The 120018-nt window shown below is 41.5% G+C and overlaps 1 protein-coding gene across 1 annotated transcript; it reads right to left on the reverse strand.

The window, feature by feature from the left end:
* Positions 1-18284: 18284 nt before the first annotated feature.
* LOC140729186 (ADAMTS-like protein 1) lies at positions 18285-116756 on the reverse strand. The gene is made up of 17 exons (XM_073048665.1): positions 116720-116756; positions 114779-115080; positions 107986-108115; positions 90616-90826; positions 88954-89133; positions 86298-86451; positions 84963-86100; positions 72432-72559; positions 71997-72125; positions 59302-59484; positions 58226-58360; positions 45612-45821; positions 43152-43335; positions 40482-40689; positions 28738-28847; positions 25378-25598; positions 18285-22000 (listed from the first exon to the last, which is right to left on the reverse strand). The coding sequence occupies exons 2-17, from the start codon at positions 114861-114863 to the stop codon at positions 21894-21896; spliced, it is 3513 nt and encodes a 1170-aa protein (XP_072904766.1). The 5' UTR covers positions 114864-115080; positions 116720-116756; the 3' UTR covers positions 18285-21893.
* Positions 116757-120018: the final 3262 nt, after the last annotated feature.

A 120018-nucleotide genomic window follows, 5' to 3' on the forward strand; every position in this document is an offset into this window, starting at 1 on the left:
CCCACTATCCCTGTGGTCACTTGCTTTAAGACTTTTGGGTGCAGATCACTGGATTGCAGTGATTTGTCCAAATTTAGCTCCATCAGATTCTCTAGCAATTTACCCCCTTATGACGAGAGTTTTTACAAGTTTCCTCTTGTTATTTGAAATTAACCAATCAATAATCTCAGGGACACTTCAGTAAAGATATGCAAAGATCTGATTTACCATATAAGATAAATATATGCTGTTTTAAAGCACCAAGCTCATTCTCTAGAGGTGTGTTACGTACCTTAGACAATCTTCCTATTTACATATCTATTTAAAAATCTCAAATTTTCTATCAAAATCAGTTTCCTTCCTCTTATGAGCTTTTTAGTCTTTCACTGCTGGATTCAAGATACAGTGAATTCCAGTTACTTTGGCCTTTGGTTAATCAGGGCAAACATTTACTCAGGCAACTCTTAAAGAACAAAAATTAATTGAGAAAATAAATGGGATTTCCTTTGTTTATTTGCAACAGTTTCCAGGATTTTCCCTTGTTCCCTTCTTAAAGAGTGTTACAACAGTAGCCACTTGCCATTTCTCCAAGACTTCCCCTGTGCCTGGAAAGAACATGAACATGAAGAATCTGGTCATGGCCCCAGCAATCTTGTCTCTTGCCTCCCTCAATAACCTGGTGTAAATCCCATCAAGCCTTGGGGACTTTTCCACTTCAATACTCACTTAATACTTCCTCCTCCTTGACTTCAAAACACCCTAAAGTATTTATGCACTCAGCATTGATATCCTGGCCATCTATGTCTTTTTCCTTGGTAAATACTCAAGTCACATACTTAACATAAGTACCTCACTCACATACTCCTTGTCCAAGCAAATATTCCCCTCTTTATCCTTGAGTGATCCTACCATCTCTCTAGTTATCCTCTTGCTCTTGATGTATGTATAGAATACCTTGGGATTCACTTTAATCCAACTTGCTAAGAGCTTTTAATGGCCCCTCTTGGCTCTCCTAATTCCCTTCTTGAGTTTTTTTCTGGCTCCTTTATAATCCTCATGTGTTCCATTTGGTCCTAACTTCAGAAGCTTTACATAAATTTCCTTTCTCTCCTTGACTAAATTCATTACCCCTCTGGACATCCAAGGTTCTCTTATCTTTCCACCCCTGTCCGTCCTTCTAAATGGCACATACCTATCTATGCAATTGATCTTTAAATACCCTCCACGTGTCTGATGTGGACTTGCGAGGAAAACGGTGTTCCCAGTTAACTCTCCTTATTTCTTGCCTAGTGCCCTCATAACTTACCCCACTCCAATTTAAGACTCTTCTGCAACAACCATACCTATCCTTATCTATAGCTATCCTGAAAATTAAGGAGTTGTGGTCACTGTTCCCTAAATGTTCACCCACTGAAGGCCAGTCACATTACCCAACTCCAGGTCCAGTATCACCCCTCTTCTCTTTGGACCATCTACATGTAGATATAATGAACCCTTCTGGATATACTTAACAAATAACTGTCCCATCTAAACCTCTTGCACTAAGAAGTTCCTAGTTTATATTAAGGAAGTTGAAATTCCTCATGCAACGACCATATTATTGCACATTTCTGTAATCTGTATACATCTGCCCCTTAATACCTTGGTGTATATTGTGGGGGGGAGTTGTACTGTAATCCCATGAGTGTGACTGCACCCTTCCTATTCTCGAGTCATACACAAATGGACTCAGTGTCTGAACCCTCAGTTTCTAACTAGCATCAATTACATGCTCTTGAGTGGCCATTAGACCCTGCACTGTGCTTAGAACAAAGAGTTTTCAAATAGCATAGGTTGCATGCATCTGTGTTCATAATCCACCGATTTCTGTCACTGATAGTTGGCAAGAAACAAGCAGTAAGGTGATTTGCAACTGTTTAGTTCACTGCAATTTCAAGTATTCAGGACTGGAGATGCCAGAAACAGCCAGGCTAGAAAATGAGTTAGGAACTATGAAGAATTTGAAAGTATCTGCAATCATTTTGAATTTTACAATGAAAATCAAGATTTCAAGGATTCGATCATCAAAAGAATTGTATGAAGACAGAACATTAACTCCAGTAGTTGTTTGTGTTGATTTGTTCATTTACAGTCAATCAAAAGAAATTGTGCGTACACTGGATAAATTCATCCATTGATTACTGTTAACAACTACAGTTGTATAGTACTGTAGTAGAATTGTTAGTGCTCCAATTTGCTCTGTATTTAATTTAAGTACATAATTTGTTACTCAGTTAAACAGTAATATGTCTTTTATTTATAAGCTTTTAACTTATTTCCATGAAACTTCAGCTAATTGGGCAGTTGCTTAATTAGGCCAAAATGTACTGGTTCCAAAGTGTCCCAATTAACCAGAATCCAGTGTCTTTTCTTGTCCCAACATTTTTAGCCTATCCCTAACCCTTCCACTGTGTGCCCTAATTTTCAATTTAACATTTTCCTTATTAACCACTGAATTTGCCTCTTTCTCACAGAAATGGAAGAAATTCCTGCTGAATTTGATGGACAAGCTGTTTGAATATGAGCCGGTATTCATCAACTGACCTGTCTCTTTGGTTATTTTTCCAGTTGGTCTTAAATAAAGTGAAGAAAGTGGCTTGGTCCTACAGTATTTATCCTCAAATTTCATCATGTGGGATCTTTTATCACAAAGTCCCTTATTAATCCTTTTTCATTATTGATGAACAAGTCATAATATAAAATAAATGTAAATAGATAGATAGATATCTATTTGGGTAGGTTCTGTACTGTTCTAAGAAACAATCCCTGACAAATTCTTCCTCTATGTTGGATTATTCCAATCAATATGTCGATTAAGATTGCAGTATTTTCTCATTCCTGCTCCACCTTATAGGGAGTTCACACTTTTGAGGCTTATAGAAACCAAACCAAATCTATTCTGCTGTCCACTGCCTCTATATTGTGACTCAGTACTGCTCCAATACTTTCCTCGATTAACCATGCGACCCCACCTCTTTTCCTTAAAGGCTAAATCTTTTGGAACATTGTATAACCTGTGATGCTGAGCACCAAGTCCTGTGATTATATTTCCTTAACAGCCATTAGATAAAACTCAAATGTTGCTGAATGTGCTTCCAACTCATCGATCTCATCATAAATGCTATGTGCTTTCGAACACAATGTGTGCTGCCTCCACCACCACGTCTGGTATCTCATTCCAAAAACCAATCTGCAGGAAAAAATTATCCTTCAGATATCCTTGTTAGCTCCTCTCTCTCACATTAAACCTATTTCCTTTTGTTTTATACACCCAACTACAGGAAACAGACACTGACTATCTATGCCTCTGTAATGTTATACATTTCTATTATGTCAGCTGTTTTCTTTGCTCCAAAGTGCAAATAGATATCTACAAAGTAATCTAAATTAATTACAAATATAAAACACAAAATAATTGTTTGCATAAGTATTCAACCATTTTAATATGACACCAAATCATCACTGGTGCAGCCAGTTGGTTTTAGAAGTCACATAATTTGTTAAATGGAGATCACCTGTGTGCAGTCAAGGTGTTTCAGAATCAGAATCAGGTTTATTATCACCGGCATGTGATGCGAAATTTGTTAACTTAGCAGCAGCAGTTCAATGCAATACATAACCTAGCAGAGAAAAAGAAGTAAAATTAAAAAAAAAATAAACAAGTAAATCAATTACATATATTGAATAGATCAAAAAAAGTGCAAAAACAGAAATACTGTATATGGGGAAAAAAAGTGAGGTAGTGTCCAAAGATTCAATGTCTATTTAGGAATCATATGGCAGAGGGGAAGAACTGTTCCTAAATCGCTGAGTGTGTGCCTTCAGGCTTCTGTACCTCCTACCTGATGGTAACAGTGAGAAAAGGGTAAGCCCTGGGTGCTGGAGGTCCTTAATAATGGATGCTGCCTTTCTGAGACACCGCTCCCTAAAGATGTCCTGGGTACTTTGTAGGCAACTACTCAAGATGGAGCTTCTTTCTGTCCTGTGCAGTAGCTCCTCCATACCAGACAGTGATGCAGCCCATCAGAATGCTCTCCATGATACAACTGTAGAAGATTTTCAATGTATTTGTTGACATGCCAAATCTCTTCAAACTCCTAATAAAGTATAGCCACTGTCTTGCCTTCTTTATAAGTACATTGATACGTTGGGACCAGGTTAGATCCTCAGAGATCTTGACACCCAGAAACTTGAAGCTGCTCACTCTCTCCACTTCTGATCCCTCTGTGAGGATTGGTACGCTGGTGAGCCAGTATCCTAGCATAAACCACACCATGAAGGCAAAAGAAACTCCAAGCATCTCTGTGAAAAGATTATTGAAAAGCACAAATTAGGAGATGGGTACAAGAAAATTTCCAAGTCACTGAATATCCCATGGAGGACAGTAAAGTCAATCATCAAGAAATGGAAAGAATATGGCCCAGCTGTAAATCTGCCTAGAGCTGGCTGTCCTCAAAAACTGAGTGACCGTGCAAGAAGGGGACTAGTGAGGGAGGCTACTAAAGACCTATGGCAACTCTGCAGGAGTTACAAGCTTCAGTGGCTGAGATAGGAGAGACTGTGCATACCACAACTGTAGCCTGGGTGTTTCACTAGTCACAATTTTATATTGAAAAAAACACACATGAAATCTCAGCTAGAGTTAATCGGAAGGCATATGGGAGATTCTGAAGTCAGCTGGACGCAGGCTCTAATTTATGATGAAACCAAAATTGTGCTTTTCGGCCATCCGACTGAATACTATGTTTGACATAAGCCAAACACTGCACATCATCAAAAGTGTACCATCCCTACCGTGAAGCATGGTGGTAGTTGCAACATGCTGTGGGGATGCATCACTGCAACGAGCCGTAAAGGCTTATGAAGGTAGAGGATAAAATTAATGCAGCAAAATACAGGGAAATCCTGGAGGAAAACCTGTTGCAGTCTGCAGGAGAACTGTGACTTGGGAGAAGATTTGTTTTCCAGCAAGACAATGACCCCAGGCATAAAGCCAATCTACACAGCAATGGCTTAAAAACAACAAAGGTAATGTCCTGGAGTGGCCAAGTCAGAGTCCAGACCTCAATCCAATTGAGAATTTGTGGCTAGACTTGAAAAGGGCTGTTCACTCACAATACCCATGCAATCTCACAGAGCTTGGGCAGTTTTGTAAAGAGCAATGGAGGGAAATTGCTGTGTCCGGATGAGCAAACCTATCCACAAAGACCAAAACTGTAATTACTGCCGAAATTGCATCTACTAAATACTGACTTAAATGTGGTGAATACTTAAGCAATCAATTATTTTGTGTTTTATATTTGTAATTAATTTAGATCACTTTGTAGAGATCTGTTTTCACTTTGACACAAAAGAGTTTTTTTCTGTTGGTCAGTGTCAAAAAAGCCAAGTTAATTCCACTGTGATTCCATGTTGTAAAATTAAAAAACGTGAATACTTTCAAGGGAGCAGTGAATACTTTTATTGGCACTGTAGGTGTTTGGATGGACAGGGACTGATTATGGATAGATGACGTGGCTTCGTTCGTGGTAGGTTATGTCCACCAATGTGATAGTTTTTTGAGTCAGTGGATGTTGTATACATTGCCTTCAGCAAGACATTTAACAAAGTCCTAATGCTGGGTTGGCCAAGAAGAAGGTTAAGTCACTTGACATTCAGGATGAGGTAGTGAATTGGCTCCGTGGATGAAGCCAGAGAGTGGTAGTTAATGGTTGCTTCTCTGACTGGAGACCTGTGACTAGTGGTGTGCTGCAGGGATTGCTGCTGGTCTGTTGTTGTCTGTCATCTGTATCAATGACCTGAATGATAACGTGGTAAATTGGATCAGTGAATTGGACATGAAAGATTGGGGGCGTAATGGACAATGAGGAAAGATATCAAAGCTTGCAGCAGGATCTGAAACAACTGGAAAAATGGCAGATAGAATTTAATGCAGGGAAGTGTTGTTTCCTTTGGGAGGACAAACCAGGATCGATGTGTAGTCACAGGAGAACAAGGTAGAAGAGCTAAGGGCAAGATTGCTGTATTGGAGGGATGAATTCACTGTAGCGCACGGATGTGGTGGTTCTGTCTCAGTGCTGCTTACCCAAGCTGGAGTATCTAGAAGTTGTGTCATGCATTTTATCTGCTGAGGTGGTTTTTCCTAGTCATCCTAGTAACAGTGTACGTTCCACCTCTGGCCAACCTTAGGCAAGCACCGGAGGAAGTGAGTACCATGATTAGCAGCCACAAAGCTGCACACCCTGATGCCTGCCCTATCCTTGCAGGGGATCTTGACACGGCCTGCTTGAGGAAGTCTCTGACCAACTACCACCCACTTGTCACCTGTGGAACCAACACACTTGACCATTTTTGCAGCACTATCAAGAGCACTTACTGTACCATACCACACCCACACTTTGGTAAGTCCTTTCACCTGGCTGTAGTTCTAATTCCAGTGTACAGGCAGAGTATGGGGACTACAGCATCAGTGATGAGGACCATAAAGGTATAACTTTCCGAGTTGAACACCATTTGCCACTTCCCATCCTGCTCCGCATTCTTTCAATGTCATATTGTAACCTATGACCTTCTACATGATCCACAACTCCACCAGCATTTGTGTCATTTGCAAACTTTCTAACCAAACCTCATCCAAGTCATTTATAAAAATCACAAAGAGTAGGGGTCCCGGAACAGATTCCTGTGGAACACCACTGGTTACTGACCTCCAGGCATAATATGCTCTGTCTACAACCATCCTCTATTTTGTTTGTACAACTCATTTCTGTATCCACACAGCCAGGTTTCCCTGGTCTTATGATTCCTGTCTTTCTCAATGACCCCCCCTTGGGAAACCTGATGAAATGCTTTAATAAATCCAATGGCACCACATCCACTGCTCTACATTTATCAATGTGCTTTGTCACATCCTTGAAAAATTCAGTTAGGTTCATGAGGCATGGCATGCTTCTCAACCATGTTGACTATTCCCTAATCAGATTATGCTTCTCCAAATGCTTATAAATCCTGTCTCTAAGAACCTTCTCCAATCATTTGCCCACCACTGAAGTAAGGCTCTCTAGTCTATAATTCACAGGGTTACTCCTCCTCCTTTCCTTGAAGAAAGCAATAATATTTACTACCCTCCAATTATCTATCCAGTGTGGATGCAAAGATCTTTTCCAAAGACACAGCAATATCTTCCCTCACATCCTATAGTAATCTTTGGTACATCTTGTTCTTACTTAATCAAAAGATTAAAATCTTCAAAGTCCTTAGATAAGGGACTTATCTCTCCTAAAGTTTTTCAGAAGTTCCAGTACCTCCTCTTTCTTAACATCGACATGTTATAACATATTAGTCTGCTTTATGCTGTCTTCACAAATATCTAGGTTTTTCTCACTGATGCATACTGAAGAAAGTATTCAGTAAGGATCTCCCTGCCTCCCCCAACTCCAGGTACACCCAGGTACATGTTTCCTCATTAACACTGACTTGTTGAACCCTCACGTCATCCTCCTGCTAGATGTTGACTGCCTTGGAGCTTCCCTTAATCCTACTCACCAAGGCTTTTTCATATCCCCTTCTGGCTCTCTAATCTATTTTTTTCCAGCTTCTTCCTGGCTACCCTGTACTCTATCGAGGCCTGTGATGCACCATCAATAACTCACTCTGAGACGTAAAGGCGAGATATCGGCTTTTATTGACTGGAAGAAGGAACAAACAGTGGTTGACCACCATACTACATCCTGGAGACAGAGAGGCCGGGCTCAGACCTCAATCGCCTTTATACAGGGGTCTGTGGGAGGAGCCACAGGAGCAGTCAGCAGGGGGCGTGTCCAGACAGTTATATGTAGTTCACCACAGCCTGGTTGTTCCTTGCTTCCTGAAACTTAAGTAAGCTGCTTTCTTCCTCTTGACTACATCTCTTGTTAACCATGGTTCCTTCATTCTACCATCCTTTCCCTGCTTCAACTGGATAAACCTGTCCAGAATCCATACAAGTGTCCCTAAACAACCTCCACATTTCTGTTGTGTATTTCCCTGAATACATCTGTTCCCAGTTTATGCTTTGATGTTCCTGCCTAATAATTCCCCTTCACCCAATTAAATACCTTCCCATACTACCTGCTCCTATCCCTGTCCAAGGCTGTGGTGAAAGTCAGGGAGTTGTGAACACTGTCCGACCTGACCTGGTTCATTGCCTAGCACTAGATTCAGTATGGCCTCTCCTCAGGTCAACTGTCTACATATTGGGTCAGGAATCCTTCCTGGAAATACATAACAAGTTCCACTTCACCTAAGTCTTTTGCAATAAGGAGATGCCAATCGATATTAGGGAAATTGAAGTGACCTAGGACAACAACCTTGCTGGTTTTGCACCTTTTCAAAATCTGAATCCTGATCTGTTTCCCAGTGGCTAAGTGCTTGTGCTAACTCTCCTGATCCTTTCTGTCAACTTGCACTTTACTCTGGCAATAATCCAAAGATTAACATCTTCAAAGTCCTGTTAGTTAATTTTCTAATTGTGGAATCAAAGGTGGTGATTAATCATATATCGGAGGGTGATGAAAATCTGGCTGAGTGGTGCCATTATAACAACCTCTTACCCAATGTCAGCAAGACCAAGGAACTGATTATTGACTTCCAGAGAAGGAAACCAGAGGTCCATGAGACAGTCCTCATCGGAGGATCAAGGACAAAGAGGGTCAACAACTTTAAAATCCTTGGTGTTATTATTTTGGAAGACCTGTCCTGGGCCCAGCATGCAAGTGTAATTATGAAGAAAGAATGGCAGCATCTAAACATAGAAAACTCACAACACAATACAGGCCCTTCGGCCCACAATGCTATGCCAAACATGTCCTTACCTTAGAAATTATCTAGGGTTACCCAGAGCCCTCTGACTCCATGTACCTATACAGGAGTCTCTTAAAAGACCCTATCGTTTCCGCCTCCAGCACCATTGCTGGCAGCCCATTCCACGTTCTCACCACTCTCTGCATAAAAAAACTTACCCCTGACATCTTCTCTATACTTACTTCCAAGCACCTTAAACCTGTGACCTCTCGTGTTAGCCATTTCAGCCCTGGGAAAAAGCCTCTGACTATCCACACGATCAAAGCCTCTTATCATCTTGTACACCTCTATCAGGACACCTCTCATCTTCTGTCGCTCCAAGGAGAAAAGGCCGAGTTCACTCAACTTATTCTCATAAGGCATGCTCCCCAAACCAGGCAACATCCTTGGAAATCTCCTCTGCACCATTTCTATGGTTTCCACGTCCTTCCTGTAGTGAGACCAGAACTGAGCATGGTTCTCCGTGGGGTCTGACCAGGGCCCTATATAGCTGTGACATTACCTCTCGGCTCTTAAACTCAATCCCACGATTGATGAAGATCAATGCACCGTATGTCTGCCTAACCACAGAGTCAACCTGCCCAGCAGCTTTGAGTGTCCTATGGACTTGGACCCCAAGATCCCTCTGATATCCACACTTCCAAGACTCTTAACATTAATTCTATATTCTGCCATCATATTTGACCTACCAAAATGAACCACCTCACACTTATCTGGGTTGAACTCCATCTGCCATCTCTCAGCCCAGTTTTGCATCCTATCAATGTCCTGCTGTAACCTCTGACAGCCCTCCACACTATCCACAACACCCCCAACATTTGTGTCATCAGCAAATTTACTAACCCATCCCTCTACTTCTTCATCCAGGTCATTTATAAAAATCACGAAGAGTAGGGGTCCCTGAACAGATCCCCGAGGCACACCACTGGTCACCAAACTCCATGCAGGATATGACCTGTCTACAACCACTCTTTGCCTTCTGTGGACAAGCCAGTTCTGCATCCACAAAGCAATGTCCCCTTGGATCCTATGCCTCCTTACTTTCTCAATAAGCCTTGCATGAGGTACCTTATCAAATGCCTTGCTACATCTACTGCTCTACCTTCATCAAAGTGTTTAGTCACATCCTCAAAAAATTTCATCAGGCTCATAAGGCATGACCTACCTTTGACAAAGCCGTGCTGACTATTCCTAATCATATTATGTCTCTCCAAATGTTCATAAACCTTGCCTCTCAGGATCCTCTGCATCAATTTACCAACCACTGAAGTAAGACTCACACTGGTCTATAATTTTCTGGGCTATCCCTACTCCCTTTCTTGAATAATGGAACAACATCCTCAACCCACCAATCCTCCGAAACCTCTCCAGTCCCCATTGATGATACAAAGATCATCACCAGAGGCTCAGTAGTCTCCTCCTTTGCTTCCCACAGTAGCCTGGGGTACATCTTGTCCTGTCCCAGTGACTTATTCAACTTGATGCTTTCCAAAAGCTCCAGCACATCCTCTTCCTTAATATCTACATGCTCAAGCTTTTCAGTCCGCAGTAAGTTATCCCTACAATCGCCAAGATCCTTTTCCATAGTGAATACTGAAGCAAAGTACTCATTAAGCACCTCTGCTATCTCTTCTGGTTCCATACACACTTTTCCACTGTCATACTTGATTGGTCCTATTCTCTCATGTCTTATCCTCTTACTCTTCACATACTTGTAGAACGACTTGGGTTTTCCTTAATCCTGTCCACCAAGGCCTTCTCATGGTCCCTTCTGGCTCTCCTAATTTCATTCTTATGCTCCTTCCTGCTAGCCTTAATCTTCTAGATCTCTATCATTGCCAAGTTTTTTGAACCTTTCATAAGCTCTTCTTTTCTTCTCGACAAGATTTACAACTGCCTTTGTACACCACGGTTCCTGTACCCTACCATCCTTTCCCTGTCTTATTGGAACATACGTACCTATGCAGAACCCCACGCAAATATCCCCTGAATATTTGTCACATTTCTAACATAGGTTTCCCTGAGAATATCTGTTTCTAATTTATGTTTCCAAGTTCCTGCCTGATATCCTCATATTTCCCCTTACTCCAATTAAACACTTCCCTAACTTGTCTGTTCCTATCCCTCTCCAATGCTATTGTAAAGGAAATAGAATTATGATCACTATCTCCAAAACGCTCTCCCACTGAGAGATCTGACACCTGACCAAGTTCATTTCCCAATACCAGATCAAGTACAGTCTCTCCTCTTGTAGGCTTATCTGCATACTGTGTCAAGAAACCTTCCTGAACACACCTAACAAACTTCACTCCATCTAAACCCCTCGTTCTAGGGAGATGCCAATCGATATTTGGGAAATTAAAATCTCCCACCACAACAACCCTGTTATTATTACACCTTTCCAGAATCTGTCTCCCTATCTGCCCCTGGATATCCCTGTTACTACTGGGTGGTCTGAAAAAAACATCCAGAAAAGTTATTGACCCCTTCCTGTTCCTAACTTCCACTCACAGAGACTCTGTAGACTATCTCTCCATGACTTTCTCCTTTTCTGCAGCCTTGACACTATCTCTGATTAACAATTCCACACCCCCCACCTCTTTTGCCTCATGCTGTCGTTTCTGAAACATCTAAAGCCTGGCATTCAAAGTAACCATTCCTGCCCCTGAGCCATCCAAGTCTCTGTAATGGCCACACCATCATATCTCCAAGTACTGATCCACGCTCTAAACTCATCCACTTTGTTCATAATACTCCTTGCATTAAAATAGACACAACTCAAACCATCGATCTGAGTGCGTCCCTTCTCTATCACCTACCTATCCTCTCTCTTGCACTGTCTCCAAGCTTTCTCTACTTATGAGCCAACCGCTCCTTCCTTCATCACTTCAGTTCAGTTTCCACGCCCCCCCCCCTCAGCAATTCTAGTTTAAACTCTTCCCAATAGCCTTTCCAATCCTGCCCGCCAGGATGTTGGTCCCCGTGGGATTCAAGTGCAACCCATCCTTTTTGTACAGATCACACCTGCCCCAAAAGAGGTCCCAATGATCCAGAAATCTGAATCTCTGCCCCCTGCTCCAATCCCTCAGCCACGCATTTATCCTACACCTCATTCTATTCCTATACTCACTGTCATGTGGCAAGGTCAGTAATCCTGACACTATGTCATTGGTACCAATATGTACCATGACCTCTGGCTGTTCTCCTTCCCACTTCAGGATATTGTAGACACGATCAGAAACATCCCGGACCCTGGCACATGGGAGCCAAACTACCATCCGTGTTTCTTTCCTGTGTCCACAGAATCGCTTGTCTGACACGTAACTATAGAGTCCTTGCTAACCTATAGTATCATTGCTGCTATCCTCTTCCTTTCCCTACCCTTCTGAGCCACAGGGCCAGACTCTGTGTCAGAGACATGGCCACTGTTGCTTCCCCCAGGTAGGCCATCTCCACCCCCCAACAGTACTCAAGAAGGAGTAGTTATTGTTAAGGGGGACATCCACTGGGGTACTCTCTATTATCTGCCTCTTGCCCTTCCCTTTCCTGACTGTTACTCACTTATCTGTCTTGCAAGGCCCCAGTGTGACTACCTGCCTATAGCTCCTATCTATCACCTCCTCACTCTCCTGACCAGATGAAGGTTATTGAGCTGCATCTCCAGTTCCCTAACCCGGTCCCTAAGGAGCTGCAGCTCGATGCACCTGGTGCAGGTGTGGCCGTCTAGGAGGCTGGGTGTCTCCCGGACTTTCCACATCTGATACCGAGCACAGAACACTGCCCTCACACATATGCTTCCTGTCTGTATTCTACACAGTTAACCTTCCTCGCCTCAACTCGTTATCGGCTAAGCCCCGTTGAGCCAAAGCCCTCCTACTCTGTCTCTCTCTATTCTGCTGCCTGCTCTCTAAGGTGTCTTCTTTTTAAACTCTTCTTGTTATTCTCACTGGCTGATGTCCATGCGCTTGCGTAGTTGTGGCCCCAATTTCTACCTCCTTAGGAGTTTGCAAAGAGTCGGTACATCTAAAACTTTGACAAACTTTTACAGATGTGTAGTGGAGAGCATATTGAGTCACTGCGTCATAGCCTTGTAAGGAAATACCAATGCCCATGAATGGAAAATCCTACAAAAAGTAGTGGATATGGCCCAGTCCATTATGGATAAAGTCCTCTCCACCAATGAACATCTGAAATGGTGTTGCAGGAAAACAACGCCTATCATCAGGGATCCTCACCACTCAGGGCATGTTCTTTTCTTGCTGCTGCCATCAGGAAGAAGGTACAGGAGCCTGAGGAATCACACCACCAGGTTCAAGAGAAGTTACCACACCTCAACCATGAGGCTCTTGAACCAAAGGGGATAACTTCATTTGCCCCATCACTTTCAAGGATCCTTCATCTCACATCCTCGATATTTATTTATAATTAGTTCTTTCATTTTGTACTTGCACAGTTTGTTGTCCTTTGCACACTGGTTGAACACCCAATTTGGTGTGGTCTTTCACTGATTCTGTTATCATTATTATTCTATAGATTTATTGAGTATGCCTGCAAGAAAATGAGTCTCAGGGTTGTATATGAAACATATATGGGTTTTGATAATAAATTTACCTGACTTTGAATCCACTTTCAACAGGACCTCCTCAACAAGCTAAATTCTGCTTTCCAAATTACTCTGCAGTTTCCTTGAGATATTCCACAAACTGGGATCAGCATGTGGAAAGCACATTCCGCAGACTCCCATTCATGGTTGTGGAACATCCTACTTGTCCGAACTTTACAGCTGCCTGGCCCTGCTACAGCATTTTCTGCTCTTACCCCACACTAAACATTTCACTGTTTCTCAGTGCAGGTGGAGCTTTGCAGTGTGGTCTGGGGAGGAAGCATTTTTGCTCACGGGTAGTGCTGAAAAGTTACTTACCAAGTCACTGAATCAATCTTTGCCTCCCTTTCGCTGCTGTTCTCCTGATGCCAGTTAGGATATGAAGGGAGCTGGGGTGAGCAGCTTGAAAACTCTATGTAATTTTCCAACTTGCCTCCTGGCCAGCAATCTAGTTCCATAGAACCATAGAACACTATAGCTCAGTACTGGCCCTTCAGCTCTCCATGTTGTGCCGACCCATATAATCCTTAAAAAACAAGTACTAACTACCCCATAACCTTCCATTTTTCTTTTATCCATGTGCCTGTCCAAGAGGCTCTTAAATACCCCTAATGTTTTAGCCTCCACCTCCATCCCTGGCAAGGCATTGCAGGCACTCACAGCCCTCTGTGTAAAAAAACTTACCCCTGATGTCTCCCCTAAACTTCCCTCCCTTAATTTCTCCCCTAAACTTCCCTCCCTTAATTTTGTACATATACCCTCTGGTGTTTGCTATTGATGCCCTGGGAAACAGGTAATTACTATCCGCCCTATCTATGCCTCTCATAATCTTGTAGATCTCTATCTAAAGTCCCCTCTCATTCTTCTACATGCCAAAGAGAAAAGTCCCAGCTCTGCTAACCTTGCTTCATATGACTTGTTCTCCAAACCAGGCAACATCCTGGTAAATCTCTTCTGCACCCTCTCCATAGCTTCCACATCCTTCCTATAATGAGGTGACCAGAATTGAACACAATACTCTAAGTGCGGTCTCACTAGAGATTTGTAGAGTTGTAACATGACCTCTCTATTCTTGAACCCAATCCCCCTGTTAATGAAGCCTTCTATCCCATAGGCCTTCTTAACTACCCTATCAACCTGCGCAGCGACCTTGAGCGATGTATGGATTTGAACCCCAAGGTCCCTTTGTTCATCCACACTCTTAAGTAATTGACAATTAATCCTGTACTCAGTCTTTTGGTTTTTCCTTCCAAATTGCATCACCTCACACTTGTCTGGATTGAACTCCATCTGCCATTTTTCTGCCCAACTCTGCAGTCTGTCTATATCCTCTTGTAACCTTCAACCACCTACAGCTCCATCCACAAGTCCTCCAATCTTTGTGTCATCTGCAAACTTACTCACCCATCCTTCCGCCTCTACATCCAGGTCATTTATAAAAATCACAAATAGCAGGGGTCCCAGGACAGATCCCTGTGGCACTTCACTAGTCACTGACCTCCAGGCAGAATACTTTCCTTCCACAACTACCCTCTACTTTCTTTCTTTAAGCCAATTTTTTATCCAAACAGCCAAGGTTCCACTTATCCCATGCCTCATGACTTTCTGGATGAGTCTCTCATGAGGGACCTTGTCAAATGCCTTGCTAAATTCCATGTAGACCACATCCACTGCCCTACCCACATCAATTTCTTTTGTTACCTCTTCAAAAAACTCAATCAGGCTCGTGAAGCACAATCTTCCCTTCACAAAGCCATGTTGACTATCCATGAGTAGACTGTACTTCTCGGAATGCTCCTAGATCCTATCCTTAAGAATCCTTTCCAGTAGTTTGCATAACACTGATGTAAGATTCACCGGTCTATAGTTCCCAGGTTTCTACCTATTACCTTTTTTAAACAAGGGAACTATATTTGCCATTCTCCAGTCCTCCAGCACTTCCCCTGCAGCCAAAGAGGATTCAAAGATCATGGCTAATGCTTCTGCAATCTCTTCTCTCAATTCCCACAACAACCTGGGGTGTATCATATCCGGCCCTGGGGATTTATCAATCTTAGTATTTTTAAGAAGATCCAGCACTTCTTCTTCCTTAATCTCCACACTCTCCAGCACACAGGCCTGCTCTACTTCGACCTCATCCAGATCAAGATCCTTTTCACTTGTGAATACTGAAGCAAAGTATTCATTTAGGACCTCCCCAACCTCCTCCGCCTCCAGGCACGTTTCCCTCTCTATCCTTTAGCGGTCCCACCTTCGTTCTCGTCATCATCCTATTCTTCACATATGCATAGAACGCCTTGGGGTTCTCCTTAATCCTACATGCCAAGGCCTTCTCATGCCCCCTTTGAGCTCTCCTAAGTCCTTTCTTTAGCTCCTTCCTGGCTACCCTATATTTCTCATATGTCCCTTCTACTTCCTGCTTCTTATATCTAACATATGCTTCCTTTTTCCTCTTGACGAGTTGCCTCACATGTTTTGTCAGCCATTGTCCCCTTTTCCTACCATTTTTTCCTTGCCTCAGTAGGACAAACCTATCCTGAACCCAGCTCAAGTGGTCCATAAACTTCTTTCACATTACTTCTGTGCTTTCCCCTTTGAACATCTGTTTCCAATTTACTCTCGCTAGTTCTTGCCTCATCCCTTCAGAGTTAACCTTTCCCCAGTTAAGCACTTTACCATTTCATCTGATTTTATCCCTTTCCATAGCTATGCTGAAGCTAAGGGAGTTGTGGTCACTCTCACCAAAATGCTTCTCCACCAAGAGGTCTGTCACCTAGCCAGGTTCTTTACCCAGAACTAGATCCAATATAGCCTCTCCTCTCGTCGGCCTGTCCACATACTGTGTCAGGAATCCTTCTTGAACACACTTGACAAATTCAGCCCCATCTATCCCCCTTGCACTCAGGAAGTGCCAGTCAATATGAGGAAAGTTGAAATCACCCTTAACTACTACCCTGTATTTCCTGCTCCATTTTAAAATCTGCCTGCTTATCTGCTCCTCGGTGTCCTGAGGGCTATTTGGGGGCCTATAGACTACTCCCAGCACAGTGATTGATCTCTTCCTATTTCTGACTTCCACCCAGACTGACTCCGTGGACACTTCTTCTGCAGTATCCTCCCTTTCTATAGCCGTGATACTATCCCTGACCAGCAATGCCACTCCCCCCCCCCCTTTCTACCTCCCATCCTATTCCTTTTAAAACACCTGAACCCCGGGACCTGCATCATCCAATCCTGCCCTTCCTCCAACCAAGTTTCAGTAACGGCCACAACATCGTAGTTCCACGTACTAATCCATGCTCTAAGTTCATCCTCCTTGTTCCTAATACTCCTAGCATTGAAATAGACATATTTCAACCCCTTTAACCGGCTACAATCATGTTCTGTCCCCTGCCTGTCCTTCCTCATCAACTCAGAACTCTTAGCATCATGCCCTTGTCCTTCTACCTTAATCCCTGCACTCACATTCTGATTCCCACCCCCCTGCCAAACTAGTTTAAACCCTCCCCAACAGCTCTATCAAACCTGCCCGCCAGGATATTGGTCCCCCTGGGATTCAAGTGCAACCCGTCCTTTTTGTACAGGTCACACCCGCCCCAAAAGAGGTCCCAATGATCCAGAAATCTGAATCCCTGCCCCCTGTTTCAATCCCTCAGCCACACATTTATCCTCCACCTCATTCTATTCCTATTCTCACTGTTGCGTGGCACAGGCAGTAATCCCGAGATTACTACCTCTGAGGTCCTGCTTTTCAACTTCCTTCCTTCTTTCAGGACCTCTTTCCTTTTCCTACCTATGTCATTGGTACCAATATGTACTACGACCTCTGGCTGTTCTCCCTCCCACCGCAGGATATCTTGGACATGATCAGAAACATCCCGGACCCTGGCACCTGGGAGGCAAACTACCATCTGAGTTTCTTTCCTGCGTCCACAGAATCGCCTGTCTGAACCCCTGACTATAGAGTCCCCTATCACTACTGCCTTCCTCTTCCTTTTCCTACTCTTCTGAGCCACAGGGCCAGACTCTGTGGCAGAGGCACGGCCACTGTCACTTGCCCCAGGTAGGCTGTCCCTCCCAACAGTACTCAAACAGGAGTACTTATTGTGAAGGGGTACAGCCACTGGGGTACTCTCTAGTACCTGACTCTTACCCTTCCCTCTCCTGACTGTGACCCATTTCTCTGTCCCCCGTGGCCCCGGAGTGACCACCTGTCTGTAACTCCTCTCTATCACCTCCTCACTCTCCCTGACCAGACAAAGGTCATCGAGCTGCAGCTCCAATTCCCTAACACGGTCCCTTAGGAGTTGCATCTCGATGCACCGGGTGCAGATGTGGCCGTCCGGTATGCCGGGAGACTCCAGGACCTCCCACATCTGACACAGACCCCAGAAAACCAGCCTCACACACATACTACCTCCTTTTGCAATCAACAACGGCCTCACCTCGTCCCGTTACCGCCGAAGCCTGTTGAGCCAAAGCCCTTTCACTCTGCGGCCTTTCACTCCGCTGCCCGCTGGATATGGCTGCCTTCTTTTTAAACTGTTCACGCTCAACCGGCTGACGTCACGCGTCTGCGCAGTCTGGCCTCTCTCTTCCCCCCAAGAACTCAAAATGTCTTCCCGCTGGAAATCCTTAGGTGCTCTCCCGCTGCCTTCTTGTTCCCAGCCTCTTTTCCCACTCCCTTATGCAGGTTAAGGTCCAGGAATGAAATACTAAACATTTTTACTTCAGACTCAGCCCAAGCTCAGCGGTTCTTTGTTTTTTTGTGTGGCTATAGAGTGCATTTTTTTATTTTGAACAAATAAGTTAAAGATGTGCGTTTAAACATGTGCGTTTTTAGTATTAGGAAAAGCACAGAATGAAACATTGTACATTTAATAATTTTGATCTCAAGTAGGCTTAGTACAAAAAAAAACATAAATAGGCTTCTTGAATGCAATCTCAGACTTTATCCAGCAACACTGACATTAGAGAAGTGTCACTGGGTCCTTGTCACAGGATAAGACTAAAGTACATTCACAAGGAATTCAGTCAACTGATCTGGAAGCTGTAACGGCACCTGTGACCCAGATTTGAACTCAGGAACATAAATCATTATCAGTGAGATACCTAATCCATGTTTCCTCTAAAGTTGGTCATGGAGTAAGACCTGCTCCAATGAAATCCAATATCATTTAATCAAATGAACAAATTCTTCCATAATACCAAGTAATGTTCCCTCGGTATACTGTTTCTGATGAGTAAATATTTGCCCTAGAGGAAACATGGGATTATGCACATAACAAGTCTGGCGAACCAGTTATCAATAGAAAGAAGATAGAAAAATAACAGCCCAATACATTGAGAATATATTACATATGAAATTTCAGCAGTGAAACATTAAACAAAGACTGCAAAGGTACTCATTGGAAGTGCTATTAAAATGAAAAATACAAATTTTCCAGCAAGTAACAGAAAAGGCTTTGGTAATAAGACAACAAAAGTTCCACAAAAGTAGTATTTTCTGGACAAAGTAACATAGAATTAAAGCATATTGCACATTGTCAACAAGACTTTCTAATAAATAGGTACAAAGCTTATTTTACAAAGGTCTGATTTTAAATTATACATACATTTAAACAGCTAGCTAGCTTAGACAACAGACACACATAGCTGAAATAAGAGCTACTCTTCCAGGTGTGGAAACGGATGATGATAATTGCTCTACAGACTACAGTAACTGGCCTGGCACATGATTGTAAGAAGCAGTATTTTTACCAGGTCATACAACTGATATCCTAATCTTGGACACATGAAAATAATGCTGAAATGAGCAGTCTCACAATAACTGTAAATCTGCTTGTGAATTACACTGATTAGATAAAGGGCACAGTGTTTTTAAAACATTTCAAAGTGCCTATATTTTTCAAGAAGGAAGAGAGCATAACGTGGAGTCAGAAACCATTCATCCAGCTTGCGGTATTAGTTGAGACATTTGATCATCTATAAAGACTGTAAATCTATCTCAATGAGGACAGATGTGATAATAATGTGATGCATTTTACTGCTCAATGAAGTGATGCTTTCACAATATTGAGTTCCTATTCTGCCACCAAGTGATGAGTGAAAATAGAAGACTTCCTTGTAGAGAATTAAGGACAACCTTCCTGGGTCACTCTTATACCACTGCAGATATTAGCACTGACTTTTAGTTGAAACAGTTTGTGGCTTGGGGAGATCTCTGTGTTGACAAGAATATGCAAATATATTTTCATCATAAAGTGTATTAAAAATCCAGCTACTTAGAAGCTGGTGTATAATTCAGAATTTTCCACCATTTTCCCCAGAGTACGTTTGTTTGGGGGGGGGGCACAGGAAGGGTTTCATTTATTTTCAGTTTTGAACATTGGTGCTCTGAATTGTTGTGGACTACTGGAAGTGAAGTTGTGGCTCAGCCATGGGTTGTGGTGAGCTGTCTCTGAGCCTCTAATGCCATTTGCCTGCAGTCTTGGTTGGCTGGAAACTGATCAGGCAATGAAAAGCAGAAACTGGAGGTAAAATGATAAAGGACGAGAGATCGGCTCAGATAAATAAGTGCCAACATTTTAATATAACTGACCAGAGCAAAACAAAATCAGGTGCTACAACAGTCCTCCTCAATTTCTGATGTAGAGTATTGAAATCAAAACAGAAAAGATGGGAACGAAGAGGGAAATTAATTCAATGAGATCATTTGAACTTAACCAGCGATAGCAGGGCTATTTTGTTAAAACTCTGGGTGGAACGCAATTTATTGTCAAAATGTTTTTCAACTTTCCCATTGACTGCTGAGGCATGCCACGTGTTCTTGAGATGGAGGGACAGATGTTGGTGCTTTCTGCACTCGCTGTTCCTCCCACTTGCCTTTTAGTCATTGAATGTTTAGTTTTCACAGCTTTTTGCCATTATTCCTTTGAGTTTGTATATGCTATTCTGAAATTTTGGATTTTTCCACAAGTTTGACCTGCTTTCACTGTTGCATAGTTCAGTGTAGTTGAATCCAAGCTCCTTAAGAGTGGATACACAAGTCGATAGGGTGGTTAAAAAGGCTTATGAAATGCTTGCTTTTATTAATCGGGGAATTAAGCTCGAAAGTCAAGAAGTTATGTTACAACTTATAAAACTCGCACTCAAAATGCTGGAGGAAGAGTTTACCCTTTTCCATAGATGCTGCCTGGCCTGCTGAGTTCTTCCAGCATTTTGTGTGTGTTGCTTGGATTTCCAGCATCTGCAGACTTTCTCATGTCTGGAGTATTGCATACAGTTCTGGTCGCCCCACTATAGGAAGGATGGAGACGGTGTCAAAGAGGCTTACCAGGATGCTGCCTGGTTTAGAGGGCATGTGCTGTCACAAGGTGCTGGATAAACTTGTTTTTTTCTCTCTGGAGCACCGGAGATCTGATAGAGGTTTCCAAAATCATGAAAGGCATAGATAGAGTGGACAGGAAGTATCTGTTTCCCAGGGTGGAAATGTCTAACTCCAGAGGGCGTGCATTGAGGGTGAGAGGGAGTAGGTTCAAGGGGGATGTGAGGGGTAAGTATTTTTACTCAGAGACTGGTGGATGCCTAGAATTGCTGCCTGGTATGGTGGTACATTAGAGGCTTTTAAGAGATGTCTGGATAGGCACATGGAGGGATATGGACATGGTGTAGGCAGGAGGGATTAGTGTTTGAATGTTTTTGATTTGCTTTCTAGCTGCTTCAGCACAACATTGCGGGCCTAAGGGCCTGTTCCTATGCGGTGCTGTTTGATGTTAAAATATATATCACTTCTAACCTTAGGAGGATCGGGATCCATGATCAAAAATTGCCATAAAGAAATACTTAATTATTTGGTAAGATCTGTGACAGGTGTAAAAAGGAAGTAATAAGCCATTGCCTTCTCTCTTTCTCTCCAAAATGCTGGATTTCTTTCCCAGTGCAGCTCAATACCATGAGTTACCTTTTGGTCCTTTTACTCCTATTGTACCTAGCCAGTGTCTTTCTATAATATAGTTGGGTTTCTTTGCACAATTCCACAAAAGGCCTGAGCAGAAATTCCTACCAAACAGCCCAAGCAGAATGTTAATACATTTCCCTTGGGCATTGAGAGGAAAATTAAAGAAGGTGGTGAATATCTTTCTCAAAGTCATACAGGTGCTGTTGTCCAGCGTCATTGTCAGTGCAACAAAAGCACTCACTCAAAAGGCAATAAAGGAATGTACAGTGAGTCTAAATAAACTGTAACGGCTGTATTGGCAGCAGACAGATTCTTGTCTATTCAAATGCCGACACACTCTTCAATCATCATCTGTCCTTCAGAAATAAAAGCACAAGCAGCACTTCTGAAATTTCAAAACAATGAGACAAGTTCGAGTCTGTTCTGCCCGTCGCTTCATTGCTTCAGAGGAGTTGTAAGGTGGCGCCATCGTCAGATCCCACTGCAGGATTCACAACAGCGTAGTTTGTACTGAGGCAAGAGACAGAGTCTTAGTCGCTTTACCATTTCACAATATCGGGTTGTGTCTCTGCATTCCGCTGTGAGGGAATGAAACCATAAATTATACACAGTTCCAACCACTCTGTCTCACCACAAATGCCAATAAATCACTGTGTTTGCAGAATAGTGGTACATCATTTGTAGTGAGTTTCCAAAACTGCCAAGGAATTTATTAACAAAATTCTGAAGGACCAGAGATTAGCAGGCCGACTATTCAACCCCTCTCTAAACACTGACTGATCTGCTGTGTTCCTCCAGCATTTTCTGTGTGTTGCTGATGAGGATAGTTCTTATTGCTTGAACTGTGAAGATTGCAACAGGGGTCAGTTTGGGAATTCATCAGTTCTGCTCACATTCCAGGATTTGTTTTCTGTATGTAGGTGAGTGTTAAACATAGAATTGGGTTATGTTGTCAATTCTCCAAATTGAATTGCTTCAAACATTTGTACAAAATCTACAATTTATTTTATAGTCTGGAATTCTGGGTCTGTCACTTGTAGACCACAGGACCATAAGACGTAGGAAAGAATTAGCCATTCAGCCCATCAAATCTGTTCCACCATTCCAACACGGCCGAATTATTATCCCTCTTGGCCCCATTCTCCTGCCTTTTCCCCATAACTTTGGATGCCCTGTCTAATCAAGAACCTATCAACATATGCTTTAAATAAACCCAAAAACTTAGCCTCCATAGCTAATTGTGGCAATGATTTCCACAGATTCATGATCCTCTGGTTAAAGAAATTTCACCTCATCTCTGTTCCAAATGTACATCCTTCTACTCTGAGACTGTGCACTCTGGTCCTAGACTCGCCCACAATAGGAAACATCCTCTCTACATCCACTCTATCTTTGCCTTTCTATATTCGATAGGTTTCAATAAGGATCACCCTTATTCTTTTAAGCTCCATCAATTACAGACCCAGAGTCATCAAATGCTCCTCATACATTAACCCTTTCATTCCTGGAATGATTCTCGTGAACCTACTCTGAACTCTCTCCAATGCCAGAATGTCTTTTCTTAGATAAGGAGCTGAAAACTGCTCACAGTACTGTAAGTATGGTCTGCTTTGTCCAATGCCTTAAAAGCTTCAGCATTGCATCTTTGCTTTTATATTCTAGTTCTCTTGAAATGAATACTAACATTGCATTTGCCTTCTTTACCACTGACTCAACCTGGAAGTTAACCTTTCGGGAATCCTGCACAAGAATTCCCAAATCCCTTTACAGCATAGATTTTTGAATTTTCTCCCTTATTTCTCCCTTATTTCACCCTTATTTCTTCTACCAAAGTGCATGATCAGACACTTCCCTACACTATATAATGAACTGCAACATCTTTACAACTACTGAACTCAGGTTAGCTGGACTATAATTTCCTTTCTTCTGCCTTCATTCCATCTTAGAGTGGAGTGATATTTGCAATTTTCCATTCCTCTGGAACCATTCCAGAATCTAGTTATTCTTCAAAGATCATGACTAATGCATCTGCAATCTCTTCAGCCACCGTTTTCAGAACCCTGGGTGTAGTCCATCTGGTCCAGGTGACTTATCTACCTTCAGAACTTTCATCTTCCCAAGTGTCTTCTCCTTAATAATAGCAACTATACTCAATCCTGCCCCACCTCCCCGATACTCTGGCATACTGTACGTGTCTTTCATGGCAAAGACTTAAGCAATATACTGAGTTTGTCTGCGATTTACTTGTCCCCCATTACTACCTCTCCAGTGTCTTTTTCCACTGATCTGATATCCACTGTCACCTTTCTTTTACTCTTTATTAACCTGAAGGAACTTTTTGTATCATCTTTTATATCATTTGCTAGCTTATTTTCATATTTCACCTTTTCTCTCCTTATAGCATTTTTAGGTGCCTTCTGTTGGTTTTCAAAAGTTTCCCAATCCTCTAGCCCCACTGTTTTGCTCTATTATATGCCCACTCTTTTCCTTTTATGCTATCTCTGACTGGCCTTGTCAGCCAGAGTTATGCCATCTTGCCATCAAGAATACTTCATTATCTTTGGGATGAATCTATCCTGCGCCTTTCGAATTGCTCCCAGAAACTCCAGCTATTACTGTTCTGATGTCATCCCAGATAGAGTCCATTTGGCTAGCTCATCTCTCATGCATCTGTAATTCTCTTTACTCCACTGTTAAATACTGTAATCCACTGTTTGTAGAAGATATTGCTGAGCTAGAGAATACTGATGGAGGCATTTAATTCTGGGGCTCAGGATTCTCAGTATTCAAGGAAGAAAAAGAATGCTTTTCATTGGAGAAAACTAAACTGAATGAGACCTGATCTAGTTATTCCATATATCTGGAGTAGACAAGCTATTCAACTGTTAATTTTGAAATTTCCAATATCTGCTTAGTGGTTTTACATGGAGATGGAGTACGAGATGCATGTGCCTGCTGGTGGTGTAGTGGCATCAGCACTAGACTTTGAGGTAGAAGGTCCTAAGTTCAAATCCAGCCAGGTCCCAGTCTGGCCTGGCAATCTACTCCTGTATCTTCCCATGCTATGATTTGATGAGTTCCATGACATCTTATGTCAGATCTTTCATCTGCTGCCAGTTTGTGTAAACTATGTGTGTAAAAGTTTAACATCACTAAGTACAGAGTCTGGCTAAACTCATTGTCTTTTCATTTAATCAATTGTCAAAGTTAGGATCCCTGCAGGGAGCAGGATTCCTGTTGTACTGTTAGGATGAGGTGAGTACACAGATAACCCCAAGATACTAAAATGTCTTCCCTCGTGAGCCCCTACTGTATCTCTGTGACTTGGTAAAGTACTATATGCAGAGTTATTTAAGTATTCTCTTTTAATCAATTTAATACTGTGCTCATCATACTTTACTCCAATACTGTAGTTCTTGTTCTACACAGGAAAACTAATGTGACCAGACAAAATGAAAGATAAATCTTCACATTAAACGCAACACACAAAGTGCTGGAAGAACTCAATAAGTCAGGTAGCATCTGTGGAGAAGGGGGCAAGTCTCGACTTGAAATGTCAGCTGCCCATTTCCCTCATAGGCGCTGCTTGATCTCCAGCACATCATGCATTGTATGCATAAATGCATTTGGTCAATTTTTGCCATACAGTTTCCAATTTTTCTTTTACCCGTAACATTGCGAGAGGTGGAGGCAGCCTAGTGAAGTTCACATATAACTGGCATGTGAATTCTGTTCCTCTCTCTCTCTCCAACACTCTCTCTGTAGGAAGACAATTCTAAACTCAGTTAGAAGCCTGAACTTCCTGAAAAGGCAGGTCTGTAGTACCAAACTCACCCATTAAGTAATCAATTGTCTGAACTTGCTCCTTGAAGCAATTTTGACCAACACTTTCTCATTTGCCCACAGTGTAAACAATATAACGAACAGGGTTCCTTATTCCTGATTCTAGACTCACATTTTTCACATGGGATGATGTTGCACCTCTGCCAGTTCACTGGCCTCTGCTTCCACAAGCAGAGCTGCTCTCTTGCTTGCCTGTTTGTGCGTAAATGCACACACTCGACCCGCCTGGACTGGAATCCGTAATTCCCACAGGAAGACGTACAAGGCGTCCAGGAACTACTCCGCCACTGGACTGTGCAGACATCTGAGGTACAGTTTCGTTTGCTCGCTGGTCTAAGTTCAACAAAATCCATTAGTGGGAACGTTAACAGGTTAATCGACACTAGCATTTACTGCTCTTTGCATCAGAGGACAAGCAACCTCTGCCTCTGATAACAACAACCAATTGTGCACAGTGCCCTGGGGTGCTGGAACCGTGACTGAATCACCTGCACAGCAAGCAGCAAGGATATCAATCCTGGGAGAATGCACTCCCAGAATCGGACCCAAAAATCAAACGACTCCTTCCCAATGCTACTAAAATTAGGAAGCTCTGATGAGACCTCATCAGAAATCGTACCAACATTTCAATTGGTAATTGGCTTATCAGGCATATGTGAAATTTGCTGCTTTAATTTCAGATTAAATTCTTAAGCAGCTTTAAATATAATGATGCACTGTGGATGCCCAGCATCGATTTAAGGCGATGCAACCCTTGAAACCAACATATTAGATGCTGAACATATTTTAAAAAGAATATGTCAATTCTGTGTACTCCAGCATTAGAGGACCCAAGGGCACTTTATAAAAGTGCTTTCATTTAGATATCCTTTTATCATGATGAAATACTACAAGAATGTAACTCAAGGAACTACTTTGAAAATTCATTCATGGGTAATCACAGGGAAATAAATTAGGAAAGCTAATAAAAAGGAAGCCTCTTTCATCATCTCAAGGCACGTCAAATGCACTACAGCCAATTTTATTTTTGCTGTGTAGTCACCATAATATGTTCATAGTGAAATAGAAGTAAGACAAGAACTTGTTTTCGGTGCTGTTAGATGAGGATGAGAGCAAGGTGGGAGAGGGATTGAAACAGCTGGCCTGTATAGAGTCATAGAAAAGTACAGCACAGAAACAGGCCCCCTTGCCCATCTAGTCCATACTGACCCATCTAAACTGCCTACTCCCATCAACCTGCTCCGGGACCATAGCCCGCCGTACCCCTACAATCTGTGTACCATCCAAACTTCTCTTAAATGTTGAAATCAAGCTGACATGCGCCACACATGATGGTGGCTCATTTCTCACTCTCATGACTCTCTGAGCGAAGAGGATTCCTTAAAATATTCACCTTTCTTCCTTAACCCCTGGCTTCTGGTTGTAGGCCCGCCCAAGCTCAGTGGAAAAAGCCTGCTTGCATTTACTCTATCTATACCCCTCATAATATTGTATACATCCACCGAATTGCTCAGTTTTCTACTTTCTGAAGAATACAGTCCTAAACTATTCAATTTTTCCTTGTATCCCGGGTCCTCCATACCCGGCAACATCCTTGTAAATTTTCTCTGTACTCTTTCCACTTTGTTTTCATCTTTCCTGTAGGTAGGTGACCAAAGCTGCACACAGTGACTTATACAACTTCAACATAACAGCTCATCTCCAGTACTCTACTTTGATTTATGAAAGCCAATGTGCTGAAAGCTTTCTTTATGACCCTATCTACCTGTGATGCCACTTTCAACAAATTCTGTACGTTTTGTTCTATTGCACTCCTTAATGCCCTACTGCTTGCTGTGTAAGACCTTCCCTGGTTGGTCCTATCAAAGTGCAAAACCTCGTACTCGTCTGCATTGTTCCATCTGCCATTCTTCATCCCATTTTTCCAGCTGATGCAGATCCCTCTGCAAGCCATGATAGCCTTCCTCACTGACCACTACACCCTTAATCTTGGTGTCATCTGCATATTTGCTGATTCAGTTAACCAAATTCTCATCCAGATCACTGATATAGATGAAAAACAACAGCACCGATCCCAGCCGCACACCACTAGTCACAGGCCTCCAGTCAGAGAGGCAACCCTCTGATACCTACCTGTCACTAAAGATGATTTAAATATCTCTGCTAGGGCCCCAACAATTTCTGTACTTGTCTCCCATAGGGTGTGAGGGAACACCTGTCAGGCCCTGGGTATTTATCCACCCTGATTTGCCTCAGGGTAGCAAACACTTCCTCTTCTATAATCTGTACAGTGTCCATGAAGGTGATGATGCTTTGCCTCGCTTCTATAGACTCTGTGTCCGTCCCTGAGAAAATACAGATGCAAAGAATGCATTTAAGGTCTCCCCCATCTATTTTGTCTCCGCACATAGATTACTATTCTGGTCTCCCAAGTGACCAATTTTTCCCCTTACAATCCTTTTGCTCTTAACATATACGGTATATACTCCTTCACCTTGTCTGCTAGAACAACTTCATGCCTTCTTTTATCCTTCCTAATTTCTTTCTTGAGTGTTCTCTTGCATTTCTTATACTCTATAAGCACCTAATTTGTTCCCGCTTGCCTATACCTGTTATGCACCTCCCTTTTTCTCTTAACCAGGGCCTCACTATCTCTTGAAAACTGAAGTTCCCTACACTTGTTATCTTTACCTTTTATTCTGACAGGCACATACAAGCTTTGTACTCTCAACACTTTGTTTTTGAAGGCCTCTCTCTTACCAAGTATACCTTTGCCAGTAAACAGCCTGTCCCCATCCACACTTGGCAGATCATTTCTGAAACCATCAATATTGGCTTTTCTCCCATTTAGAATCTCAATCTGCGGACCAGTCCTATCTTTCTGCATATTTACTTTGAAACTAATGCCACTGTAGTCATTGTATGCAAAGTGTTCCCTGAACAAATTTCTGTCACCTACTCTGTCTCATTCTGAACACATTTGACAACCTTTACCCATCTAGTCCCTTTACAGTAAAGGATTCCCAGTCAATATACGAAAAGTTAAAATCACCTACTATAACAACATTATGTTTCTTGAAACAGTCTGTGATCTCTTTACAAATTTGTCCCTCTAAATCCGTAGGACTGTTGCATAGTCTGTAATATAGCTTCATTAATGTGGCTGTACCTTTCATGCATATCTCAAAGAAAATGCAACACTTCTGACAGTATAGCACTCCTGCAGCGCTAACCTTCTGACAAAGCACTGCTCTCTATACTGCCTTAGTGAAATGCTCTTTTATTATCACCTTTTTGCCAGTACAGTATAGGCTTTACCAGGCGGAGGAATGGTTCGGCACAGCCAAGATGGGCCAAAAGGCCTGTTTCTATGCTGTAATGTTCTATGGTTCTATGTTTTAAAGTATTGCTTTGAATGAAAGATATATACAACTCTTATATTCTGTCACAAGTCTCAGTATAAGTATGTTACCTTATGCTCCCGCTGCAATGCTGAGAAGGTAACCTGGTCCCATTCTGTGCCTGGCAGACAACATGGCGATACTGGGTGCCTAGCCTCAGCCCCACACACTGGCTATTGCACTAAAGAAAAGAACACCTTTTGTCATCATTTATTTCAGGCTCATTCCAATTACTCATACCTTTACTGGATTTTCAGTAAAAACGAGGTTCTTCTCCGAGTCCATCCTTCCCATAAGAAGAATCAAAAGTTAAATGCAGGTTGATTAATATCTTACAATGTGAGTAGAGGAACTGTTAATGGAGGAAGAGTGGGAGATTTTAGTCAGATTTTTAGTTTAATGCTGTGGTTCCATGCATATGGGAAATTATGAACAAATGTGATTTTCATCTGGTAGTGTTAAAGAAAGAATGATTCAGATCATGGTTGATGTAACTCTGTTCCTATTTTGATGTGTCCATATAAGTCAATCTTAATTGTAAGTTTCAAAGTTAACATTGGAGTACTGTATGAAGGTGCACAGATCAGTCACTGTTATTCTGGTGAGGATAAATTTGTAAAATAGGTGACACTCGAGTACACTACTGCTAGGGACAGGCTTGTCATATATTACACAGGTAGTATCAGTGAGGATACGTTGTTGCTGTATAACACCGGAACACAAATCCGTTGTAAAACACTGGCATGCTGTACCAATGAAGACTGATCTGGGACTGTGTCATTCTGAGGTACAGTATTGGTGGGGACTGTATAATATTGGGATACAGTATTGGTGATAGAGGTCTGCCCCTGTATAGCAAAATGGTACAAGTTACTGCTGGGGCAGGTGTGTGTTATATAATACTGGAACAGAGTAAAGGGGGAAGAAGTTTGATTCGTATAGTGACCGGTTTGTCTCTGTACAACACTAGGGTAATTGCTGCCGTAAACGCCAGCAGCATAGCAAACAGTAACTAACACTAGGGTAAAGGAACATCTCTACATAACACATTGCAACAGGTCCCCGTTGGCACCAAACTGCCATTTCAACAACCATTTTAAAAGATTGTTACATACACACTGGGCAGTGTAGTGGTTAGCACAACGCTTTACAGTGTCAGCAACACAGGTTCATTTCCCGCCACCATCTGTAAGGAGTTTGTACGTTCTTCCCGCGACTGTGTGGATTTCCTCTGGTTGCTTCGGTTTCCCCCCACAGTCCGAGATGTACTGGTTGGCAGGCTAATTGGTCACTGTGAACTGTCCCATAATTAGGCTAGGGTTAAATCAGGGATTACTGGGTGGTGTGGCTCAAAGGGCCAGAAAGGCCTATTCAATGCTAAATCCCAATAAAAAATAAATAAATCATCTGATTTATTATCTCTGCCCAACTTCCCTCCCAAAATTTTTTCTTGGAGAAGACAGGGTATTAAGACTGCAAGACCATAATATATAGGAGCAGAAGTAGGCAATTCGGCTCATTGAGTCTGCTCTGCCATTCAATCATGGGCTAATCCAATTCTTCCAGTCATCCCCACTCCCCTGCCTTCTCCCCATACCCTTTGATGTCCTGGCTAATCAAGAACCTATCTATCTCTGCCTTAAATGCACCCAATGAGTTGGCTTCCACAGTCACTCATGGCAACAAATTTCACAGATTTACCACAGATTCCACAGATAAAGTAATTTCTCTGCATCTCTGTTCTAAACGGACATCTTTCAATTCTGAAGTCGTGCCCTCTTGTCCTAGACTCCCCTACCATGGAAAATAACTTTGCCATATCTAATCTGTTCAGGCCTTTTAACATTCGGAATGTTTCTATGAGATCCTCCCTCATTCTCCTGAACTCCAGGGAATACAACCCAAGCTGCCAGACGTTCCTCATACGATAACCTTTTCATTTCTGGAATCATTCTCGTGAATCTTCTCTGAACTATCTCCAATGTCAGTATATCCTTTCTAAAATAAGGAGCCCAAAACTGCACACAATACTCCAAGTGTGGTTTCATGAGTGCCTTATAGAGCCTCAACATCACATCCCTGCTCTTGTATTCTATACTCCTAGAAATGAAAGTCAACATTGCATTCACCTTCTTCATCACCGACTCAACCTTGAGGTAAACCTTTAGGATATCTTGCACAAGGACTCCCAAGTCCCTTTGCATCTCTCCATTTTGAATTCTCTCCTCATCTAAATAATAGTCTGCCCATTTATTTCTTCCATCAAAGTGCATGAGCATACACTTTCCAACATTGTATTTCATTTGCCATTTCTTTGCCCATTCCCCTAAACTACCTAAGTCTCTCTGCAGGTTCTCTGTTTCCTCAAAACTGCCCGTTCCTCCACCTATCTTTGTATCATCAGCAAATTTAGCCACAAATCCATTAATCCCATAGTCCAAATCATTGACATACATCATAAAAAGCAACTGTCCTAACACCGACCCCTGTGGAACTCCACTGGTAACTGGCAGCCAGCCAGAATAGGATCCCTTTATTCCGACTCTCTGTTTTCTGCCGACCAGCCAATGCTCCACCCATGCTAGTAACTCTCCTGTAATTCCATGGGCTCTTATCTTGCCAAGCAGCCTCATGTGCGGCACCTTGTTAAAGGCCTTCTGAAAATCCAAGTACACCACATCTACTGTATCTCCTTTGTCTACCCTGCTTGTAATTTCCTCAAAAAATTGCAGGTTAGTCAGGCAGGATTTTCCTTTCAGGAAACCATGCTGGCTTTGGCCTATCTTGTCTTGTGCCTCCAGGTACTCCGTAATCTCATTCTTAACAATTGATTCCAACAACTTCCCAACCACTGATGCCAGGCTAACAGGTCTATAGTTTTCTTTCTGCTGCCTCCCACCCTTCTTAAATAGCGGAGTAACATTTGCAATTTTCCAGTCATCTGGTACAATGACAGAATCTATGAATTCTTGAAAGATCATTGTTAATGCCTCTGCAGTCTCTCTAGCTACTTCTTTCAGAACCTCAGGGTGCATTCCATCAGGTACAAGAGGTTTATCCACCCTCAGACCATTAAACTTTCTGAGCACCTTCTCAGTCATAATTTTCACTGCACACTCTTAAATGTCCAGTATACTGCAGACGTCTTCCACTGTGAAGACTGATGCAAAATACACATTCAGTTCCTCTGCCATCTCCGTGTCTCTCATTACCATATCTCCAGCGTCATTTTCTATTGGTCCTATATCTACCCTTAACTCTCTTTTACCCTTTATGTACTTTTAAAAAAGCTTTTAGTATCTTCTTTGATATTGCATGGGAGCCTGTAGGATTCCCAGATAAAATGATAACTACAAAGAATAGGTTCCTGAGGATGGGTAAGGGGAAAGATCCAAATGCTTGAGTTATGAGAATGGGAAATATTTACCATCTGAGAGGACAAAGTGACTGGCTAGTTTTTAAAAATCTTGGCCTTTACTTTGATTTTCTGAATGGCTGGCAAGTCTGGCTTTGGAGTTCACTTCATTTTCATTCACAATAGCCCCATTACTGATTCCTCCTAACCAGCCTCTTCTTCCCAATATTGTTGAGTTGCTTTTGGTACCTCTTGAAAGTTTATTTTCATACTCTTCTTATAAGTTTTACCATTTATTCTGTCACTTTAAACTGTTACTTTGTACCAATTTCTGTACCGGATTTTGCCTTTTTGCATTCAATTTGTGTTGTCCTTTTCCTTGTTATTTACAGGCGCTCCTCTGCCAACATGTCACACTTATGGCTCACTCTACACATGGCGTCACATGTAGATAGGGTCATAAAGAGAGCTTTTGGCATGTTGGTCTTCATAAGTCAATGTATTGAGTATTGGAGTTGGGATGTTATGTTAAAGTTGTATAAGATGTTGGTGAGGCCTAATTTGGGGTATTGTATGCAGGAAAGATATCACTAAGCTTGACAGAGCGCAGAGAAAATTTGTAAGGATGTTGCTGGGACTTGAGGACCTGAGTTATAGGGAAAGGCTGAATAGGTTAGGACTTCATTCGATGGCGTATAGGAGAATGGGGGGGTGAGATTTGATAGTATACAAAATTATGAGTGGTATAGATATGGTAAATGCAAGCAGGCTGGGTGAGACCAGAACTGGAGGTCATGGGTTAAGGGTGAAGAGTGAAATCTTGAAGAACATGAGGAAGAACTTCTTCACTCAGAGGGCGGTGAGAGTGCAGAACGTACTGCCAGCAGAAATTGTGGATGCAGTTCGATTTCAATATTTAAGAAAAATTTGGGGTGAGTGCATGAATGGGAGGGGTATGGAGGGCTGGGTGCGGGCTGATGGGAGTAAGCGGCATATCAGTTGAGCATGGATTAGATGGGCAAAAGGTCTGTTTCTGTGCTATAGTGCTCTGTGACTCTATGTCAGAAGTATAACCTGATTTAGTATTACATTCATTTTTTTAAACAACATCTGCTGATCTCCTGGGGCTAGTTTACCATAAACACTCTCTACTTCATTGTTAACCTTGTTAGTCAGCCTTAATCTTGAGACACAGCTATTTTGCACGTTACCTTTTCTAGATCTAACGTCATACTATGACTTTTATTAGGTAAATGTTCAAGCACAGTAAGGGTGTTAACTAAATTTGACTTGTATCTCAGGACAAACTCTATTTAATTTTACCCCTTGCTGGTTGTGGACCATTCTTGCAAACAGCCATTGTGCATACATTCTATTACTCACCACCCTTCTGACATGACCAACTTTGTTCCCTTCACTGTATATGTCCATTGATAAATCAGAAGTGGAAAGTCTCTATATCAGTGCCTCTGTGGATAACACTGGAGCAACTCCTAAGTGACAGTTTGACACCCTGTTCTCTGAGTATGAGGCTGGTAAGTGAGAACTTAGGATATTGCTGATCTGATGAGGAGGGCCTGAATGGTATGCTGTCTGGAAATACAGAGCTTTAAGCCCCCACTCTTCGTAACAACCCAGTTGAAAGTGAAAGGAATGTAAATTATTACTGGCAGTTACTGGTTGGGATGCTTATCAGAGCCCTTATAGATTGCAGTTCATGAACAAATCTGTTCAAGGTTGGACAAGGGGTTTAGAAGAGAATTTAATGCAATTGATGAAGCTGTGTTGGTAGTGAAATATTTTGTTGTGTATTATGTGTCTAAGAAATATAACTTTAACCCCAGGGACAAGAATTAGCGATTTAAAAAACTGATCTTAATGCAAATGGTTGCATTCCATTCCACTCCAATTACTGTAAAGCATGATTATACATATGATTACAATTAGAACATTGCAGGTGAGGAAGCATAAAGAGGCATGAATTCAGATTTACCTTAGGGTAAATTACATTTACCCTTACTTACCCTTAGAAACCACACAAAAATGTCCAAAACAATGTCTGTAATTTCAAAGTTCAAAGTAAATTTAATATCAAAGTACTTGTATAAAAGGATTATGAGGAGGATTGGGATTGCTAAATGCACGTTCACGAGCAAGATACTAAAGAGTAACGTAGTTTCTATGGGTACAAATCCCAGGGTGCTGTGGTGCTATGTACATTCCACTCTAACATATGGAAGCGAATGTTAGACAATTCCAAAGCAAAGTGAAGGAATATTCAAAGCTGAAGAAACATAGTTTTTGAGAACAATGATGAAAATATCGTGGAAGGACAAAGTAACAAATGAGGAAGTGTTGCAAAATCTGGAATGAGAAGAGAGCGGACATCATCAATCATGAGATGTCAGCTGGAATTTCTGGGATAGGTACTGAAGGGAGAGAAGTTCAAACATCTTGCAGTAATGTGAAAAATTGATGGAAGAAAAAGTCATGGTCAACATCACATGTCATTCATGAGTTACATTAAGGGATGGACAGGCAAAGGGTTTGAAGAGCTCATTAGAACTTCTCAGACAGATAGAAAACCATGATGACCCATGCCATATGAGATGGCGCATAATGCTGATGATGACGACATGTATGTCATCATATACAACTCTAGATTTGTTTTCTTGCAGGCATACTCGGTAAATCCATAACAGAATCAATGAAAGACAGTACCCAATAGGATGGACAAGCAACCAATGCGTAAAAGACAGCAAACTGCAAATACAAAATGAAGGAAATAATAGTAATGAATAAGTAAGCAATAAATATTGAAAACATGTATTGAGGAGTCCTTGAAAGTGAGTCTATAGGTTGTGGGAATGTTTCAATGATAGGTCAAGTGAAATTGAGTGAAGTTATCCCCACTGGTTCAAAAACCTGACATTTGAGGGCTAATAACTGTTCCTGAACTTGGTGGTTTGAGTCCTGAGACTCCTGTACCTTCTTTCTGATGGCAGCAGCAAGAAGAGAGCATGGCCCGGTTGGTAGATGTCCCTGATGATGACTCCTGCTTTCCTGCAATAGTGCTCTGTGTAGATGTGTACAATGGTGGGAAGGACTTTAACCATGACGGTTTGGGCCATATCCACTACTGTTTGCAGGATTTTCCATTCAAGGGCATTGGTGCTTCCATACTGGGCTGTAATAAAACCAGTCAATATACACTCCACCACACTTCTATAGAAGTTTGTCAAAGTTTTGGATGCCAAACCTTCAGAAACGTCTAAGGAAGTAGAGGCACAGCCGTACTTTCGTCATAATTGCACTTACATGCTGGGCCCAGGACAGGTCCTTTTAAATGATAACACCAAGGAATTGAAAGTTGCTGACCCTCTCTACCTGCTTATGGACCTTTGGTTTCCTCCTCCTGAAGTCAATAATCAGCTCCCTGGTTTTGCTGACATTCAGTGAGAGGTTGTTGTTGTGGCACCACTCAACCAGAATTTCAATCTCCCTTCTATATGCTGATTCATCATCACCTTTGATTTGGCCAATGACAGTGGTGTCATCAGTAAACCTAAATACGGCATTGGAGCTGTGATTAGCCACACAGTTGTAAGTGTAAAGTGAGTAGACAGGGGGCTAAGCACACAGCCTCGTGGCACACCTGTGCTGATGGAGATTGTGGAGGAGATGTTGCTATTTACAATGTTAATATAAAAGTGCTAGTTGGCAGTTGGCATCAGCCAAACAAGGAATGTTGACTTCACTCATAACAGAATGATAAATTAGCAAACAATAATCTAGAAATAGCAAATAATCTGTAAAATAATCATACTCCTTTTATATTGAATGATTTATTCAATATAACAATATTTATATTGAAAGCACCAAAATTTCTTGGGGTTCACCTGGCGGAGAATCTCACCTGGTCCCTCAGCACCAGCTCCATAGCAAAGAAAGCCCAGCAGCGTCTCTACTTTCTGCAAAGGCTGAGGAATGTCCATCTCCCACCCCCCATCCTCATCACATTCTACAGGGGTTGCATTGAGAGCGTCCTGAGCAAATGCATAACTGCCTGGTTTGGAAATTGCACCATCTCGGATCGCAAGACCCTGCAGCGGATAATGAGGTCAGCTGAGAAGATCATTGGGGTCTCTCTTCCCACCATTACAGACATTTACACTACACGCTGCATCCACAAAGCAAACAGCATTATGAAGGACCCCACGCACCCCTCATACAAACTCTTCTCCCTCCTGCCGTCTGGGAAAAGGCACCAAAGCATTTGGGCTCTCACGACCAGACTATGTAACAGTTTCTTCCCCCAAGCTGTCAGACTCCTCAATACCCAGAGCCTGGACTAACACCAAATAACTGCCCTCTACTGTGCCTATTGTCTTGTTTATTATTTATTGTAATGCCTGCACTGATTTGTGCACTTTATGCAGTCCTGGGTAGGTCTGTTGTCTAGTGTAGTTTTTTTTTTCTGTGTTGTTTTTACATAGTTCAGTGTAGCTTTTGTACTGTTTCATGTTGCACCTTGGTCCATAAAAACGTTTTCTCATTTTTACTGTGTACTGTACCAGCAGTTATAGTCAAAATGACAATAAAAAGTGACTTGACTTGACTTGAAATGAATGACAAGATGAGTGGTGCTTCAGTCTCTTCTTTAGTTATTTGGTGATGCAATTCAAAGATGCCAAAAAGGTCAGACTGGGCCCAAGCTATTTTCAGAATTCATGTCAAGATTCAAGGATGCTGCATAAAACAATCATGTTTGCTCCATGCGATTTCAGCTAACTTGCATTATGGCTATCAGTGAAGATCAATCTAAGTTAAAGGTATCATGCTAACTGGAAACAACTGTCAGATATATCACTCCCACACATCGCTGGTCTGAGGTCAAATCTGCAACAAGCCCAAATTAACCAACTATCTCCATCTGGGGGCTGGTAAGGTAGCTTTATCAAAAGACTGCTACTTGCTAAGGAGTTGATGCATCATTTTATTTTTCTTCTCATCCAATATTTGGACTCCTCCATCCTTCTCTTTGTTGACCTACCCACTGTTCTTAGGGAGTGCTGGAGGAACACTTTGAGTAAGTTGCATTGCTTCCCAGCACAAAGGTTCTTCTCATGTTAAATGCAGCAACAAATGAAGTAAAAGATTCTTGTTTTGCCATTCCTGCAACCTCAATGCACCGTGTAATGTATTGATCTGCATGAGCAGTATCCAAGACAAGTATTTCACTGCACCTTGGCATATGTGACAATAATAAACCAATTTATTAGCAAACGGAAGCAAATAACTGTGTGATATGAAGCTGCAGGGACTGTTAATTGGAGAGAATTAAAGGTGAGGGGCTGGGGAAAAAGGAGAAGAGAGCAGGTACCTTTCCCTGTTCCTTGTCCCTGGACAGAAATTTTTTAGGGAGTTAGTCAGGAATGTCATAGTTATATAGCATAGAAGCAGGCGCTTTGGCTATCATGATTGCATCTAGACCAGACCCATTTTCCATAACCGTCTACATACTTGCTTAGACATGACTTACTATAAATGTTGTAAAATACCTGCTTCTACCACCACTCCATCAGGCTTACATCCATCTTAATGTCAAAGGCTGCTGATTAAACTGAGATCTGTGAGCTTTTGGGGGATCTAGGGGATGTCTTTATGCTTTGTTATATCTGATGCCATCCTGAACTATTCTAGTTTATAGAGACGCTTGAATGTGATGCCTATGAAACCAGAATGAAACGATAAAAGTTGTTAAATGACTCAACAAAGCACCACTGAACCATTCAATTTGCTAGACCAGTACTGGACAATTAACTTTGTAATGTTTCCAGAAATATGTTGGCATCACCTTTAATATCAGCTCTGCCTTTGTGGTCACCGATTTCAAATAAAATGACTTAGAGATTCCATACCTGTGACATGAATTTGATCTGCTGATCAAATTTGCAGATGACACAACTTTGATCGGCCTTATTTCTAGTGGTGATGAGATAGCCCACAGAGGAGAGGTTGACACCCTGACACAGTGGTGCCAATGTCCAAAAACCAAAAGAGCTGATTGTGGATTACCTGAGGAATGGAGGCCCAATCAACATCAATGGATCTGCAGTTGAGAGGGTGAGTAGTTCCAAGTTCCTCGGTATATACATCACCGATGATCTCGCCTGGACTGTACACACCGGATTTGTGGCAACCAAAGCACAACAGTGTCTTTTCCACCGTACGTGACTGAAGAAGTTTGGCATGTGTCCCCAGATCCTCAAGACTTTCTACAGGGGCTCTGTTGAGAGCATCCTGAATGATTGTATCACCACCTAGTACGGGAACTGCACCAATCCTGATTGCTGAGCACTGCAGACAGTGCTACAGACAGCCCAGTGCATCTGTGGATGTGAACTTCCCTCTTTTGAGGACACTTATAGCAGCAGGTGCAGAAAGAAGGCCTGGAAGATCATTGGGGACACTAGTCACCCCAACCATGAACCGTTTCAGCTGCTTCAGTCTGGCTAACACTATCGTAGCATTAAAGTTAGGACCAACAGGATACGGGACAGCTTCTTAATACAAGCCATTAGACTTATAAATGCTCATGTCTGTACATCGCAATGGAGTTGGAATGCAAAGAATTTTACTCCCTCACATTGTGGGATGGATGGAAGATTTAAATAAATAGTAAAAAAAATCTAAAATTCTAAAATTCTAAAATTTATCTTTTCGAACATAATGTGCAACCAGGTGCTTCTCATAGAGGATATCTGTCCTTCAAAATAGTGATCTGTTAACCTGGCCAACTGCATTCACCATTCTGAAGTTTGGTCTGAACAACAGCTGAACCTCTTGACTATATCTGCATGCTTTTATGCATTGAATTGCTGATTAGATATTTGTATTAATGAGCGGATGTACCTAATAAAGTGGCCACTGAGTGTAGATGAGATTAGGTTAGAAGCTGAAGTACCATAAACTTTAAAAATAATATATAATCACTAGTATCTCAATTAGTTCCAGGGAATTAGATGCTACCCAGGTAAACTTACTTCCTCAGGGCCAGAGAGGCAGTTTAGCATGTCCATTTAAGACCTCATTAAATAAACCATAATAATTCTTTATTTCTTATATTACTGTGGCACAGTGCTGGGTCCGTTGTTGTTTGTCATCTACTGTATATTAATGATTTGGATAACAACGTGGTAAACTTGATCAGCTAATTTGTAGATGTTGCCAAGTTTCTGGGTGAAGAGGACAATGAGGAAAGCCATCAGAGCTCGCACAGGCATCTGGATCAGAGCTCGCAGAGGCATCTGGATCAGAGCTCGCACAGGCATCTGGATCAGAGCTCGCACAGGCATCTGGATCAGAGCTCGCACAGGCATCTGGATCAGAGCTCGCACAGGCATCTGGATCAGAGCTCGCACAGGCATCTGGATTAGCCGGCAAATGGGCTGAAAAAATGGCAGATGAAACGTAATGCAGGTAAGTGTGAGGTGTCGTACTTTGACAAGACAAACCAGGGTAGGACACACACACTGAACGTTAGGGCTCTGAGGAGCACAGCAGAGCAAAGTGAATACAGATCCATAATTCATTGAAAGTGGCATCACAGTTAGGTAAAGTCATAAAGAAAGTTTTTGTTACATTTCCTTCATAAATCAAAGTACTGAGTACAGGAGCTGAGATGTTACGTTGAAGTGGCACAAGACGTTGGTGAGGCCTAATTTGGAGTATGGTGTGCAGTTCTGTTCACCTATCTACAGGAAAGGTATCAATAAGATTGAAAAAGTACAGTGAAAATTTACAAGGATTTTTTGCCAGAATTTTAGGACCTGAGTTATAGGGAAAGGCTGATTAGGTTAGATCTTCATTCCCTGGAGCATAGGAGAATGAGGGGAGATTTGATAGAGAAATGCAATATTATGAGGGGAATAGATAGAATAAGTGCAAGCAGGCATTTCCTCTGAGGTTATGTGAGACTAGAAGCAGAGGTCATAGGTTAAGATTGAAAGGTCTTAAGGTGAAATACTTAAGGAGGACCTGAGGAAGAAATTCTTCACTCAAATAGTTGTGCAAGTGTAGAACAAGCTGCCAGCAGAAGTGGTGGATCTGACTTTGATTGCAGCAGTTAAGGATAGTTTGTATAAGTACATGGATGGCTATGGTCCAGGTTCAGATTTATGGGACAGACTAGATGTCTGTACTGTACTGTAGCACTCTATGACTCTAAGAATAATGAATAAAAAGTGAGATTCTGTCGGATTTTTGCAAGGAGCACAGCCTGTGAAGTAGCAGTGTATCCCCAGCACCAACCTGTTGATTTCCGTGTTGAACTGTGCATGTGTGGTCATTACAGACTGCTGTTAGCCTCACATGGTAATGATGGCTAATGTTGCCAACAGGCCTGTTGACATTACAAGTACAGATCTCTGCCCTATGTTATACTCAGTTGTTACAGACCTGGCTCCAGTTCGATGTAACCCATTGTGAGCACAGTTGCTTGTCACAGGTCTGGTTATCTGGTGGTTTCTTTCCCGACTGAGCACAGAAGCTAGGCGACTGATTGATAAGTATTCCTCCTGCTGTCACCTTCTGACAAGTGACCAGCCGCTTCTGTGTTCCTCCCCCACAGAGCTGGGAACAAGGGGACCAGCTGGTCACAGTCCACCTAGAAAAGGATGTTGCAAGAGTAAAAGTTATTTCCCATCAAGCCTGGTTTAAAGATCAGATTCTATGCTTGCTTATATGTATTTCTCTCTTTGATCTCCTGACAATTAGGTAAGAAAACCACATGTCCTCATTCATTAGGCTCACTGCCTTATTTATTCTGTAGAAACTATTTAATGGGAACATCTTCCTTCAACTGCTTGATAGTTCTGAATTGACTTTATTACTTTCATCCTTCATGTACATGAGGAATAAAAATCTTTGTTACGTCTCTGTCTAAATGTGTAATTTATAATAAATAGTATGCACAACAGGACAGTCAATATAGCATAGAAATATAATTGTACAGGCATAAATTAATCAGTCTGAATGTCTGGTGGAAGAAGTTGTCCCGGAGCCTGTTGGTCCTGGCTTTTATGCTGCAGTACCATTTCCTGGATGGTGGCAGCTGGAACGGTTTGTGGTTGGGGTGACTCGGGTCCCCAATGATCCTTCGGGCCCTTTTTATACACCTGTCTTTGTAAATGTCATGAATAGTGGGATGTTCACATGTACAGATGTGCTGGTCTGTCCACACCACTCTGCAGATACTCCTTCTGATAAACTACTGTTCAGTCATTTAAAAGCTTCCATATCAGTTTGAGCCAAAACTGACTGGAATCTGAGGAAGTGTCTGCCTGTCACATTACTCCATCTTGCTGTGTGGCTCATTGGTAATTTGCCACATCTTTCCACCCTCTCTCCTGAAGATGCTAAGTCCTGTCACGATGCCACAGGAGCTTGCTTCCTTCAATAACTACCTCCTGATTATTTAACTTTGAAAAATTGATGCTTGCTCTGACTGCAGCTGCTGAGAACAGGTAAGTGCACGCCAATGAAACCATGGCTTAGAAAGAGTGATGGAAAATGGGATTAGGATAGATAATCGTGGGCTGAGTGACCTGTTCCATGTTTTATGACCTTGTGACAAGCACTGCTGGGTAATACTTCAATTAGGTTTTAGTTTATTCTCCAGAGACTACAAATTATCATTCCATGATATGAAAGGTTGTAATCTAGTGAAGAATGAGTTGTGAAAGAAGAACTTAAGGCAATGATATAAATCCATGTATTGGATCCTGTTTTCAAGTTCTTTGGAGCGGAGGTAAATGAAGGGGAACCTAACTAAAGAATACAAAATTATGAGCAGCATATATAGGTTAGAAATTCCCCGTATTGGAGGAGTTCGAAACGAAACTGCATAACTTCACTATTAGGTTAGGAGGGTTAAAGGGAATTTGAGGAAGAATTTTTCATCCAGAGCATGGTTCATATCTGGAATGCACTGCCTTGACTTGGTGGTGAAGGCACAGACTCTGACATTGAAGAAATATCGAAATGAGCAATTGAATCATCAATGTATAGGAAGCTATTGACCAAGTAATGTGAATGGTATATTTGGGTACTTGATGGTCAGAATGGGCATGTTTGGCTGAAGGACTGCTTATGACAACACCTATTAATGTTAGGAGAAGTTACACAGCAGTAAAGGACTTGTGCAGTTCATTTTCTTGCTGTCAGAATGACCTAGTTATTGTTCATGGTGTTTGATTATTACCAATGAATAATGTGAAATATTAATTTCTCTGACTAAGTCATGAATTTATATTGAATTTGTAATGCAGGACAATATATATTTCATGGGTACATATCACAGAAAACTACAGGAAAACTCTCATAACTAAAGTTCATAAAAAGCTCCAGATGGATGGTCACCCAACCAGACCCTTCAACCAGTGAGCACAGGGAATGATTAACTTGGGCCAACCTGAAACAAAATATAAATACAGTCAGATGTTGAGAGCAGCTGCACTAGCATTAACCCTAAAGTGGCCAAGTCAGCTTCTTTCTAAATTATTTCCAATTCTAATATGATCTCAATGGCCAACATGAGAAAATCTGCAGAAGCTGGAAACCCTACTCAGTTCCTCCATCATTTTGTGTGATCTCAATTGCCACTGCTTCCAGCTCAGTGGTCAAGTTATGAGGGCACAACTCTAGTGTAGTATACTGAAACAGAATTAATCATTCCCAGACTATGACCCATGCTTTCACTGTCTCAAATCCTCATTCACTCTGTCACAGTTACCTCCTCAAAATGCTTCTTCACCCTCATAGTCTCAATCACACTTCACTCATACTTGCTTCTGCATACTCACACTTTCAAACTCATTGAACTCCAGACAATCTGCGCATTCTGCCTTTAGCAGGTATTGCAAAGTTACGTCTGTTTCCGAACTGGCCTCATACAATCGGTGCCAAGGTACACAAGTAATTCCTCTCCAATGGTGTTTTTCAGGGTTGGATCAATCACAGTGAGAACATGCACATTAATTATGGCTTTCTGATTTACAAAAAAAAATCTACAAATGAAAAAGTATAGATGCTATCTCGGTGTTTAGCTCTTTGGGATTAATTACTCACCTTGGAGGACAATCCTTTATGTTACATTTAATCGGCTGGAAGTGTGGGAGAGGCCTGCCCTTGCAGTAAGACTTGTCAACCTCAGTTTCATTGTTCTGCAGACACTTTAGCTTTGGGAGCTTCAGGCCTTTATTTCCACACGGCGCTGAGCATGGTAACGTGCCACCAATCAGCCACTTGTACTCTAATACAAAGACATCAGAAGTGAAGTTATTGGAATAATGGAAGATAGTGGAACAAATTTCAACATGTAGCAGAATAAATTAATCATCTCAGTACTGGCTCTGGAAATCTTCACTGTAAATAAGGGGGAGAAGTTTGACTTTTGGCAAAGTGTAAAAATATTGATTATTAACGGTACTCCTCCCAGATTTTTAGCTTCATTAATTTCAGTGGAACAGAATGTGAGCAGCCATTTTCCTTAAATATGTGACAAAAGGAATTTCTCCCCACAAGGGTGCCTTGGTTAACGTAGCAGTTAGCGCAATGCATTTTACAGCTCGGGGTGTCGGAGTTTGGAGTTCAATCCCGGCATCCTCTGTAAGGAATCTCCACTGAATGCTTGGGTTTTCTGCAGGTCCTCTGCTTTCCTGCCACAGTCTAAAGATGTACCGGGTAGGTTAACTGGTCATTGTAAATTGTCTTGTGATTAAGTTAGGGTAAGATCGGTGTTGTCAGGGGATGCTGGGTGGTGTGGCTCGAAGGGCCAGAAGGCCTATTCCACACCATATCCTTAAATTAATTAATTAATTAATTAATTAATTAAAATAAACATGAGAAATTCCTGATGTGACCATAATCCAGACTGACTCTCCACTGCAGCTCTGAGAGAGCTCAGCACCAACAAAGGGCCAGGACTGAGAAAGTGCTGCGCCATACAAAGAAGGTAGTACACTGTCAGGTGGACAGCATTGAGTGAGTGAAGCAAAGTTAGACAGAACTCTTGGATGGGCAGTGCTGTTGAGAGACACTTTTCTAAAGGCTTGCCACATTGTTGGAGCGAATACTGGACTTTTAGGATGGCAGCTTTGAGGAAGTGCAGCACCACAGAACATCTGTCTACTTAACAAGAGGCCTCACCGGCTTTCACACATATTCATAAAAGATTCCAGTGCATAACTAGATAAAGAGCAGCCATGTTCTCTCTGAAGTGATGATCAATATTCATCCATCAACCAATAGACTATTTGGCCCAGTTGTTGCATAGCAGTTTTTGCACTTCATAGAAGCCTCCTCCAATCCTCTTTGAATGTTGCATCAACACGTTTTAGTGCCTTTCCCCTCATTAGCTTATCCATCGTCTCTTTCATTGCACTTATTGGCATTCACCTCTACTCCTATTGACAGCACTCTTTCTGTTCTCCAGACAAAAGATGTTCCTAACCAGAATGATCATAATTAAGATGATAAGTTCTGGTCTTTACTATCATCTGTAGCATTGTCTACCCCATCAAATTGTTTGTCATAAAAGGACCACCCACATGATGAATCTTGGCATAGTCAAATTGGCAGAATCATTCAGTTCCAGAAAAAAATACAAAATGCTTTCAGCTGCTGGAAATCTACAACAAAAATAGAAAACTCCAGAAATATTCAGTAGGTGATGCCACATCAGTGGGAAGAGAAACAGAGTCAATGTTCATCACAGACTCTTCACCAGAGTTCCTCAGTTCCAGTGTCATCACTCAATTCCAACATCTCAGTGCTTATAAATGTTTTTAGTAACACAGGTCCAGACTCGGTCACGGTGTCTATAAGATTTGCCAGGTTTTGCTACAAGTTTAACATACAGGCTATTCATGCTGTTGGGTTCCAAAACAGCACCTTTGTCAATGTGCGCAGTTGTAGGGTAATCTGCAATGATGGCATGTGGGTGAAGGGATGAGGGCAGTGGTTTCAGGGAACACAGTACAGCCCTCTCTCCTCAACCACATGTTCACCATTATCCTCTAAGCCCTAATGGACCTTCTTAATAAACTATGCATTTATCTGCTTTGAAGTTCATTAGGTTATAAACATTTTCTAATAATCTGGGTACACTGAAGGTGCTTTATAAACACAAGTACGTTTTCTCATTTCACACGCTCTTTTTGAAGTGAAAGATTGCCTTCAGTAGGTCTGGATTGATTATTGCCCATGTGAAAGAGGAACACTGTTGTGGTTTGCCTGTTCTTCCATCTTTCGCAAGTTAGAGGTGGAAACATGAACAACTAGAAACACATTTCTGTGTTATCACCACCTGTCTGCACTTTGCCCATTATTATCTGCTACAGGCTTCATAGATTACTTACAGTGATGGTTGGAGTTGGTCAATGGGTAGTGGAGATACTAGGTTAGATAAAGAAAAGATGAAAGTTGCTTCTCTGTTCTGAGGCAATATCCTTGAAATTCAGTCACTACAAGTTCTTGGGTAAATTTACATCTTACATCACTATCCTTCTGTGTGGTAACATACCATACCTGCTATCTCCACTGTCACCTTTAATACGAGAGTTCCAGCTTCATTCTGAGCACGACAGCTGTAATCTCCTTGGAGACCTTTTGTGATATTTGTTATTTGAAGGATCTGTTGTAAAGCTAGGACTTGGCCTGGACTTGATGCCCCATTTATGGGTTTGCCATTGTGTAACCAACTGATGCTGGGCTTCGGAAATCCTCTAACAGGACAACCTAAGACAGAAATAACAAAATACTTTTATTTCTGATGCTGTTGGTTTATATCAAACATTGTGACAGACATTCATATTTCAGTCTTCATATTTATTACTCTAATTCAGTTCATCATAATTCTGCCCTTCTTAAAATTATTACTTTTAAAATCTCCTACTTAGATCCAACAAATCCAATAGTAGGAGTAAATTAGTTTTCTCATCCATAACAATACTTAATGTGCTGAGAATTCCACAGAACACACAAATGGCAGGAACTAGAGAAGGAAACAAAGTTTCCTACTTCAAGGAATACAAGTCTGCTGGGAATTTTATTTCCATATGTAAATGCTATATTATTCTATAAATATTATGCTGGGTTTACACAATTATCTCTTCACTCCTAGATTAAGTTTCAATGTAAGAATCTGGGAAGCACAGATTAAGCAAGTCCTTTTGGTTAATGAGGTGCAGGTCCATCCAGGGCTCTGCTGGCTGTACGTTAATCATCAGCCTTTCAGCCATGTACCCAATGCTTGGTGACCCCATACCATCTCCTGGTGGGATAAAACCTCAGTTTTTAATCTTCTCTTCACTGTGTTCACAGCCCTCCTAGCAGTCAGCTTCCCCAAGCTCTACAACTCCCTTCCGAAATATTGCTGAGTCTTTATGTCACTTCTCTCCATTATGGTGTTTCTTAGAATCTATCCTCTGATCAAGCTTTTGGCCTGTTGTTTCAACGTGCTAGGTGTCGGGGGAGTATATGCCTGTGGCTTATATTTACAATTGATACCTGCAGTAAAAGCTTCAAATCTGTAGTTATAGGATCTGCCAGGTCATGTGTACTGTACATCTTTTATTGTGTGCTTGTGCCTCTGTGGTTCACATTTGTAGGTTTCAGTAAGCTGGTGATAAGATTTTCATTTTCAAACATTTTTATCTTACTGTTGGATTTTCTTAATCTCGTAGTTTAAAATAACAATGGTATAAAGTGGGAAGCTAGTACTCTTTAGTCTCCCAGTTATTGAGGAAACACTTAGAACTGTTTAATTAAAGGAAATTCTTAAGAATTAGCACTTGGTAAAATAAATCTAAAGGCCTAACTAAAATCACAGCATCCTGTTCATATAGCATCCCCTGTGTCCTGCATCCACACATTATAGACTTCAGTCAGTAAAAGGTTTGGTGAGTAAGGGTCTTCAGAGGGATTAGGGTGAAGGTGGCAGAATTAAATAAACTTAATTCTTATTGCAGACATTATTTGAACAAAGAAATGGCTGATCAGGCGATGTGTCAAAGCTGCAGTATACGAGAGTGAATAGAAACTACAGGAATTCACCACGATCACATTTAGACTTAATGCCTCATGCATCTTGAATAATTTCATTTCAGAAATGTTAATTAGAGCCTGAGATTCAGACTCTGCAATACATCAGATAGGAGAACAGTACCTGTATGTTTTGTTCCAGAAGTCAGTTAAATTTTGTACTGGTCAGTGATCAGGGACCGATGAACTACAAGTGATGTGGAGAGAGGAATCCAAATGGTAATATTGCATGAATGTCTGTCCTTGCCCAACAGGAAAGGAATTGCAAAGCAACACACACAAAATGCTGGAGGAACTCAGCAGGCCAGGCAGCATCTACGGAAAGGAATAAATAGTCGATGTTTTGGGCCGAGAAGGGTCTTGGTGCGAAACGTCGACTGTTTACTCTTCTCCATAGATGCTGCCTGACTTGCTGAGTTTCTCCAGTATTTTGTGCATGTTGCTTTGGATTTACAGCATCTGCAGATTCTCTTGTGTTTGAGATATGAAGTTCTCATTGTTGGTGTGGACAGAAACAGAGATTGCAGGGAGGATGATAACAGTACTGAGATATTTGGGCCATTCTTGGGGGAATGAAAAGGAATGCAATAGTGCTAAGTAACGGTATTGTAAGAGGAATAGATATCATTCTCTACACCTTGTGCATCAGCTCCAAAGAGAAATGAACTTCAATTTATGGGGTGCTGATACTATTACTGAGAAATTAGAGGGCTGTTTGCTTAGCTCTGGTCTTCACGTTAATCAGACAGTCCAAGAGAACTGAATGCTGTGGATAATGTATTGATAACAACAAAACTAAAGACCCAGAAAATTTTAGGACTGGACCTATCTGCACAGAGCATTCATAACAAGACAGCTGAAGTAATGATGCAATTAGAAACAAAATAGCTGCAATCTAGCATCCGTTACACAGAGAACAAAGTGTCTATGGTTGGGGATTAAATAACACAACTTCCAAAAAGACAAGAAAAATGGAAGAGGAGGAGGGTGGCCCTGATATGAAAGAATGAGATCAAGGTAGAAGAGAGACAGGATCTTTGTTCAGAAAGCCAAGGGAAAGAATCAGTTTGGGTGGTGACAAGAAAAACTAAAGGGCATAAACGTCGTTGAGAGTTCCCATAGAGCAGCAAACTGTAATGATAATGCTGAGTGCACATAGAAAAAGAAATGTAATATCACTGTGACTTTTGTTCTAAATACAGACAAATAAATAAAGTCATTCAATACATTGTGAAAGTCAATATTCATGGAATGTCTAGGTTAGGATTTAGTAGATTAGCATGTTGAGGAACCAATAAGGTTAAAGGCTATTTAATCTCGTATAGTGTAATCAGAAAGGCTTAGTGAAGGGGCTTTAAGCGGACAGAGGGTATTACATAAAAATTGAAAATGATTTAATTCCAACTGAAGCTAAGATTTTGAATCTGAATAAAATAAACAATATGGGCCCCAAGAGGCAGGCTGACTGGGAAATTACATTTTAAATATTACAATAAATGAGCAACAGCTAATACCTAAATAATTCTGCATAGTTTACAAGTAAATTGTATCCCCATAAAATTCCCAGCAGGAAACATGGTCCAGACATGGTTGTCAGAAGCAGTTAGAGACAGTATTAGATCAAGGGATAAAAGCTTATGATGATGCTGCAGCCCAGGGATTACTGAGCCGTAAGCTGCAGAAACCAGTCTTCCCTCCATGGACTTTGTCTACACTACTCACTCCCTCATTAAAGCAGCCAACTTAATTAAAGATTCCACTCATCCTGGATATTCTCCCTCCTCCCCCTCCAAATCGGGCAGAAGATACAAATGCCAGAAAGCTCGTGCCACCAGGCTCAGGGACAGCTTCCATCCTGCCGCTCATTGTTATAAGACTATAGAATGGATCACTAGTACGATGAGATGGACTCTTGACTGCACAATCAGTGGCCTTGTACCTTATGGTCTACCTGCACTGCACATTCCCTGTAACTGTAACACTTTATTCTGCTTTCTGTTATTGTTTTACTTTGTACTACTGTACCTACGTGCACTGTTGTAATGAAATGGCTTGTATGGACAGTATGCAAGACAGGTTTTCCACCGCACATCAGTACATGTGACAATATTAATCCAATTTACTAGTGTAGCACCCTGGGCAAGGTTTCACTGCTAATGTAATGGTTGTTCCGTAGCAGAGATAATGGGGGCTTTCGATTGTGTGCCGTCCGATGAAGGGAGTGATTCTTTCTTGTTGTGGGCCTGAGAGCAAGTTGTTCTAGGACTTTTGTTCGGAGGAAGATGGAGAGAGAAGATGCCAGAACAGAGGGGTAATAGACTGCAGGATGGAGTGGACTTGGAATGGGGCTAGGAGTCGATGACCAGGGGAAATCGACGGAGGACTAACGGACAGGAGAACCATGAGCTCCAACGGGCACATCATACTGTTTCACTAAAATGGGCCCTTTTCTTTTTGTTTTTTCCTTACTAAGCCTATAGTCAAATTAAGAATTATAAAGCTAAATAATTTAATTGCATATGGTGTACTGTGTGTTATTTCGTGGTACTGTCCTGTAACAGGGGAACACATCACACAGCATCCACACAAACAACAGGCTTTGCACCTCAGATTTCAGCTATCCTGCCTGGCAGCTTTACCGTCCTAACTGAGCAGATATAAAAAAGGGCAAGGGAAAAAAAAACTTAACCTTGAGCCTTTCTTTCCTTTGCTTTCTATGACTGAAGCTTCTCTTTGCTGAAGCCTCAAAGAACTAAAGCCCCAAGATCACCACTCTGACTCTGTCCACTCAGATGATGGCTGCTGCATTTGTCCCTACCTTCCTTTAACTTACTCTTGCTAATCAATCCCAAGTGCCGATTTGTCGCTGGTCAAAGCTCCTTTTCACTGTAGCAACCCGCTGCTGCCTTTTGTACTCGGGCAGTGGACCTGATTAAAGTCCCCGCCTCTCAAAACTTCCAATGTTCTGATTGGTCACTGGTCAAAGCGCATCCTAAGGTGAGATCACAGCTGGAGTACCATATGAAGCTTGGTCTCCTTAACTCAAGAATGATATACTAGTGATAGAGGGTTTGCTAAGAATCTTAATCAGAATTGATTCTTGGGACAACATATTTGACCTTCAAACAGAGGATAGCAAGACAAGTGGCACATTCTCTTGAGAGGCAGTCTAAATGAAGCAAATAGAACTCTTACAGGGCAAGACAGGTTGGATACACAGAGATGCACTGTAGATATCCTACAAGGCTCATTGAATGAGTTCCAGATGGGTGAAGCTTTGAAACGAAAAGGAGGCAGTCTATTTGCTGGGGGTACAATTGGCCTTCAAACATTCATAGAAGCAGATAGGAGGCTAAAATATCAGGGGTATAAAAATAATTTGATACTGCGTTCACTGGAATCAGTGTGAAAGAATTAGAGGGGGTGGGAATTTTTAGAGAGTCTTCTGGAATTTTTTTTTGAGATGGTGCGGTACATTGGTAGTGCTACCAGAGAAGGAGCAATAGAAGATTCAATCTTTGGGAATGTAGCTAGGTATATGGACAGTGAGTCAAAAGGACAACATTTTAGAGAAAATGAACAGATCTTTGTAATTATTAAGGACGAGAGATGGGACTGAGGTAGGTACGTGATGTTATCACTGGGAGTTATTCAAGGATGAAACAGTAAGAGTTCAGGTCTGGCATGTTCCTGGGAGTGTGGATGGGGAGGACAGAGATTTGAGAGAGGCCTTGATATCAAGGGATATTGAGAAAGGAATAGAAATAGTTTGAGGCAGGGATAGAAACTAAAAACAAGAGAGACTTTACAAGAGGATATAAAGTTTAGGCTGATAGTTAAAACACTTGGGATGCTAACGAGGGTGCACACGATATCACTAGCAAAAAAAATTATGAAAATCCCAAAAAGGCCAGTAAGGATAATCCAGTAATTGGAGTCCATGAGCCTAATATCAGTGATGGGCAAATTATTAGAAATGATTCTGAGAGTCAGGATTAATCTGTACTCAGAGAGGAAGAATTCATCAGAAATAAGCTGGCATGGCTTTGTTAAGCAGAAATTCTGTTGGATTAATAACAAAAAAGGGCTGAAGGAACTTAGCAGGTCAGGTAGCATTCGTGGGGGAAGTGTAAAGCTGGTGTTTTCGGTGAAGACTCTTCACATTAACTGACTAATCTGATTTCAAGGAGGCGACCTGAAAAGGTAGCATACTTGATGCATTGCCTTCAGCAAGACTTCACAAGATCAAGGGATCGTGGACATTTTGGAAAAAATTGGAATGCAATACATTGCAGACGGTGATGATTTAGAGTTGCTTTTGCAGTTGGAAGTTTGTGACCAATATGCATTTTGTGTGGATTAATAACACTAAGATATACACAGTGAATAGTAGGATCAGACAAAATAGCGAAGAACAGACAGACAGACAGACAGACATGCTTTATTGATCCCGAGGGAAACTGGGTTTTGTTACAGCCGTGCCAACCAAGTATAGTGTAGAAATATAGCAATATAAAACCATAAATAATTAAATAATTATAAGTTAATCATGCCAAATGGAAATAAGTCCAGGACCAGCCTATTGGCTCAGGGTGTCTGACACTCCGAGGGAGGAGTTGTAAAGTTTGATGGCCACAGGCAGGAATGACTTCCTATGACGCTCAGTGTTACATCTCGGTGGAATGAGTCTCTGGCTGAACGTACTCCTGTGCCTAACCAGTACATTATGGAGTGGATGGGAGACATTGTCCAAGATGGCGTGCAACTTGGACAGCATTCTCTTTTCAGACACCACCATCAGAGAGTCCAGTTCCACCCCCACAACATCACTGGCCTTACGAATGAGTTTGTTGATTCTGTTGGTGTCTGCTACCCTCAGCCTGCTGCCCCAGCACACAACAGCAAACATGATAACACTGGCCACCACAGAGGGACATGTCTGAGGAACTCTGCAGTAAGGGAGAGTGCTATCGTGCGGGGAGTGAGGGGAGAGTGCTATCGTGCGGGGAGTGAGGGGAGAGTGCTATCGTGCGGGGAGTGAGGGGAGAGTGCTATCGTGCGGGGAGTAAGGGGAGAGTGCTATCGTGCAGGGAGTGAGGGGAGAGTGCTATCGTGCGGGGAGTGAGGGGAGAGTGCTATCGTGCGGGGAGTGAGGGGAGAGTGCTATCGTGCGGGGAGTGAGTGGAGAGTGCTATCGTGCGGGGAGTGAGGGGAGAGTGCTATCGTGCGGGGAGTGAGGGGAGAGTGCTATCGTGCAGGGAGTGAGGGGAGAGTGCTATCGTGCGGGGAGTGAGGGGAGAGTGCTATCGTGCGGGGAGTGAGGGGAGAGTGAGATAATTGTACAAGTGGAGAGTGAAGTCACTCATGAGTGGACAGTGAAATCAGAATGAGTGAGCTGAGAATGAACACATTCAACAGATCGGGGTGATTGAAACAATTCCAGGAGTGATGGGAGAATGAAAGCACTCAAGGAATGGGAGGGATAAAGCCACTTAAGGAATGAGACAGAATAAAAGCATCCAGGGTTCAAGGAGAGAGTGAAATGACTCAAGGCAAGAGGAGTGGATGAAACCACACAGAGACTGAGAGGACAATGAGACCTCGACGGGGGTGAGAAGAGATTGACACCACTTAGAGAGCGAGGTCAAAGTGAACACACTCAACTGATGAGGGAAGCATGAAACTGCTCTTGGGCTGTGGTCCAAATAGTTGGCTGTGACTGTAGTCCTGAATCTGCTTCTGAGATACATTTGAATTCAATTTCCTTTCAATAAATACTACATTGCAATTGAAACCTTAAAATTAAACTGTTCTGCTGTTGAATATCACTCACCTATAACTATTTACATCTGAAATGTTGGTGATCAATTTGCAGTTGTCATATTTTGCCTACTAACATGGCCAGACAAAGCTCTGCCAATATTTAGCAACATTAGACATATGGATACCAGACGTAGCAAAGTAGAGATTAGCAGTCTATGGGGTAAAACCCTTAACACTGGCACACGGGCTTTCACCTTCTTCCTGGATTGAGGACGACCTGCTACCGCTTCTGTTTAGTGGGAGCTGAGTGACAATGGGAACAGCAGACTCTTTGACAGGTGGAACAGGGATTATCTGATTGGACATGTGGGTAAGCAGATGATGCTGTGGTGCACTCCTCCCTCCAGTCACACTGCACTTTCGTGTGCTTTTGTTGCATGACCTTGAAGTCCTCAATGCCACCCTGGATAAGACCATCAGATATAGGAGCAGAATTGGGCCACTTGGCGCATCAAGTCTGCTCCGCCATTTCATCATGGCTGATCCAGTTTTCCTCTCAGCCCCAATCTCCTGCCTTCTCCTCGTATCCCCTCATGCCCCGACTAATCAAAAATCTATCAACCACTGCCTTAAATATACATAAAGATTTGTCCTCCACAGCTGCCCATGGCAAAGAATTCCACAGATTCACCACTCTCTGGCTAAAGAAATTCCTCCTTTTCTCCATTTTAAGAGGACACCCCTTTATTCTGAGGCTGTGTCCTCTGGTCCTAGACTCTACCACCATAGGAAACATCTTCTCCACATCCACTCTATCAAGGCCTTTTACCATTCGATAGGTTTCAATTAGTTCATCCTTCATTCTTCTGAATTCTAGTGAATCCAGGCCAGAGCCATCAAACACTCTTTATATGACAAGCTGTTCAATCCGGGAAACATTTTCGTGAACCTCCTTTGAACCCTCTCCAGTGTCAGCAGATCCTTTCTCAGATAAGGGGGCCCAAAACTGCTCACAATGCTCCAAGTGAAGCCTCACCAGTGCTTTATGAAGCCTCACTTAACATCCTTGTTTTTATATTCTACTCCTCTTGAAATGAATACTAACATTGTATTTGCCTTCCTCACCCCTACTCACAACTACTCACTCTCAGCCAGGTAGAAATCTGGGGGACGGATGACTCCAGTTATTCATCTAACTTCTCTTACTTCCATTCTAATATCCTCCTCTTCCTTGATTGGGATTCCTGTAACCTGTTCACTTTCCATCCGCTGATCCCAGATCTGAATGTTGAATTCCCAAAAAAATGTACCTGAACTTGGCATCCTACTAATCAACTTACTGGAATTAATGACCCTGCTGGCAATGTCTGCCGCTCTACAGTCTCTTTCAAAACTTACAGCTGATGGTCCTCTGTGAGCAGGGAAGAGCTTGAGATGGCCATTCATACTCAGTAGATCTGACAGGTGTGGATTGGTTCATAATAGCCACAAAGGTTGATTCTCTCCCCGTAACAGTTTTCACTTCACTTGTTCTAACTGATTTCAGGGTTCTCACATAAGTGTCATGCGTAAACTGCTCAAAAACTACAGAATTTAGTTCATTGAGTAATAAACTTAGTTCTTTAGTGATGGCTGAAAGGAAACAATCCACCAGGCTTGTCCTCTCAACTGTTTTTCTTCAGATGTGTTTTTCTTTAATCAGAACCTCTGGGTTTGGAATGGATTGTATCCATTTGGCATTTAGTCAGATCCTTCTTTACTCATAGCATTGGAGATATCCCCCAGCTCTGGGAATGAGTCAGCTCCTGCAGATAACACGTGCGGTCTGGAATATGGAACCTGAGAGCAGGGACCTCCATTCTGCTCACGTGACATGACGATGTGCAAAGGACAGAAGGACAGCATACCACATGTCAGCAGGGCAGCAGTGAGGCCATCAGTCAGGCTGAGTGGGTGGTGTTGGTGCATTGATGCAAGTGAGTGTGTGGGTGTCTGTATGAGTGCATCTGTGTTTGTGAGTGTGCCTCAATTACAAATGTATGTGGTCATGAGTGTGAAACTGTGAATGTGTGATTAAACAAGTGAATGTGAGCATGCCTATGTATGTTTGGGCAAATGAGCGAAGGTATAAACAGGTACATGAGAAAGAGTATGTGTGAGTGAAATCGAGTGAATGTTCGAGCAAATTTGAGTGTGTAGGAGAGTGAGAAAGTGTGTGTACATGGCTTGTGTGTCTACGTGTGTGAAAATGGACTGTGACAGTGTGTATCAGTGTTACACAAAGCCCTGGAGGATTTCAGCAGGTCAGACAGCATTTAGGCAGGGGTATGGACAGCTGACCTTTCAAGTCAAGACCATTCAATATGTGAGTATGGTTTGTGCCTGTGTGTGCATATTTGTGAATATGTGTGTGAGTGATTGAATCACTGAGTGAGAGACCATATGTGAACGTGTGCGTGAGTGTGTATGTGAGTCTAACTATGAGCCAGTGTGGGTGAGTCAAATGAATAGACGTGAGTGAATATGAGAGTCTGTGACAGATTGTTTTGCCTGTTCTCATTTATATTGTACAGATCAGATCATTGGCCAGCTGGAAGGTGCTGACTGGGAAATATTAGGCCTGTCTTTTTTGATGATGGGCTCTCCACTAAACCTTTTCCCCTTGGAAGCAGAAAGCTGATTGTGCTGAAATGGAAGCTCTGGGGCACCATTAATGAGGCGTGCGTTTGCCAGCCTAATCATCCTCGTCAAAGCTGTCATATTCTTGCAATGCGGCAGAAATTCATAAAAATCGCTCAAAGTAATTTAAAAAATTTAAATCATTTTCCAATATAAATCATCAAAAATATTTGAATACATAAATAACTAAAAACATTGATTAAAATTCAAATTAAAATGAAAAAAAAAAATGTTTTTTTCATGCAGCCCCCCTCTCAATGGTTTACCAGTTCTGACTGTGGTAAGATGACCTGCTGTGAATTCTGGGGTCCCTCTGCAAGCTCCTGTTCCACCACAAGGGAATCCATATCAGCCCCAGCTGTGCTGCCCAATTGATGGAGCGCACCAGTAAGTTCAAGACTCTAGAGCCACACATGAGCTTTGAAACCCACTGACACTGAAATTCCACGTTAAAGGACAATATATATCGATTTTGATCTCATCTGGCTGTTTACTCCACGGACCAGGACTGCAAACATTTCCAGCACAGCAAAAGCTAGCAAGGGTAGAGCCTGAACCAGGAAATGACAGACACTGCTAAAAAAAATTATTTTCATCAACCTTGCACTGATTTCCAGATCTGTTCTTGCCAAATGTCAGCAAGAGGCAAAGATTTATCTTGAACTTGTTTAAATTCAGATTTAGAGCAACATTTTGCCAACATTAAGCACGACTCGACCATGGAGATAAATAAAAACTTTTTGTAGCTTCTCACCATTACAATAACTTACAGTTCATGCAAAATACCCTGCAGTCACCCATTCAAGCTACTCCAATAGTATCTCTCAAACCCTCCAGGGAAAACAAGGGCAGCGGGTGCATGAGAAGACCACCAACAGCAGGTCAGGTTCCCCTTCTAGTCACATGGAAATTACCTTGCTGGTCCTTCATCATTACTGGATCTAAATCACAGAACCTCTTCTCCAAGGGCACTGTGGGAGCCCTTCATCAGAAGAACCACTTCTTAAGGGTGCTTACAGATGGGCAATAAATGCTAACCTGCCACAGCACCCGGATGTTGAGAATGAATAAAAGTGATGTAGTTGTCAGTTTGTGGGAGATCCTGGATATTCCAACCTGTATATCATTGGATGAGAGGACTCAAGTGTGTGGGGAAAGGAATAGGTTGAGTAACTGACATGTCAAAGGCCCAAGGATGCCTAGGAGGAACAATACGAAATCCTGAAGGGAAGTGACCTTATACAGATGGCCTGATAGTTTTTTAGTGAATGAATCACTTACAGACTCAGAACTGTACAGCAGATACAAGACTTCATCAATACCAACCTTCACTTGCTTACATTAATTCAATATTCCTCTGTGTCTTGCTCATTCAAGTACACGTCCATACATCTCTGAAATGTTTCTTTCTTTTTCCTGCCTCCGTCACTTATTCTGGAAGCTCATTCCAGATACTAACTAGTTTGTGTGAAAAATTTACTCTTCGACACCTCTTTAAAGTTCCTCCCTCTACTTAAACTTGTCTTCTCTGGTTTTAGCTCTCCCCACCGTGGAAACAGTCATTAACCATCTCCCTTATCTATGCCTCTCATAATTTTATATATCTCTGTCATGTTACTTCCTGGCCTTTTATTGCTTCAGGGAAAAACAGACCGAGCCAATCTGATGTCTCCTGGTAACGTAAAGCCCTCCAAATCCAGGCAATACCTTTGTGAATTTTTCCTGTACCCTTCTGAGCTTAATCACATCGTTCCTCTAATGTAGTGCCTGGAACTCACACAGTACTCCAAGTTTAGGCTAACTAATGTTTCTACAACTGCAATATGATGTCCTAACTTTTATACTCATGTTTCAGCAGATAAAGGCAAACATATTGTCCACATCACCCTATCTACCTTGTTCCCATTTTCATGGAACTATGTACTTGTACCTCAGGGTGCCTCTGTTCACTGCCTATGCTCACTGCATAGGCAGTCCTGTCCTGGTTTCACTTCCTAATATGTCGCACTGGAAGACTGTTCAAATTAAATTTCATCGCTCATTCCCTAGCACACATTCCCAGTTGGATCAGATCCTGCTGTATCTTCCCCAGCAGTCTAGTTGGCTCTGCTTGCAAGATTTATTGCAGTCAACCCTTCTGGGATAACGCATCTGCTTTGATCAGGCTTACACTCTTAACTATTTAGGAGGCAGTTAGTGCTTCCTGAAAAGAAACATCTCCATTGATCCAACAGTTGGTGACATTTCTTCAATTACATGGATCCAAGTCCAACAGCAGACTAGTGGGGTGAATCGGGCAAAATGGGGGGAGGCACAGTGGTAGAGGGGGCCTAGGATGGAGTAATGAATACCCTTGAATGGAACAATGATTATCTAGCAATATTTGAGTGCTTCTTTCCCAACCAACATCCCTCCTTCACATTAAAGTAAATCTGGCTAGAGAAATGGAATTCATTGAAAAACCTTTTTAAACAATTGGTGCTGATGCAATGTGTCAAATGTCCTGCTTCTGTGTGTGTCATCCTACTAGCCTTTCTTAAATAAAATCATATTGAGACATATGCATCTTAATCACAGTACTAATGCAAAAATCATATTTCCAAGACATTGGAACACCTTGAAATTCTGTTTTTCTAATTTCTTCTTTTGTTACTTACCAATCAGAACATTGTTTCCAGCACTCAGAAACTCTTTGCTCCCAGGACTGGAGGCAAGAACAGCATGAAATTCATAGCCTGTAAGCCCTAACTTCAGCATCAAGTCTTTAAATTCTGGGAAGGCTCTTGGGGGCTCTGTAACAGAGTGAATGTTGAACAGAAGTTGTTTAACTGGAAGGAGGATTGATCACGGAATATTTAAAGATGTGGTACCACTTGAGACACTTTTCATCATGACATCCCCTTTGCAAGGACTGCCAGGAGAGCACAGTAGTCTGAACGGACAGACGTAGGGCAGTGCAGGGCAGATGTTGGGCAGAAAGAGATGAATGCCAAGCAGAGAGGGGCAGATTTTGGGCAGGTGACACTGACAGCAGGCAAGGCAGCATTGACTACACCATCACAGATTGATAGAGAGCATGGCTGTTGGTGCACTGCAGATGACAGACACAGAAATATTTCTGGTGCTGTCTGTGTGGCTTGGACGTTTTCCCTGTGACCAAGTGAGCTTCCTCTGGATCCTCCGGTTTCCTCAAACATCCCAAAGATGTGCAGTCGATAGGCTAACTGGTCCCTTATTGTGTAGGTGGGCGGCAGAATTAGTGGGAGGGAATTGATAAGAATGTGGGGAGGATGAAAAATGGATGGTTGATGGTTGGTGTGGGCTTGCTGGGGTGAAGGTCCAGTCGCCACTGTATATAGATGGGATTGGAGAGGGAGGGGAGGTGGTTGGGAGTGACAGCTTGCTGGAACAAGGCCGGCTGACTCAGCGATGTGTATAAGGATGGGATAGGGCGGCAGGGAAGGCAGGAAGTCTGAGGCCGGAATAAAAGTAAAATTTGTGGTAAAGCTCTAACATGGAGGGAAAGAATTATGGGCTGAGATGAAATGAATAACATAAGCAATATGTATGAGGTAAGTGTGAAGTATGACTTTGAAGCAGGGAGAAAACATTGAAAAAAAACTATGGAAGTGTCATCACTGCCAAAAAGCAGTAATGATCCCAGGCATTAGAAGACACTTAGATTTTTGTGATGAACTAGATGTTTGTGTATTAACTAAGGCATAACGCTTACCATGTAATATCAGATTGGTTGCTGCTGTTGCCTGGCCTTGCACATTCAGCGCCTCACAGGAATATAACCCTTGGTTGGCTGGACTGGCTTTGATTATTGAGAGAGATCCATCCGGGAGAAGCTGAACGTTTGCACCAAGAGGCACCAGTTCCTTTGTCCAGCTGACAGAGGGTTTGGGAAAACCTGCAATCATCATCATTTAGCAAAAATATTACATCTTTTTAACTTTTATGAAGGTTAAATTTAAAGTCTGCATATGCCATGCATTACAAAATATATAGGAAGGAAATTAAAGTCAGTTCATCCTTCAGATTTATAGGTTTTGTATTTCTTCTTGTGAAAGTGGATTATTTGGAAAAGAGGATTTTCAATGGTTTATAATTATTTACCCAGCTAACTAAAAATCTGAGGGGCCTTGCCAGGGTAGATTCTATGAGGATGTTTCTGCTGGTCCACCATCTGGAAGAGGGGCGTATGTTCCAGAATAAGACATTTCCCATTTAAAACAGAGATGAGGTAGAATTTATTCTCACAAAAGGCAGCTTGTAATTCTCCATACCACAGAGTAGCTGAGGTGGAGCCATTGATAGATGGAAACTGACAGACGTTTGGACTACAGAAGGATCAGTGTTATGGGAACCAAGTGGGAAAATAGAAATGAGGTTAACGTTTAGAAGAGGAGAATGGAGCTTGATGTTGTGGTGTGCAGACTCTTCCCCTGCTGTGCAGTTGTCCTGCTCCTGCTCCTGGTGGGCAAAAGCACTGTTTCAAAATCAGCCCAAAAGAAATTCAACATTACATCTAAAAACTGAGAGGACATTGCACTCAAGTACCCAGATACCCCTGGAGGACATCTGTTCAAGAGCGAGCTGCACTATAGGAGACTGATCTCCGCCGTGCCTCAGAGAACAAGCAGTAGCTGCAAAAAGAGAGTCGAAACAACCAAAAGGCCAAACTACTAATCGCAGTCACCACTTACTTATACCAACACTGCACCAGAATATGTGGATCCCGGATCGGCCTGTACAACCACTGGAGAACCCATCAATAGACAACCCCTTCGGAGAACTTCATGCTCGATATGACTGATCATACTACTACTGCGGAGTAGCTGTACAGCAATTAGTCATGCCGTCTCCTATCTCCGCGAACCTGGGTCTTATCCTCCCCTCAGCTACTCTGCTAAGGTGTGCATGTAAACTCATTGACGTCTGGTGTGGTTAAGTAGCAAACAAATCCAAAAGAATTGATGGGCTCATGAGAGAGTGAGAAAGTTGCACGGTTGCAGGGAAATGGGACATGAAATTCTTAGTTAAGAGCTAGCATGGATCTGATCGGCTGAACAGCCTCTTTCTGTATCATAATAATTAAATGTCTTTTTATTACATTTTTGTTAAAAATGGAAACCTGTCAGAGATTTTAGACAACTTCCAGACCTCCTCAATTTATTCATGAATGTCCACACAGTGCTGTGTATTATCAATAAAGAGTTAGGCAACTGATCTGCTTACATTACATCACCATGGGCTCTGGAGTTATGTAAACCTGCAGTCCTTGGAAACCTACAGCAAGGGATACAGCTGACTTCAAAGTAAATTTATTATCGAAGTATATATATGTCACCATATATTATCCCGAGGTTAATTTTCTTGAGGGCATACTCAATACATTCACAATAGAATCAATGAAGGACCACACCAACTTGGATGTTCAATCAGCACGCAAACTGCGCAAATACAAAAAAAATAGAAAGAATAATAATAAACATTAAATAATAAACAATAATAAATAATATTGAGAACATGAGATGAAGATTCCTTGAAAGTGAGTCCAGAGTTTATGGGAACATTCCAATGACTGGACGAGTGGAGTTAGGTGAAGTTATTCCCAGTGGTGCAAGAGGTTTATGGTTGAGGGTTAATAACTATTCCTGAACCTGGTGGTATGAGTCCTGAGGCTTCTATACCTTCTTGCTGATGACAGAAGTGAGAAGAGAGCATGACCTGGGTGGTGGGGGTTCCCTGATGATGGATGCTGCTTTCCTGCAACAACGGTCCACGTAGATGTGCTCAATGTTGGGAGGGCTGCATCCAAGCTGGATTTTGCCATTTCCACTACCTTTTGTAGGACTTTCTGTTAGTGTTTCCATACCAGGCTATGATGCAGCTGGTCAAATACTCTCTGCCACATATCTATAGAAGTTTGTCAAAGTTATAGATGTCGTGCCAAATCTTTGTGAACTCCTAAGGAAGTAGAGGTGCTTCCTTTGTAATTGCACTTACATGCTGGGCCCAGGACAGGTCCTCCAAAATAATAACGCCTAGGAATTTAAAGTTGCTGACACTCTCCACCTGTGATCCTCCAATGAAGACCTGCTCAAGGATCTCTGATTTCCTCGAGCTGAAACCAATAATCAACTCCTTGGTCTTGCTGACATTGAATAGGAAATTGTTGTTGTGGCATCACTCAGCCAGATTTTCAATCTCCCTCCTATATGCTGACTCATCCAATGAAAGTGGTATCGTCAGCAAGCCTGAAAATGGCATTGGAGTTGTGCTTAGCCACAGTCATAAGTGTAAAGCAAGTTGAGCAGGGGGCAAAGGCACACAGCCCTGTGGTGCACCTATGCTGATGTAAATCATGGAGGAGATGCTGTTGCCAAACAGAACTGACTGGCAACTGCCAGGGAAAAAATTGAGGATCCAGTTGCACAAGGAGGTATTGATGCCAAGGTCTTGAAGCTTATTGATTAGCTTTGAGGGGATTATAGTACTGAATGCCAACTTGTAGTCAATAAAGAACACCCTGACTTATGCAGCTTCACTGTCCAGATGTTGACTGACGAGCCAATGAGATGGCATCTGCTGTGGACATGTTATGTCAGTTGGCAAATTGGAGTGGATCTAATACAGGCTTCCCAGGCGGAAGTTGATACATTCCATCATCAACCTCTCAAAACACATTGTCACTGTGGATGTAAGTGCTACTGAATGATAGCCATTGAGGAAGGTTACCAGATTCTTCTTAGGGACTCAGAATAAGTGAAGCCTGCTTGAAACAGGTGGATACCTCAGAATGCCAAAGCAAGAGGTTAAAGATCTCAGTGAACACTCCACCTAGTTGATCAGCACAGACCTTTAGTACTCAACTAAGTATCCTGTGTGGGCTGGATGCTTTCTGTGGGTTCATTCTCCTGAATGATGCTCACACATCATCCTCAGAGACTGAAATCACAGGATCATCGAAGGCTTTGGGAGGTCATGATGGTTTCTTCATGTTTTGATGGCCAAAGCGTGCTTATAAGGCATTGAGCTCATCTGGAAGCGAAGCCCTGTTGTTCCCTATGTCACTTGATTTGACTTGCATTTAATAGACATGGATCTCTGAATATTCGGTCTCTGAATGCACATCAATAAAGCTGCTTGATAACTGGCCTTAACAATTGCAGGATACACACAAATTAAAGTAGTAAAGATTTGAAGAACTGTAAGTGTCAGTGCTTTTCTGGGTATGTAGTATACACACAGAGGCAGAGTGCTCTGTAATCTCTGGGTTTCTCAACATATTGAAATAAGATTTAGGACCTTAGACAATCACATTTGTGTTATATTGCTACCGCATGTATTCTGAGACATTTCCTTCTAGGCTTTTCTTACCTTAAATTTTAAATTTATTTCAGGGACAACTTTTCCATAGCATGGGTTGTATAAAAACAATAACATTCAATATGATGGCATTTCCAAAATCCCTGGAACATTATTGTGCAGGCTTAGTCTGACATTAGCACCACTCCTCACCAAGTCCTTTCACTCAGCTACCAGACCACTGTACCAGAAGACTATGCAGCACACATGCTGAACACTGTCCTATCAAGAAAACTCTACAATAAGAATAAAATAGAAGAAGAATTCATAAAACAGAACTTTCAAAAGGTTGGATAAATTTTAAACAAACTAAATTGCAAATTTAATTAACAACAAGTTGTAACTTCAGTTTGTTCTGATTCCACATTCTGACTTTTTAACAATTCCACAGGAGGGCAACAGAGCACTGATGAGAAATAAAACCATAGTCTCTAAATAGAATATCAAACGGTACACAGCACTGAACAGGCAACATGATGTTGTGCTGATCAAGATATCAATTTATACTAATTGTCCCCTTCCTGTCTATCATCTATATCTTTCTATTCCTATTCACATAACTATCTACAAACCTGTTAAATTCCACTAAAATGTCTGCTTCCATTACTACCCTTGGTAACCCATTCTAGTCACATACCAATCACCATGTAAAAACTTTCCCCTCACATCACCTTTAAACATTCTCTTTCTAACTTATAAGTATTTCCTATGACATTTGACATTTCTATCCTGGGGAAAAGATTTTATGCATCTCACTATTTAAAAACATCACCACTAGGTCTCCTCTCAGCGTCAGACATTCCAGGGAGAACAGCCCAAGTTTGTCATTCCTTTTATACGTAGCTACAGAAAGGGTGGGTAATGTAGCAGGATCCTCTTTTGAGTCAGTATGGGTAGAAGTCAGGAACAGGAAGGGAGCAGTTACTCTACTGGAAGTATTCTAAAGGGCCCTTGGTAGCAGCAGAGTTACCAAGGAGTAGATTGGGAGGCAGATTTTGGAAAGGTGCAAAAATAACAGGGTTGTTATCATGGGTGATTTTAACTTCCCTAATATTGAGTGTCACCTGATTAGTTCCAATGGTTTAGATGAGGCAGAGTTTGTTAAGTGTGTCCAGGATGGATTCCTGTCACAGTATGTTGACAGGCCAACTAGGGGAAATGCCATACTAGATCTAGTATTAGGTAATGAGCCAGTCAGGTCACAGATCTGTCAGTGGGTGAGCATCTGGGGGACAGTGATCACCGCTCCCTGGCCTTTAGCATTATCATGGAAAAGGATAGAATCAGAGAGGACAGGAAAATTTTTAATTGGGGAAGGGCAAATTATGAGGCTATAAGGCTAGAACTTGCAGGTGTGAATTGGGATGATGTTTTTGCAGGATGTTAGGGATAAATTTGTCCCGGTGAGGAAGATAAAGAATGGTAGGGTGAAGGAACCATGGGTGATAAGTGAGGTGGAAAATCTAGTCAGGTGGAAGAAGGCAGCATACACGAGGTTTAGGAAGCAAGGATCAGGTGGGTCTATTGAGGAATATAGGGTAGCAAGAAAGGAGCTTAAGAAGGAGCTGAAGAGAGCAAGAAGGGGGCATGAGAAGGCCTTGGCGAGTAGGGTAAAGGAAAACCCCAGGCATTCTTCAATTATGTGAAGAACAAAAGGTTGACAGGAGTGAAGATAGGACCGATTAGAGATAAAAGTGGGAAGATGTGCCTGGAGGCTGTGGAAGTGAGCAGGGTCCTCAAGGAATACTTCTCTTCGGTATTCACCAATGAGAGGGAACTTGATGACGGTGAGGACAATATGAGTGAGGTTGATGTTCTGGAGCATATTGATATTAAAGGAGAGGAGGTGTTGGAGTTGTTAAAATACATTAGGAAGGATAAGTCCCTGGGGCCTGACAGAATATTCCCCAGGCTGCTCCACGAGGCAAGGGAAGAGATTGCTGAGCCTCTGGCTAGGATCTTTATGTCCTCATTGTCCACAGGAATGGTAACGGAGGATTGGAGGGAGGCGAATGTTGTCCCCTTGTTCAAAAAAGGTAGTAGGGATGGTCTGGGTAATTATAGACCAGTGAGCCTTACGTCTGTGGTGAGAAAGCTGTTGGAAAAGATTCTTCGAGATATAATCTATGAGCATTTAGAGAATCATGGTCTGATCAGGGAGAGTCAGCATGGTTTTGTGAAGGGCAGATCGTGCCTAACAAGCCTGATAGAGTTCTTTGAGGAGGTGACCAGGCATATAGATGAGGGTAGTGCAGTGGATGTGATCTACATGGATTTTAGTAAGGCATTTGACAAGGTACTACATGGTAGGCTTATTCAGAAAGTCAGAAGGCATGGGATCCAGGGAAGTTTGGCCAGGTGGATTCAGAATTGGCTTGCCTGCAAAAAGCAGAGGGTCGTGGTGGAGGGAGTACATTCGGATTGGAGGGTTGTGACTAGTGGTGTCCCACAAGGATCGGTTCTGGGACCTCTAATTTTCATTATTTTTATTAACGACCTGGATGTGGGGGTAGAAGGGTGGGTTGGCAAGTTTGCAGATGACACAAAGGTTGGCGGTGTTGTGGATAGTGTTGAGCATTGTTGAAGATTGCAGAGAGACATTGACATGTTGCAGAAGTGGGCTGAGAAGTGGCAGATGGAGTTCAACCTGGAGAAGTGTGGGGTGGTACACTTTGGAAGGACAAACTCCAAGGCAGAGTACAAAGTAAATGGCAGGATACTTGGAAGTGTGGAGGAGCAGAGGGATCTCGGGGTACATGTCCACAGATCCCTGAAAGTTGCCTCACAGGTAAGTAGGGTAGTTAAGAAAGCTTATGGAATGTTAGCTTTCATAAGTTGAGGGATAGAGTTTAAGAGTCACAGGGTAATGATGCAGCTCTATAAAACTCTGATTAGGCCACACTTGGAGTACTGTGTCCAGTTCTGGTCACCTCACTATAGGTAGGATGTGGAAGCATTGGAAAGGGTACAGAGGAGATTTACCATAGATACTGCCTGGTTTAGAGAGTATGCATTATGGTCAGAGATTAAGGGAGCTAGGGTTTACTCTCTGGAGAGAAGGAGGATGAGAGGAGACGTGATAGAGGGATACAAGATATTAAAAGGAATAGACAGAGTAGACAGCCAGCACATGTTTTACATAGTTTACAAGCTTTTACATAGAGATTGGTAGATGTCAGGAATGGGCTACCAATGAAAATGGGCAGTTTGGTGGAGTTTAACAGGTTTGTAGATAGACACATGAATATGAAGGGAATAAAAAGATATAGATGATATGCAGGAAGAGAACATTTATTATAAATTGACATAAATATCAGCACAATATCGTGGGCCAAAATGCCTGTTCTGTGCTGTACTGGTTCTGTGTTCCATAAAGGGACCCCAGTACTGATCCTTGTGGAACATCACTGGTCTCTGAATTCCAGCCAGAGTAACAGTCTTCCATCCTGGTCTTTGCCTTCTGAATCCAAATTTACAATCCACCCTGCATCTCCATGAGGGATATTATCTAATGCCTTACTTTGACTCCAAACCAGAAATCCCCTTCTTTATTCCTGAGTGGATCTATCCTCACCTGGGTTATACACTTTCTCACAATATGTATAAAGTGTCTTGGGATTCTCCTTGATGCTGTTTGGCAAGGACATTGCATGTCCCCTTTTGATTTTCTTAATTTCTTGCTCGAGCACTATCCTGCTATCTTTATATTCTACAAGGGCCCAGACTGATTTTGGCTCCCGAAACCTTGCATATACTTCTTTTTCCTTCCTGACTAAGTTTCTGACCTCTCAGGTCATCCAAGGGGTACACGGTGGTGAGGAAGGGGTATGGCATCCTTGCCTTTATTTGTTGGGGCTCTTAGTACATGAGCTGGGACACCATGTTACAGTTGTACACGATGTTAGTGAAACTGCACTTGATATATTGTGTGTAGCTCGGTTCACCATATTATAGCAAGGATGTCATTAAGCTGGAGTGCATATTGAAAAGATTCACAAAGATGTTGCCAGGATTGGAGGGTTTGCATTGTAAGGAAGGACTGTTTTTCCTGGAGCAAAGGAGACTGGGAGGTAATCTTACTGAGGATTATCAAATCATGAGGGGCAGAGATAGGGTGGATGGTCACATTCTTTTTCCCAGAGTAGGGAATCCCAAAACTAGAGGGTGTGGTGAACTACATATACCTGTCTGGACTGCTCCTGTGGCTCCTCCCACAGACCCCTGTATAAAGGCGATTGAGGCCTGAGCCCGGCCTCATTTCTCCAGGATGTTCATTCTTCCAGTCAATAAAAGCTGATATCTCGCTTCTTACGTCTCAGAGTGAGTTATTGATGGTGCATCAGAGGGCATAGGTTTTGAGAGGGGAAAGATTTACAAGGGAGGTGGGTGCATGGAATAAGTTGCCAGAGGAAGTAGTAAAGGCAGATACTTTTACAGAATTTAAAAGACATTTGGACAGATACACAGACAGTAAAAGTTTAGAGGGATGTGGACCAGTCATAGGCAAACGGGACTAGCCTGAAGCAGGTTGGGCCGGGGGCCTGTTTCCACGTTGAATAACTCTGTGATTCCAAGATGTACTCGTTATCAAGGAGCCTTTGGAATAGACATGATAGAATGTGACAGTGATATAGTTCAATGCAAAACTAGAGTCTTAACTGTAAACAAAGGAAACTATGAAGCTATGAGAGGAGAGTTGGCTGTGGTTGATTGGGAGAATATATTGTCGGATATGACTGTGGTCACGCAATGCTTACCCATTTAAAGGAGTATTGCCAAGTCACAACAATATATTCCTTTAAGGCAAAAAAAAATAAAAAGGAAAAGTGATACATCTGTGGCTAACCAGAGAAATTAAAGATAGTGTTAAGTCCAAGGAAAAATGTCATAAAGTTGCCAGAAATAGCAGTGGGCCAGAGAACCGGGAGCATTTTAGAAAACAGCAAAGGAGGACAAAGAAATTCATAAAGAAGGGCAAGATAGAATATGAGAATAGATTGGAAAGAAACATTGACAAAGACTGTAAGAGTTTTTATGGGAACGCAAAGAGGAAATGACTCACAAAGGCAAACGTGAGGGCCCCTTTCAGAAAGTGAAGTATTTGAAAAGGGAAAGAAGGAAATGGAAGAGGAATTAAACAATTACTTTGTGTCAGTCTTCATGGAAAAAGGCACAGTGAATCTGACTGATATATGAGGGATTCAAAGGTCTGGAGAGAATGAGGAACTGAAAGCAGGCATTAGATAAAGATAGTTGTAGAGAAATTGGTAAGTTTGAAAGCTGATAAATCGCACAGACCTGATGATCACATCACAGAGTTTTGAAAGAGGTCAGTCGAGAGATGGTGGCTGTCATTCTGTGTGTCTGAGTTAAGGGGCAGAGTTGTCACCATATGGGTCTATTAAGGAGTGAGATAGTCACTCTGATGCCCTTGGGTCTAGATTACTGACTGCATAATATAATATTAATATGTTTGTAATATTAATATTAAAAGTGATAAACAGATGCTTTTAGAGATAAGAGATGGAACTAAGATCAAATTTTGACAGTGTTGTGTGCTCATGTACCACACAGTTCCTATATGAAATATGGGCTAACAAGTATCTTCGTAGCACATCTGAATTTGGTTCCGTAGGCTCACTTAGACAAACCACAAATTAAATTGCCTCAGTGGAGATGAACTCTAAGCAACAGCCTAAGCTATGACTTTACTAAGTGAATAGCAACTTGCTTTGAAAATAATATCAGTAAAATTCATCATTACAGTAAAATCAAACAAGACAAGGAATATTAATACCTGATATCTGCCGTGAGAAGGGCAAAAACAAATGATTTTATCTTTGCATTTACACCGTCTAAGGAAGAGTTTAGATTATAATCCAATTTATAAAGAATTCAAGATCAAAGCATAAATAAGAGTTAGGAACTGCATTAGTTAATGGCATTTTTAGTGAACAACTAACTTTAAGCAACTGTCATTATCCATATTCACGTTGATTTGATCAGGAATGGCTCCCAACTGGCAAGTTCTGATCTCACTTTAGAGAGGGTACAGACATACTTCCTCCATGAAATGGAACTACCATGGTTGAATTTCCAACCACCACAGTGTATACCAACAGTCTCGAGAAACTCAACTGAGCCACGCAAATAAACATATTTCCTCCAGCAGTGGGTCAGGGGCTGGGCATTCTGCAGTGACCATGGCACAAAGTTCTCTCACCACTTACAAGAATGTGATAGATCGCTGTCCATTTACCTTACTGATTACAGCTCTACTTGTCTGGCTGTAACTGCAGAACGTACCAAGGTAACTGCTCTGCATTTCCATAACTGCTGCTTCTATGAACAAACCATCACCGACAGGTTCCCTTCCAGATTACACGCAGTGACAAACTGGAAATTTACCATTGGCTCTTCATTGTTGCTGGGTTGAAATCCTGGAATGATGTCTCCTATAGTACCATGTCTCCTATAGTTCTGAGCAGTACAAGAACATAGTTCATCACTAACTTCTATTGGACAAGTGTGAATGGGCAATAAACGCTGGTCTCCCAGTCATGGCCTTATTCTAATTTTAAAATATGAAATTTGACATTGACTAAGTGACTTTAATACACATCAACAGATCAGGCCACCAAACTGCCAAGAGTCTCATCACATGGTATTACAGTAATGTAGGACACAGACACAAAGGATGTGGTGTAATGAGGAAAGAAACTAGGAGAATCAGGGAGAAGGACTGGAATAAGGACTGGGAAAGATATTGGAGCAGGAATCGGATCGGAGTAGGGTTTAGGACAACTGATGGTGGAGAAAAGCAGTGTGGAAGTAAAGCTTTGTCTTCTGATCTGTTGCATTTTTTTTATGTGTGAACGAACAGTTGGCAGCCAGCTAGTAACAGGAGCAGAGTCCATGTTTGTTTCTATTCTGGACTACAGGAATGAAACAAACTGTCCCTGAGACTTGTTGCTAGGAGCCCCTGATGTATTAACTGTGGTGAAAGATTCTTTCTTGTGATCCTTAAGGTGTGCACCTATAAATCTCTTGATTCTCCTCCCCCCCCCCCCCACCTTTGCTACTGGATATTTGTTGAGACTGTCATAGTAAGCACATTGGTGTGGCCATCATGGATATCATAGTCTATGAATTCAGCTACTCCTGATTGGAAACTGCCATGTCTAACTTTTCCATGAAGTTAATTTAAGCCAAGTGCAATACTGGCAGATTCCCAACAACAGACAAGCATTGACGAGTGTCGGAGGTGGTCATGATGGGATCTTAAGCTTTCAGCATGAGACAGTATCTTGGCAAGGAGTTGAAACTTGAGTTTAGAAACATCCATCTGCAGGATCATTAAGCATCTGATTGTCTCTTAAGTTACTGGGCTTGATTAAGAGGATTGAATGATCCTTGGAGGTTAGCACTTACTCTACCCCTCTCTTTAATTGCTAACTGGGAATGAAGCAGCCTTTACTGGTGATTTCCAGTCCTCTTTAGGGGAAATGATCTTTCACTGTTTTCTTGCTACTGAATGTTTATACAGGAATTTTGGAATGCACAGCACTGAGAAAATGTCACCAGCACTCTAGCAAAAATCATCCTGGAAATTCACTGATGGTCTGCCGAATAAAGGACGAATACAATGCTTTTCCAGCTCATTAGTCATTTATTTGAAACTTTGAGAGGAAGGAAATGTCTGCACGGGGATGTCTGGTGGAGCCCCTCCTTTGTGAGAATCGCAAGAGCCCTAGTCAAGGGGGGGTCAAATGACCCAAGAGGGAGAGAGACGTGCTGAAGACCACGTTCCCCCGGGAAGCAGAATAAAGCGACTCTGACTATTGTCTCATGAAGACCACGTGTAAAGCCCTCGGGCAAAGTGGGCTGGTTGAGAGAGATTGACACCGGCGATCCCGTGAGGAAGTATAAAGGAGGGTCTGGGGGGGAGGACCCCTTCAGACGCACCAGAAGACACGCTAGGAATCCTGTGACAGCGTTTTGATAGCGACAGCCGGTGGTGGGGTTCGTGTGCGTCTTTTCCTTGCCTGGGATTGGCGACCTCACCATGGAAGAACGGCTTAGCTACAGGGGAGGCCACAGATGAGAGTCCATTCCCCAACGAGACTTCCGACGAACCGAACTCCTACAGGTTGGGAAACCTGTCGGGTAACTGTTTCATTCAATCTCTCTCTCTTTCTAACAAAAGTGCACCAACGCGACACCACAACAGACGGCAGCTGGTGGAACTGCAGTGGCTGCAAGAGACTTTCAGATATACAGCGAACAATATATACATTACCCCTAGACAACGATAGAGCTTATTTCTGATTGATTATTACTATACCTGTGCTTTAGATTGAGTTGTGATGACGTATATGATCTGAATGTTTTGTATTAACCATACGTTTGTGCCCCTTTATAAATAAAAACGTTTGAAAATAGTAGCATCAGGCTTCAGCGGACCTATCTATCTTTGCTGGTAAGTCACCCGGTTACTGGGGAACGTAACACTGGAAATTCACTGATGGTCTCCCGAATAAAGGACGAATACAATGCTTTTCCAGCTCATTAGTCATTTATTTGAAACTTTGAGAGGAAGGAAATGTCTGCACGGGGATGTCTGGTGGAGTGACACTTTGGTCAAGTGAGGAGGAGATGAGACTAGGCAGTGCATTTCCAGTTGTTGCAGGAAGGAATGAAGGATGGCTAGGTGGGCTTCTTCCGCCCTGGCACAAGACACCCTTCGCAGTTCCTGAGCTACCCTGAGATTGCTGCTATGTCCCAGATAGCATGCTCCACTCCTTTAGTGGAAATGGGTGTGAAAAGCCCACACATACAGCTCTACAAAAGTTGAGTTTGATCAGCACTGGAGTGCTTACCCTGCAAGATTTAGCATCTCCAAGAAAGCTGAAACTCAGCATACTGTACAACAATTAATTGTACCATATAAGTCAACCTTGCTTTTAAAAGCTTAAAGTATATAAAACTTTGATATAATTATTCACATAAACATAATTTCAAACAACATGCATCAACATAAATTAGGCTTACCATCGACTTGGCACTTTATTGTGATATTGGTTCCTAGCCTTGCTATCACAACACTGCCCACATCCACACTGACAGATGTTGAATTAATATTCACCAAGTCATGGCTGGACATTTTAATTATTGGCTTCCCTACACAAAAAGACAGTTGTTACAGGATGTAAACAGTAAATATTCAAGAAATGCCATTTCTTTATCCAAGTGAAAGATTGGAAGTTATTACATTTTACTGTTATCTACAGTATATTGTTTAACATGGCAATAATTTCAATGGATTATGAGTTGCAGTTTAACATGCAGTTGACATTGATCCTTATTGTTTTTTTTTACCCTAATAGACTGTGATAAAACGGCATGTTAAAAACTGTGCAAGCTATCAATTACTTCTGGAAACTCTTTTTTGGAAGGAATTGATGATTAACTGTAATTGTAGCAAACCTGTAACAGCAACAATGGATGAGCGCGAGTCTAAACCAATCGGGTTGATAGCAGTACAATTGTAGACGCCAACATCAGACTCACTCGGAAGAAGTACTTGCAACGCCTGGTCTGGAAGAATTTGAACTCTGCAGGGGAAATAAGCAATCATAAATTCTGGCCTGAGAGGTGTGCACAGTCAACCTTTTCATCAGTACTTGAATTGTTCACTCCAATACATATTATATTTGGTGTTGGGAATTTTTTATTTGCTGTATCAATGTACAATTATTTAACAATCAACATTAGCTCAGTTTCTTTGTGAATTGCAGTACTACTTCTGATCAGACGATAAAAGAATGTGTTGCCTGCCAATAGGAATTTCAAATCACAACACAAAAAAAAGTCAAGCCAGTGGCTAGCTCCATGTCATACCTGAACATTGTGTGCTATATCCTACTGACTCCAAGGAAATTTGAGGATTAGAAGTAATATGTGCTCTCAGGTGGACTGCCCTTGAAACACCCACGACAATTCTGGTAACTATTTTTAGATCAGTTCTGAAGTTGTTTTGCTATTTGTTCCACTATATTAGATAATCAGGAGGAACCTCTGACCCAGTCCTTGCTAATTTATTCCTAACAGTCCTCCAAGAGCAAACGTAATGAAATAATAAACACATTGAAATGGCAACACAATTATTTCTTCAGTGTTATTCATGAAGAGCTATCAATTGTACAAAAACAACAGGAATGAAACCAGGGGCACTTTTTCAGAGATCTGGCTGAAGGAATGCTGCCAAGTACTTCCAGTAACTTCTGCTTTTATTTCAGAAATTTGGAACGCTCCTGCTCAAGAAGTGCAAATACTGGGTCAGTCATAGTTTTCCAGATGGGATTTGGTAGATTTAATTCGCCTTGAAATTATAAAGGGATGTGGAGCCATATAGACAAATGTGGTTGTGATACAGTTATGACCTGATTGAATGATAGGACAAACTCAAGGGACTGAATGGTCTCTGCTTCATAAATATTATGAACAACATGTGTCATACTGTAGTTACCTGTGGACCTTTACTGTGTGCTTTTTTCAAAGCATATATTTTCCATTTTCACTAGGTCTTACCTACTGGAGTTAAATCATAAGTCAGTTCAACACAGTTGGCATCTGTTTCATGCCCTTAAGACTGTCGCACTAATGTCCAAAAAACTTTTTGAAAATCCAAACAAACTGCCTCTATTGGAGATTGGTTACCTCCTCAAGGAATTCCAATGTGTTGTGAAGACTATTACTTCTCATTACTTCCTCTGCTTCTTCTGCTCATTGGAAATTATTGTATAGTATCTTAGTTTAACTTCTGAAGGCATTTGTTCACCATATATTTCACACTAACTGCCCTGCATTTGCCAGAATTGAGCCCTTTTCTTTAAAATCAACTCTGGAATATTCACTAAGCTTTATTACACATACACTATTTCTGTGTGTACAGAGTTCTGCAAAACAGCAATCCGTTTATTCAGGACATTAACAGCACCAAAGTCATAAGTATACAGTATAATAAACTTCCTCAATTTTTTACTGGCAAATTCAATCAACAATTAACCTCGGACTGATTCTCTGTGTTCCTTCCTCCTGTTGCTGACTAAAATCTTAACACATAGGAGGCCATCTGACCTTCATACCACTATCAGTTCTTTGAAGGAGCTCTTCAGTAAATATCTAAAAAGCTATCTCCTTCTTCCCCCCCCCCCACCCCCGAGTCCTGCAATTACTTTCCTTCTCAAATATTGATCAATTCCATTATGTAAATTTAATTGATCCTGCTTCTACTATTCCATTGGGCAGCACGTTCTGGATCACACTTGCACCATGAACTCTTCTCATGCACCACCCCCTGCTATACATGCCTGACAACTTCTATCTATGTCGCCTGGCCAGTGACTCCTCTGTCACCAGAAATTAATCCTCTTAGATAATTTCAAGATTTTGAACACCACCACTTTATCAGCTCAACTTCTCCGCACAATTGTATTATCATTCCCTGTTCCTTTTAGTAAATCCTCCTTTCAGTCACTCCTTGCTTGAAACTCTCCAGCTGAGGCTTAACCATGGAGTTATTGTGTTGCAGTTTGTGCCACTATTAATGGAATGACTGGCAGTGGGATGGTACTTCTCATACAGTGCAAAGCATTTAGAAGCTTTTTGAAATTATGGTTACACTGCAGAGCAGTACTGTGGCTCAGCTCCCTCACAGCTCCAGTGGTCAATCGTAATCTCCAGTGCTGTCTGTTTGGAGTTTACAAATCCTCGCCGTCAACACATGAGTTTCTCCTGTATACTCTGATTTCTTCCCGAATTCCAAAGATGGGGCAGTTCATAGCTTAGTTAATTAACCACAATGAAAATTGCCCCTGGTGTGTAGAATCTGGGGAAGGTTGATGGAAATGTGGGGAGAATAGGTTACAAGGTGAATTAATGGAGGAAAGGAATTGTTCCGTTAGTTGGCAGTAACTTAATTAGTCAAAATGGCCTTCTATACGGTAACAAAATATCTGAATGTCATTTTGTCTAAAGCAAGCCCTCACAAACAGAACTGAGACAATGATCAGACAGTGGGACAATGCTCAGATAAACTGGCTGCTTGACAGTGTTGAGTAAGGGATAATTAACAGGGAAGAACAGTCCAGCATTTAAAATTTAAGCAACAAATCTCTCAGGTTTGCCTGAGAAGGCAGGCCCCAGGTTATCAACTCATCTGGAAGACAGATAGCTTTGGCTGATCTAGTCCTTGGCTGAGCATCACTGCTCTGAAGCAGGACAAACCCCATCCCCTGATCCTGAGGTGAGAGGGTTCTTCTTTAAATAATGATGGCTTGCTTTGTGAAAGCCTCAAGCTTTCTAAACAGCATTATCTAACAGCACACCCACTCTGAAACGTCCATTTTCCAAAACCGTGGTTTCTCATCTACCACTGTTTAAGAAAAAGCTTGTGACAACATCTCATCCATTTCTGTGCCACTGCTCTTACCCCTTCTTCTCTGGGGCAGAACAAAGATAAACTCAAAAAGGCACAAAGGCCGGCATCTGTCTTTAAGATCCCCTATCACTCAGGACATGCTCTCTTCTCGTTGCTACCTTCAGGGAGGAGGTACAGGAGCTTGAAGAGACACACTCAACATTTTAGGAACAGCTTCTTCCCCACCACCATCAGATCTCTGAATGGACAACAAATCGATCAATACAACCTCACTATCCTATCCCAGAGAATCCTCTCCAGTAGCTTGCCTTCCACAGATATGAGGCTCACTGGCTTGTAGGTGATTTGGTGAATGAGTGAATAGGTTCAAGAGTAAGAACATGGACAAAATAGTGTAGATATTGTAAAATGAAAAGCTGAAGGATATGCCCAGCAGGTCCTATCCCCCTTCTTAATCAAAGAAACAACACTGGCAACTCTCCAGTCCTCACGGACCTTGTTTGTGGTTAGAGAAGATACAAAGATTTCTGTCAAGAGCACAGCAATTTTCTCCCTTGTCCTCCTCTGTCATCTGAGATAGATTCGATAAAGCCATGAGGACTTACACTCTTCTGACACCCTTCCTTCTTTTCTCCTCTGGGAGCACAAGACATGCAAAGCCTGACTTGCACACCTTTTTGTTCTGCATCTTGAAACTTCTATATTCTTTTATCTGAGCACTCTCAAACTGCTTCCATTCACCTGCTGACTGGATGTCCATGCTTATGGTATATCCCATGCCCGCCCTGGTTTCATCTACCAGAGACAACCACTCCACTCCTTCATTCTCCCTGCAGCTTAACAAGCATCTTTTCTCTCTTTTCCAGTTCTGATAAACAGTCTTCAACCATAAATGTTTATTTAGCTTCTTTCCCCACAGATGCTGCTTGACCAACTGTGTATTTCTAGCATTTTCTGTTTTAGATTGCTAGCATCTATTTAGATTGTCTGTCTTGTTTGATTAGTAGAAGGGAGTCAAGTTCACATGAAGATTTACTATTTTATATTTTTAGGCAGACCTCCTCTCCTCTGGTTGTTGCCTGACAATTATTGAGGTAAATCCATTAAATATGACTGCTCAAGCTGCCATTGAAAGGCAACAGTTTCTGGACAGATTCCAGATCCCATCCCCAGCTAAGTTGTACCATTTAATTTAAATCGCCTTTCATTAAATTTCCTTCCAAAGTATTTTGTCTGGATAAAAACTGTCCATTATCCTTTATGAAACCAATTTGAGGAATCTATCCAAACATATTCGCTCATCCTGGCTTGCACTGATACATTATTTTATCTTCATGGTTCAACCTTTTCCTGTCAGGAAGGACACGGGGAGTGAATGAGAGCCGGTCAAAAGGGGAACTGACAGAGCGGAGCACAGCTCTCTGCCTCTGGAACACCTCTCTTGCACTGTTTGTCAATCAGTGGAAGTTTTCTGATCTATTTGGAGGGCACGTAGTCTTAACCAATGCTGACAAGACACACATCTTTGCATCAATTTACTTTCAAACTTGCAGTTTTTCTTCTCAGTGCAAATGAAAAAATTGAAACCAATGTTAACAATGGGAAGTAACTCAAGAAGCTTTTGTCATCACTGGAATAGACAGGCAGTCCACAACATAATACTTCCCCATCTCTTAGGAGGTCACTTGTAAAGCTTGGGAATTCTATACATTTCTGCAAGAAATAATTCATTAATAGACACAATGCTAAAGACCACATGGTATGATGCACCATTTTTAGAAGGGCTGCATTTAAATTTAGGAAAAGTATCAAAGATTTTGTAGTGAAGATACCTGTAATCTTTTTGTGTCAAAGAATATCACCCTCTTTTCACAAACAGTGAAAATCCTAGAAATACTCATGGCCTATAACAATTTTAAAGGTTGTATTTTAAGATAGTTCTTTATAATTTTAGATATGAATATCAATGATTTCTTACACTTTTTTGCAACAGGCCATTCATCACAATGTTACAGACCAGTGTTTGTGCTCCTCCTAGGTCACACATAAAATTACGGACTTTATTAAAACAGTTGTAGATGAGGATGTCCTCACAAATTCATTCAGAGTTTTTCACTACCAGCCGCCTTGGATGAGCCATGAGACCCGGAATCTAGTGAGGGTCAGATCAGAGGCATTCAAGTATGGCAACCAAGAATGTTACAACAGGCCCAAGTACGATCTCCAGAAAGCTACCTCATGGGTGAAGAGACAATTTTGGACTAAACTTCAATCAATGAAGAATGCTCAACAGTTGGGAAAAGGCTTGAAGACTGTCATCTCTTATAAAGTTAAATCAGGTGACATAGGGGACAACAGGGATTTGATTCCAGATGAGCTCAATGCCTTTTATGCTCACTTTGACCATCAAATCATGGAATAACCATCACGAACTTCCACAGCCCCTGATGAGGCTGTTGTGTGAGCATCCTTTAGGAGGGTGAACCCACAAAAAGCATCTGACCCAGATTGAATACCTGGCTGAGTACTAAAGACCTGTGCTATCAGTTGGCTGGAGTGTTCACTGAGATCTTTAACCTCTCAATTTAGCAGTCTGAGGTACCCACTTGTTTCAAATAGGCTTCAATTATACTGGTGCCTAAGAAGAACTGCCTCAATGACTATCATCCAGTGGCATTTACAACCACAATGATGAAGTGTTTGAGAAGTTGGAGAAGAAACATATCAACTCCTGCCTGAGAAGTGACATGGATCTACTCCAATTTGCCTACCGGAGCAACAGGTCCACAGCAGATGCCATTTCATCAGCTCCTCACTCAACCCTGGAACATCTGGACATCAAAGATGCTCTTTATTGATAACAGCTCAGCATTCAATACCATCCTCTCATCAAAACTAATCAATAAACTCCAAACTAATCAATAAACTCCAAGACCTTGGCCTGAATACCTCCTGGTGCAATTGGATCCTTGATTTCCTCACTTGCAGACCCCAGTTAGTTTAGATTGGCAACAAAATCTCCTCCACGATCTCCATCAGCAGGGTGCACCACAAGGCTTTGTGCTTAGTCCCTGTTCTACTTACTTTACACTTATGACTGTGTGGCTGAGCACAGCTCCAATACCATATTCAAGTTTGCTGATGACACCACTGACATAGGCCAAATCAAAGGTGGTGATGAATCATATAGAGGAGCGAGACTGAAAATCTGGCTGAGTGGTGCACTTTTATTTCCAAATTCCTTTTCTTCTGACCCAACTAGACTGCCAGGTCTAGTGACCTCCGTATTCTTTCCATCAAAATGCATTGCGTTTAATTTTATTTGCCCGTCATGTACCAATTCTGCAAGTTTATTAATATCCTCTGCTTTGATTCCTTTCTCTTCAATGTTCACTCCTATCCCTCAATTTGATATCATCTGCAAAATTAGAAATTCTAAACTTGTATGTTTTCTCAAAAAAATACAGTAGAAGCACTTTATGTTTAAGAAAAACCATAGCAACTCATTTATTGAACACCAAAAACTGAACACAAAGTGTGGTAAAAGTACTTTATGTAGTTACCTCATCATGTCAGCCCATCCTCTGAAAGTAAACCCCAATCCAATGTCGGTGGTTGTGAATTCTGTATGTTTCCACAGTTTACATTACCCTACACAGCACCCTCCCTCACAGAATTCACTAAAACCAGCAGTGTGAGCCACCTGGCTCGGGTCCTATGTTTCATGGGTGGCGGAACAGAAGATGCCTCTGGCTTGTCCAGAGGTGTGTTGACACGCTCATGCTCATGTCATGATGGCAGAGGCATGGGAGTGGAATCCTCCAAATCTTGGTGGGCCGGTTTAAGGCGATCTACCAAAGCACATTCAGATTTATCCTCTTACCTATGATAAAAGTCTTCTCTCTCTGTTCCAAAACATGGAACGGGCCATCGTAAGGGGGCCTAAGTTAAGGGGCATCGTAAGGAGGATGGTGGTGTGCATCATGGTGGATGAAAACAAATGAGGCAGAATATAGGTAAAAAGGGACCCAAGGGTGCTGTATGCCATGATGGGAGGTAGGGATAGGTGAAAAGGAATTGAATTTACTGAGGAGGGTAGAACATAGTTAAGAGGCTGTCCAGTGGTCGTGGCATCAGGAATAAAATCACCTGGCACTCATAACGACTGCCTGTATACCAATTCAGCCGCGAACAACTGCAGGTCTTCTTTCAGAGCTGTTCTGAGCCACAGGAGATGTCATGCCAACACCCATCCATCAAGGAATTCCTCAGAGCCGCCTTTAAGGAGTGGTGAAACTGCTTGCATAGGCCAGTGTACTGTGTGTGATATGTCAAGATGTGATGTAGCCTAGATGCTGAGATTCCGGTTATCACAGCCCAGGGGTCTGACGTGGATTGCGCCTGGACGTGACAGTTAATTTTTGCCCACTGGCACTCCACACAGGCTGCAGCCCAATCATGCACATCCTTTCTAAGGCCATGCCACAAAAAAACTAGAGCAGTTTCTGTGAGACCTTTTGGCTTGGATGTGAGGGGCCATGTGAGCAAAAACAGTCCAACTCCAGTTTGCAGGTAGTATGGGATGAGGGGGACCGATTGAGACGTCACACACCCCAACTTCCCTGAACTTTATGTCAGCCATCTGTAGATCCATGACTGCTGTTCAGTAAGCCTGGACCTCTGGGTCAGTAGCTTGGTCAGCGGCCATGTTGGTATAGTTAATCCCTATGTGTATGGCTTCAATGGCTGGCCATGAGAAGCAATCAGCCACGGCATTACTTATCCCCTTTGATATGTTGTATAGCAGCTGTGTACTATGACGTTGCTGCCATACAGTCCAAGGGTCTGTTATTTTGGCCATTGCGTGCACAAGGGGTTTGTGGTCAATGAATACTGTGGAAAGGCGACCCTCCAAAAGAAAACGAAAATGGTGGACAGCCAGATAAAGATTGAGAAGCTCACGGTCAAGCATGCTTCAATTCCTTTCGGGAAGCTGGTGGCTAAACAATGTAAGCAGCTGCAGCACATCTCCAACCTACTGTTTGAGCACAGCATCCAAGCACAGCCTGAAGTGTCAGTAGTAATGGCTATAGGGGCATTGGGGAGTGGATGTGCCAGTAGGGTCACGTTAGGAAGGGCTTGTTTGGTATCATCAATTGCCCTGGTCATGTTCGCTGAGCAGTAAGAATGTGATTAGGGTATTGCCTTTAAGCACACTATATAGAGGAAGCATAAGTTCAGCTGAAAACTATGTACATTTCCACCAATTACTCGACAATTTCAATTCCAGAATTTAAAACATTAATGTAAGTAGTGAACAGCAGTGTTCCCAAAACTAATCCACAGAATTAAAGTCCAACCTTCCTTCCATTTGTGACTCTATTCATTTATCACTTAAGAGTACATTGGCATTGTCAATGGCTGATTGAAAAAGCAGATAAATTGTATGAAATGTCTCTCGTCTCCATTATCTCCTCAAAAATTCAATAATGTTGGTCTAGCAAATGTTTATGTTTTGAAATCTGAATATTCACTATTGTACTCTTTATCTCAATTCCCTCGGCCAGTAAGGGATTGCAAGATCTTTCTTAACAATAATGTTAAGATATCTAGTCTGTAATCCCTAGACATGTTCCAACCCCCTGCTATAAATACATATTGTGTTTGGCTATTCACCAGTCCCCATGTTTAATTTCTTAATTGACTTAAATCTGTCACAAAATATTCGTTTGATTTGCTTAACCCCGTCAATGGCTTTTGAAAGCTCTCCTTAATAACTGCGTACAAGCCTATAAAATGGACCACTTGTGTATATAAGACTCATAATCATAAAAAATACCAAAGAAAAATACAGCACTGACTCTTTGAAGCATGACAATCATAAACTAGTTAGTTGGCCACAGCACATGTCCAACATAAGGCATCAACTCAAAGAGCCTGCCATTCTAATCTTAACCAAGTTGTTTTAGTTCAGTTACAACAGTGGTATTTGCCTGCTGGTGTAAATTTGTCCAGGTATGTGTGTCCACATGAATGCGTGAATCAAATCTAACTCATCACAAATCCCTGCCTAGGTTAAAATGACAGCATCATCCAAATACACAATGTCTAACACTAACAATAGCAAGTGCAGCAATAACATTCCCCGCCAAATACAGCATCCTGAGTTGGAAGTACATCGCATTCCCTCTTCATTTCTGTGCCTAAGTATTGGAAATCCCAACAAGTAGGACTGTAAGGAGGACTTCTAACAGTACATAAAAACAGAGATAGAACACAGAACACTACAGCACAGTACAAGCCTTTGGTCCACAATATTCTGCCAACCATTTAATCTACTCTAAAATCAATCTAATCCTTCCCTCCTACACAGCCCTCTATTTTTCTATTATCCATGTATCTATCTCAAAGCTTCTTAAATGTTCCTAATGTATTTACCTTGCCCACCAGCCCTGGAATGACATTCCACACACCTGCCACTCACTGTGTAAAAATCTTACCTCTGACATCCCACCATACTTTCCTCCAATCACCTTAAAATGATGCCTCCTGCTATTAGCCATTTCTGCCCTTGGAAAAAGTCTCTGGCTACCTATTCGATATCCTGAATTTTGAGGCTATGTCTCCTCTTTCTAAATCAGTAGCAACAACTTCCTAGCCACTGCCTTATCTATTCTTTTCAGAATTTTATATGATTCTATTAGGTGTTCTTTCATTCTTCTGAATTTCAGTGAGTATAGTATCAGGTGACTTCTCTTAAGATAACTCCTGCTCTCCAGAATCAACCATGTGAACCTCCTCTGCACTGCCTCCAAAGCCAGTACGTTTACCTCTCCTCAAGTAAGGAGACCAGAACTGCATTCAGTACTCCAGGTGCGTCCTCACCAGTACACTGTACAGTTGGAACATAACCTCCCTGTTCTTAAATTCAATCCCTCTAATGAATGCCAGTATTTCATTTGCCTTCTTGACAGCCTGTATCACTACAAACCATTCTGTGCACAAGTATTTCCAAGTCACTCTTCACAACAGCATACTGCAACCTTTCAACTTTTAAGTAATAATCTAATTTTCAAATTGGATGATTTGGCATTTACCAGTGTTGTCCTCTATTGGCCAGATTCTCATCTACTTACTTTATTTATCTACAAACTCTTCACAAATTGCCTTTCCACTCAATTTAATGTCATCAGCAAACTTAGACATGCTACTCTTGGTCCCCTCTTCCAAATCCTTAAAATACTGTTCATCGTGAACTGTTGCAAAATTAACACCTCCTCCGTGGCACCTTGCTCACCACTGATTCCCTTTTATTACAACCCTCTGTCTACTAATAACTAATCAATCCTCTATTCATCTATGTGTTACCTCCAATTCAATGCATTCCTATCTTATTGTTGTCTTTTGTGTGGCACCTTATTGAGTAACCTCTGAAATCCAAGTCTACATCAGTACAAAGAATTCCAGTAAGACTGTCAAACAGGACCTGCCCTTGGTGAATCCATGCTGAGTTTGTCTGATGGAACACTTATATCCAGGTGTCTTGCTATTTCTTCCTTAATGATAGTTTCAAGCATTTCCCCAACTACAGACTTTAAACTATCTGGCCTGTAGTTACGTATATGCCTTTTACCGCATCCTTTTTTAAACAGTGGTGTGACATTTGCTGTCTTCCATTCCACTGGCACACAGTATGACAGCAAAGTTTCTCCACCGCCTTTTCCAAGATAATTAGGGGTGGCCAATAAATGCAGGACCTTGCAACAAATATCCTGGTGCTGAAAGTTGATTAAGTTGTTGAAACTCTCAAATGTCAGCAAACTGACAATGCTATCAAAAGTCACCTACCCTTGAGTGAATGGCTTACCAGGGCCACTTGGGTCCATCTTTTATTGCAACTTTGTGTCCACAGAGCTAAATTGCTGAGGAGAGGTGAGAGTGACATCAAGGCAAAATTTGATTGAGCAAGGCATCAAGAAACGCTGATTAAAATGCAATCAGTTGGTACAAAGGGAAAGCACCCCTATGATTACAATCATGTCTTGCACAAAAGATAATGGTCCTGGTCATCAGAATCCAATTACCCCGAACCTAGGACATCACTGCAGGAGTTCCTCAGGGCAGTGTCATCTGCATCTGCATCAATGACCTAGTGAAGGTGCTCAGCACAGTGCACCGACAGAATTTCAGGGTAGACCCTGGAAGGAGTTGTGGAACAGGATGCAGGCACATAGCCCCCTGAAAGTTGCAACACAGGTAGACAGACATGCTTGCCTTCATGGGTCAAGGCAATGACTACAAGAGTAGAGATGCCATGTTACAGCTGTACAAGACGTTGGTGAGACCGCACTTGGAATACTGTACCCAGTTCTGGCTGCCTGGGTACAGAAAGGTTGTCATCAAGCTGCAGAGGATGTTACTGAGATCAGAGGACATGAGTGCGACAGAGAGCTGGAGGGTAGGAGACTGAGGGGTCACTTTATGGAGGTTTATAAAATAATGAGGGGCATAGAGCAGGTGAATGGTCATAGTCTTTTCCTCAGTTCAAATTCAAGTTCAGATGTAATTGTCATTCAACCATACACGAATATCCAATATATAGTCAAATTAAACCGTATTATCTGGGGCCAAGATGTGAAACACCCAGAGGAGTTTTAAACTAGAGAGCATAGGCTTAAGCTAAAAGGGAAAGTATTTAAAAGGGATCTGAGGAACAACATTTTCACACTGTAGATGAGGAGTATGTGGAATGAGCTGCCAGAAGAAGTGTTAGAGGTGAGTACCATTATTATGTTTCAGACAGTTTGACATCCACGTGTACAGGAGAGGTTCAGAGGGATATGCACCTGCATCCTGTTCCGCAACTCCTTCCATGGGGAAGGGGATTACCTCATGTAGATAACTTGACAAGATGGATGAATGAGGTCAAAGGGCCTATTTCTACGCTGTAGAACTCTATGACTTAACAATGTAATAATTCATCCCCACCTTCTCAGCGACAGTTTGGGATGTACCATACTTGTTGGCCTTGCCAGAGATATCAATAACTCACAAAAATGAATTAAGAAATTAACAAAAAACTTGGCAAAATCGCTGTTACATTAATTGTGTAATATCGTAATAATGTATTTTCAAAAATAATCGCATAACTCTGCAAGTAATCTTACTAAAGCACACTCTAAACATACAAATAAGGTTCTTTCTGAGAATGCAGGAGATCATTCAGAATTATCAACAGCTTTGAGCATAGTGAACTTAAAGCAGTTGTTAGTTTCTCTGTGTTGGAATGTAAGTAAAAGTGCTAATTACTCCAACATAATTAACAGTTAATTTTCTATGTAAACAAACATGATGAATAAAATTGAAATAACAAGAGAAAATGCTGGAAATGTTCAGCAGGTCAGGCAACATCTGTGGAGAAAAAGAAACAAGGTTTAGTATTTCAGCTTGATGACCTGTCATGTCTCTGTTTCTCTCTCCACCAACGCCGCCTGACCCGCAGAGTATTTCAAGCAATTCCTGTTTTCATTTCGAATTTCTTATGGCAATTAGCTTAGGAATACAACTGATCATACCTCTGGCTGTATTTTAATAACTGGCCATTTTTTGTCCAGCTGATGAGTGGTTTTGGATTTCCATCTGCTTCACACCTCAGTGTCAAAGACCGAGTCCAGCTGGCCAGCAGCACTGTGCGGCCTATGTCAGCAATGACCTCTGTTGATGAAGCTAAAGGCTTACCATTGGCCTTCTGCCATATTACTGGTGCCTTGAATAGCTCTGGAGATGCATGGATTGATCCCTTGGAACTGGACTGTTCAATTGATGATAATTTTGATAATCCATGGTCATCGGTGGTAACTTTATGAAAGGAAGACTCCACCGAATTAGTATACTTGTTCCTCTCACGGAGTTTCAGTTTGGATTCATTGGCATCTGGCTCAACCTTGGAAATTTCAGCAATTAAGTGCGAGATAACATGGGTAGCATAGGCATCCTTTAGATCATCACTCTGCCTTGAAATGGCCCTGCTGATTTCATCCAGTCTCTCCTGATCTATCACAAAATTTAGGGAAATGCTGGATTCCACACGAGCATCCTCTATAGAAACAATGTCCTTTTCTGTGGACTCTTGTGATTCCATTGAGTCCAGACTCTCCTGAGGCCAACCTTTAATTTCAAGCAGCTTATGAATAATTCCATCATATTGAGCTTGAGGATGAATGAAGAATTGATTTTTATCTGTCTTATTCCTCCTCACTCCAGGTGGATGCTTATCTTTTGGACTTAGTGCTTCATTTGAAAGTCCAGTGACCTCTTCCTGTCTGCTGGCAGATGGCCATTCAACCAGCTTATTATTGCTTCCAATTATTTTAATCACAAAGTGATCACGTGCAGATCCTGCTACACATGTGTAGGTACCGACATTCACTGGCTGCAGCTGGTTTATTTTGATATAACCAAAAGGGGTGATTGTGACATGGGCAGAGCTTGATAGGTGTTTTCCATCTTTCTCCCACACTATCATGGATTTTCGAAATCTTCTAACAGGACAGCTGATGAGCACAGATGTTTTGGGAAGCAGATATGCCTGCCCACCGATATTGAAGTGGAGTTTCCTTTCTTTCCTTAGCTGGATATAAACTTTTCGTAGCCCCAGTATGTGAGGTCCATGTCGATGAGAAAGTTTGTTCTCCTTTCTGTTTACTCCTGGAGCTAAACAAGAGATCCTAAAATCACAATCAAATCTGAGCAGAAAAGCAATTTTAAAATATTGCAGCAGAAAGCCATCATGCTTAAAGCTCAAACCAACATCTTTCTACCATAAGAAAGAAAGATATCAAATAGCTATTAGTTCTTATTGATGTTTTAAACAATCATAACAAGGTAAAGCACATTCTGATTGAACTTACTAGCACAGGGCATGATGACGCATGCTTGTAGCAGCGGTGGATGAGACAGACTGGAGCAATCCGAAGCATTTAGAGCAATCAAAATCCCACCGTGGCCCTTCTTCTTGCAAACCACCTCACGTCTCTGTATACCTTCCCCACAGGTGGTGGAACACTAATCACATTGATAAAGACATTTTCAGTTACGTTATCAATAAACGGCAAATGCTTTTACAGAAACAGTGTTCAAGATATTGACATGGCATTAAGGTGCAGTCCAAAGTTCAACTATTAAAAATAACTAATATTAAAATTAGAAGTTTCACAAGACCTTTGAGAACCTTGGGTTGATAACATTGTTAATTATGTGGGTGCAGAATCAACTGGCGTTCTTCAGCATTCACCCTGCTACAATGGTAATGGTCAGTGAGAAGGCACTGATGTGTGGCATCTCCTGTTGCCTGTCTGCCGTGACTAGGGCAATGACTTCCCCATCAAAAGTCCAACTGGTGGATAATGGGAGCATTAGATCTTTCCCATGCTGACGTTTCAGACATCACTTGTAAAGTGACAACTAAAAGGACAATATTTCCAATTTCTTGAGTGTTGGTAGATCACTTTTTCTTGTTATGAACTTCCACTAACAGCTAAAAGCTTCTCTGTACTCCTATAAATTTGGTCATATTAGCTGAAATATATTACAGTTCCTACAAGCAAGATCAACAACGTTTCTCCAAATGCAGACAAAAATAAAGTTATATCTTCACAATATCTTTGTTGTGCCGCTTCTGTAGATATTTTTGATGTACAGTACTATATGGTATGAATGATGCAATCATGGCCACGGATTATCAGGCTTATACAGACAAGTATTCAGTGAAAAAGGATTTAGTGGTTCCTGGCGTATACAACAAATAAACTCTTTGTGGGCTTCCAGCTGGGTACAGGTATCGATTATAACTGATGTTTCGATGACAAATTCTGCCCTCTTAGAGAATCAGTTATAATCGATACCTGTACCTGGCTGGAAGCTCGAGAAGGTATTCAATGGTTATGACTCGATAAAAGAGCAAATATTTCCTGTCCTTACAGTACCATGTCTCATCTGCATCCTTTTAATGATGCTGGCCTATCACTGGAGAGTGAATTGCATCTCTCCTAGTGGCACCCTCAACTCTCAATACTAATTCAACTCCAGAAGCTTGAGTGTAATATATATCTATATACAAAGCACTGTGCAAGAGTCTTAGGCACCCTAGATTTTTTCTATAACTTTTGTCTTAGGTGTTTATTTTTGTCTTCTGCATTAGTGTCAGTAGAAAAGAGCAAATTTTAGATTTCCAAAACACTCATTTTCCCAAAAAATAAACGTTAGAAAATGTTTTGTATTTCATTCAAGAAAGTAACATATCAAATGATTGACCACTTTTCAGATAAAAATTATTACTTTATAGGTATATAGCCCAGTGTATGCTTAAACAATGATAACAAACAGGTGCTAATGATCAATGATATAATGAGCTGAATGAACTAAACTGATTTACTGAAACAGAAATGGGTGTAAAAAGGATCAAACTGGATGAAGGACAACCAAAATAACAGGTGAAGGTGTGGCAAAGTGAGACAGTTTGGCCTTCAAACCAAATCATATACCATGGCAAGAGTGAGCATAGCAACAAGCCACAAGGTGGTCGTCCTGCATCAGCAAGGACTCTCCCAAACAGAAATTTGTTTTCACCATACAGGAGTTTTAAGATGTGCTGAAGAAGCACAAAGAAACAGGCAAGGTTGAGCACCAGAAAAGCAGTGGGCAGCCATGGAAACTGAGTGCAGCAGACGAGAGGTACATCAAACTGATGTCCCTCCTCAATCTGAATAATCCAGCACTCAATGCTGAGCATATTCTTGTCCATCATACAAATCCATTAGGGAGGCAGCTGACCAGTCCCAACTTAATTTTCTTATAGAACTGTATGACAGTGTACCTAAGAGAATTGATGCTGTTTTAAAGGCAAAGGGTGGTCACATCAAATATTGATTTAGATTTTTTTTACTGTTTACTACTCTTTATAGTACTTTTTTTGATATTTAGAAACTTTTTATTTCATTATTTTTGAAAGCACCTTTGTTTTAACAGTATTCTTTTAACTTGTGCCTAAGATTTTGCACAGTATATATACACACTGTTATTCCCTTTCAAATAAAACATTACTCCAAGGCTTCTTCATCCATCGTCTAAGGTGAACATGAAATAACGGCTCCCATCATGTAAAGAACAAGATGACAGGCCAATATGCATTCTCAAAAATCGATTAAACCAAAGAGCTAAACTCTCTTTTAACAGTTGTGGGCTCTGATGCCTATCTCAACCTCCTTCCTTCATTGGGACTTCTCCACTCCCTTTCAGGCATCACTACTGCTCATTGATTTACAGCTTCTAGCACAACACACCAGTCCAATGCATTCATTCTACTTGTTTCTCAGTTATCTAATATTTCACTTGCAAAGATTTTTGTAGCAGATTTTACACATGCATCGATATTTAACTATTCTCAATCTCCTCTTTGATCTTCTTCTGGGTTGCCTTTATTTATTGCAATGAGTGAATCCCAATTCTGAATCTGAAACCCAATGCCAGCCTTGAAGTTCTGCAGGAGCCAGGTTGAGATGGTCCTACCTGTGACCATTCAGAAAGGAGCCACTGAGTTGGGCAGCCTATGCTCGCACAGAGCTGATGACCATTCGGTTTAGGAGTGATGCAGAATTCCTCAGCCAAGTACCTGAAACTCCCATCAGCCATTCTCTGTTTGCAGGAGACCCGTCGTATCTGAATACCACGGCCACAGCTCTGTGAACACTTACACATTAAAATAGAATTACATTAGAGGCATTGCAACAGATTAGATCATTGACTGAGATGCTGGAGAACGAATTGTAACCCATCATTCCTTGGCTAAGGAGTGTCACACTAAAGAAGGGCTGGGCTAGAAAAGGATGTCCAAAAGATCAGGTTGTGCCAGTGGTTAGTAGGGAATTCATCTCCGGTAAATTACAGGCAGAAGATATATGTGGAGAAAATTGAATTGACATTCTCAATCCTTTAAAAATTCCACCAATGGACTGATAGAGAGCTGGCATATTTCAATGGGCTAGTTAGCTCCTTTTAGGCAATAACAATTCCATGCTTCAAGGGTAGCTATCTTCTAAACCTGAAACAACACTCTTGATCCCTGCATCCATTCTTCAGACTTGCCATCTACAAAATGATGAATGAGAATAAGAAGATCAGACTGTGTAAGGATGACACTTTTCCTCTCCTGAAGGATGTTAGAAACCCAACTGGATTTTATGATAATCTGATAGTTCCATGTTTTATTCCAGACTCTCTCTCACCAGGGTCCTATGTACAATTGGAAAAAACCATTTCTACTCCTGCAGTGTAATAAAGGCCAGTGTACCACTTATCTTCCTAACTGCTTGCTGAGTTTGTACGTTAACATTTACAGATTCATTCTTAAGGACACCATGGTTCCTCTGAACAACACCATCTCAATTGCTCACCAGTTTTAAAATTACTTTGCTTTAATTTACTAGTATAAATGATTGTGTTTTATATATCAGTACATTACTTTTTAACCATTCTATTTTAATAGCCTTTCTGATTTCTGAATCATATAAAAACTATCAAAGCCAATAAGAGTTCATCTTTCTTGGTTCTAAATCAATTCTGGGCATACGAGTGAATATGGCTGCATTTTACCTGTGCCAGTTGTTCTCCTCTATTTATGCTGTAGATATGCTACTCTAACACACATATTTCTTCATGCTGTGACCTGTAGTCCCAGTGCAATACAATGGGGCATTTGTAAAACTGCAGTTCAGGAAGGATGGGGAAGAACGGTCCCGGGAGAGATGATCTATAGTAATGTAGAGACCAGAGCACTTTCCCCCAAGAGCACGAGAGGTAAAAGTAATCCATCTGCAGCAGAACTATTCCCAATTATACATGAATTTAGTAGAGCAAATGGATGGAAGCTGTGTTTTCTGGCAAATGGCTCAGTGACACGGGGGTCACCCATTTAGGTTTGTTGGCATTGCAAACAGAAAGGAGAATTTTTGCTTGCAGTCAATTAACAAGATATAGAACATAACTGAGAGGGCAGGGTAGTCAAATTCCATTTGATCTTTCAAACGTTTGATGTTAACTATGCAGAGAAATTGGCAAAATAGGAATGTAGGTCTAGTGAGGAACTCAGTTGAAGACTGGCACACACACACAAAGGCAGACTCGTCCCTTTATTGGTGTAAGATTGTAGTTCAGACAGATTAGACTGTGTACCTTTTGCCACTCTTCAGCGTGCCAGTCTGGGGGGCAATTGACTTGATTGCAAGCTTGCACATTGTCTGGCTTCGGCTGTGGGCAGTTCTTATCCTCGAGGGTCGCTGTCTCATTAGTTTCATGAGATAAGAAGTGCATACAGAAGACATCTCTGGTCTGTAGTCCAAGGCCACAGCTGGATGAACAGGGACTCCACTTTCCAAGCTTCCACCTGTACAAAAGCCAAAAAATAATTGCCATTCATCTGTTTCAAATTAGAAATCAAACTCCACTGGGCATTTTTCACGTTTCTATGCAGTTTTTACAAAAAAAAGGTTAGTTTGCAAGAAGTTAACACCTGCAAGTCTAAGATTCTATGATTAAATCATAATCATAAACTTCTGTGGCAGATTATATTATTGAACTTGAAAAATATTGTGCTGGACAACTTGGAAAAAGTGATCATCGAGGTGCAGTAAAGGATAATCACAAATACTGACCCATTCTTTATAACTGCCAAACTACGCATGTTTCTCAGCAATCCCTAATCCTTCACCAAAGGAATACAGTGTTGGGAAATGTATGATGATGCATTTTGGTAAAAGGAACAATAGTGCGGATTACTATCTAAATGGGGTGAAAATTCAACCATCAGAGGTGCAGAGGAACTTTGGAGTTCTCATGCAAGGCTTCCAGAAGGTTAATTTACAGCATATATGTCAAACTCAAGGCCCGCGGGCCAAATCCGGCCCGCGGTGGAATTATCTTTGGCCCGCGAGATAATATCTAATTACTATTAAAGCTGGCCCCAGTAATCGAAGCGCCTATGGCGTATGATATGGCTAATGCTGAGTTTATTCAGGTACCAGGTTTTCAGGGTTTTTAGTGTTTATTCGGCAGTCTTGCTCGGCAGTCTTCTTCATAAGAAACGGAATTTGTAAAGTGAAACACTTTGTAGTTATAGCAGAGACTGAGACACATGAGAGCAGGCTGAAAAAACGGAGGCAACGAAAGCTGCGTTCGCACGCGTCCGACTGATCCGGCCCGCATGAAGCTGCATTTTGCTCAATACGGCCCGTGACCTAAAATGAGTTTGACACCCCTGATTTACAGGTTGAGTCTGTGGTAAAGAAGCCAAATGCAGTGCTGGCATTTATTTCAAGGGGAATAAAATATAAAAGCAAGGAGATAATGCTGAGCCTTTATAAGACACTAGTCAGGTCACATTTGCAGTATTGTCAACAGTTTTTGGCCCCATATCTCAGAAAGGATGTGTTGTCGTTGGAGAGAGTCCAGAGGAGGTTCATGAGGATGATTCTGGGAATGAAGGGATTACCATATGAGGAGCATTTGGCAGCTTTGGGCCTGTACTCACTGGAATTTAGAAGAATACAGGAGGATGTTATTGAAACCTACTGAATGTTGAAAGGATAGATAGGGTTGATGTGGAGAGAATGTTTCTGATGGTGGGGGTATCCAGAACTAAAGGGCACAGCCTCAAAAATGAGGGGCAATCCTTTAGAACAGAGGTAAGGAGGAATATTTTTAGCCGGAGAGTAGTAAATCTATGCAATACTTTCCCACAGACCATGGTGGAGGCCAAGTCCATGGATATATGGTCTATTTAAGGCAGAAGTTGATTATTTCCTCATCAGTCAGGGCATCAAAGGACATGCTGAGAAGGCAGGTGTTTGAGCTTGAGTGAGATCGGGGATCAGCTGTGATGGAATGGCAGAGCAGACTCGATGGGCTGAATGCCCTATTTCTGCTCCTATGTCTTATGTTCTTATGGTCTAAAGTAGATAATCCAGTGGTTGCAAGCAATTCAAATATGGCACACAGTAACGATAACAAAATAACATAATAATAAATCTGTAATATATCAATCTTTGTCAGGAAGTTAGTTGATGTTCTTTGAGTTCCTACTTTAATATAAATTAGGTTCATACATGAAAGAGATATTCTGACATCTTCAAAGATATTGATAAATCTTTATAGGATAATATTGCATGAAATATTACTTGAGAAATGATGTTGCCTTCACACAGGCCGTGTTTGCTTTAGTGCACAAGTAGTGAAGGGTGAAACAAACTCCATTTAGTCACAGAATTTGTTACACACAAGGCAAAGATTAACCAATTTTCTTGTTCAGACCCTGAAGTTAGACATTGGATCATACAGGAGAGGACATCTGGTGATTACTTATCCTGTTTGATGAGAAAACAACCTGCCTGACTTCAGTGAAGGGGCGGAATTGAATCTCATCAGCTATCTCCTAAACAGACTGATCAAAAAGGCAGGGTAGGAGGCAATAGTACTAGGAATTGTCCCATTAGCTTCCATTGATTGTGTGAGGTGTAAAGTCTGCAGAAACTCTCACTGAAAAGGCTTCTAGACAAGCATCAAGGGCCCAAATATTGGTGGCTGAAAAATGAGGAAAAAATGCCTGAACCTCACATTTGTATTCTGCATTTCATTTCTTTTTTTTTGCGGAAAATTTCCTGCTGATTTTCCTGCTAAGTCAATTGTACAGTATTGCAGTAGCACTGAAACCTGCTCAAAGATAACATGTCTACTGTAACTAGACAACATGTATATGGAATCATGTTTATTTCCACGCCAGGACCACAAGACTGAAAAACAGTTACTTCTCCCTATCTGTCAGGCTGATCTACACCTTCAGCCATTAACCCATCCCAGTACACCACCTACCACCACTACTTTATCATTTCCTGTCAGAGCCACCTTACGTACAGATACTGCTACCATCACTTTACGTACATACAATCAGTATGTACATAAATTATCCGATGTTCCAGCCGAGATTCTCCCTCATTTCCATAGATGCTACCTGACCTGCAGAGATCCGCCAGTATTTTGTGTGTTTTGCCTTGGATTTTCAGTATCTGCAGATTTTCTCATAGTTGTGTAAGAATGAGATGAGGTCTCTTCAGTTAAAGAGTGATGAACCTGTGGAATTCTCTATGGCAGAAACCAGTGGAGGCCAGGTCAATTAATATATTAAAGAAGGAGTTCATCATCATTCTTAGAATCAAAAGTTGTGTGGAAAAGCAGGAACAGGATGCTGTAATAATTCTACATTGTATTCCACTAAGCAGAATTATATAGGAAGAGATTATGCTTGAAAGCTTTTGAATTTTCATAATTGCACGTGAATAACAGTAAAAGGAGGAAATACTCTTCCTGATTATTTTTCCCTCAGTTTTCAGAAGTTCAGTCTAAGCTTCTTCTAATTGTCAGCTCCAGCTGTTGTACCACATCTTTTGGGTTAAATTGTTTCTCTGATTTCTCCAGCAGCTTGGTAATCTTCAGCCATATATATATATATATATTTAACCTAGAGGAGATCATTTCACATCATTCTGGTATTTGAACTCAAAACCAGCAGTGAGGAATTCTCTGGACATTTTCAATGTGTCTGTATGTGAGACTTTGATCTTGGAAAATAAAATGGATTCCCCTAGGAAAGTGGCTCTCAAATGAGTACTTAGATATCTCAAGTGCTGGTCACCTCCCACATCTCCATGACTATCCTACAAGATGAACAACTTCTCAATATTCCAGCTGTCTATGATTCTACCAATCATAGAGTGCTAATTGATCAATGGAGATCCTCCCCTACCACACTCTCAAGGCAAAACTTGCATAGGATGATCCCTGTACAACATGGAGTGCTTCCAATCTTACAGGGAAGATTGCATGTGCAGTGTTTGATCTGAAGTTTCCATTTGAACCAAATACAAGAAGAAAACAAAGAAGCTAAAGCTTACTTGACCTGACATCTGCTGTGGCTCATTTACTGAGTACTTTTCATTTCAATTGTTCTTGCAATAGACCAGCAATCAAATAAAAATGTCATAGTCCAATGCTGGTGGACTTTATGGGACTTATTATGGAACAACAATTCACTCAAGAAATATCAGAGCCTCTTTATCAGATATGTATGAGTTAATTGCACATTTTCATCTCAGATTTCTGATCTTTGGTCTCTTTGTTTGGTCTACATCGGTTCCTTCCAGAAAACAAAGCATTCTGAACATTTATATACCTATCTACACTCAGTTCTAGGATATTGCTATTTTACTGGATCAAAAGCAGACTAGTGAGGTGTCCAAATATAAAATTAAATAGGAGAGATAATCTGGAAGTGCTCTGTTGGTCTGTGGAGAGACAAACAGAACTAACTTTTCAGATTAATGAAAGCAGTTCTGATGGAAGATCATTAACCCAACATCAATCTACATCCCACTCCCACTCTGACCTTTGTCTGTGTACTTCTACAGGGAGGCTCAATGCAACCCTGAGGAACTTCAACACAATGTCCCTCAGGTATGTTGCAGACTTCTGGATTCAATACTGAATTCTAGAACTTCAGCTAACTTGATCTCCTTCATCTGTAGCAGCTGTCGATGTGCAATATTGGGCCAGTTGTTTGTATTCTATCTCCCGTTCATTTCCCTCTGTGAATGGAAGATCTGTCCATCCTGCCACCATGTCTTTCTGCTTTACATTTTACAACTCTTTTGTTTATTTATTTTCATCTGTGCTCTTACCCTCCAATTGCTCCCATGGACCAATTTATGCTCACCATCATCCTGGTTTTACCCTATCAGAGACTTGCCCCTCCCTGCAGCTTAACAAGCTTGTTTATCTTGTTTTCAGTTCTGATGAAATATTTTCAACCTGAAATGTTCACTATGTTTCTCTTTTCAGAGGCACAAGCTGACCTGCTGAGTATTTCCAGCAGTCCCTATTTTATTTTATTATTTTAGATCTCCAGCACGTGCAATTATCTTTTTATATATTCACTGCTTATGTTATGGTCTAGTGATCTGAAGGTCACTGGTTCGAGCCTCAGCTGAGGCAGCATGTTGTGTCTTTGAGCAAGGCACTTAACAACACATTGCTCTGCGATGACACCGGTGCCAAGCTGCATGGGTCCTAGTGCCCTTCCCTTGGACAGGAAGGCTTGCAACTTGGGCAACTGCCGGTCTCCCATACAACCCTGCCCAGGCCTGGGCCCTGGAAACCTCCAAGGCGCAAATCCATGGTCTCACGAGACTAACGGATGTCTACTATTGCTTATGCTGTGCTTGTGGAGATAAAGCCTGAAATATAAAATCTGTGTCCAGAGTTTGGAAGTAAATCTGAAGATAACCTAGACTCCCACAGGTATGTCAACTTGTCAAGAATATTTCCTGTTCCAAGGTAAACTTCACAGTCAGTTTAATATTTTATAATTTCAAGCCCTCTTGTGTTTTTCATTTGATTTGTATTATTGTGTGGGTATTGATGGGATGATGGAATGGAATTAACGAATGTTGTTCCATAAGTTAGACTATCAATAGAGCTTTGGGATCAGAATTCGAGAATGTTATTGTTTAGTATAAGGTTACAGTTAAATATGGAGAGCAATTAATGCCAGTTGACAGATAATGTCAGATGAGAATATATTAATGAAATTCAGCTTTCATACAGTGAGAGACTGAAAGTATTGAAGCCTGACTGGACTTCTGGTGGAGCTTGTGATCACACAAACCTTTGCTTGTGGTGAGTAGTACAAGATTAAAGAGCTGAGTGGGGCCTATCAGGACTTCTCATGGAGAGTGAGATCATTTGGATTATTAAGCACATGGCAAAGGACAATATAGAGAAGTTAGGTTTAGGCAGAGTGGCCATTGTTGGAGTGAGCCAGTGTTAGATTGGGGAGCTGAGGTTTTGGCAAGGAGAAGCGGAGGTGAAGGTTAGCTTCTTGCAGCTTTCTTTTCTTCCTGTTGCACATATAGAGCTGCAGGACTGACAATTAGAACCCTAGCAGATGAACCAAAAGGCTGAGCATGTTGGGACTAATTTTCTGAGTTGCATCGACTTATCGGATCATAAAGGGAGCTAATGGCTCAATGATCTTCATAAATCAATACAGGAGTTGGGATTTTATGTTGAAGGCCTAATTCAGAGTATTGTGTGCAGTCCAGGAGACCTACCTACAGAAAAGATATCAATAAGATTGAAAGAGTACGAAGAAGATTTACAAGGATGTTACCAAGATTGAGAACCTGAGTTATAAGGAAAGGTTGAATAGGTTAGGACTTTATTCCCCGGAGTGTAGGAGAATGAGGGAAAACTTGATAGTGTGCAAAATTATTAGATAGGGTAAATGTAATCAGGCCTTTTCCACTGAGTTTGTGTGAGACTAGATTAAAACTAGGTCAAAGGTGAAAGGTGAAATGTTAAAAGGAGCATCAGGGGGAACTTCTTCACTCAGAGCGGTGAGAGAGTGGAACAGGCTGCCAGCGGAATTGGGAGCTCAATCTCAACATTTAAAATGTTGAGAAGAAAAGCCAGTTGTGAGTCACCACACTGAAGAAGAGCTTTGACTATTAACCAATCCGGACATCAGAAGGAGGGAATTTCACTCAGGCCCACTACCCAAGTAGAAAAGCCAGCAGTGAGTCACCACAGCAAGAAAAAGCTTTGACCAGCAACCAGTCGATGTTTGGGATTGATTAGCAAGAACAAACTAAATGAGAGCAGGGCAAACACAGGTGCTGTTGTCTGAGTGGGCAGAAGCAAATTGGTGATCTTGAGGCTTTAGCTCTCCAAAGCTTCAAAAAAGAGAGGCTTCAGTCAGTCAGAGAGGGCAAAAAAAGAAAAGCTCTACTTGGTTTTTTTCTCATTCCCTTCTTTATATCTGTTCAGCTAGGACAGTAGAGATGCCATGCAGGATAGTTGAACACTCCATTCCTCTTGAAAGAGGTGGGAAGGCAGGGAGACCTTCAGTGTCCCTGACGTCTACAAGTGCAAGAAGTGTATCCAGCTGTAGCTTCTAACAAACTGCATTAAGGAGTTGGAGCTGGAACTTAATGAACTCTAGATCATTTGTGAAGGTGAAGGGGATGATAGATAGGACATATAGAGAGGTAGTTACACCCAAGGTGCAGGACACAGGAAACTGGGTAACAGTCAGTAAGCAGGGGGGGGGGGGGGGGAGGAGTTAAGGTACCAGTGCAGAGTCTGTGGCTATCCCCCTCGACAACAGGTATAACACTTTGGATACTGTTGGGAGGCGATGACCTAATGGAGAAAAGTCACAGTGGTCGGGTCTTTTTACAATACATGTCAATGATTTGGATGATGGAATTGATGGCTTTGTGTCAAAGGAAGATCACAATAGTTGGGTCTCTGGTACTGAATCTGACTCTGTGACTCAGAAGGGAGAGGGGAGAAGAGGTATGCCGTGGTGATAGGGGATCTGTAAGTTAGGGAAATGAACAGGAGGTTTTGTGGGCGAGAACAAGATTCCTGAATGGTATTTTGCCTCCCAGATGCCAGTGTCTGGGCTATCTCTGAACAAGTAGTCAGCATTCTTCAGTGGGAGGGTGAACAGCCAGACATCATGGTCCATGTAGGTACAAATGACATGGGTAGGATGAATGATGAGGTTCGGCATAAGGAGTTCAGAGAATTAAGTGCTAAGTTAAAGGGCAAGGCCTCCAGGATTGTGATCTCAGGATTGCTCCACATGCCAAGTGCTAGTGATGCCAGAACAAGGAAGATTATATACTTTAACATGTGGCTAAGGCATTGGTGTAGGAGGGAGGGCATAAGATTTTTGGATCATTGGGCTCTGTTCCAGGGAAGGGGGGACCTGTAAAGACAGGGCAGTTTGTATCTAAACTGGAGGGGGACTAATATCCTAGTGGGAAGGTTTGATAATGCTGCATGGTGGGATGGGAACCAGAGTGCCAGAACAATGAATGGAGAGGTTATGGAAGTAGACGTTGGTAAGACCTCAGGCAAAGTGAGGAATCAAGAGGTTGAGCATGGTGCGACTCACGTCCTGAGCTACATGTATTTCAATGCAAGAACTATCGAAGGAAAGGCCGATGATAGTTCTGAAGATGAGGCAGCTGGTTTACAAACAGAGGAAATACGGTATGTAGTCAGGAGAGGTTGTTGATAGGGAAAAATTGCAGAAGACAGGTTAAGTTGCAATGTAAAAGGTGGAGAAATCAAAAAGGTTGAATACAGGACTAAATGTTATATTTGAATGTGTGCAGTAAACGGAATAAGGTAAATCAGTGAATCCCAAATTACAGGGGCATTAGAGGAAATAGTCATGGGGCATTCAAGAAGGCAACTAAATAAGTCATTAAGAAGGTAAAGATGGATTAAGAAAGTAAGCCAGCCACTAATATGAAAGAGGATACCAGAAGTTTCTTCAGGTACATGAAGTGTAAAAGAAAGGTAGAGTGGATATCGGGCCATTGGAAAACAGTACTGGAGAGGTAGTAATGGGGGACAAGGAAATGGTGAATGAACTGAATAAGTATTTTTCATCAGTCTTCACTGTGGAAGACACTAGCAGTATGGTAGAACTTCCAGGTGTCAGGTGTCATGAAAGGTGTGAAGTTACCATTACCGGAGAGAAGGTTCTTGAGAAACTGTAAGGTTGGAAGGTAGATAAATCACCTGGACCAGATGGTGTACACTCCAGGGTTCTGAAAGAGGTGGCTGAAGAGATTGTGGAAGGATTAGTAATTATCTTTAAAGATAACTAGATTCTGAAATGGTTCTAGAACACTGGAAAATTGCAAATGTCACTCCACTTTTCAAGAAGGGAGAAAGGCAGAAGAAAGGAAATATAGGACAGTTAGTCTGACCTCAGCAGTTGGAAAGATGTTGGAGTCAATAATCACGGTCTCAAGGTACTTGGAAGCACAGGATAAAATAGACCATTGTCCGCATGGTTTCCTCAAGGGAAACTCTTGCCTGACAAGTCTGTTGGAATTCTTTAAAGAAATAACAAGCAGGATAGACAAAGGAGCATCGGTTGATGTTGTGTACTTGGATTTTCAGAAAGCCTTTGACAAGGTGCCATACATGAGGCTGCTTAACGAGCTACGAGCTACGAGCTTATGGTATTACAGGAAAGATACTAGCATGGATAAAGCATTGGCTAATTGGCAAGAGGCAAAGAGTGGGAATAAAAGGAGCCCTTACTGTTTGGCTGCCTATGACTAGTGGTGTTCCACTGCGTTCTGGCAGATTCTTTTTACGTTATATGTCAATGATTTGGATGATGGAATTGATGGCTTTGTTGCAAAGTTTGCAGACAATATGAAGATAGGTGGAGGAGCAGGTAGTTTTGAGGAATTAGAGAGACTACATAAGGATTTATACAGATTAGGAGAATGGGCAAATAAGTGCAGATGGCATACTGTGTCAGGAAGTGTATCGTCATGCACTGAGGTGGAAGAAATGAAAGGGTTGATTATTCTTAAAATGGAGAGAAGATTTAATAAAAAAAAGGTGTGAAAGGACTTGGGAGTCCTTGTCCAGGATCCCTAGAAATTAATTTGCAGATTGAGTCAGTGGTAAGGAATGGAAATGAGATGTTAGCATTCAGTTCAAGAGGACTAGAATATAAAGCAAGAATGTAATGTTGATACATTATAAAACACTGGTGAGACCTCACTTGGAGTATTCTGAGCAGTCTTGGGCCCCTTTATCTTAAAATGGATGTGCTGACACTGGAGAGAGTTCAAAGAGGTTCACAAAAATGATTCCAGGAATGAAAGGCTTGTCATATGAAGAGCGTTTGATGGCTCTGGGACTGTATTTACTGGAATTAAGATGAACAAGGGGTGACATTATTGAAATCTATTGAATGGTAAAAGGCCTTGAGAGAGTGGATGTGGAGAGGATGTTTCCTATGATGGGAGAGTCTAAGGCCAAAGGGGACAGCCTCAGATAGAGGGGTGCCCTGTTAGAAAAGAGATGAGGAGAAATTTGTTTTGCCAACGAGTGATGAATCTGTGGAATTCTTTGCCACAGGCAGCTGTGGACGCCAAGTGCTTATGCATATTTAGCACAGAGATTGACAGATTCTTGATTGGTCAGGGCATGAAGGGATATGGTGAGGAGGCAGAAGATTGGGGCTAGTGGAAAATTTAATCAGCCATGTTGCAATGGCAGGGCAGACTTAATGGGCCAAATAGCCTAATTCTGCTCCTATGTCTTATGGTCTTAAGTAATGTTTAGATAAGTATATTGCTGGGAGAGGTGAGAAGGGCTATGGTCCAGGAAGTCTGAATGATAATGTGGATAACTGGATCAGCAAATCTGTGGATGACTCCAATATAGTATAGGAAACTGATACAGGACTTTGTGATATGGTGCAACTCAAACTACCTGCGTCTCAATATCACCAAGACCAAGGAGATGGTGGTGGACTTTAGGAGATCTAGGCCCCATATGGAGCCAGTGTTCATTAATGGAGAACGTGTGGAGCAGGTTAAGACCTACAAGTATCTGGGAGTACAGTTAGACGAAAAGCTTGACTGGACTGCCAACACAGATGCCTTGTGCAGGAAGGCACAGAGTCGAATGTACTTCCTAAGAAGGTTGGCGTCATTCAATGTCTGTAGTGAGATGCTGAAGATGTTCTATAGGTCAGTTGTGGAGAGCGCCCTCTTCTTTGTGGTGGCGTGTTGGGGAGGAAGCATTAAGAAGAGGGACGCCTCACGTCTTAATAAGCTGGTAAGGAAGGCGGGCTCTGTCGTGGGCAAAGTACTGGAGAGTTTAACATCGGTAGCTGAGCGAAGGGCGCTGAGTAGGCTACGGTCAATTATGGATAACTCTGAACATCCTCTACATAGCACCATCCAGAGACAGAGAAGCAGTTTCAGTGACAGGTTACTATCGATGCAATGCTCCTCAGACAGGATGAAGAGGTCAATACTCCCCAATGCCATTAGGCTTTACAATTCTACCGCCAGGACTTAAGAACTTTTTAAAAGCTATTATTAATGCTTTTTGAGACGGTGATTTAGATGCATATCATATTTTTTTACTGAGTTAAGTATTGTATGTAATTAGTTTTGCTACAACAAGTGTATGGGACATTGGAAAAAAAAGTTGAATTTCCCCATGGGGATGAATAAAGTATCTATCTATCTATCTAATATTGGGGATGTAGTGGACAGTGAGGAAGACTATCGTGGCTTGCAGTGGGATCTGGACCAGCTGGAAAAAGGGTTGAAAATGGCAGATGGAGTTTCATGCAGACAAGTGTGAAGTGTTGCACTTTAGGAGGACAAACCATGGTAACACATACACTGTGAATGGCAGGGTCCTGAGAAGTTTGGTAGAACAAAGGGATCTAGGAATACAGATCTATAATTAGTTGAAAGTGGTGCCCTATGTAGATGGGGTGGTGAAGAAAACTTATGGCATGTTGGCCTTTATAAATCAAAGTACTGAATACGGGAGTTGGGATGTTATGATGAAATTGTATAAAATGGTGAGTTCAAATTTGGAGTACTCTGGTCACCTACCTACAGGAAGGGTATCAATGAGATTGAAAGAGTACAGAGAAAATTTATAAGGATTTTGCTGGGACTTGTGTACCTGAGTTATGGGGAAAGGTTAAATGAGTTAATACTTTATTCTGTGGAACGTAGGAGAAAGCAGAAAATTTACAGATACATACAATATCATGAGGGGTACAAATAGACTAAATGCAAGCAGGCTTTTTCTACTGAGTTTGGGTGAGGCTACAGCTAGAGGTCATAGGCTAAGGGGGAATGGTGAAATATTTCAGTAAGGTCTCCTCTTATTCTTATAAACTTTAGAGGACATGTTGCTAAGTGATTTCAAAGGCGATCTGTTGTGAGTTTTACTTTGTCTTTTGGTGAGCCTATGTTAAGATTTCCTCTAGTCAGCATTTTGCTTTTTGATATATTTTAATGCAAATGCAATGTAGAATACCATCAGTGACGATAGACTCATTGTTAGATAACTTGTAGATGGAATAAAATGGTGAGTGAGTCTTTTAGGTTCAATCAAAGTTCTAGGAGATAAAATGGACATAGAGTTTTCCTAAACTAATGGTCTTTGCAATGAATGCACGCAAATTCCCCATCAGTATTATTGCATTGAACTCCTTTGAAGTTTGATTTTTTTTCTTTATCACATTTCAGTAAGAATGTTAACCAAATTATGAGTGCTCTTTGGAATAATGAGGGCTTTGTCAGGATTAACACTGTACCTCATTCCCCAGATATTTATGAATAATATTTTTTCACAGGATTTGGAAACATTAATCTTTTAACTACAGTACATGCTCTGACTACATGGATTGTACTTGCTGATAGATTGACAGAAAGGCTAAACAAACAGAGACATTGAAATAAAGTCTTCCCTCAATGTCAACTCCAGAAAAATGTCCATTTTTTTCTGTACAGAGAGCCAGAAATACAGTCTTGATGCAGAGATTTGTTTCAGTTGAACGATATTGAAGTTCATAGCTTCCATTTTCTCTGGGAATGCAGCTTTCCACAGCAGAGGACTGAAATTGAGGTCAATCATTTCCCAAACTGTAGTGACAAAATATAAATGTTCTCTGATCTGACTTTCCTTCAATGCTACAATTTTTTAAACTTCAGAAGCAGATGCCTCAAGAATATGTATAACCCAGTCATATTCACTTTCCTGTGCTTCTGAGGTTCTTTAGACTTATTTGAAATAAACAGTGCCACATAATTTCTAGGACCAACTACTTTATATTCATGAATTTACATAATTTGTAATAATAGAAATCTATGCAACAGATGGCAGTGACAGCAAAGATGAAATATTAATTGGAGAGCCAACTCAGGCCTAATAGGCCAAAGAGTCTTCCTGGGTAGTTCTAAAGTCTGAATGTCTGAAAAATAAATATCCTTAAGTGATCATCGTTGGAGTGTTAGCATACCATCCAAAGGCAAGAACTGGAGATACTGGCAATGTTTAAAGTTCAAAATTCAAAGTAATGTCAAATGTGAAATAACAAAAGAAAATGTTGGAACCACTCAATGAGTCATGCAGCATTTGTGGAGAAGGAAACAGATAAGACGTCAGGTCAAAACTTATGCAAAATGCCACTGTTTCCAACAACAGCTGCCACAGGGAAAGACCACCAGGTTCAGGAATATTTATTACACTTTAGCTATTAGGCTTCTGAACCGGCATGAATCACCTCAACTCTGAACTGATTCCACAATCTATGGACTCACTTCCAAGGGTTCTATAACTCATGTTCTCAGTATTATTTATTTAGTTAGTTATTAATTATTATTTTAAATATTTGTACAGTTTGTCTTCTTTTGATATTGATTATTTTTCAGTCTTTGTGTGTAGTTTTTCAGTGCTTCTATTGTATTTCTTTGTCCTTCTATGAATGGCAAGGAGAAAATGAATTTTAAGGTACCGGTAGTCTGGAAAATTGCAAATGTCACTCCACTCTCAAGAAGGGAGAGAGGCAGAAGAAAGGACATTATAGGCTGGTTAGACTCATCTCGGTGGTTGGGAAGATGTTAGAGTTGATTTTTAAGGATGTGGTTTTGGAATTACGTGATAAAATAGGCCAAAATTAACATGGCTGTCCTAAGGAAAAATCTTGCCTGATAAATCTCTTGGAATTTTGAAGAAATAACAAGTAGGAGAGTCAAAGGAAAATTGGAGGATGTTGTGTAATGGGATTTGCAGAAGGCTTTTAACAAGATACCACACATGAAGCTGCTTAACAAGTTAAGAGCCCATGGTATTATAGAAAAGATACTTACATGGATAGAGCATTGGGTTATTAGCAGGAGGCAAAAAGTGCGAATAAAGGAAGCCTTTTCTGGTTGGCTGCCGGTGACTAGTGGTGTTCCACAAGGGTCTGTGTTGGAACCACTTCTTTTTTGTCAATGATTTGGATGATGGAATTAATAGCTTTCTGGCTAAGTTTGCAGATGATAGGAAGATAGGTGAAAGGCAGGTAGTTTTCAGGAAGCAGAGAGGCTACCGACGGATGTATACAGATTGGGAGAATGGGCAAAGAAGCGGAAGATGGAGTGCAGTGTCAGGAAGTGTTTGATCATGCACTTTGGTAGAAGAATTGGAGAGAAAATTCAAAAATCTGAGGTGCAAGGGGATTTGGAAGTCTTTTTGTAGGATTCACTGAAGGTAAGTTTGCAGGTTGAGTCAGGTGGCAAGGACGGCAAATGCAATGTTAGCAGTTATTTTGAGAGGACTAGAATACAAAAGCAAGGATGTAATGTTGACACTTTGTAAAGTGCTAGTGCGGCCTCATCTGAAGTATTGTGAGGAGTTTTGGGCCCCTTATCTAAGAAAGGACATGTTGACAATGGTGAGGGTTAAAAGGAGGATCACGAAAATGATTCTGGGATTGAAAGGCTTGACATATGAGGAGTGTTTGATGGCTCTGGGCCTCTACTCACTGGAATTCAAAAGAATGAGGGGTGACCGCATTGAAACCTACCTAATGTTGAAAGGCCTTCATTCTATCTAGAGTGGATGTGGAGAGAAATTTTCCTGTGGTGGGGAGTCTATGACCAGAGGATACAGCCTCAGAATGGAGGGACATCCATTTATAATGTAGATGATAAGGAATTTCTTCAGCCAAGGAGTGATGAATCTGTGGAATCTGTTGTCTGAAGTGGTTTGGATGCCAAGTTATTGGGTATATTTAAGGCAGAGCTTGACAGATTCTTGATTAGTCAGTGCATGAAGGGATACAGGGAGACGGAAGGTGATTAGGGCTGAGAGGGAAAATGGATAAGCCATGATGAAATGGTGGAGTAGATGATAGACAATATGGCCTAATCCTGCTCCAATATCTTATGCTCTTGTATGCATATATTATCCAAACTTTTGATATAAATCCAAAGTCCATTTTCTTTGAAATTTGTCTTTCCTCAAATATTTCCAGAGCTGCTGAGGAGTTTCAACATTTTCTGTTTTTATTTTGGTCTTCAAATCTTTAATGGATCCTAAACTGGAAATAATACTTAACAAGTTTTAGATCGCAATGTTCACATTGCTTTACACCTATGGAAAAGCTCTTTGAAATTGAAGAGTGGCAAATGTAACCCTGCTATTTATAAAAGAAGGGAGAAAGAAAACAGGGAACTACAGACAAGCTAGCCTATGTTAGCGGTAGGAAAATACGAGAGTCTATTTTAAGACTGTGATAACAGGACACTTTGAAAATATCAATTAAGTTAGGGAAAATTGACAGGAATTTAGAAGTTGTTGAATAAAAAAAAATTGAGAAATTTTGGGATTTAACTGGTGGAATAGTTAAGGTAGTACTGGTGATTGTAGCGTACTTGGATTGACAGAAGGTTTTTAGTAAAGTTCAAAAATGAAAGAAAAAGAAGTAGGAATAAAAAGGTCTTTATCTGCATGCCAGGATGTGAAGAGTGAGGTACGGATTAGTGCTCAAGTCTCAGGTATTCGTAATGTCCATCAATGACTTGGATGAAGGAACAGAATGTAATATTTCTGAATTTGACAATGATACAAACTTGAGTGGAGCGGGCAGAGTTATCAGCTGTGAGGAGGATACAAGTGGGCAAATACATGTCCAATGTGAAGCTATCCACATCTGAAAATTGGAACAGCAAAGTAGTATTAAATAGCGACAGATTTAGAAATGTTGATGTGTAATGCCACCGGTGTGTCTTTAACTACTAGTTGTTGAAAACTAACATTCAGATGTGGCAAACAGTTTCGGAGGCAAATGCTATCTCAGGCTTCATTGCAAGAAGTTTGATAGCACGATTAAGGATATCTTACTAACATCACACATGGGCTCAATAAGACCACACCTAGTGCATTGTAAGGAATTTTGGCTTCTTACATAGGAAAGGATATACTTGGCATGGAGGGGGTGCACTGATGGTTTACTGAACTATTTTGTAGGATAATAGAACTGCCATAATAGTATATACTGGTTCTATTAGGCCTGTATTCACTGCAAATAAGAAAAATGAGAGATCTAATTGAAAAGTACAAAAGTGTGACAGGACTCGAGAGACATTAGGGGGAGAACACTCACTGTGGCTGGAGACTCTGGAATCAAAGGCCAATGACTCAGGTGAGGAGAAATATCTTCCCTCAGAATGCTGAGCCTGTGGAATTCACCATACAAGGTTGTGGAGGTCAGGTTGCCAAATATACCACCAATGGCCACATTATTAGATGTACCTGCTCTTAATGCAACTATTTAATCAGTCTATCATGTGGCAGTGATTCAATGAATAAAAAGCATTCGGACATGGTCTACTGGTTTAGTTGCTGTTCAGACCAAATATCAGAAAGCGAAATAAATGTGATCTAAGTGACTTTGACTATGAATGATTGTTGCTGCCAGATGGGGTAGTTTGAGTATCTCTTGGGATTTTCACACACAACTGCTTCCAGAATTTATAGGGAATGGTGAAAAAAACAAAAAACAAAAAACAATATCCAATGAGCGACAATTCTGTGGGTGGAAATGACGTTCTCACGAGACAAGTATGGTCAGACTGGTTCAAACTAACAGAAAGGTAATAATAACTCAAAAAAAAATCACGTGTTACATCAGTGGTATGCAGAAGAGCATCTCTGAATGCACAACACACTGACTCTGGAAGTGGATGGACTACAGCAGCAGAAAACAACTAATATGCACTCAGTGGCCACTTTATTTCCTTCAAGCAATAACAAGCTACAAATTATTCCGAATTCCGAATTCAGAAGAATGAGGGGTGACCTCATCGAAACATATCGAATGATGAAAGGCCTTGATAGAGTGGACATGGAGAGGATGTTTCCTAAGATGGAAGAGTCTGACCAGAGGGCACAGCCTCAAAATACAGGGGCATCCTTTTAGAATGGAGATGAGGAGGAATTTCTTTAGCCAGAGGGTCGTGAATCTGTAGAATTCTTTGCCACAGGCAGTTGTGGAGGCCAAGTCTTTATGTAAATTTAAGGCAGAGGTTAATAGATTCTTGATTGGTCAGGTCATGAAGGGATACAGGGAGAAAGAAGGAGATTGGGGCTAAGAGGAAAATTGGATCAACCATGGTGAAATGGTGGAGCAGACTCCATGGGCAATGGCTCCCATATCTTATGGTCTTATCATCTTAGTGCTCCTCTATCTTATGGTCTTATGAATGAATAACTGGTTCTCAAAGTGGTTACTAGGTAGTAGTTTCAGGAAGGCGTCAGGGATGACCATAACAGTAAGAACAAACACAATCACTCTCCTTGACTAAAAGCAATGATTCACCTCACTTACCCTTTCATTCCACATATGTATCCAGAGTTCAGCTGTGAGCCTGAGCTGAAGCCCAGATCAGTACATTGTCTACGGCCACTGGTTCTGCTTACGAGTAGAAACCCTGGTTCATTCCTCAGGTGTGGTTCAGGCTCACGTAGCAAAGTTATCATAAAGCCAAGGCATTAGCTGGTCAAGCTAACTTCCTAATACGGGAGTTATTTGCATTTGCGATTATTGTGAATAAAACACCAGCACTATAATGAAGGTGGAGATACCTGGGAGGACAGGGAACTAGCCGACAGACTTTAAGCAGCTGGGTGGGGTGGACCTGGAGTCTGCACAGACTTTCATCTTCCCTCTCCTTCGTCTGTTTATTCAGACAAATCACTATTGCCTCTTGAATGCCTAGATGCAAATCAAAACATCAAACACTTTAGTAAAGACAGCACCATGAACTCGACCTTTTAATGACAAGAGTACGTAAGTCAGCCCAGGATGATGATCAGTAGTCTTTTATCCAAACTTTCTTTCACATTTTTTGAGTAATCATTCTTTGAAAGCTACAATACATTTTCAGTATGACACTCTGTAAAAATCTCTTCACCTGATGATCTTTACCTGCAGTTTGTCCTATTATCTATTTGTGTTCCTTGTTAAATAGCTAAGCCTAAGTAATAACTCCTGTGTTAAGGCTGTGGCTCAGTTTTAACTTTTCTAGTGCTTTTTGGGATTTGTGGGGATGGATTTGGGGACAGAGAGGGGACTTAAGGCATCAGGTGAGGGTTTAAGATAGATGTGGCAGATTTAGAGAGCAGACCAAAGTCTTAAGTCTTCGCTCCATGCTCAATGTGGATGTAGCCATCTTTGGACAGGACTGGGATGTCTGGCCGAAAGACCAGCATGGTCAAAAAGCTGGTGGCTTCACCAGGGTCGACAAATTGTCAGCAGATCCAGGAGTTCTGTCCAGGAAGGAGGAATAAGGTCCAATGACCTCCCAGATTCAGAATCGGTGAGACCAACATCCAAGTCTGGAGCTTGCGGCCTGGTGCTCAGTCCTGGGATTGATGCTGAGGAAATCCAAGTGTTGAGGCACGTTGGCTGGAGCTCCAGGTCTGTGAATCTTTGCGTCCACTCTGGCATTGGAAGGCCCAATGTCTACGTGTCTATGTTAGATTTGGAGTCTGCTGGAGGTCAGAGGCCAAAGAAGACAGACTGTCTTTGGGTTCGAGCACTGTGTATGTGTATGGGTGGGAGTGAGAAATGGGGCTTGTTGTACTGTTGCTATTTTGTTGCATATTGTGTTGTGTTTTGCGGTGTTCTGTGTTGCTCTGCTGAGCATTGTGGGCATGCTATGTTGGTGCCAGACTGTGTGGTGACACTTTCCGGCTGCCCCCAGTATACCCAAGGATGTGTTGGTGTTAACGTAAATGACACTGTATGTTTCAACGTACACGTGATAAATAAACTTGAATATTGAATCTTAAACCTTGACTATGCTATGCCTTTGAGCAGCACTACTCTGCTGGAATTGAATTTTGAACTCCGATACCCCAAGCTAAAATAGCATCATGTTAACCTCTACGCTACCGTGTCACCAAAATGAGTTGCAAAGAGTCCTTGAAAGTGAGTCTGAAGGTCATAGAATCGGTTCAGAGTAATGGCGAATTAAGTTAACTATGCCGGTTCAGGAGTCTGATGACTGTAGAGTAATAACTATTCTTAGACTTGGTGGTGTGGGCCAACCTGCAACTCCATGTATATGTACTCAATGGTGATGATGGACTGGGCTGTTTCCATACCAGGCTGATATGCGGCCAGTTGAGATATTCTCCACTCTCTACCTATTGAAGTTTGTCAAAGTTTTTAGTGATATGCCAACCTACAAAAGTAGAGGTGCTCTCATGCCTTCTTTGTGATGACAAGGATAAGGCTACATCTGTTTCCCTGGAGGAGAGAAAGTTAAGGGAGGACTAATAAAGAAGTACAAAATTAAAAGGAATGTAGGGTGGGATTATGAGAAGCATTTTTCCTTAGCAAAGGCTTCTGTGAGTACAGGGAATAGACTTAAGTAAACAACAGGAATTTAGAGGGGATTTGAATACAAATCTTTTGCCTAGATGTGGTTGGAATTGGGAATGCTTTGACTGAGAGTTAGGGCAGGGTGCACTTGGTAGCAGGGATTTTCACACCGTTGAAATATCTGGACAAACACTTCAAAAGCAATGACACAGAAGGCTAAGGTAGAAAGAGGGATAAGTATATATAGTTATGTGATGATTGGCACAGATACGCTGGACTGAAGGTTCTGTTTCTACGCTGTTTAATGATGATTCTATGACCGCTTTTAACAAAAACTGGAGTTTAAATGTAAACAATGCGGAAATTAAGCAAATATTTTGTTTTTGATGTCATAGAAAGCAGGAGCAGGGACTATGAGCCTTCTCTATAGTTCACCTTCTATAGCCTTCTACTATATGGTGGTAGATCACCCATCTCAATATCCACTCCCCATATGCCTGAATGATTTTGGTGCACAGAAGCCTATCCACTTCTTCAAGTCCATTTAGCCTCCACAGTCTTCCGTATGGTGAGTACGTGCCAGGAGCATGTAACTACGGGGGGTGTTTATAACATACAGATTGAGCGCTTAACTTTTTGAATGTATGTAGCAGCAGGAAAATGACAACCCCCAGCACATTTTTAGGCTCCTACTGATGATTTATGCTAAGTGGCCCAAGTGAATAACCTTGTGCTGCAGTGGGATAAAGACTAATAAATGTGCAAGTGTGAAATTATCCTCCAAACTATGTTTAAATAACACTAAGTACAGGGTGATAGAGTTATACGGCAACATGTACATAAATATACCCCAGAGATAAAAAGTTTTACTTTTATTGGGAAATAAATGAATTTCATTTAGACATATTTGCATTATAAAGTTAAAGAGCTGATTCCACTAACAGATGGCAATCTAAAATTCCTCTGCCCAATCATGCTGCTATAATTATACAGGGGCTTTGTGAGTTGCTTTGATCATTCAGTCAATTCTTATTTAATCCAAAAATCAATGACAGACATTGAAAGATCTGGTCTTAATAAGTAATCTTGCATCTTGACCTTTGTCAAAATCTCGTACACTGAGGTACAGAATGAACCATTCTCAAATTAGGTAGTCACTAATTCGTCACTAGTCACTAGTTCGGTAGGGTAGAATTTGCCTTATTTAAAACAAGGTTATCCATTGTTATATCATTATTATTTTGTTGTTCCCCTCAGACCTTTTGCCTAACAACCAAATTCATTATTGTACATGATGCCAGACTAAAGGCCCTGCGTTTGCCAGTGTTTGCACTGCGGCTCCTTATGATTGGGGTCCCACGGGAGCCTGTTTCCACTTTCTTACTCCATCCAGTGTCAGATAAATCCCCGACTATGGGCACCAGTGTCTCATAAATCATTGCACTATTCCCTGTCACATGCTGTTAGAAATAGTTAACACCGGGGATTTGATATATTTTAAGCTGTTTTAGCTATTCAACGTTTCGATCTCATTTATTTCAGAGTAATTGAGCATTTTTTAGGGGGCAGAGCAAGTCTTTAACAGATACCTTGAGAAATGATACAAATATCGACCATCTCTGGCTCACCTGCAGCTTAGAGTACTTTTTAAAATAATTATATCTTTCCTTACAGTTTTTTTTTTGCAACTGTGGTTCTGAACTATTGTGATTGGCCTTTGCCTATTAGCATCGTCCTTGCAAAGGTCCAAAGCTTGGCTTCCACAGGATAAATTTATCGAATCTACTGCTAGGGCTTCTGAAATATTTTTAAAAAAATGCTGGAGATACTCAGTAGGTCAGACCTCATCTCCTAAGGGAAATGAAGGTAACTCAAGTTTCATACAGAAAACACGGGCTTGGCCACTTTCACACTGGAGTAATGTACTCACCCCTACTGACTTACTTTTGTCTTTGCCTGCTGAGTATCCCCAGATCATTCAGATTTCCAATAGCTGCTGTTCTTTGGGTGTCAGTCCTTTCTGGGCTTCCCCAATTCATGCCTGGTTGATTGAAGTCACCCAAGCATACTCTCTTGTATAAACAGCCTTTGCCCTTACTTTGAAGTCTGAGTTTTGAATTCAGCCCAGGGCAATTTTTCATGTAGCTCACATCCTCCCAGGGGATCACAAATTTCCCAGCTGAACCTGACACTTCTGACAATGCCAACACCACCCTTTCCTGTTTTCCCCCGTGCTCTACACTCATTCCTATCTCTGTGTTTAGCCATCTTTCTGATAGTTCCTGCCCATTGTAGATTCCTTTTGTCACAACCGCGTTCCGTTCTGTCACATTATTTCTTACACGTTTAGCAGACTTATCTTGGCCAAATGTCAAGACAATACTTTGCCAAATGTCAATTCCATTGTTCCTTGATCAGAACCTTGACAGAGAGCTGGGAGGAGACTGATGGGAGCAGCAGTTGTCCAGGAAGACACATGCTGGTTTTTTTGTGGGTGGGTAATCTTTCATGTCCCTAGGCAAACATCAATGTCAACTACCCTTGGCTGGGAGAGCAGGGTCTGGTTCCCCAATCTGCAGTTCACCATTAGAGATACTGCTGAAATCCTAAGACTTTGCTTCTGTGATACGATGGGAAAGTGACAGTTGAAAGGAAATGGATTAGCAGCTGCCTGACTTGCTGAGTTTCCCTGGTATTTTGTAAAATCTGCTCTAGTTTTTCAGTATCTGCAGAATCTCTTGTGCCTACGAACAGCAACCTAAGATAGTGAGGCTTTACGAAGATCTTGCCTTTCTTTGAATTATTTATATCACAGAATTTCTCATTTATAGAGCTGAAATCATCCATTCTGAGAAAGGCCTAACAGTATTTAAGTCTCCAGTGTAAACATTGTACCTGTGGAGGTGGTCAAGAATACAGGCACATGACCTTTGTGCAGAAAGACCACAAACATCTGTGATCTTCACGACAGGAACTATAATTGTTTAGGCGAAGTAGTGAAATTGAAGTGAATCGAAACCCCAGATGGAGGCCAAGAGAATAAACTGTGCTTGTTCTGGAGGTCAGAGCTTGCTTACTCAGTTTCAACGCCTGCCTCTGGAGACACTGCCAGTATGAGCTTGCACAGCAACGTTCTTGTGCTATTGCCACGTCCCAAAGGAGGTTTACTAGACCAATAATTGGAATGAGTGAGTTGCCGCATGAGGAAAGTTCAGCTGCTGGAATTTAGAACAGTGAGAGGGGGCTTAATTGAAACATGAAAGATTCTGAGGCTTTTTCAAAATGGACAGAATGTTTACTCTTAAAGGAGAATTAAGAGGATTGAGAAATTGGGACCACTGTTTAAAACTAAACGCTTGCCCATTTAACAGGGATGAGGCAAAAGCAATTTTCCCTCTCGGAAGGCTTTGAGCCTTTGGAACTCTCTTTCTCAAAGGGTTGTGGAAGCAGTTCTCTGAACACTTTTAAGGCAGAAATGATGTTTTTAAGTTGTACAGCATTGATAGGGGTCTTTTGGGTCACTATGTCCATCCCTAGTGTTTTGTACATCTACACTAAACCTATCTGCCTGCATTAGGCCCATATCCTACTATGCCTAGCCTATTCAAATGCCTGACCAAGTGCATCTTTATCATCGTCCCAAAGGAAGTTTACTGGACTAATTCAATCCTCTGGCAGTGTAAATCAGATTGTCAATAACTCCCTGTGCAAATAAACTTTCCCCTTAAACCTTTCCTCTCACCTTAAACCTATGCCCACTCATTTTGATGCCCATGTCATGGGAAAATGACTCTTACTAACTATGCCTCTCGTAAATGTTACATGCCTCCATCAAGTCACCTCTCCCATCTCTTTGCCCCCACAGAAAAGCAGTCAGCCTATGCAATCTCTCTTCACAATTAGAACAACATTCTAGTTAATCTCTACACAATCGCATCCTTCCCATTGTGTAGTGACAGATTCTTGTCAGAGGGTGAATGGTTACTGAAAGGTGGCATTGAAGTTATAGTCAGATCGGTCATAATAAACAGGCTTCAAGAGCTGAGGCCTATCTCTGCTCCTAAAAACTTAAATGGAAAATGATTAGGAATTCCATGATTTTTGAGTGAGTGAAAAATGTGTGTAGCAAAAGCAGGTGTACTGGGTAAGAATGCCAAATTAATTATTGCTTCTTGGTTAGCAAAGAGCTCTAAGTTAAATGCTGATATTACATTCTGCATTTATGTTTCTGGAACAATTTAAAATTCTCTGGAAAAGGTGTTACGTGTTGATTTCAGATAAAGCTACAGTGAAAATAGAACGCCTTTTACAAATTCCTCAAGTAAGTGAAGTACAGTGGTTTGCATAAGATATTCTTTTACACAAAGCCTCTACACATACAATGCTGTTAGAGTTTGGTGGTTCACTCTGTGGGACTGTACAGGTCACCTGTCTTACATCTATGCTTCAATTCCAACTGAATCTGATGAGCTGGCCATGCTAGGAACTCATTTACAGAAAACAAACAGCATGCTACATGCTTGGGCACAAGCCTACAGTGAACATGGAGCAGGGGACGGTTGAGGCCTGAAGGTCAAGGTCTTGTGATCAGTATATCCTGGGGTCAAGGCCCAAAGGTCAAATTCCCATGACTGGTGAGTCTTGGGGTAGTTAGAGGGTGAAAGCACTGGAGGCCTGGTGGTGACCTGTGTGGTGGGAATGGGGCTTGTTTGGTTGTTGCTGCTGCTTGTGTTATTCTGCTGAACATTGTGGGTTTGCAATGCCGGCACCGGAATATGTGGCGACACCCAAGAGCTACTCTCAGCACATTCTTAATTATGTTGGGAGCTAACGTAAACAATGCATTTCACTGTATGCTTCGATGTAAATGTGATATATAAGTCTAAATCTAAACATCTCATGCATTCATCTGGGGAAAATTAAAATAAATCATAGGCCAGTGAAGTCGAGGAGATAGTGGCTGACAAATATTCAGCAGCACATGAGGATGGATAGCTTGACCTTGTTTAGTTAAACTGGGTAGAGTGGGTTTAACTCGTAGTTTCTTACCTCCTGCACATGACTTGGAGCACTCTGTGAAGCCCTGATATTCCCAGGCGTACAGCTGCTCCCGACCGTGTTGGTTGGCATACATTAGGTCAGTCTCTGCGCCTTCATAATCTCCTGTTTCACTGCTGCATGGTCCTGCGTAGCAGCTTTGCTCGGTTTGTGGTCTGGGACCTTCACACTCATCATCTGGCAAGTCTTCTACTGACTGTGAGAAGGGCAGCAGAACCTGGCATTTGACCTTTCGAAGCTGGGTACCAGGCCCGCATGTTGTGCTGCATGGAGACCAGAGTCCTGGAATAAAGCTGTGCATAGATGGCATTGAATGTGATGGCAGCCACCGAAATAACCAAACCTACACATATCTTTTATAGAACAACGAGGATTATAACTGCACTTTTCAAATAGACAAATTTAAATTTAAACTTTCTTGTGGTCAGAGGTTACATATTAGAGTGATAGAGTTGTAAAGCACAAAATGGGTTTCTTCAGCCCAACTTGTCCGTGCTGACCATGATGCCTACTATTCTAAACCCATGTGCCTGTATTAGACCCTTAACCCTCCACTCCATTCTCATCCAAGTATCTACCCAAGTATCTTTTAAACTTCGTAATTTCATCTACCTCCACCAATTGCTCTGGCAGCTTGTTCCAGACAACGGCTAACTACCATATTGTTCCTCAGGATCTTCTTTAAATTTCTTCCCTCTTTCCCTTAACTTGTGCCACCGAGCGTTAGATCATCATACCTGAAGAAAAGGACTCAGGCCACCTACTCCAACCTTGGCTGTCATGTCAATAAGTTCACTCCTCAGTCTCCTAGGTTCCAGTGATGATAAATCCAGACTACCCAATCTCTCATATTTCAAAATTCAAAGGAAATTTATTACCAAAGTATGTATATGTTACCATACACTACCTTGATATTCATTTTCTTGCAGGAATTTACAGGAAAAAAATAAATACAATAGAATTTTATGAAAAATTATACAGATACAGACAAAGACTGATGGACATCATCTCCTTAAAGGTAAAGCCTTGCATTCCAGGCAACTCTCTTCTGCACTATTTTTAAAGACACCACATCTTTCCTGTAGTGTGGAGACCTGAGATGTGCACCAAGTGTGGCCAATTGTTTTTTACAGTCACAATGTAACATCACGATGTCTCGGTAGGCAAACATACCAATTGCCTTCTACACTACCTTATCCACCTGTGTCATCATTTTCAGCAAGCTATGAATTTACAGCCCAAGCCCTCCTGAATCGCTGCTATTTTACTGTAGGTATCCTGCTGGCATCTGACATCCCCAAATGTATAACCTCACACTTGTCTGGATTAAGATCCATCTGCCACAACTTTGTCCAACTTTCTAAATGATCTATGTCCTTCTACGACCCTCTTTGCTATCTGCTACACCAATTTTTGTATCATCAGCAAATCTTGTAATCAATTCATTTACATTCTTGAGTTATATATATATATACATATATACATGAGAACAACAAGAATTCAAGCCATCTATTGCCAAGCCAATTTTAGATATAATTTGCCAATACTCCATGAATCATGTGCCCTAACTTTTTTGACCGATTTTCCATCTTGACCAATCTTCCATGCAGGACTTTGTCACAAGCCTTTGTAAAGCCCTCGTAAACCATGTTTACCCTCCTGCTTTCATCAATGGTCTCATTTACCTCCTCAAAAAAATCAAGCAGGTTTATGAGACATGTCCCCTGCATAAATCCATACAGCCTCCTCTTTATCTATTCCTGGCTTTTCAAGTGAATTAAAATCCAGTGTTTTTTTTAAATCCCCTTAGAATTTTTTTTCCAATAATTTCCTGATTATTGGTGTAAGGCTCACTATCATATAGTGTCCCAGCTTATCCATATTGCCCTTTTTGAATAAGAGAACATTAGGTATTCTCTAATCTTCTGGTACCTCAACTGTGGATAATGACGATGTTCTCCATAGCATCCTGGAATTGATCACCGGAAGATCAGCATTCTTCTCTCTGAATCTCCCATCCTTCTCGCTGGTGAAAACCAACGAGAAATATTCATTTAGGATGCTGCCCATATTCCCTTCCTTCACACACAGCTTACTCATTTGTATCCCAAGGTGACCTAATCTTTCTCTAGTTATCCTCTTGCCCCTAATTACTTGTAAAATGTTTGAGGCCATTTCATAACAGCTTTTAGCCCTCTAAATCTCTTTTTAGTTCTCTCATACATCCCCTATAAAACCCAAAGCACTCACTCAAAAGCAACCTGCTTCCTTCTTTTTACTGATTAAACTTAAATTCCCTTCACAAATCAATGTCCTGCCACTTCAACATCTTTTCATCTTACTTTTAAAGGGACGTGATGGTTCTTAATGTGCCATTAAAAGCTCCCTGCTTATATTGTTTTTCTCCTGAAGAAGTTATTCCCAATCTACTTTGTCATGTCTTGCCTTATACTGTTGAAAACAGCCCTCCCCCAATTTAAGACCTTAACTCTGGACCAGCTTATCTCATTCCACATCTACCATTAAACTTACTGAACTATAGTTGTATGGAACAGATAGTACAGCACAATACAGGCCCTTCAACTCATGATATTGTGCTGAACTCTACAAACCTACTCCAAGATCAATCTAACCCTTCCCTCCTACATAGCCCACAACTTTCCAATTTTCTTACATCCATGTGCCCATCTGAGAGTCTCTTAAATGTCCCTAATATGTCTGATTCTACCACCACCCCTGGCAGGACACTCCAGGCACACACCCATCTGTGTAATAACAAAAAAACTACCTCTGACATATCCCTTAAACTTTCCTCCACTCACTTAAACAGATGTTGTCTGGTACTAGCCATTGTGGCCCTGGGAAAAAGACACTGGCTGTCCACTCTGCCTATGCCTCTCATAATATTGTACACCACTGTCAAGTCTTCAATGTCATCCAAAAGAGAAGAGTCCTAGCTTACTCAGCCTTTCTTCCAAAGCTCAGGACTCACACCACCGAGTACAGGAACAGTTATTACCCTCATTCATCAGGCTTTTGAACCAAAGGAGATAACTTCACTCAACTTTACTTGTCTCACCATTGAAATGTTCCCAGAACCTATGTACTCACATTCAAGGACTCTTCATCTCATGTTTTCAAGTTTTATTTCTTATTTATTATTATTCTGTCTTTCTGTATTTACACAATTTGTTTCCTTTTGCACACTGTAGAATACCCAAGTTAGTGTGGTCTTTCATTGATTTTATTACGGTTATTTTTCTATTATGGATTAATTGAGTATGCCTGCAAGAAAATGAATCCCAGATATATGTACTTTGATAATAAATGTACTTTGAACATTGAACTTTAAAACATATTCTCTAATCCAGGCAGCATCCTGGAAAATCTCCTCTGCGCCTTCTCCAAAGTTTCCACATCCTTCCTTTAATGAGGAGTGAACCCAGTACTCCAGTGTGCTCTAATTAGAGCATTACAGAGCTGCAAAATTACCTTGTGGCTCTTGAACTCAATGCCCCAACAAATGAAGACAATCACAACATACAACTTGAGCAGCAATCTTGAGGGATCTATGGCTTGGAACTCGGGATCCCTCTGTTCCTCCTCACTACTAAAAATCCTGCCATTAACCTTGTACTTTGCCTTCAAGTTTGATCTTCCAGAGTGTATCACTTCAAATTTTTCCAGATTGAACTCCATCTGTCATTTCTCCGCCTAGCTCAGTATTTTCTCTATATCATTTTTTTTTAGTCTACAGCCCTCTACACTATCCAGAATACCAAAAATCTTTGTGTCATCTTCAGACTTACTAACACAAGTCTTCCTCATCATTTACAAACTCACTAACAGAAGGGGTCCCCGAACTGATCCCTGCAGAACACCACTAGTCATCTACCTCCAGGCAGAATCTTCTGCACCTGCTACCACCTTCTGAGGGGAAGCCAATTTCAATTCCACGCAGCCAGTTCTCCAAGGATCCCATGTCTCTTGGCTTTCTGGATCAGCATACCATGGGGAACCTTGTTTAGTTCCTTACGAAGATCCATATACATCACATCCACCGCTCTACATTCATCACTTTCCTTTAATACCTCCTCCAGTGAGAACACAAAGACCATTAATTCCCTAGCAATCTCTTCCTTTGCTTCCTGTAGTAACCTAGGGTATATCCAGTCCAATCCCAGGAACTTCTCCAGCCTAATGTTTTCTATGAAGTTCCAACACTGCCTCTTCCTTAATCTTGACATGCTCCAGCAGTTTAGCCTCACATTCTGCTCTGACCTCACATTTGTCAAAGTCTCTCTCCCTCATGAGCACTGAAGCAAAGTACTGATTAAGGACTTCCGTTACCTCCTCTGACTCCAGGCTTTCCTCCTTTATCCAAGCAGTCCTGCTCTCACTCTGCTCATCCTCCTGTTTCTCATGTACATGTAGCATGCTTTGGGGTTTTCTTTAATCCTACTCACCAAGGTCTCCTGATGTTCCTTTCTAGCTCTCCTAGGAATTCTCTTCTTAAGCTCCTTCCTGGCATTCTTAAAACTCTCAGAGTCCAGTCTGAATTTTGCTTCCTAAACCTTAACTGTGAGGTCATATGCTTCCATCTAACTCTTGACTAAATGTTCCACCTCTCGTCAACCCTACCATCTAGGGTTCCTTTACCCTACCATCTTTTCCCTGTCTCACAACCTCCACGTTCCTGCTGTCCATTTCTGTAAAGACATCTTTTCCCCAATTTACATTCCTGAATTCCTGCCTAATAGCATTGTAATTAGCCCTCCCTCAATTAAGCACTTTCCTTCCTTCAGTCCTTGTCTATGGCTATTCTCAAGGTCATTGAGTTGCAGTTACTATTTCTGAAATGCTCTCCAACTGCAAGATCTATCCCATGACCAGGTTCTCTGTGAAAACCATCGGACTTAAAACGTCTGAATTTGTGTGAAACAGTAATATTACTTTAAATAGAATTTTTAAAAAGATCAAATTCACATAAATCCTCTAAAATCTTTGTATTGTTCAATGAACACAACCTTTTAGATAATCTGTTAAATGTCTGAAACAATTTATTCTTCATTGAAACTTCATTATACTGTGAGAACCCTCACCCTCACACCACTGACTCCAGTTCTGCTAACTCTGTAAGAGGCACAGTTATAAGGCCAGACTGGAAGCAGTTCAAACCTCAAAGAAGCCACTGTGAGCAACATATTCTTTCTGGTTTTTATTGACAGTCT

This window comes from Hemitrygon akajei, chromosome 6 (genome assembly GCF_048418815.1).
Source record: "Hemitrygon akajei chromosome 6, sHemAka1.3, whole genome shotgun sequence".
In the NCBI taxonomy this organism is placed as follows: domain Eukaryota; kingdom Metazoa; phylum Chordata; class Chondrichthyes; order Myliobatiformes; family Dasyatidae; genus Hemitrygon; species Hemitrygon akajei.

Bases quoted from the DNA above. Each gene is read 5' to 3' on its own strand.
- LOC140729186 (XM_073048665.1), bottom strand. From the start codon at position 114,863: ATGTATGCCAACCAACACGGTCGGGAGCAGCTGTACGCCTGGGAATAT. The intron at 108,116-114,778 runs GTAAGAAACTAC...ATTTGCATCTAG, and splicing joins CTCCAAGTCATGTGCAGGAG to GCATTCAAGAGGCAATAGTG. The intron at 43,336-45,611 runs GTATGGTATGTT...TCTTTGTATTAG, and splicing joins GGTGACAGTGGAGATAGCAG to AGTACAAGTGGCTGATTGGT.